Genomic DNA, 119,969 nt, shown 5'->3' with positions numbered 1-119,969 from the left:
TACAACCCCATAAAGAAAAATACTGTGCCATTAAAGAACCAGTATTTTTAGAAGTGTAGCAGGAGACTGATCAAGAAAACCTGAATATAAATTGTGTTATTGTATGCAGCAAGAGTCCTTTCATAATAAGGAGTACATTGCTTTTTTGACAAATCAGTTATAACATATTCATGACTATTTATGGAAAACCTGTTACAGATCTAAATAAATAAAGGTTCATTCTAGAATATTCATGTGAATAATTCATTTGGGAACCAAAAAATGGTTCCCCTATAGCATCACTGTGAAGAACAATTTTGGCACCTTTATTGTGAAGACCTGACACCAGGATAGCTTCAGCTCCTCTCCAATTTAGAAAGAATTCAACCAATTCAGAAAGTAGACTGCATATGGTTGCTGCAGGGAGTCATGGGATTCTTTCCAGTATTTCATTCATTTTCCATTTCATTACTAGCAAAAGGCCTACAGTCAATAATGAGTGATGGCTAGTTCTCACTGTGTTAGCATCATTTTACTGCCCACATTTCAAAGCTAGGATGAAATTGGAACATTTCAATTTTTCTGGGTTTTAAGCATTCTGGCGACACATTAGACACAGACCCCATACCCCATGCTGCTTGCATATAAATTAAAATCCATCTATGCTCCATGACCACCACATGCATGACCAGTTTACAGGAATAATAACTATAACACGTTAAACTAAATACCAGAATAAGAGAACATACATGCACTGTGAACTAGATTTACACTCTGACACAGATTAAAACATTAGCATTACAGCTGTAGACACCACCTTAGGGAGTGGGGTTGTTATTAAAGGAATTAAATCTCCAACCCACTACATCCCCCTTCCTGGAGCAATGCTTGAAAAATGCTGCAAAAAAAAAAAATCTTTGTGTTTTTATATAAATTACACAATTTATCAGCGAGCTAATGTATTCTGTAATTTGATATGTAATACTGATGACTGAATGCTGTTACTGAATACAAGAAATTCAGGTTACCTTGTAACTTTACAGACAAACATCCCAGGGAAGATTTCAAAATACCTTGCGGCTCACAATTCTCTCTTCTAATTTCAGGGTCTTTCTCCAGCTAGAAGCCAAACCAAATAAGACAATGCTACTGACAAAAGAAAAGAAAAATCTTCAAAGCTTTTCCTAATGACTGCATTGGTAGTTGCTGACACTGCAATGTAAACTCAAGAAATGAGTTTACACAGTTAAACTGTGAAGAGAAGGCTGCATGAGGATCTAATTCACTGATTCACAATTATCAAGGACATTGGTAAAGTTAAACCAGTATAATTCATTTTAATGAAGTCCAAAAAAGTGTCCACATCATGTATCTGAAGCAATCTAACCATCAAGGGGGTAAACCAGCCCAACTTGGTGCTAGTCCCAATTCCACATAGAAAGAGATAGAGTCAGGAATGGCATCCTGCTGTAACATTTTATCCAAAACTTCTAATGATGGGATGAATCAAATCATCTTTGAAATACACTTCATCAACATCACTTAGAATTGGGGGGAGATGAAGAAGAAAAAGAAGAGAAAACCTTAACTTCTGAAGAGTGTCCAGATGAGGTATTAGAACAACTTAGCTATTAGCTAACACAAAAGGATTGAATGGTTTTCTGTCATTTATCAAAGTTTTTATAATCCTTATGGAATTTATGATATTGCAGCTCACTCAAAGACAAACAATATTTGGAAGGTAATTCAGTCTAGAGCTCCAAGGAACTTCTTGGACAGCCCATGATTGGCTCTGCTATCTCCATTTCAGGCTATTCCTATCACACATTCTGCTCCCGTATCACAAGCCGACGTGTAAACATATGAGGGTGTTAGGCTGAATAGACACATTTTTATCTGTCCATGTGGATTTTTCTGCATATTCCTTAATTTTTTGCTTTTTCGCACTACTTTTTCTTTTTTGATACAGTTTTTTTTTGTGATGGACGCCTGGCAGAATAAAAGGATGGGGGGTGGCACCACTACTTTTGGACACTGCCTCCCCCAAGACGCTAGATAGTAGCTCCCTGTTGGGTGCCGTTGGTGCTGCCAGGGGATGCTACGGAACGACCGGAGGAGTCGTGCTTCCCTTATAGCCCGAAAGTACTGTCGAGTCATGAGGATGGAAGCCCTGAAGTACTTCTGGGCTGACCCGGAAGTGTGGATGTGTCACGTGATCGGAAGGACAGAAACACTACAGGGTCAAAGACTATTTAAAGGACTGGTGGAAACCCAGCAAGTGAGATGGAGATGGGAGGAGTAGGACAGAGCTTGTTGGGAGGTGTGGAGGAAAGTGAATTGTGTTGATTTATTGTTTATTTAATTGTTTATGGTGGCTGTGGTGCTTGAAAGGCACTGTGAAGAAGGAAAAAGAATTAAAAGAACTTCTTTGTGCTTTTACCCTGTGTCTGCGTATCTGTCTGTTGGGTTTAAAGGGGCAACAGTGACCTCTAGCAATCACACTTTGAACTAAATATTTATATTTGTAATAAATTATTGGTCCAATTTTTATTATTGTTTTAAAAAGCTATGTTAATTTCAATTTTTATATCATTAGTGCTGCCCACTAAAATAATCCAGCTTGTCCTAATGACCAAGCAAAGACTGCCCAAAACTACTCAGGTTATTTTCTGCAATGACTCTAAATTGGCCTGAGAGAGTGACTTTAAAGGATCACACCAGAGGATGGATGGATGGATGATAAAGGGATGCACATAGTAATGGATTTGGCCTCACCTTCATTCCAAATATCACATTTGCCTGTCTCCTTAACAATCTGTTAACTGTTAATATGTTGTCATGCACCTGCTCTTATGGGGCACTGTCAAGGCTCTATAGAGATAAGAGGACCCACCGGAGGATGAGAGGAGATGCCTGTAGCTCCAAATGGCAAAACTTGGAGGATTCCTGACTGCACCACATGCTCAGCAAACCTTTTCACTTCTGGGACGACTGTTGAGAAAGGTCCCAGAAACAAAGAAGGGGTTCAATATGAAGGGAGGGAGAAGAACTGATAAAGAAACAGACATGATTATAGCCATTTTACTTTTATTATTGATATTTTTAAGCTAATCATAAAAAGGGGATTGGCATGCTTTAACCCCAATCCATACATCCTTGTTTGAGTCATCATTGACAATGTTTTTCATCTTATAAGACCTCCAAAACTATTTACCCAAATAAAAAAATTAAAAAATCCTATGATAAGAACTGGAAGTAAGTTTTTTTTTTAATTTTCTTTCTTAATGGCAAAGTGGAAAAGAAAAGCATAAGCTATTAGACGAAGGAGAAATTCTATACATATTACATAATTCAAGTTTGTCTTTTATTTGGAAATGAAAAAAAAAAATGAAATATCAGATTACCTGCATACTTTGAAAGCATCATGTTCTGTAAGTGCTTTTGGCTCATTTTTCTTTATGAAAATGCAGACTTTGGGAATTTTTTTTACTTTCACTGTGGTAAAGTTCATACAGCAGTTTGGCCTGCAGGGTTGCTGTTAGCATGTTTAAACTACAGGTTTAAATACAGGTTTAAATTACCTGTATGTTTAGTTGTGTTTGTATTGTGTATGTTGAACTCTTGAACAGCTGAACAATGTTCTAATGTGTTAAATAAATGTACTTGGGCAGCACAATGGTGATGTGTTTAGCTTTGCATCCTGACACCTTAAGTCCTAGGATCAAATCCCTGGCTGATGCTCTACATGTCTGCAGTTTGCACATTCTCCCTTTACACGGAGGTTACTTTTCCTTCTACATCTCCAAGATGTCTGCATTAAACTTACAGGTGATTTTAAAGTGGACCCATATGAGTGAATGCAGTGTACATGGAGTAACACAACATCTAGGGTTAGTTAGCACCTTGTGCCCAGGTGCTGCCTGGCATTGGCCCATTCCAGAATCATTAGATCTTGGCTTCCTTCATACATGTTCTTGAGTATTCCAGCATATTCTCTGCTGCTTGTGTGAAGTCTGATATGTTTTTCTCTCTATGTATCGCTCTGGTTTATTATTTCAGGACAAACCTGTTTTACAAGGTGTATATATTCTGCCTTGATGTTTAAAATTTAAATGTCATGTTACAGATTGAGAGGATCTCATAACTGAAATAATCTTTACTACATGTGTATGACTTTAAGAACCTTAGTACTCTGCCATTTCATCTCATTTAGTAATATATTTATGTCATGGAGTAAACACTTGTTTACTCTTCTGTTATAAGACTCAATTGATTATTCTGATTGAATTCTCTGTTTTTCTGCTGGCTAGTGGTCTTACACAGTGAAATTATATTGGAAAATATTTTTGCACCTTTTAATTCCTCTATTGTATGTAACAAATTCATTCCTGAGAGATTTTGATGACATGTCTTAAATAATGTGTCCAGAATATTACCTTTCTTACATAAATCTGAATATTAGCTGTGAATTAATGTGTTATATGGAATGAAATGGAAAAAAACATATCTTTTTCATCAACATTTATATTTTCTTTCCCAAGTTCTACCGCATGCAAAATCATTATTACAAAAGCACAAAATATACTGAAAAGATTTTTGTCAAACTGAATAAGCTGTTAACATTTTACAACACTATAGTAACTTTGCCAATTATCAATAATACTTAGAGATTTTGTTTTTCAGGTATGTTGTCTATGAACTCACATCCCAACACCCAGATAGACATCTTATCAGCGAGGATAGGATTTGATCACATTTAGGTATTAGTTCAGGAATTAAGTGTTTTGATAACACTTTAGTTTAGGTACTGCAAAAATGCATCTATTACTCATTTACTCTTATGTAACAAAACTATAACACTTATGAAACATGAGTAGATAGGCAATTCATCTCTGTGCATTGTAGAATATTGACATGATGGTAAAACTATTTATTAATATGAAAGATTCAAAGGTCATAAATTAAATATGTAATATCAAGAGAAATGTGTCTCAGTTAATTCACCTCAGACCACTCCAAAGTGAAGTTTTGTTAGTAGGTCACATGGCAGAGATGAATAAACACTTCCTTGTTGGTTTGTAAATATTATGAAGACCCCCAAAAGTGTTTCTTAAGGTCGTGTTACATAAGAGTAAATAAGTAAAAGATGTATTGCATTACCTTAAGTAAAGTATTACCAATGGTTTTATTCCATCCATCCATCAATTTTCCAACCCGCTGAATCCAAACACAGGGTCATGGGGGTCTGCTGGAGCCAATCCCAGCCAACACAGGGCACAAGGCAGGAAACAATCCCGGGCAGGGTGCCAACCCACCGCAGCCAATGGTTTTATTATTATATTTAATTTAAGTGTTTTTGGGGCTACCTGTAAGTGACATCATAGTAGCTGTGTGATTAATTATATTGACATGAGGCATAAACCTGATGATTTATGATATAACAATGACAATCAACACAATATTTTAAAGATCCAGTAGGCCAGCTGCTAAATAATCCCGATCCTTCCTTCCAACACCCCAACCAGAAAAGCAGCACTCTGCAGCTGCTTAGACAAAGTCATAACAGGGTCGAAGATGACAATATTACATACAAATGGCAGTCTTTTGATCACTTTACTCCAGTTCACAGTTACAAGGCAATTACAAAGTCACCCCTTGCCAGAGCTTTGTGTTAACTTTTACTTTTTTTTACAATGTCATCATGTTGACAGATTTTAACATCTTCACCTTATATATATATTTGCATGTCTCATTTCACTGAATTCATGTCCATGTCTGTGGGGAACCAAAGTCAAGCATAGTAGTATTGAAAACAAGCCAGGAACTACAAATTTTCCTTGTCTAGGATGTACTAGGCAAATTCTCTGTTAAAAATTTACCTGCACATATAACAAAGAAACTGTTAATAGCCGCTTAAAACAACATTATTTATTTATATAGCATATTTTCATACAAATAATGTAGTTCAAAGTGCTTTACAACAAATCAAAGAGAAAGTTACAAGAGAAGATAATATTATTATGTAATCTTATTTAAGTAAAGAAAAAAAAGAAATGAATCTAAACAATCTTAAAAATAGATAAATATCAACTAGAAGAGTGGCATTCTTATATACAGAGTCATGAAGTAACTTTCTAAGGATGAGAAGGGTGATAAGTTCAGATGGTTGGGAGGACAGTAAAAGCAAAAAAAGTTAAGCTGGAGAAAAAAAAACAAACAAAAGCTACAGAAATTCCAAGGCCAAAAGACTGTCCGCCCCCCTTTGGGAATTTTGTCTAACATAACTGTTCTTATCTTAATACTCTTTGTTTCTAGACTTCATATGAGAGGATTTGATGAAGTCGGTCTTGCAGACAGCTGAGGCACCCACCTTCCATCAGGTGGCTGCATGGTGCCTTGATCAGGTGGCGGTGGCACAGATCACCACCACAGACAAACCAGAACAGAAAGCAGAGAAAAGTGGAGATCATTAAAGAGAGCAGATCTTTATAGAATTTGATAATTCTATGCCCATATAATCTATTAGGAATAAAACTAAAATGTAGCTACCAGAAAGCCAAATTAAAATAATGGATTTTTAGCAGTTTTTTAAAATATTCCACAGTATTAGCCTCGTGAATTTCAATCTATAAAGCATTGTAGATTTAAGGAGCACAACAGCAGAAGGCTGCCTCACAATTATTTTAAAGATTGGCTCTTGGAATTATAAGCAGACAACAATTAAAAGATATAAGGTTACAATTTGAAGCGGAGGGAGACAGACATTCCAAAAATAAAGGATGGAACAAGATTATTAAAGACTTTGTAAACCATTGGTAACATTTTAAAGTTAAATCTGAATGACATAGGTAACCAATGTAATGACGCCAAAGATGTTCTTTTTCTAGTTAAGCTTCTGGCTGCTGCATTCTGTACTAATTGCAAATGATTGATGTCTTTCTGAGGTGGTCCTGTTAGGAGTGCATTACGGTAATCTAGTTAACTAAAAACAAAAGTTTGCACTAATTTTTTAGCATCTTGTAAAGTTGTTAAAGGTCTAACTTTTGCTAACATTCCTTAAGTGAAAAAATGCAGTTCATTTTAAATCTAAAGCAGGGGTAGGCAATGTCGGTCCTGGAGTGCCACAGTATGTGCAGGTTTTTGTTCCAACCCAGTTCCTTAACGAGAACTCAATTATTGCTGATGAAGCACATATTGCTTAAGTGACATTTTAATGCTTCATTTTAGTGGTCTCGCTTGTTAAGGTTCTCCAACCTTAATTGCTTATTTCAATCTTAAACTGCTGCATTCAGTGTTTTAATTGCTCCTTATTAGCAATAAGATGTAAAACAGGGGTAGGCAATGTCGGTCCTGGTGAGCCGCAGTGGCTACAGGTTTTCATTCAACCCAATTGCTTAATTAGAAACCAATCATTGCCAATCTCAGACCTTATTTAATTGTATGGCTTGTTAGTCTGTGCAATGTAAGGCTTTTATATCGTAGATTTTTTTCCTTTCCAAGGATATCATCCAAATGATTTGAAGCCTAAAACAGATCATTTTCAGTCTGTCACATTTTTCTATTAAGTGTTTTATTAAATGAAACCGTGCATGATGAACACACACAGATGTAATTGGAAAAAAGCTAGCTGGAGAACTGCTGGCTGCTTTGTCTTTTACATCTTATTGCTAATAAGGAGCAATTAAAACACTGAATGCAGCAGTTTAAGATTGAAATAAGCAATTAAGGTTGGAGAACCTTAACAAGCGAGACCACTACAATGAAGCATTAAAATGTCACTTAAGCAATATGTGAGTCATCAGCAATAATTGAGTTCTCGTTAAGGAACTGGGTTGGAACAAAAACCTGCACATACTGCGGCACTCCAGGACCGACATTGCCTACCCCTGATCTAAAGGATTAAGTTTATTTCTAATACCCTCACTATTTCCATATTTTCCAATCGCTAAGATTTCTGTTTTTTTTCTTATTTAACTCAGAAAGCTTCTACTCATCCATTCAGAATACCGCTAAGACATTGGATCAGATAGCCAAGAATATCAGAGTCATCAGGTGCTGAGTCCTCCTGGACTCTTTTAATCTGAGCCAGCATATTAGTCAGCCTACACACAAAGCAGGTCATACGTTAGACTTAGTAATTACTAAAGGAGTAAAAGTTGATGTGCAGCAGATCGTTGATATTGGTCTATCAGACCATTTTTTCTTACTATTTAATATATAAATAATGATAGAAAATATTCAGGAGAAGCATATTGTTAAAAAACGCTTCCTTGATTCATCAGCAGCTTCAAAATTTACAAACATTCTAAGCAACCAGTCCGTTTGTAGTGCTTACTACAATAGTGAGAATAATGTAAATAGTAAGGTGGAAAAATTTAATACTAAGGTGAGAGTTGCTGCTGACATAATTGCACCTGAAAAGACTAAATAATCTGCTCCATCTTATATTTCAGAATGTCTTACACTTTACACTCCAAATTGTAACCTTAGATCTTCAAATATAGTCTAGAGCTAAACTTAAAAGTATTGGTGAGGCGGCCTTCTGCTGTTATGCACCTAAAATCTGGAATAGCTTGCCAATAGGAATTTGTCAGGCTAATACAGTGGAGCACTTTAAAACACTGCCGAAAAACACATTACTTTAACATGGCTTTCTCATAGCTTCATCTTAGTTAAATCCTAATGCTCTGTATATTCAGTTAATTATCATTATTATTCATGGTGGCTCCAAAATCCATACTAACCCCTACTTTCTCTTCTGTACTTTTTCTGGATTTCTGTGGTGGCGATCTGTGCAACCACCACCTAATCAAAGCACCATGATGTCCTTATATAGATGGATCAAAGGCCAGAAGTCCACATGACCGTCATCATGAAGTTCTTCCATGAGAACCTTGAATACCCTGAGGACTGATTGAGTTCATTTGTGTTAGGTAGAATGCCTAGAGGGGGCTGGGTGGTCTCGTGGCCTCAGAACCCCTGCAGATTTTATTTTTTTTCTCCAGCTGTCTGGAGTTTTTTTTTTTTGTTTTTTTCTGTCCTCCCTGGCCATCGGACCTTACTTTTATTCTATGTTAATTAGTGTTCCCTAATTTTAATTATTTATTTTGTCTTTTTTCTCTTTCTTTGTCATGTAAAGCACTTTGAGCTGCATTGTTTGTATGAAAATGTGCTATATAAATAAATGCTGTTGTTGTTGTTGTCATCTACACATCTGCGGTAGCTGACCTTGTGCTTTGAGATAACCTGACCTAATAGAAGCATATCGATTGAAAAGAGCAGTGGACCCAGAATAGATTCTTGTGGTACACCATATACAATATCTTCCGAAGTACAATCACCACAACTTACAAAGAATTTACTACCTGTTAAGTGAGACTGAAACCAATTTAAAGTGCTACCAGAGCAGTGCATCAATTGTCTAACATGATTTATAAGAATACTTTGGTCTATGGTATCAAATGTTGTGCTCAAGTCTAACAGAACAAGAACAGATGTGCAGCCTCTGTCTGCATTAACCCGCAAATCATTTACTACTTTAACTAGCGCAGTTTCTGTGCTGTGATTTGTTCTAAAACGTCACTGAAATTTGTTGATAATAGAATGCTTATTTAAGTAATCATTTAGCTGTCTAATAACTGCCTTTTCTAGAATTTTACTTAAGAAAGGCAGGTTAGAAATTGTTCAAAGTTATCAAAGACAGAAGAGTTGAGATTATTTTTCTTGAGCAGGAGTTAGACAACTGCAGTCTTTAGACTGCTAGGGAAGACCCCTGTATCTAATGATGAGTTCACTATGTCAAGTGCACTAAAGAACATCGAAGACTTCTTTGAAAAAGCCTGTTGGTACTGCAGGGTCAAAGATGCAGATGGAGGATTTCAGCTGCGAAAAATCACAGCATAACAACAAGCACAAATAAACTCATTGACTCCCTAGCACATTCACAATGAACCACCAAGATCTGTGGAAGCCCCTCTGGTTTTAGAGGCGGTGCACAATTTCTGGGGTTAATGGCAGGTGGCCCCCCTTTTGGGGAACCATCCACAACATACACAGAACATCACAGAGGCACAAACACATAATCCATCCATCCATCCATCCATTTTCCAACCCGCTGAATCCGAACACAGGGTCACGGGGGTCTGCTGGAGCCAATCCCAGCCAACACAGGGCACAAGGCAGGGAACCAATCCTGGGAAGGGTGCCAACCCACCGCAGGACACACACAAACACACCCACACACCAAGCACACACTAGGGCCAATTTAGAATCGCCAATCCACCTAACCTGCATGTCTTTGGACTGTGGGAGGAAACCGGAGCGCCCGGAGGAAACCCACGCAGACACGGGGAGAACATGCAAACTCCACGCATGGAGGACCCGGGAAGCGAACCCGGGTCCCCAGGTATCCCAACTGCGAGGCAGCAGCGCTACCCACTGCGCCACCGTGCCGCCCAAACACATAATCAATCATGTAAACATAAATAAAATTAATGCATACTAAAGAATCAAAAATGAACAAAAACAACATGAAAAATGAATTTGAACCCCAGCCAAGAGAAAAACTCTGGCTGAGATAAACATTAACATGTATTTAGTATCTAAAATGAGCCAAGATACAATTTACCCAAATACATTTACACATAGTATTAAAATACATCTCCAGTGTTTTCATTGTTTAGTCGGTATGTGTGTCTCAATTTTCATGGTTATTGTACAAGAATGGTAAACTGTTTTGGTTTTGCACAAGTTGTTAAAGGAGCGCGCTATCTATTTCCGACCTGCTTCAAAGGAGGTCTGAATTATCTGATCATCAGTGCACTTATACCTGGCTTTTATTTTGGGTAAGTGCTATCTGTTTCTGATCGCATCAGCAAAAATGCACACGAAAGGGGTTGTCAGTTGGGATTCAGAAATATGCTTTAATGCAGATATAAAGGTTACTTGTAAAATATGTTTATTTTTGCCTAAGTAATGTACCTTATATTCATTCCTTTCTACATTTTTTTTTTGCAACTAAACGTCTTATGCAGGTTGTTGTTACAATGAACTGAGATAAACAGACCTGGTTCAGTTAAGGTGAATTCTGAAAATGATTAAATGACTGTCACACAAAAACATGTTACAATATTTCTACATTTCTTATAAATTTGCACCTTTCTGAAAATAAGATAAGACAAGTAAAAAAGAAAAAATTAAGGTAAAATGACTTACTGATTGTGAAAAAAATAAAAAAAACTGCTGTCACAGTATGTCCCCAAGACTAAGACTTCAGAACCACTGGATTATCCTACCATTGTCAAGTACGGTATCTTTAACTACTCCACTCCTTTTTGTTCATTGTTGTAGCTTCTTGTAGTACAGAAGCAACTGCCCTGTTAGAAGACAGTTACCTAAGGCTATTAGCTTATGTGATTAACTTATGTAATGCAGCAAGGGCTCAATAATATGGCTTTTATACACTTTACTCCACAGCAGCACTGTTTAACTTTAAACACACTTTGAAACTTCTCCCCACTTTGTGGCACAGCTGCCTACCTAACAAATCAAACAAAAATTTTGTTTTGCGCATTTGATGACTTCCATAAACACTAGTAGAAAGTGACTGCTGTGTGGCAATTGACTTAAGCAATCCATTTTTTAATACTGCTGGGGTTGCCTCAAAAGTAAACGTTTTTCTTTCAGCTACTGTTCATTTTGTGTCACATCCACTACTTACAAAAAGACAGTCTGCCAAGCTGTTCAAAAGCTGACAAAGTTGCTTTATGAAGCAAGCATTTGTTGGTTGCATTCTGCTATCACAACATCTTCAACTCACTTTTAGCAAATGCAGGGCTGGATTAACTGTTAAGCAAAATAAGCACATGCTTAGGGCATCAAGGTAAGGTGGGCACCACAGAAGTTTCCCAGTGCGGGAATTACCATGGATCATATGGTGCAAAGCTACAAATGGGGCAGCCGAACCAGGTTCCACACACAAGGGCTCCCACATTAAATGAAAAAAATTACATGCATACTGTATATATACAATAATAAAAATAATAATACGATTTTGGGAATACAACAAAATTAGAATCTGGTAACTGCCACACAGTCCGCTGAGGCTCACATGATTGTTCTTGTTTTGGTCATATCAGCTGTCGTTTTCATTTGTCCATGAGTGAGTTCAATGCATATGTATGGGGGCACCAAAATCTTTTAAGTGCTTAGTGCCTCTAAAGGTCTTAAACCAGTCATGAGTAAAAGACATGTGAAGCTGATGGGCTGAACGGTATCTTCTCATTTATAAACCTTGTTAAATTGTTACGAGCAATTGTATTTAGTAATCTCTGCTGAAAATGTCTGTGAAGATAGATAGATAGATAGATAGATAGATAGATAGATAGATAGATAGATAGATAGATAGATAGATAGATAGATAGATAGATAGATAGATAGATAGATAGATATGACAGGCACTATATAGTAGATAGATAGATAGATAGATAGATAGATAGATAGATAGATAGATAGATAGATAGATAGATAGATAGATAGATAGATAGATAGATAGATAGATAGATAGATAGATAGATAGATAGATAGATAGATAGATAGATACTTTATTAATCCCAAGAGGAAATTCACATTCTCCAGCAGCAGCATACTGATACCAAAAAACAATATTAAATTAAAGATTGATAATAATGCAGGTAAAAACAGACAATAACTTTGAATAATTTTAACGTTTACCCCTCCGGGTAGAATTGAAGAGTCGCATAGACTGGGGGAGGAACGATCTTCTCAGTACAGTACTGGTTTAAATCTTTTGTACGAATTTCTTCTTACAATTATTAAAACTGACTGGCTAACAATTTGCTATTATTATTATTATTATTATTATTATTATTTAAAGGGGATAAAGAGGTTTGATGCAAAATAGCAGTTTCACAATTTCAGAATATTGAATATTATGATTGCATTCTTTTTTTACATTTTTTTATCCTCTTTTAAAGTGATCATAACTTTCTGTGTGTCTTTTTAAGGGGTTTCTGACCCAAGAAATACATTTCTGTAGTTTGTTTCTTACCAAAACACTTTATTAAAAAATTTTTTTGTTTTTGTTTTGATTATTTAATGCTGTTGTGCATGGGCAATGAGCAACATAGTCTCGCAGGCCCAGATGTTATTCACAAAACAAGAATACATATCTGCGAACAATTCATTAACATTTTTGTAGTGTAGCAAGATCCACCTCAGACAACGCTAAGCCCACAGGGCTTCTTCCTAAAACATCTAGAATTCCTCCAATTTGTGTACTTTAAACTGTTGCGGTTCAGGGAGAGGACAAAAGAATCTGAACAGCAGAATTGATGCTGCAAGAAAATAAGAATATTAAATTTAATGTTTTCTATTCAGGAGGTCAGTACCACAAGGTAATTGAAGCTTAATAATTGATGTGTACTTTTTAATGAACCTGAAACAGAAAAAAGACAGCTACTTGGTGTTTTAAAAAGTGCTTCTGTTTGCTCCAATATTTTTCTGACATTTTGACTATTGCACCACTATATGTTATAACAGCAAAGAGTGTATAGATAAGCATTGTTGTCGATGGATATACTACATGTTAAAACAGTGCAGCTATTCTTGCATGGCATGCAAACAGGGCTGGCTCCAGTATTTTTGCTGCCCTAGGCAAAACTGTAATCGCCCCCACCTGACCAGTTATACGACCCTTTCTATAAAGCAAGAGTTAAGTAAAAATAGTATTATTGCTAGTTTACCCTTCAATATATTTGTACCTGTATGACATTTTATTTGTAAGCTGGTAGTTTCATTGGATTACAGACTGATTTATTTAACTCATGTATGCATTTTTGTGGACTAAAGGTTGTGAACACCATCAGACTAAACCAGCTCTTTTTCAAAACACACGTTTATTTTCAAATAAATAAAGTCTGCCCAACACACAGTGCTCTCAGCACCAATCACCCTCCACACGGGCTTCTCTGTCTGTGGGCTGCCTTTCCTCTCCTCACGTGAGCTTCATCCTGCTCCCTCTCCTGACTCTAGCTCTCTGATTGGAGTGAGGCGGCCTCTTTTATTTCCACCTGGATGTGCTCCAAGTGCCTGATGACACTCTTCTGGCAGCACTTCCTGGTGTGGTGGAAGTGCTGCCCTTGCACCCGGAACCACTCCGGGCATCCCTGGAAGGTCCTTCCTCCACCTTCCCAGGTGTGGCGGAAGTGTCGATCTCCCGGGCTCCACGACACTCAGGGCGTCCCCTGGAGGTGGCCACAGGACCCAGTGGGTTTGAACCTCCTTGCTCCGTCCCCGTGGTCCCCTCATCATCCTGGGTGGTTGCCCCGTCGTGGCCTGGGGAACATATAGACCACCTCCTGGTTCTTCCAGGCGTCCCGGCTGGGTCTGACCCCCAGCCTCCTGTGACAAGGTATACAACTCATTTTTTAAATGAAGTTCATACTGCTTTGTAAATTGATGCCAAAGAACACTTGTTATTTACTCTAGATATTAAATAAATTAATATAAATTTCTATTTTAGAAATTACTATATTTTTATAAAAAAAACATGCAAACACAAATATAACAATAATAGGTTAATTGCTTGATAGGTGTTTAATTTTACAAACAGAGTTAAAGTTTTCAAAAGTAAACAACAAATTAAATTTAATTTAAAGTACTGCAGCTTTAAAAATACAAATGACCAAACATAAAAACTCTTTTTTTTAATGCAGCTTTAAGAACTTACAATTTTATTTTTTAAGTCAACTGTTTTGGCTTTTTTTCACTCTGCACTGATAAGATTGCTGAACATTAAATGAATCATAAAGCCATCTGCATATAATGTATATACAGTATGTGGTTTCACACAAATGAGTGCTGCATTATGTGATAAGGTTTTTGTATAATTATCACTTGTCAAATAAAATACGAAAGACTGCAAAAAAGGTTTGCGGTAACTACCCTGTATACTTGAAGCCGTTGTCAAATTCAAAGAAAAAGGAACAATATCTGTTTACAGAGTTGAGTCCAGAACAGAACTAACTTGTGACAAAGAAAATGGCAATATTAAAGCCGGGCAAAGGAAGTGACATCATCAAGCCTGGAACCGGAAGTGGTGTCGCTGGGCCCAGAACTGGAAGTGATATCACCGGAACTGAAAGTGATGTCATCAGGCCCAGGCAGAATTTCCTGTGGTTTGTCTGCAGAAAAAAGAGAATAAGGGTCACTGCACTCTGCCACCCCCTGGTCCGGCATGGAATTACCCTTTTTTGGCTGCCTCCCATTCGCACGTATGTGACATGGCACCCCCCTCAGCCCAGACCCATCATGTTGGGCAAACCCAACTGAGAGGTCGCCATTCCATTGCCGCATACCTGGTTTCCCAGTCCAGCAGTTTCAGGCTCAGGAACATGATGAAGGTGTTCAACACAGAACCAAGACCTGTGCCTGAAGTGTCCATCTGGAGAATCAGCTTTCAAAACCAGTGTTGACTTAAGGGCCTGGTCACTAAATGCAGCTTCTGCATTATCATTCCACACCATAGCATTCTGAGACCTCTTCTTTGTTAGGTTTGTCAAGGGCGTCACTCTCTTGGAAAACTGGCGCAGAAACTGGTAGTAGTAGCCTGCTAAACCAAGAAAGGCTTGGATTTGCCTCTTGGTCTTTGGATGGGGCCATTTCAATATGACATCTATTGTAGAACACTTTGGTCTCATGGTACCCAGGCTCAGCAGGTAGCCCAAATACTTTGCTTCATTTAACCCAAAGAAGCACCTAAGGAAAACCAGCTTCACCTAATGTCCCCAACAATGCTTGGACTTGCTGTAGGTGTTCCTTCCAAGTGCTGGAATAGATGACCACATCATCCAGTTAGGCAGTACTATAAGAGTTAGGAGGATGGGGCACTTTATCCACCAGACTCTGGAAGGTCGTGGGTGCCCCATGTAACCCAAATGGAAGGACACAATACTGCCAGTGAGCACAAGGGGTGATAAACATAGTTTTAGCCTTTGCGGAGTTCATTAAAGTAACCTGCCAGTACCCTTGTCATGTGAAGTGCAAGTTTCAAAACCTCCAACTCCCATCAGGCTTAGGGACCAATACAATAGGACTTGACACAGTGACTATGACTTTCCTCTATAACACCTAGATTCAACATGGGTTTGATCTCTAGTTCCACTTCTGCTCTTTTTGCCTCAAGAAGTCGATACGGGTGTTCTTGAATGTTCACCTCAGATTCTGTCACAATATAATGTGCAATCAGAGAGGTCCATCAGAGTTTTTCACTCACTACTTCTGGGGCAGACAGGACAACAGTTTCCAGCTCCCGTCGCTGTTTGGTGGTCAAATTGGTGCCGAAGTTAAGTTGTATTTTGTGAGCAAAGACTGAATGGGGCTGGCCAGAGTAGGGCTTGGGTTCCCTGTCCTTCCACGGTTTCGGTAGATTTACATGATATACCTGCTTGCTCGGTTGACAATTGGGTTGTTTCACCAAATAATTGACAAGCCCTTTCCTCTCCTTAACTTCATAAGGACCTTGCCAATGGGATAACAATTTGGAGTTGAAGGTAGGAACAAGGATCATGACACGATCTCCCAGGCGGAACTCCCGAAGAGACATGCCTTGGTCATAATAGCAAGCCTGTGCTGCTTGAACCTTTTCCATGTGACTTTTTAGGATGGGGTGAATTTTTCTGAATCTATCGCATAACTGCACAATACGAGGGGGGACCCAAAAATAACCGGAAATAAATAAATAACCTAACAACAACAAAATTCCGGTTATTTTTGGGTCCCCCCTCGTATACTCTAGTATATATGTGAAGGGGAGTGCCTCTTCCATCCATCCTTCTTTTAGAATAACTAACATGCCTCAGGGTTGTTGCCCATATAAAAATTGTAATTCTAAACCCATAGAGGCTTTTGGGACTTCATGATAGACAAAAAGGATGAGTGGGCTGATCACAGTTCCTCCCATAGTGCTGACCACCTTGTATAGCATCTGCTTGATGGTCTGGTTAAACCTTTCCACTAGACCATCAGTTTGATGATGATATCTTTATCTTAAGTAATTTCGCTGTTGCCTGAATGCATTTACATTTACATTTACATTTACAACATTTAGCAGACGCTCTTATCCAGAGCGACTTACAACAGTGCTTAGTAGTCTACGACTGTTCTTCAGTCTTTAAGGCTAGGATTAAATCTACTGTCATTAAACAAGTTACCACTGACCAAGTTGTACACAAAACCATGCTAGAAGAAAATAGAAAAAGGGTAGAAAAAAAAAGTATGGGGACTTTAGTCCCCCAAGTGCGGTTTAAAGAAGTGTGTCTTCAGACGACGTTTGAAGACAGTGAGGGTGTCCGCTGTTCGTACAGCAAGAGGAAGTTCGTTCCACCACTGAGGAGCCAACACTGCAAAGAGTCTTGATGCATGTCGTCCTCTTCTTTTAAGTAAGGGTGGTTCAAGACAAGCAGTGCTTGATGTTCTGAGAGAGCGAGAAGTGACACGCTGCTTAACCAGTGCTGATATGTAAGGTGGTGCAGTTCCAGTTTTGGCCTTAAAGGCAAGTGTTAGGGTTTTGAACCTGATGCGGGCAGCCACAGGGAGTCAGTGCAGGTTCCGCAGCAGAGGTGTAGTGTGTGAGAATTTGGGAATATTGAAAATGAGTCTTGCAGCTGCATTCTGGATCAATTGAAGTGGCCGTGTTGCCTTTAGTGAAAGTCCAGACATCAGAGAGTTGCAGTAGTCCAGCTTAGAGATGACCAAGGTCTGGACAAGAAGCTGAGTAGCCTCTGTAGTAAGAAAGGGGCGGATTCTCCTGATGTTGTAAAGAAGATATCTGCAGGACCTGGAGAGGTTGCTGATGTGTGGAGAAAAAGACAATTCTTCATCTAGAGTGACACCAAGACTTCTTGCCGTTTTTGAGGGGACGATAACCGAGTTGTCAAAAGAGATTGCAAGGTCAAGATTCGGAGATGAGTTGCCTGAGGTAAAGGGCTTCCCCTGGTCCATCAGGAATCCCTTAGGAATTCTGACTCGCACAAAACACCTACCAATTCCCGTGTGATGGCTTTGGAAGTAGCTGTGCCCAAAGGGAAAGCTTCAGGATATTGGGTAAATCAATAAGGGGAATGGGAACCAGAGGAGCATGATCCCTCCTAGGAATTTGATGCAATTGACATTCCAGGCAAGACATGCAAAAGCGACGAACCTTCTCATTAATTTCCGACCAATAAAGTCGGAACTTAATAAGCTCAAGGGTTGTGATAAAATGGGCTCCCAGGAGATGGGTGTGTGCCAGTTCGCAGACCTGCCACCTGAAGGACTGTGGGACAAGCAACAACAACTACACCTCCCCCTCATGCTCTGCTACCCACTAAAGAAGGTCATTATTTAAGAGAAACTGAGGATCCTGTGGCACAGGTATGTTGGCCGTTAACCAGAACTACTGCATTTTTTGCAAATTTAAGGGAATCATCGTTCCATTGTTCCCTTTTAAAGGATGACGGTGTCTGCTTAAGCTAAAAGTGCAATCGTGAGAGTGGGGATCGCACTGTCCTCAATGGGTGTGTTTTCATCCCGTATTGCTGCAGCACCTGATGATGATGTTTCATCTCATGATGTTCCAGGAATCGCCACATCACACTGAGTGGCCACGTCTTCTCTGTCAGCCAGCTGTACACATGGCGTGGAGGCAGCTTGGAACATATTGTCTCCATCCATCACAAGGCCGAAAGTTTGTTCAGAAGTGGGAAGTGTCAAACCGCTTTTATTATTAGACCAGTCTTACCCCAGTAACACCAGGAATGGTGGGTTTCAGAGGACCACTACTGTTAATTATTTTAGCAATCTGTAGTAATGGATGAAGCATGAGGCGGACCTGTACCTGTGGGTTTCTCAGTGTATGCAGGTCAGAATGGTATGGCTTTTTAACCATTGTTATGGCAACACAAATCAGTGAGCCACAATGAATATGTTGCTACCAAAGTCCATTAGGGCTGTTACTTTATGACCATTGAAAATTGACTCCCCTATACAAGGGAATGATAGGGGGTTAGCCAATGCACAATACCTCCTCTCCTCGGTTCTGCTGCATCCTCCTTTGTCGCTGAGCAGAGAACACTTTGTGTATCTGAGGACTTCAGCGATTGCTCTGGGTGGTGACAGTTAGGCTCGGAGTAAGGAATACATTCCTACCGGGTTTGACAAAGGGACTTTTCTGCTCTCCTGGATTGCGATGTCATCCTATGTTCCTCTGTGATCTCAATGAGATCAATCATGTTCTTAAACAGTTGTCCCCAAACCGGCTGGGTGAGATATTCAGGCTGGGTATTCAACAGGAAAAAACATACAATTTGCTCAACAATCTGCTGGGTGTTATCTTTATCTGGCCATAGCCAGTGCTCGGCAAACTCCTGGGAATGGGTTGGCTTCTCAAAGTCAAACTTCCACTCTTGCACCAGCTTTGCCTGCCAGTCCAGGACTTCTCCATATTTTCCAAAGGTAGGCATGCTTCTCCTCCGAGAGACCATAACAAGCACCTAGTGTCTCGCCCTTGGAGAATGGCCCTATTCTGTTAGCCCATCCCGCACATTCCCAATTGAATTTATTTGGTAATATTACCATTCCTTGGGACTGAGTTAATTCCTTGTCCCTCCGAACCACAACACATGCCTCATTCTCAGCAATTCGGGTGGTGTATTCTCCCACCTGGACCCTTAAGGACTGGAGCTCCATTGAAATGTACATAAGGGTGTTTCTTAGGCACTGCTCCTGGGTCATCTTGGAGCCAATCATACTACGCCACTGTCAAACAAAAATGTAACAGACTGCAAAAAAGGTTTGGGGTAGCTACCATGTATACTTGAAGCCAGGGTCAAAATCAAAGAAAAAGCAACAATAACTCTTTACAGAGTTGAGTCCAGAACAGAACTGACTTGTGACAACAAGCCGAGTAAGGGAAGTGATGTCATCAGGCCTGGAACCAGAAGTAAGAAAGAGAGAAATGGTTAGTGCACTCTGCCACCTCCTGGTCCGACATAGAATTACCCTTTTCTGAGCCCTTTAGCTGCCTCCTATGCGCACATGTGTAACACATTATAACCAAAACTATTGTAAATTAGTTTGACGTTTGCTGCAAAGTGGTGAAATATTAAAAGCTATACTATTTATTGAAAAACAACAGGAATTAATAATAAACCACATTTAACATATTTTGCCATTCATCCCCATTGCTTTTTTTGTCAGAAAGAGACAAGAGGAAAAGATACAATAATACTAATTTATGTGTTACTGTTACATGTTCTTCTCTTTAATAAAAATTAAATAAAGCTTTACTTTTCTAAACTAAATAGGTAAAACTAACATTTAAGATTTCCCATAATACACCATACATCACAATAGCAAATGGACTGTATTGGCAGTCTTTCTCTCTTTTTCTTTTTGTTTTGCATTTTACTTTTTTCTAAAAAGGCTAATTTTGTGTCACATGAGTGATCAAAAATACTATTTACCAACATTATAAATAAAGTCTGGAAAGAGTAACTCAATTTTTAATCTGACAAACAAATGGGTGGTTTACACTGATGGTGACAGCACAATTAGAATTTCTTCTCATGCAGCTCTATGTGCCTTAATTATTCATATTAAGGTCACTAGATAAACGGACTACCCCAATATAAACAGAAAAAATCAATAAATCAAAGATCACTCATGATTCCTAATTACCATATCTTCACCAAAATATGTGAACAATACAATATCATACACCCTATCAATGTACGATGGCAGTTTTCCAGTGAGAGAACTGTAGAGAATTTTTTATTGTGTAAGAAACAAATATAAGAGTGTTATCAATAAAGTCATAGCTGGTAGTGAACAGAGGAGATCCATGACAGTGGCTTTTAAAAACAAGTTTTATTGTAAACCCATTTGAGAGATAGTTTGAATTAAAAATTAAAAAAGAAATCAACATTTAGCAGTACAGTCAAAGACTAGGGCTGCAGTCCTCTTGCCATGTCACTCATTTAACTTTATTTTGCTGCATCTGTGTCCCTGTGTTTAACCAGTCTGAGAATTATTATTAGTGTTGTTGGAATGTAATCTGTTCTTGTCATGGCAGGCAATATGAAAATATGCATACCATTAATTTAAAAAGAAAAAAAGCAAATAATAAATGGTAGAATTTTCTAAATATTGAGGTGATGTCAGAATAGAGTCACGTCTGTCATTTTATTGCAGAATACAACTCAGAAATTGTAATGGTTGCTATATTTTATTATTTAGTTAATGGGAAGTGGTTTTAATTTTGTAGTACTGGACATTTTCAAATCACCTATCTGCTTCTAAAGTATCTATTAATAACATGACATTTTGTTTAGCACAAATAGCAGGATAATTTTTTTTTTTTTTTCTTAAAAGTTCTCACCAGTCACATCTGCGTTTGTTAATAACCTGCTTTGTAAGATGAGGCCGACTACTTGTGTCCTGGACCCCATCCCCACCACACTACTTAAATCCTGCCTTCATGCCATAATCCCGACTGTTACAACAATAATAAACTCATCCCTTGACACTGGCTCTGTGCCGCTCACTTTTAAAATTGCTTCTGTAATCCCAATGTTAAAAAAGTCTGGTCTTGATGCTGACAATCTTAACAATTTCCGGCCTATTTCCCACTTACCTTTCCTGTCAAAAGTTCTTGAGCGTGTTGTAGATTCCCAACTCACCAATTACCTAACCTCTAATAATTTGATGGAACCCTTTCAGTCTGGTTTCAGGGCACGGCACAGCTGTGAAACTGCTCTGCTATGGGTAACCAATGATTTGCTTATGGCAGCAGACTCTGGACAAACCAGCATATTAATTCTGTTAGACCTCAGTGCAGCATTTGACACTGTCAGACATGACATTCTACTGTCCAGAATGGAGAACATGCTGGGTATCTCTGGCACTGCCCTCCAGTGGTTCAAGTCCTATCTGACTGATAGGCAAGAGTTTGTTAGTCTTGGCAACAGCAGATCCAGCACAGCGCCGGTCACACAAGGAGTCCCTCAAGGCTGTGTCCTCGGTCCTCTGCTTTTCTGTACAGTATTTACATGCTTCCCCTTGGCCATATTATACATAGCTATGGACTGGGTTATCATTTTTATGCAGATGATACTCAACTCTGCTTCAATGTTAAAAGTGGAACTTCATCAGAGATTTCTCAGCTCACAACCTGCCTTAGTGAAATTAAAACCTGGATGGAGCAGAACTCTTTAAAATTAAATTGCAACAACACTGAACTCCTGCAAATTGGGACTAAAGTGCAACTTAATAAAATGAGCTCCTTACCAGTCAATCTTGGTGGTGATCTCATCAGACCTGCCTCTACTGTAAAAAATCTTGGTGTCATTTTTGATTCCTCCCTCTCTTATCACGCCCACATAAATTACATTAAGAAACTTTCTTACTTTCACCTCCGTAACATATCCCATGTTCGCTCCTTCCTCTCCTTCTCTAATGCTGAGAAACTTGTCCATGCTTTTATTACATCCCGCATCGATTATTGTAATTCCCTACTGGCAGGTGCCCCTTCTAATCTTATATCACAGCTCCAGCTTATTCAAAACTCAGCTGCAAGAGTCCTTACTCAAACCAGTAGCAGCGAGCACATCACACCCATCCTGCTCCGTCTTCACTGGCTCCCTGTGTCTTACAGAATCGAATATAAAATCTTAAACCTACAAAGCCTTAAATAACCTCGCGCCGAACTACATCAGTGACCTTCTCCATCACTATGTGCCTGCCTGCCCACTAAGTTCTTCTGATTCTGGCAATCTTGTTGTGCCCCACACTAATCTACACTCCATGGGTGACAGGGCCTTCAGCTGTATAGCACCCAGACTCTGGAATGACCTACCGAAATTAATCAGGTCAGCTGACTTCATGAATTCTTTTAAAAAACAACTCAAAGGAAGGCTTTTAGCTCTACCTGACTTTATTACCCTTCTCTCAGTTTACTTCTCTGTCAAGATGCTAAAGTAATCTGCGTGTGTTTGCTAGACCAGCAATTATGTTGTCTGTTTTTTTTTCAGAATTCACTGTCGTAATCTTCTTTATTTATTTATCTGGTTAATTACAATGCTATATACTTTATGCGCTACCGTTCTTTATTATATTTTGTAAGTGCCTTGAGCATGGGAAAGGCCCTATATAAATAAAATGTATTATTATTATTATTATAAAATGTATACAAAGCCTTCACAAACCACAGATTTGCAAACTTAAGGCAGCTCACCTGCAGTTTATCTGTAATTGTTTCCCTATGCAGTTGACCCAAAGATTTAAAAAATGCACCTGAGAAGATTCAACAATAATGGATTCGGTCTATATAACCATATTGTTTTTGCATTATATTGTCAGTAAAAATAAGGTATCATCTTTCCATGCCACATTTTGGGAGGCCATCTTTTAAAAAATATTTTTCTTCTTTCCCATAAATTGCCAAAATCACAAGTTGGCTAATGTGTTTTATAAAATGGTACATAATACCGATGACTGGATGCTGTTAATGCTTTCTGTAGATTTTGATTACATTACAATTTAATATCAGTGATTACTTTTGTTAAATTAAAAGGAAATTTCACAGTCAACAGTATTGCTGATCACAAATTTTGCACAAAATTTATTTTAAAGGTATGATCTGTAAAGTTTTTTTTGCTAAAAACCATATTCTGTTCAAAGCATATGGTCAAAAATTTAATCTGAACTTTGCTTTCCATGTTAGTACTCTTTAGACATGGCATTAATAAATGAATACCACTGAACCACTATGCCACCAAGTTCTTGTGGCAACACAGGTGATCAAATATTCTCAAGTTGAAATTCTCAAGGAGAAGCAGGCCTGATACTTTCAAACTCAACCTAAACCAGTACAGACAAGAACAGAACTTAAAAAATCCACACTCCAAATCACCAGTCTGACAATTAAACCTAGATAATTGGAAACTCATGAATGCTGATTCTGAATTTACTGAATACTAATGTTTCTCACCTATAGGCGCTATAAAACTCAAAGACTTTTGTAGCAAGACATGCTGAAATTTTCAGATTCCAACAAGAATCAAAGCTGCTGCATGTGAGGCAAGTGTGTGGCCCACTAGTGTTGCTCTACAGAATCCAGCCTGACAAAGGTAGGTTTAAGGATTGTCTTTTAATTGGAAATAAGCAGAGAGACGAAGAGATGATAATCCAAACTGCAAAACCTCTTATTTTTTGCTACTTATGAAAACTTACTCTCACTCTTTTTACAGTACATTAAAAAAGTGAGCACCAATATTTTAAAAAACGAAATTAAAATATAAAGAAACATAAGTGCCAAAAGAATGTGGTTGAAGAAGCTGATCAAATAATTAAAAAGAGGTTAAAATCAAGGATTTTCTTTAATATTGAGTATCTGCTTCTTGCTTGTTTAATCTGCTGTTTAATTAAAGTACCTCTGTGTTCAAATATCCCTGTCTTGCTATCTTGGGATGGCAAAAAATGTATATGGCACGGGAAGTTTAAAAAACGACTTGGAATTTGGTGTCAGACTGATTTTGTCAGGCTCCTCTGTTGGTTGGAATGAGAAGTTCTGTAGGAGGGTGGAGAAAAACAAGAAGAGCTCCATCTTGGCCAGACCCTCACCTGCACAAACGCGCTTCCCTGCAATAAAAAATAATATGTCGATCAATGGCATTAAACTTGAAATAAGAAACAATATGAAATGTAGTCAGTGTGCTATTCAAGGTAAATGCAGTATTAAGACCTTCACTTTGCGAGCAATTTGGATAGGAGTAGAAAAAAATGATTGAATAATACCACTGTACTTATAAACTAAAATGATTACCTACGTAATTGTGCAGGATCAAGTCAGACATGTGGACTTATAAAGAACAATTTTATATATAAATATTATTCTAAGTTACAAAAAAATAAAAAGAGGGCAATGAAAATTTCTAAATAAATCATCGGATATTATTATGCTTCGCAGACATTAAAATGATAAAATAAATGCACATCTTAATAAATAGAAGTAAACACTGAATGGTGTAAATGCAATTTTTTAGAACAATGCAGGACACTACTGTATTTTTTGCATGATAATTTCATACTTGTAAACAATACATTTGTGAGCACTCATATCACCTAGCTAATACAGATAACAATTCTTTGGCCTACTTTTTTATATGAAACATTAATCAGTTCAGTAATAAAAGAACCAAAAGTCCAGAGGTGAAACTTCAACCAATGCCACAGACATGTAGTAGGAAATGTTGCCACCCGCACTATTCTGTAATTGCCATAGACCAGTGCCCTTTCCAAATTTGAAATCACAGTCTTCATAGATTTTTTCATGACTAAATTCAATGTTTGTGTTCTGATTTATATTCTTAATTTTTTATAAGTTTTTATGAGCCTATTTTCTGTTCTTTATCAACAATCATATTTTTGGGTGCACAGATTTAATTTCTGACCTTGTTTTCTTCCTAAAATGTTGTTTTCAAATATTTAGGAATTTTTGAGTCTTTTTCAATGGTATCGTGATTTTTACGAGCGCTGCCATTTTGTAAGTTTTGTTGTTAGGGTACTGTTGTACAGTATTTTGGCCAGGGTTCTTCCCCTGCCTCAATCAAATGTTGTTTTTATATGTATTTTGTTCATTATGTATGCTAATATTGTTGATTAATTAGTTTATTCATGTTTAAGCATGTTTTCTTGTTTTATCTGTTTTGTGGGTGGTCCCCCAAGAGCCTATCACCATCACGGGACTGCCCTCAGCCCTGTAAAGGTAGGGTTAACCCCAGTTCCTTGTGGTTTATTGTGAATTTGCTCATGGTGTGATGAGATCTCCAAGGTTATTTCAATGCTTTTTTGTGATTACTGTTTTTTTTTACCTCTGTGCTCTGTTTTGTTTTTTTTTTATATACCATTATTTGATTTTGTATTAGGACTATGTTTGACATTGGGATTGCCTATTTTGAGGGTATTACCTCATGCGCCTTTGTGTACCTCAGAGATAATTTTTGTTCAACTGAACTTTATCTATACTAATAAAAGGCAAAGCCCTCAATGACTCACTCACTCACTCGCTCACTCACTCACTCACTCACTCACTCACTCACTCACTCACTCACTCACTCACTCACTCACTCACTCACTCACTCACTCACTCACTCACTCACTCACTCACTCACTCACTCATCACTAATTCTCCAACTTCCCGTGTAGGTGGAAGGCTGAAATTTGGCAGGCTCATCCCTTACAGCTTACTTACAAAAGTTAGGCAGGTTACATTTCGAAATTGTACACGTAATGGTCATAACTGGAACCTCTTTTTTGTCCATATACTGTAATGGAGTGCAGCTCGATGGTCGTGGGAGGCGGAGTCGCGTATCGCGTCATCACGCCTCCTACGTAATCACGTGAACTGAAAACAAGGAACAGCCACAAAGAGCGCTCAAGAAAACATTCATTACACAATTGAGAAGGCAGCAAAACAATAAGAAGCGAGCGAGTGACGCATATGTAAACCGTAAGTTTAAATTAAGTTTATAGAAACGCTCCCCCTGCCGTTTGCAATACCATATTCGCGAGATACAAGTTTAATGAGAAGACACGAGGTATAAATGAGACTTTGGATCACTTTGAAACCTCCTACGTAATCACGTGAACTGAAAACAAGGAACAGCCAAAAAGAGCGCTGAAGAAAACATTCATTAGACAATTGAGAAGGCAGCGAAACAATAAGAAGCGAGCGAGTGATGCATATGTAAACCATAAGTTTAAATTAAGTTTATAGAAACGCTCCTCCTGCCATTTGCAATACCATATTCACGAGATACAAGTTTAATGAGAAGACACGAGGTATAAACGAGACTTTGGATCACTTTGAAACAGAGTTAAAATTGCTGTAGCGAGAAACTTTTAAGTGCCGGGTCTTAGCTAACATTAAATAAAGCCGTGGACATCGCAACATCACACAAGAGAGTAGCTCACATGAACTGACTGAACAATTGAGAAGGCAGCGAAACAAGAAGCGAGCGAGTGACGCATCTGTAAACCGTAAGTTTAAATTAAGTTTATAGAAACGCATATATATATATATAAGTGAATGTATGTATGTTTATATGTTTATATATATATATATATATATATATATGTAGATATGTATATATATGTGTAGATATGAAAATATATATGTATATATATGTGTGTCTGTGTGTGTGGGTGTGTGTATATATATATATATATATATATATATATATATATATATATATATATATATATATATATGTATGTATGTATGTGTGTATATATATATGTATGTGTATGTATATATGTATATGTGTATGTGTGTGTATGTGTGTATATGTATGTGTATATATGTATTGATATGTGTATGTGTATCTGTATATGTATATATATGTGTATATGTAGATATGTATATATATGTATATATGTATATGTATATATATGTTTATGTGTGTCTGTGTATGTATATATATATATATATATATATATATATATATATATATATATATATATATATATATATATATATGACAGCAAAACTCATAACAATGACAACACAATTACATTGACAATCATGTTATGTTATTTTTAAAATGTTTCCTTTTCTTTTTCATAACTCTCTTTAACACTCTACTTCTCCTCTGAGAAGCGCGGGTATTTTGCTAGTTCACAATAAATCTTTTTCTTTATAAAGTTTCTTTGTTGCTTAATTTTGTGTGAAAAAGAGGGACTGACAGCTTTGCTTTCTAGTGGGCATTTTGAGTAATTATTGTAACTTTGTGCTTTGGAACTTTAAAGTTCATAACTGGGTTGTGGCCTTGGAATTTGTGCTGACTGACGTGATTTATGCAATGAGTTAAAAGGTTTCATGTGACAACTTTTCCTTTTCCCTTAAATTGTCTGCAAATAACCAACAATTTCTTGTCTATTAGTCAATCAGGTACAAGATTTATATGGCAACCAGGGACATAATATATATACAATATAGCAATAATGACAGGATTCTCATTGGATTGTTAATGTTAGTATACAGGGTTTCAACATAGATTTTCATAAATATCATAAAGTTAAGCCTGCTTATTTTCAACTGAATTTAATTCAGCTTATTTTTCTGTAGTGTCCTTCTGACGATGCGGGCTCTACTCCATGCTGCCATTCAGCTTCTGGGAGCTCTGAACCTGACACCATCGGTAATGTCACTGATGAGCTGGACAGTGAAGCACAACAAAGCAAGGGGATGGTGGAAAAAGTTCAAAGTGCTTTTATTAAAAACAACAAAACAAAACAGTGTTCAAATAAATGAGTGCAGTGTCTCAAAAATTCATCATTAAATAAATAAAACATAAAATAGGTGAAAGTGGAGGTTAAAATCCATTAGAAAAAAAAATCTTTTAAAAAACAATGAGGTTAAAACAATGGCTGGAAGCTGTCTCTTTAAACAAATTAGCCCGGTGCCTTTCTGCTATTGGTGACTCCCCTGCTTCTCCCGTCCAGATTATGCACCAGGGGAGCCACCCTACCTGCAGCTGACCTTCTCCCTGCCTTCTCCTGCTGGTCTGGTCGTCTCACTGATCCCTGGTTCCGATAGGCCTCACTTAACCACGATTTGGGCTCCCCAGCGACCAGGGCACTCAAGTCCAGACTCCCGCTGCCTTCTTGGCCTTGCGCGACGAGCCATCCTCCTTCAAAATGCTCAGCAGGAGCAACCACTACCAATTGCTCCCAGGGTGCCGGCCAAACACCCCACGAAGGCTCACTGTCCAGGTGCCTGTCTCTCCACAGAGAGCACATTCGCTCAATTACGCATAGGCTTCTCCTTGCTGCTTCCTGCCTTCTTCTACTTCTAATCTCCATACGTCTTTTCCTTTTCTTTTTTCCTCCTCCCTAGCCATCTCGTGCTTCTATTTATTACGGGGACGTGGATCAGATGTGGTAATTAGCAGCTCCCGGCACCAATTACGGATGCGGATGACTCCTCACCTATGCACTTAAGTGAGGACCATCCGCATCACCGGGGAACTGCTCCCGCCACACATACCATGCCCCCTCACTAAGCTGCGAGTATGGCGATTATTTATTTAGAATTTGGCCTTTTTGACATGAGCTGTGGACTCACTACACCACAGTCCTTCACTGATTACAGGTGCAGAGCATTGTGACAAGATCTTAGTTAAAGGCAATTACAGAATTTTCTAATTACATGAGTACATGTGTGGAATAAAAATGTATACTTTACCTGAAAAAGAGAAGTATATGATCCTAATATTTAATCCATGACAGTTATTTGTTCTTTAAACATTTGACTTGAAGTTCAGAACCACAGGAAGCCAAAGCATATCTTAGCAGAATTGGGTGCAAGAGAGACATTAGTCCTGAACGCAATTGTAGGCCATTAAGATGCATACATATGCACACACATTCATTCATATCAGGTCAGTTTAGAGCTTCCAATTAACTTCATGTGCATGTCTTCCAAGTACCAATAAAATCCACCTAAGTACTGGAAGAACGAGAAAACCTTGCTTGTACATTGATTGATCAGGAAGTTGGAGCTGTGAAGCTGCAGCATTTAGTATGACACATCCATTTTGATATTTTACTTATTTACCCAACCCTTTTCTATGACCGTTTTATGTATTTCAGGGTTCTGGAGGCCAGTGTATCACAAAATAAACTCACCCTCACACTGGGCCAATTCTGAGTTGCCAGTAAACCTAAATTGCACATATATGGAACTTGGGAGAAAAACATTTTAATATTTTGAGAAAAACCCATATGCACTTGAGGAGAATATGTAAAGTCTGCATCAGCAGTAGTTGGGCATGTGATTTCAAACCCTTACCCTTGTGTTCCATCGTACCACTCCTTACCACCCAATTTCATTCCTTAACTTGAACACTTAATAAAAAAGAACCTTTAAGATAAGTGTGAAGAGTTGCTTTTGTGCTTGATTGCAGTTTAACAATAAGGGGTGCAGTGTTGGAGAGCTCCAACCTGCCACTGTGCTGCTGGAAAAGTCTTATTTCAACTCTACAAAGGAAAATGAGTGAACCTAGTTCATACTGTATATTTAGCATTAAAAAGCTGGAGGAAGGGCGGCACGGTGGCGCAGTGGTAGCACTGCTGCCTCGCAGTTAGGAGACCTGGGTTCGCTTCCCGGGTCCACCCTGCGTGGAGTTTGCATGTTCTCCCCGTGTCTGCGTGGGTTTCCTCCGGGCGCTCCAGTTTCCTCCCACAGTCCAAAGACATGCAGATTAGGTGGATTGGCGATTCTAAATTGGCCCTAGTGTGTGCTTGGTGTGTGGGTGTGTTTGTGTGTGTCCTGCGGTGGGTTGGCACCCTGCCCGGGATTGGTTCCTGCCTTGTGCCCTGTGTTGGCTGGGATTGGCTCCAGCAGACCCCCGTGACCCTGTGTTCGGATTCAGCGGGTTGGAAAATGGATGGATGGAAGCTGGAGGAAAGCTTGCTGCTGAAATGTTTCCTCTGACAAAATAATAACAGCAAAACAACTGGGCAAAGTTGGATATCTAAAGTTAAGCCCTCACACTGACATTTCTGGAGATGTGATGTAAAATGTTGAAATTACATTTGGTAAAAAAAACAAAAAAACTGCATATTGTTGTGTATTTAAAAATGTAAAAACCTTTTTTCTATAACTTAAGCTGTGCCTAGGAGTTCACTTACACATTTCTTCTATTTGATAACTAATCTTAATTTTAAATGCCTTAATCTGGTGAAATTCACTGTATTTTATCCTGAATGATTTTTTTTTTCATGTGATAGTACTGCATTTGTCACGAATGTACAGCTATGCTTAAAAATGCATCACAAAATTTGTATAAGAATGATTAAGTTAATACAAACATGGTGATAACTTTCCCACTCATAATTTGCAAAGGTCTTCCAAACACATGTAATGAAGTATTCTTCTTAACATAAATATTTAAAGTGTTTGTACCTGCAGAAAAGGGCATAAAAGCTGGGTTCATTTTGAAGCAGCCGTTTTCATCCAAAAAGTGACCAGGATTGAAGGTGTAAGGGGTTGCCCACTTTGTCTTGTCAAACAACACCGAGTGAAGCACAGGAGACACCACTGTACCCTAGATTACAATAAGAAAAAACACAAAAGGCTTTTTTATGCTATTTACAATATGCACATACTAATTAATGAATGCATACACCCTCAGATGACTCTGCACTTATGAATTATATAAATAATAGGGATGAGACACAGTGTACAGGAGTCAGGTGGAGAATTTTTTTTTTTTTGGTGAAAAAAGAATTGTCTGCATCTTAATAGCAGTGAAATCAAACAATTGGTTATTGACATTTGCTGCACCAAAGAGCCTCTATGCCCACTCACTATGGCGCTGTATAAATAAAATTTATTATTATTATTATTATTACTATTCAAGGATTGGATGTAGAAGTGGTGCATTGCTAGAAGTACTTGGACTGGTCGCAGAGCACAGAGGAATTATATTAGAAAGTGCAGAGCAGGCTCTTCTTCCTTAAGTGACTGTGTTCCTTTAATTTGTGAAGTGACATCCTTCACATATTCTATAACTATGGAATGGCCAGTGTGATTTTTTACTCTGTGCTGTGTTTGGCTGGTAACATCATTTTCAGAGGGTCCCACCAAATCAACAAGCTAATTAAAAGGGCAGGCTCTGTTATGGGACAATTCTGGACCTGCTGGATGTAGTAGTGGAAAAGAGAATAAAAACAATAGTGAGTGTCATTACTGTATGAACAATATTGCACATCATCTTCTGACACTCTAACACTGAGGACTTTCAGCCAATGAATTATTCAGCAGAAGTGTGTCAAGAAACATGAAGGGAGCTCCTTCATACCAATAAAAATATTCACACATAATGGGTCACTGGAACTGGGACTGCCAAGCCAGAAGTATTCTTTTCTTTCTTTTTATATTTTCTATTTTAATTATTCTGCTGTGTGCTCAACCCATTGTGTGTATGTGTGTGTTTGTTCATTTATCTATTTTTTGTTTATTTATATATTTGAAGTGTTCCTGTAAATAGCCTAATTTTCCCTTGAGACAAATAAAAGTTCCATCTATGTACTAAGTAACAAGTGCATATGACTGTTTTAAAGTTGCTGGTTCAGTAGTTCATCTGTCCATTAATTTTCTGAATCCACAACTTTTTTATTATAGGATCAGACAAAGATGAAATCCATACCTGCAACACTGAATTCAATTTAGTGCCTAGTTTTGCAGCACTGAACTCTGTTTTACCTAAGGTGGAAAAAATGGCATGTCTAAAGGCAGAAGGTAAATTCACCTGCACTTAATGCATCAAACACACAGATACAGGTTTATTTAGATTGAAGGCAATGACAGCATGCCACCATCCAAAAAAAAAAAGTGTCAAGGAGATGATATCATGTTTCTCTGGCAGCAGCTATGTGCTAAGAAGGAGTGATGCAGCCATAAACAACATGGCCCTAGCCATTAAAACAAATAAAAATATGACACCAACCTGAAAAAACGGTGCACATACTGTACCCACACTCATAATTGTTAAGACATATTTTTTGCCTATTTTGTGCTTTTGTCATATAAGGGTTCCATTTCTGACACACATTTTAGGATTGGAATTGAATGAATCCTTTTGTTACCATCACGCTTTTCTTTTTACGCAACATTGTTTAGAATTCGTCATGTGACCTCTTTCATTGCAATGATAATGTCACTGGTAGCAATGATTTAAATACAGTGCATCCGGAAAGTATTCACAGCGCATCACTTTTTCCACATTTTGTTATGTTACAGCCTTATTCCAAAATGGATTAAATTCATTTTTTTCCTCAGAATTCCACACACAACACCCCATAATGACAACGTGAAAAAAGTTTACTTGAGGTTTTTGCAAATTTATTAAAAATAAAAAAACTGAGAAATCACATGTACATAAGTATTCACAGCCTTTGCTCAATACTTTGTCGATGCCCTTTGGCAGCAATTACAGCTCAAGTCTTTTTGAATATGATGCCAGTTTCTCCCATTCCTCTTTGCAGCACCTCTCAAGCTCCATCAGGTTGGATGGGAAGCGTCGGTGCACAGCCATTTTAAGATCTCTCCAGAGATGTTCAATCGGACTCAAGTCTGGGCTCTAGCTGGTCCTCTCAAGGACATTCACAGAGTTGTCCTGATGCCACTCCTTTGATATCTTGGCTGTGTGCTTAGGGTCGTTGTCCTGCTGAAAGATGAACCGTCGCCCCAGTCTGAGGTCAAGAGCGCTCTGGAGCAGGTTTTCATCCAGGATGTCTCTGTACATTGCTGCAGTCATCTTTCCCTTTATCCTGACTAGTCTCCCAGTTCCTGCTGCTGAAAAACATCCTCACAGCATGACGCTGCCGCCACCATGCTTCACTGTAGAGATGGTGCCTGGTTTCCTCCAAACATGACGCCTGGCATTCACACCAAAGAGTTCAATCTTTGTCTCATCAGACCAGAGAATTTTCTGTCTCATGGTCTGAGAGTCCTTCAGGTGCCTTTTGGCAAACTCCAGGCGGGCTGCCATGTGCCTTTTACTAAGGAGTGGCTTCCGTCTGGCCACTCTACCATACAGGCCTGATTGGTGGATTGCTGCAGACATGGTTGCCCTTCTGGAAGGTTCTCCTCTCTCCACAGAGGACCACTGGAGCTCTGACAGAGTGACCATTGGGTTCTTGGTCACCTCCCTGACTAAGGCCCTTCTCCCCCGATTGCTCAGTTTAGATGGCCGGCCAGCTCTAGGAAGAGTCCTGGTGGTTTCGAACTTCTTCCACTTATGGATGATGGAGGCCACTGTGCTCATTGGGACCTTCAAAGCAGCAGAAATTTTTCTGTAACCTTCCCCAGATTTGTGCCTCGAGACAATCCTGTCTCGGAGGTCTACCGACAATTCCTTTGACTTTATTCTTGGTTTGTGCTCTGACATGAACTGTCAACTGTGGGACCTTATATAGACAGGTGTGTGCCTTTCCAAATTAGGTCTAATCAACTGAATTTATCACAGGTGGACTCCAATGAAGCTGCAGAAACATCTCAAGGATGATCAGGGGAAACAGGATGCACCTGAGGCTCAATTTTGAGCTTCATGGCAAAAGCTGTGAATACTTACGTACATGTGCTTTCTTAATTTTTTTATTTTTAATAAATTTGCAAAAATCTCAAGAAAAGCCAAGCAAAATGACACCTTTTATTGGCTAACTAGAAAGATTACAATATGCAAGCTTTCGAGGCAACTCAGGCCCCTTCTTCAGGCATCTTGCCTGAAGAAGGGGCCTGAGTTGCCTCGAAAGCTTGCATATTGTAATCTTTCTAGTTAGCCAATAAAAGGTGTCATTTTGCTTGGCTTTTCTCTACATTCATAATGGCTAACACGGTACAACACCCTAGTACTACAAAAATCTCAAGTAAACGTTTTTCACGTTGTGATTATGGGATGTTGTGTGTAGAATTTTGAGGAAAAAAATGAATTTAATCCATTTTGGAATAAGGCTGTAACATAACAAAATGTGGAAAAAGTGATTCGCTGTGAATACTTTCCGGATGCACTGTATGTCAATGATCACACTGTGCGTTATCCCTCAGTTGATAAAAACAATCTCAAGAATCTATAGTTAGGTTGTTTTTCAAGTATGCCCTAGTGTTAGGATCATGTTCTACTTTTTTGGCTTTTATTTTACTTTCGACTCCTAATTATCATCATGCTCTCTGATTCTGGTGACCTCGCCATTTTTGATCTCTTGGTTTTGACCCTTTGTTTTACCTGACCACTTCTTTGTGCTGTTATCCATCTCCTGGACTTTTGGCTCTCACAATAATCTTCAGAGATATATTGTTTCTCATAACGCATGGAAATAATTTAGAATATCCAATTAAATTAGCACGCATGCATTTGTAATGTGGAAGGAAAAAAAAATCAGCTCGAGAACAACACATATAGATGTTGTGAAAATGTGCATACTGCACATGAGTAGAAACCTGACAGAAGATTTGAGCCCAGAGTTGCTAGAGCCATTAGTCAGCAGCACTAACCATTGCACCATTCTAAAAGGCTTGAAATAGTCATTCTTAAGTTAATTAAAATATAGAATCTTAGCTATTGAAACAAAAGCAGAAATGTGAAATTTTCATGCACAATTGTTCCTTCCAGTTGAAATTTACAAGGAAGTTACACAAATATAAATAGTGATACATTTTGGGAAAAAATGGACCCTTACAGCTGGTATTGTGTATCCCCTAAATACAGTGTCCTTTGTTGTCCAATGAAAAGCATTTAAGGGGACAAGATCGATGAACCTCTGGGTTTCATGGAGTACAGCATCAGTGTAGGACATCTTTCTCCGGTCCTCCATGGCAGGGGCACGGCCTCGTCCGATCACTGCATCAATCTCCTTCTGGACCTTTTCTAAATGGAAAGAAACAAATCCACTGGCATTAAAAAGACAGCACAGATTTACTGAACAATTAAATTAATAAATAAGGTAGGCACTCCTCAAAGAACAGCTTTCATTGCTTTGATGATAAATGTTCTGTGGTCTTCCAGTTTGCTTCAGTTTAAATGTGGAGTTCTCACTCTGACAATTCATTTACAGTACACAGAGATTACAACTGTCCCCTGAAGTGTTTGTCTGTTTTTATTTTTTAATATAAATATTCTCAATTTAACTGATTCTCTTTTCTGCCTAAGTAAATGGTCAGGCAGATTTAATATTTTACAAATAAGAAGGAGAAGGAAATAAAGCACAATATATTGTAGTTATGATAACGTGGAAGTGTGAAAACCAGGAGTCAGTAGAACCAAAAGCTCAAAAATAAAATATAAGTCGAATATTCCAGGCAATAGGACAGACAAAAAGTCGACAACTCTAAAACAAAACTCAACAAAGTATCCAGAAGCTTGGGTACAGGTGGTACAGTCTTTTACATCAGTGCTCTTCTGAAGTTATGGTGTGCAGGTTTTGGTGTTGGCATAGGAGAAGCAGTGAGCCTTTTCCATCAACTAAGGTGCTCAAAATGGAGATACAAAGCATCAATAAAATGAGTACAATCAAATACAAAACCTTCCTAAACACCCAAAAAAATCATAACAACATCCAAAGTCTGCTTTCAGACATAACGTGTCTAATGTTTGAGGTAGGCCAACTATGGAAATGTTGAAGCAATGCGTCATATTGTTATGAAGTGTAATGCTTTTCTACTGCAGTAGACATTCCTATATCAAATGTTTTAAGTCAGGTATTTGGGGTTATTTTGTTTTTTTTCAATGTGACAACAAAGAAATAGTGTAATATATAATTTTGCAAGTATCTTTTCAGCATTTGATTCAATAAATAATCGGTAATGTCTGCTATTAAGAAAGATAGATAGGCTGTGAGGCAATCTTTAGCAGACTGAAGCCAGAGCACGATACGGTTCTGAAATCTTGCATTGCATAATTGAATGTTAATGGCATTATACACATTGAAAATGTTAATGTATTATTTTGTAAATGTCATACTTGAAACTTATGAAGCACATTTGGCAGCAATTGAAAATTATATACAAAAGCATATTTACAAGTTAATATAATATATAGTACATTTATACACAAACATATATTGCGTATTTACCAACTGTCACTCACATGTGCGATTGGGAGGCAGCTAAGAGGGACTAAATAATAGTAGTACCACGCCAGACCAGGGGGTGGCGAGCTGTACTAACTTTCTCTGCAGACTATTTCCAGGATATCCCACTAGGTGCCAATGCTATTGATGACATCACTGGTGTCATGGATGATGTCACTTCTGGTAGTGAAGACGTCACTTCCAGTTTCAGCCTTTAAGCTGCCATCTTATCAAACCAAAATCAGTTCTCTTTTGGACTTCAACCTGAACACAACTCATCAAAATGAACCTTTTGTAGCCAGGGCACAATATATTGGTGGCTGCCCCAAACCTTTTTTGATGTACCTGTGTCTGTCTTACTACACAACCAAAAGTAAAGCTATAGATTCAGCCACTTGTGTGATGCCCCAGTGTTCCCATTTTCTCTCTCTTTTCTCAGTCTACCTCCACTTCTCCTGGCAAACTTCATCTTCTCCTTCCCGACTCTGGCTCCTCAAGTAGTGGCAGCATGCTCAATTTATCCCCAATCCAGAAGTACTTCCGATGGTCTGTTTGCGTCGTACAGAAGCACTTCCAGGTGAGGTGGAAGCCCATCAAAGTAATGATCCACAGTTCCTGCAGCAACCCCTGGAGGCAACTATGAAACCCAACAGGGCTGTGCTGACCTCCAACTCCCATGGAGCCCTGTGGGGATCTGAGGCACTGCTGCAACCCATGGGGGCTTCCATCTATTGCTACAGGGGAGATAATGCCCTATATATGTTCTATCTTCCAGTCCTTCCATTACACAGGCATCCTGGCCAGATAAGCACCCACACCATGTGTAATAATTTCCATCCATCCATCCATTATCTTTCCCACTATATCCTAATTATAGGGTCAAGGGGGTCTACCAGAGCCAATCCCAGCCAACACAGGGCGCAAGGCAGGAAACAAACCCCGGGCAGGGTGCCAGCCCACCGCAGGGCACACACACACACACCAAGGACAATTTAGGATTGCCAAAGCACCTAACCTGCATGTCTTTGGACTGTGGGAGGAAACCAAGGCACTCAGAGGTAACCCACACAGACACGGGAAGAACATGCAAACTCCACACAGGGAGGACCCGGGAAGCAAACCCAGGTCTCCTAACTGCGAGGCAGCAGCGCTACCTATGTGCCACCATGGTGTAATAATTTCATAAAATACAAAACAGTAATAATAATATCATATCATAACCCTATTCATAATATGGTATCATACTGGCAGTTTCAAGTCCTAGCAATACTGAATTCACACATGCAGACTATTGCTATGCAAGCATTTGATAGTGAGTCCCATGACCAGCACATAATGTGCCCCATGTAGACCATGATAAGATCAGACATCAGCATCAGAAAAGCGACTTTTTTCTACAACAGGGCTTTGGTTTGCCCTTCAGCCAATTAAGGTACCTTTACAAAGAGTGAAGCTGTAAAACTGCTTGATTAAGATGGTTGGACACCACAATGCACACAAAATTTGAAGTAATTTCAAATATAAAACTGCACTATTTGTATATAAAAATGCATTTTTGACCATTTTTTAAAATTAAAGATAAAAACCAACCACAAATGTGCATTAACCATACAACAGTCAAGCTTTCCCAATAAAACATCTGTATAATTCTTTACCATTGGTATTTTCTCCATGGTATTCAATAAGAAAAATGGCCTAAAGGCGACATCTAGTGAAAGATGCAGTTAAAAGCAAGTTTAATATATTGTTTTTTATCTTATTATATTTTGTTGTCCTAATATTTCCTTCCTTTAGGTTTAATATCAACTTTATTGTCATTTTTACATAGTATAAGATTCTTACTTGCCTGCCTCCCTCAGATCATTGACATTAGCATAATTAAAAGAGAAGTCAACATGGCTAATCTAAAGGTATATATACACTGTGTGAAGAATGGCTACAATACTAAAATAAAACATTCCCAAGGAGAATTGCTGCACACAGGGATAAACAAATCTAGGCTGGATACTGTAAATGAAGGAGCAAAATGGTAGTCTAGTGGTTAAAACTGCAATTTTATAGCTGAAAGTACTTTATGTAGTCTACAAGTTCTCCATGAGTTTGCAAGTTTTTGTTACTTCCATGTTTCAGAAATATATGTATTAGGTGTAGTGGCTACTCTAAATTGTCCCAGAATGAATGCGCACAGGTTCACTGGTATGGATTTGTATCCCATCTAGGGTTGATTTTTGCTTTCAATCTAATCAAAAAAATTGATCAAAATCAAATTAAATGGAATGCATGGACAGAGTGCTCTCTCCACCCAGTGAGCACTGCTATTAGAAAAAAATCAACCTGATTTGACTTGAAATTGACAGTGCATCCGTCAAACCTCTATAATGCAATACAAATTTTGAAAACTGTGTTAAAATCCTGCAAGAGGCCGTGTTAAAACTAATGGAATTAACTCAAGCTATATGCAGTATTTTTTATAGACTGGGAAGGTAACAAAGCCTAACAGACATGGTTGGATATTTATTACTGGATTCCAGGATTTGGAGTCCACATTGTCATATACTGCACAAAAGACTGGTGAGTCCCTTGTAAGGATTGTTTTAAAGGTATACCGGGGTGTTTGAGAGGGTGGAATTTTGGTTCACATTGTTTCCATTTCCTTCCATAGAATGGAGTAACACCAATCAGGACATCACTTCCAGTCTGCCTCCCACTCCATCCCAGACTTTGCCTATTCCGGCCAACCTGAATAAGAAGACATGACTCTCAACATCAAGGGTCATTTCTCCAGAGTTGAGATCTTGTTTCTGTAACTATTTTTTCCTTATTGGAAGTATGCTGAAAGCTCTGCACGACAGGTAAAATGTTGGCTGAGTTGAGATAAGACACATTCAGTTACTATTCTTCCTTCTTCCATCCCAGAGTGGATGACAGGACCACATCAACATATAACATTTTGTTTGGCATGCTCGGGAAGTCTCACATCTTTCAGCAAGAAAACACATAGCTGGAAGTTTGTGTTTGTTTTGGACCTGCCTCTGTAGGAGCCAATCAAGTCCACAGAAGCAATTTTCTGGAAGCCTTTGTTTTTATTGGAGAAACTTAGCGCTTTTTACTTTAGTTTGATTTCATATTTCCTTTTGTATTAGCATCGATGCAGGGTGCTTTGTCAAAAGGCAAACCCTTTAAACTTTGCCTTTGTCTATTATGTTTTCACTACACATTAAAACAGGGATTTACAAAAAGGGATACCAACACTTCAAAGTTGCTATTATTATTTTTTTATAAACATATTCCCCTCATGTTCATGTTTTTTCTCAGGATACTCCCATTTACTTCCATTTCCTCCTGTGTTCCCAAAAATTGTAATTTTACAAGTATAGTCATGTGAATGAGTGACCATGCAGTAGACTGGTGCCTGACTCCTAATGTGGGAAAGATTAACTCCTGCTCACCATATCCATTTATTGAAAAGAAAGAAAGAAAGAAAGAAAGAAAGAAAGAAAGAAAGAAAGAAAGAAAGAAAGAAAGAAAGAAAGAAAGAAAGAAAGAAAGAAAGAAAGAAAGAAAGAAAGAAAGATGATTAGAACAGAATGATAGATAAATTAATTTCCCATCAGGAATCAATACAGTTCTTTCTATTTTAGTTATTTCTATATAAGCTCTAAATTTTCACCTAACTCTTATACTTCTCTCTTTAAAAGACAATACAAAATAAAAATCCTGAGAATCTGGACATGAAAAAAGCATAATGAATAGCATAAACAGTAGGAATTACTTTACACTTCAGCCTTTCATTCCACCTTTCATTACCATTTCTAGTTACTGTTGTCTGAACATTACAAAGCTGATGGAATCCTACCACCACTTCCTCACAGGTGTCGGCTGGAAACAATGGCCCTAGATACCTTGGCCAAGAGTGGGAGTCAATTTCAGGCAGTGCTACACTTCAGTTGGAAAACTTATTTGGTTGCATCATGGCACCACCACACCAAAACTTATTCCAAGGAGCTAGGGCATGCCTCTTACGCAACACATGTCGCCCTCAACCAAGCAACCCCTATACATTGTTTCATGTTACGCACCAAAAAACAGGCTGCTCTGATAAAGAATGATTCCTGGGAGATCCTCGATGCACATCTCCAATTTCATTGGTGGCAATTTTTTATTTATTTTTTTTATTTTATAGATTTTATCATACTCATTCCATACAAATAGATAAATTTTTACAAAAAATATGATTGAAAACAAATCAACCCCCACCCGTCATTGGTGGCAATTTGAATGGGCATGTAGACCAAGTGAGGGATGGTTATGAACAAGTACACGGTGGTCCAGGCCTGGGTCATCGGAATGATGATGGGTGCCATATCCTGGACTGTGCAAAGACACACAACTTTGCTGTCTTAAATACACTTTTCAAGAAGCAATCAACACACCTTGCCACTTATACCAGTTTTCTGGACAATCCACACAAATCAACTACTGGCTACTACAGCTGAGAGACCTGAAGTTACTATTAAAACCAATCCACGAACACCACACCCAGAACACCACCTTCTAGTCCTGGATCTCCAACTCAACTTCAAACGTCTGCCAAGAGTGCGAAAGGCCAAAGTAGAAAGAGTCAAGCGGCTGAAGCTTCCCCAACACAAGGACCAGATGGTGCAAGCCTTATCTGCCCTCAGCGTCGACCTTGACCAGCTGACAGAAGCCCTCTGGAACAATGACTCCAAGATCCTTGGGAAGATGAAGCTCAGCAAGCACCTCAATGAAAAGGAAACATAGTGGTAGAATGAAGAAGTGCAAGATGCAGTTAAGGAGAGGAGGACGGCACAAAAGATATGGAAGCAGATGCAGCCCAAAGGCGACTACCCACAATTCAAGATGGCCAAGACAGCAGTGAAAAGAGCACTAGCCATAGCAAAGGGGAAATATTATCAAGAACTGTACAACCAACTGGATATGCCTGAAGATGTGAATAAGATCTACCATATTACCAAACTCTCGACACTGCGCAAACCAGAAACTCTGCTATGTCAACAACATCAAAGACAAGAACCAACAAGTCCTGTGGGACCCATCAGCCATTCTGAAGTGCTGGAGTGAATTCTTTTCAAAAATCTCAAATCAGGACTGCCCACACCCATCCATACCAGCTGCAAAACCTGTCCACAGACCATTCCCTCTGATCAAGACATCAGAGACTGAGGCAACACTCCAGCAAATAAAAAAATGGGAAATTGATGGAACTTGATGACATCTGAGCTGACGTCTGGAAGATGCTTGGATGCCGAGGAACTGAACTTCTTTCAGCATTATTCTATTGAATCTCTGAAAATGGCACACTGCCTTTTCAGATTGGCACGGTGATATGTGTCAATCATGATTGATGTAAAGGAGGCATCACAGATCTACTACTGACTAACCTGCCTACTTTTCCATGTGATGAAGATCTCTGAGCATAGGAACATCATCAGTGAGACGCCAAATCAATGCAGATGTCATTCATGCGGCCAGCCTACTGCTGAAAAAGCACTGGGAAAAGAACAAGGCTTTGCACATGGTATACCTGGACCTGGAGAAGGCCTTTGACCAATTCCCCCATGAGCTGATTTGGCATGCCCTCCAATTGGATGGTGTCCCAGAAGATTTACTCCTCTACAACAACGTCAGCAGTGTTGTGCGTGGCTTAGTCGGAACCTCACCGCCCTTTGACATCCGCATTAAAGTCCACCAAGGATCAGCCATATCTCCACTACAATTCATTCTCTGCATGGACACCACCACTGCAGACATCCAAACTGAGATTTCATAGATGCTCCTCTACACTAATGATGTCTTACTTACAGAGGAAATGAGCCAAGTGATCACGCAGTGATGAAAAGACTGGCTGGAAGAAAATGGACTTTGATTCAACATCAAAAAGACAGAATACATGGAATGTAGCCCGCAGACGCCTGGTACCATACGTATTGATGGACAAGACCTCAAGAAAGCCACCAACTTCAAATACCTTGGATCTCTTAACTCATCAAATGGCAACTCTTTTCCCGACATCTAAACATGGCCTGGGTGAAATGGTGCCAGGTCACTGGTATCTTTTACGATTGTACATCAAGGAGAAGATATACAAGTCTGTTGTTTGACCAGTTGCCCTTTACGGTACGGAGTGTTGGCCAGTGACAACCAAACACGAGCAAGCACTGGATGTCAGGAAATGTGGATGCTATGCTGGAGCCTAGGCTGGACCCGGTTGGACTGTGTAATGAACGAAGATGTATGTAAAGTGATGGGAGTGGTGTCAATCATGGCAAAGATACGAAAAGCATGTGGTTATATGGTCATGTGATGCGGAGCAATGACCACACTGTGGCAAAGAAAGCCCTTCAGTTCAACCTTTGTGGCAAAAGAATGCACAGAAGACCAAAGAAGCAATGGCTGGATTGGTTGGAAGCTGAAAATGCTATGAACAGGAAGAACTAGAGAATGATATGCCGAAAAGCAAATCTTGAGTCAACGTGACATATACGCTAGGATGAAGAGCTGAATGAACATTAGTAACACAACAATAATCTTTGTTTTGTAAGTGTTCATGTGCTCAATGATTCTGGAAAATTCTTACCCTGGATGTGAGGATATTTCATAAGAAGCAGCAGTCCATATTGGAGAGTAGTGCTGGTGGTCTCTGTCCCCGCCGTAAAGAGATCCATAACTGTGATGATTAAGTTTTCAAGGTTGAACTCGGTTGCTGGGTTATCACTTTCCTTGAGTATTATAAGAAATACAAATTCAGAAATTAGTTGAATGAAAAGGACAGCTCAGATATATCTTGCCTCCTGCACTTAAGCATCAAATAGCATGACCTTAAAATTTCTTAGTTCAATTTTAGCCTAGAGCCTCTCCTGGTAGCATCAGGCAAAAAAGCAGGAAACAGCCACAGGACTGATTTAGATTTTTTAATAAAATTACATAACACGCATAACACTAATTGAATGAGGTGTTAAGGAATTTAGCTTCCATACCAACCTCAGTAAATGAATAAATACCTTCAAGTCTTTGAGCAGATTGAGTACATATCAATTGTCTTATTTTTTGACACAGATCACTCATCATAAATTAAATTTTCCAGTTGAAGCAAGGCTGGTTAAGTGACCTTCTTACAGTTGCACAGAGTCAGTAGGAGGATTTGAGCTCACGACCTCATGGTTTGAAGCCTAAAGTCTTCACCACTGCCCAAATGAGACTCATAACCTTCCGCCTTCCACACTTTTCTTCATGCTCAAATCATACCTGAACAAGATTACAGCCTGTGCATAAACAGTACTAGAGCTAATACTGTAATTTAGGGTTGGGGGTCCTGACTACTACGGAAACATTCATGCTGATGTTATTCAAATGGGAATTTTCCTGCTGTACCTGATATGGACTGTCTGCATACACTTGTTTATTACAAGTATAAAATTACCATTTGTGTCATGATTTTTTCCCTGTTGTTAATGCTCTATTGTTGTTGTTGTGCCTTTGAAGCTCCAGTATAAGTAGAGCAGTGCACCCTGCTGGATATATCTTGTAATTTTACAAACTACCAGCCACAGTACCTGTCAAAGACCTGTAATATACTACTTTAAAAATATTTGTTATCTCTTGCCTTGTGTTTATTTTCATTGCCTTTCCTCTGTATTCATGTGTGTGTGAACATCTCTTGACCAGCTCCATCTCTCAAGCATGTTCCTGTAAAGCCTGATTCACAGACTCTGTTGTTATTTCAAGGTGCTTTTCTCACCTCCTGTACAGTATTATATTTTCCATCTTTGAAGACAACTTTCTTAGTGTGTGTCTTTACTCCCCCTTGTATGTTTCACACTTGCACTTCCTCTTTCTTTGCTTCACCGATGACAAACTGATCAATAACATCAAAGCCAAACAGACCAATAAGATTCCTCTGAGGGACTGGACACACGGATGTGAATGTTTTATTATATAGTAGACAGATACTTTCAGACGCCAATGATTCAATTGAGAGTAAATGCATTCTAAACCTAATTGGAAGATGAGGTACTTAGTAATGACTGCTCCAAAATCTGAGCAGGAAAATATAGTAGAAGTGTTACAGTACATTAAAAAGTCACTCTTTATATCTTTAAACCTTGCACTTGTTTTCAGTTAATTCAGCATGCTATTTCTGTTAGTTAATCCTGTGTCTTGTTTAACAGTCTAGTGAAACAAGATCAAAGTAAACAAAGAGCATGCAAAAAGCAAAATTCAATGACAGAAGGCTGCCACTTATCCTTCTGGTGACTGAGGGATACTAAACATGAGTTTGGATTTGTTCTTACTCTAGTTGTATTTGACCTACACAAAATGGCATGTCTGTGTCAGGCATGGATACTGGGGGACGATGAAATAACACTACTGTATTCAGGGATTTGTATAAGTTATACATACATCTGCAACTGAAGTTATTACATGCAGAATCTATTAACAGATAAAAGTAAATACATTTCCTTTCTACTTTAAAGACAGTATAAAAGTTGTCTGACTATATGCATTGCCTCTGTGGTGCCCATGTGTTCAGAGAGATAGGAAATAAAAAGGTGGCACCCCCAATAAGCAGCATATAATATATTGTATATTTCACCTTCTTTGAAAGCGTTATTAATCAATATGAAGTGTATGGATTCTGATCTGGCTTTAAAACTGGCTTGTCTTTGAACTGTGAATTTTAAAAGAGTTGTTGGATATCTGCCTAATTTTTTCATAAAATTTCTTACCTTGCTGCTTAATTGAACTTAATAATTTGTATTTATTTAGCTTCTATTTATTAGTCTCTACCTGTCATTGCTTCAATCTTAGAACTCAGTGCCTTACATCGTCTGATCCTGACTTCTCATGCAATTGCCATTATTTTTTGATGTGGCATTTAATTCTTTGTCTTTAAAGGTTGACTTCTGTCTTGCAGGAACCAGCTTTGCAGTTGTGAAATAACTTATTTTGTACATGTTTTTTTAACTTACACATATACATATATGCACACACAGTGGATTTAGAAAGTATTCATACCCATTCACTTTTTCATATTTTGTTAAATTACAGCATCATGATAAAATCATTTCACTTTAACCCCCCATTATGCAACATTAAATAAAGAATGAAAATGAAACAACAGGATTTTTAATTTTTTTTGCAAGATTATTAAAAATAAAAAACTGAAATATCCCACAATACGTGCTTTGACCATTTGCTATGACACTTCAAATCTGGCTCAGGTTCATCCCATTGTATTGATAATCATTTAGATATTTCTACAACTTGTTTGGAGTCCACCTGTGGTCAATTCAATTGACTGGACATGACTAGAAAAGGCACACAAATGTCTGTAGTAGACCCCACAGTCGACACAGTGTATCACAGCAAAAACTAAGCCATGAGGTTGAAGGAATTGCTTGCAGAGAATAGAGACAGGATTGTGTCCAGGCACAGTTTTGGGGAAAGCTACCAGAAAATAAAAAATACTGCACTACTGAAGCTTCCAAGAACACAGTTGCATTTGTAATTTTTAAACGGAAAAAAATTGGAAAAATTACATCTCTTCCTAGAGTAATTGTGGGAAAAGGGCATTGGTAGGAGAGTTAACCAAGAACCTAATGGACACACTGGCTGAGCTCCACAGAACCTGTGTGGAGATAGAAAAATCTTCTACATGTGCAACCACCACTACAACACTCCACTGATCCTTATGATACAATGGCTGGAAAGAAGCCTCTCCTCAATAAAAGACACATGGAATCCCACTTTGCAAAAAGGAACCTTAAAGACTTTCAGATTCTGAGAAACAAGACTCTCTTTTCTGATGAAATCAAAATTAGCATAATTTCTGGAGGAAACCAGGCATCACTCATCACTATCAACTTCCAGACAGTGTTCAGAAGCTATTTATATGTCTAACATAATGTCAGGCTAAATAGGATGATGTGTAAAGTACAAGTCAAAGGAGGTTATGTTGAAGCTTTACAATACACTAGTTAGATCTCTTCTGGAGTTGTGTGTGCAGTTTTTGTGTCCAGGCTACAAAAAAGACATTTCAGCACTGGAAAAGGTCCAGAGAAGAGTGACTAGACTGATTCCAGGGCTACAGGGGATGAGTCATGAGGAAAGGTTAAAAAAAGAAAAGACCGTTCAGTTTACGCAAAAGGAGATTAAGAGGAGGCATGATTAGAGAGTTTAAATTATGAAGGCAATTAATACAATGGACTGAGACTGTTACTTTAAAAAGAGTTCAACAAGAACACAGGGGAACAGGCGGAAACTTCATAGGGGTACAATTTTGTAGAAGCATTAGGAAGTTTTTCTTCACACTGAGAACCTAACCTCCTTTGACTTGTACTTTGCACATCATCCTATTTAGCCTGACATTCTGTTAGCCTTATAAATAGCTTCTGAACACTGTCTGGAAGTTGATAGTGTTGAGTTATGCCTGGTCTCCTCCATTATGCTAATTTTGATTTCATCGGAAAAGAGAGTCTTGTTTCTCAGAGTCTGAAAGTCTTTAAGGTTCCTTTTTGCAAAGTGGGATTCCATGTGTCTTTTATAGGCACATGGAATAAGATACCAAGTAGTGTGGTAGACAGTAGGAATTCAAGAACCTTCAAAATTAGACTGGATGTTATTTTGGAATAATTAAATAGAACTGGTGAGCTCTGATGGGCTGAATGGTCTGTTTTCATCTAAATTGTTCTAATGTCTTAATTTTCTAATTACCTCTGCAATACTATTCCAACAGTAAGGCATGGTGGTGGTAGCATCATGCTTTGTGGTTGGAGACTGGGAGACAGGTTAGTGTTGAGGGTTATGAGAACTGAGCAAAGTACTGAAATATACTTAATGAAACCTGCAGCAGAGTTCTCTAGACCTCAGACTGAGCCAAATGTTTACCTTCCAACAGGACAATTACCCTAACATCAAAGCAGAGACAACACAAGAGTGGCTTAGGGACAACTCTGTGAATGTCCTTGAGTGGTTCAGCCTATACAGGAACCAAACTGAACATCTCTGGAAAAAACCTCAAAAGATAAGTCTCAAAAACAACCTGACAGAGCTTGAGAGGATCTGCAGAGAAGATTAGCAGAAAAATCTCCAAATCCAGGTGTGCAAAGCTTGCCACATCATACCCAAGAAGACTCCAGGCTGTAATTGCTGCCAAAGGTGCATCAGCTCAGTACTGTGTAAAGGGTCTGAATACTTGTGAAGATGTGAGATTTCATTTTTGTATTTTTAACGTTTTTGCTAAAATTTCTAAAATCCTTTTTTGCTTTGTCATTCTAATGCATTTATTGTTGCTCAATGAGGAGGGAAGTAAATTTAAATAATTTCAGCACAAGGTTGCATCATTAACAAAATGTTTAAAAAGATGGTGTAGCTTGCATCATGTAATACGTTTTACACTTTTCCTAGTAACTTTCCACACTCCATAGGATGGATTTACTTCTTTTTAACCCTCTTTCTTATCTATGTCTATATCTGCTTAAGAGTGTCTTTATCTAGTCATAGTGTTTCTAATAGATCTATAAATAAATTACACAATGTACACCAAACCCATCCATCCATCCATTTTCCAACCCGCTGAATCCGAACACAGGGTCACGGGGGTCTGCTGGAGCCAATCCCAGTCAACACAGGGCACAAGGCAGGAACCAATCCCGGGCAGGGTGCCAACCCACCGCAGGTACACCAAACCCTTTGCAGAGTAACTGTAAAATGAACTTAAGCTCAGCATTTTGCGGGGCATCAGGAGGAAACATAGTATTGCTTTATAGCAGCAAGTAGAAAAGATCTCCAGAGATGCTTCTTAGCAAACTATGGACGAATGAGCCTGTGGCAGAGACTTCATTTACATTACTAGGTTGAAGTGACTCAAATTCGATTTTTGCCTTAATGTGATACAAATCTGATGTTTCTAGGGCTGTATGGTCAAAGAAATCTTGATCGTTTCAAAGCAGATTTCAGTCACTTTCATATATGGTCCTAGAGGGGAAATGTATGTGATTCGAGGCCATGTGACATGAATGAGAACTGTCAGATCAGAATTCATGTATTTTTTCTTTGTTAGCTGTATGCATGGGCTGAGCGCTGCCATCATCAGTGAGCACTGGTGATGCAGCAAAACAACAATGGAGAAGAGCTACAGCTGTTACAACAGTCACTGTCCCACCATTGCTGGCTCCTTTCTCATAGCCACACAACTCTTGGTGTAGCAGTGCCAGCAATAGCTAAGAAAACCTAATAATTTTTAGTAATATTAAAAAAGCATCTTAATAGGGGGATAACTTAGTCACGGGGGACTTTAAATACCCAGATATTAAAGGACTGACCTTGCAAATATCAGAACACAAGAGCAGGATTTTTTAGAAGTAATCAGTGACTTTTTTAACACAGTATGTTAATGCCTAAATTTAGTAATCTGTAAAAATCAGGATTGAATTGATGATAATATAATATGGTTCTCAGAGTTTTGGAAGAGTGCAGTGCAAAGACTAAAACTGTTACATTTAATTTCCAAATTGCAGATGATCCAGATGTTCTGAAGCCAGGGATCAGGGCTGTTTCAGGACAAGCCTCTCAAAGGTCTTCACCCTGGGGCTGACTCCATCCATCCCTGCAGCATTGCTTATGCAGAGTTTTAACAGTTCTCCCCTCAGATTATAAAAAAAATAGATAGTCCAGGAAGTGGAAGGAGGCTGGAGGTCATGGCTGTAGTTGGGATTCCAGAACCTCATCAGTTTGCTAAGAGAGGCTAGCAGTTTTGGAGAATGGGTGGACTGACAAGAATTAGTCAAACCCGTTGAAGAACTGGTACAGTCCTTTAGCTCTGTTTTTATTCCCTTCCTGTACAGGTTGTACAGCTTGCTTGTAGCCAGTGATAACCCTCATCCAATTCTTCACTTTCTTTACATTGTTCTGCAGTAACTCTTGCTTGTCTCCATGGTAAGCTGTCCTCTCAAAGAGCTGCTTCCTATGTTCTGACTGGACCTGCTTGATTTAATCCTTATCTCCAGACCTGAAGGCTCCATTCTTTATATTCAGTAGGCCTTTCAGTTCTTTTGTGATCCATGGTTTGTTGTTGGGAAAACAGTACACTTTCTTTGTGGGAGCTATCCACACAAAACTTGATGTAGTCTGAGATACAATGGCTGAGTCTCTCAAAGTCTTCACCATGTGACTCATAAAGCATGTTCCAGTCAGTAGTCTTAAAGACAGCTTTTAAAGTCTCACCAGCCTCCAATTTCCATTTGTGCATGGTCCTTGTGATGACTGGCAGCTGCTGGACAATGTGTTGTACCAAATTTTCATCAAATATGCCTAAAGATGTAAAAGAAACCAAGTTGTGTACTTCTGTAATTATAGCATATAACAAGCTCTGGGTCTTGTTATCCCTTGCTGCATAGTCCACAAACTGGTAAAAATCGGTGAGGGTGTATGAAAGTGAAGCGTGATTAAAGTCTCAAGAAACTGTGATGAAAGCACCGGCATGGTCAGTAGTAAGTTTGCTTATTGTGCCTGTTGTGATTGCCTGCTGGGGTGGAGATGTAAACTGCCAGCACAATGGCATGTGAAGACTCTCTCTGTATATAATAAGGTCGTAAGTCCATTGTGAGTAACTCAACATTCGGGTTGCCTACCTGTGTTTCAGTTGTAATGTGTCCGGGGCTGCACCATTTTTCATTCATAAACTCCTTCTTTTTATTCATTCCTTCTTATTTTTTTCACCCTGTTTTTGTCTGCCCACACAATTTTAAATCTATCCAATGCAGCTGTGGAGTTTGGTGTTTCAGGTCTAAGCCATTACATGAAGCACATGAGACTGCTAAGTTTGCTTTTCCTTTGGTTCCTGATCACCATGAGGAGCTCGTCCATTGTATTCACCAACAATCTTACATTGCCCATGATTACAGAAGGCAGGTACAGTGTATAACTACTCCTGCTGTTACTAGAGCGGGACACCTACACTCCTTCCCCTGCGTCTATACATTAGCTCTGGAAGACAAAGGCACAAATCAAGCACTTGCTGTCACTTGAATTTGAGTGTGATTCTTCTGTCTTCAGTAGCTTCACTTATCCATGTTATCCAGACAAAAAGCAGCAAACTATAGCAAATAACAACAAATATGAACAAACATGGGAGCTGCTGTTGCAGGTGTCTGCTCATGGCAGCACTGGAAGTATAAATCAATTGTCAAAGCAGATAAACTATACAAAATCTTCACCATGAGACATTGTCATGTACACTTGAATCTGCTCATGGTGCTTGGCTCATTTTTGAGTAATTATTCAGTTAATGGCTAGTATGTAAACACAGTGCAGTGCTTAGTGCTGCTGCGATGCAGATCCAGTGTGAATTCCACACCTGATGGACTCTGATCAAATGCTGTCATTTTCTGAACAGGTTTTTCTCCAGATGCTCAGATTTTCTTTTCTCATCTCATTTGGTGATTATAAATAGGCAACCTCAGTGTGATTATGTGAGTTGGCCTTGTGATAGACTGGCACCCATTATTAGGATTCTGAATTGTATTAATCAGTTCTAATAATAATGTTAAATAATTGAAAATCATAGAAAGCTCTTAACAAGTTCATGATACTAGGCAATTTAGCTTTACTGGACAAGCAAACCAAACAGGCAGGTTCATTGTAATTTGACATATCTGTGATATCTGAGAAAGGAGAACAATTAAGGCAGGCATTTATATTAAATTTAAAAAATAATGGTATTAAAATCTTGTTTCACCTAAACAGTAGCAAATCATCCATTCATCCCCCCAAATGTAGTTATTGGGTTACCTGTTTCATTTTGATGAGGAAGCTGTCTATAAAATCCCGTGGGCTGTCGTTAAGCAGTGCTGCTTTGTGTTGATGAATCATTGCTGAAATAAATTGCTTTATTTCATTCATGTTCTTTACCACCTTGTTGAAGGTTCCAGGAATTAATTTAGTGAATACTGGAAACATGTTATACAGCTGGAAAAGACATGAAAAGAAATATAATAAACTAGTCAAAATCAATTGATTTGGTTTTTCAACTTCCACATAAAGAAGTATATCCTAAACAGTGAATAAACATTCAGTTATCTTACCATTCCAATGGGACTGGTTAGCAAATGTAAATTTGTATCCATCAGAGACAGCAGGTTGAGAAAATTTTTATCTTGGTAATCAAAACGCTGACCAAACACAATGGAGCAGATGACATTGGATACGGCCCGACTCAAAAAGACAGTGGGATTACATGGAGAGCCTGTGTTAGAACAAAGTGATTCAAATGCAACTGTAACAAGATGAGCAGACACAGGCTTATCAGGAAAAACAGAAATGTCAATTATACTGTGCGCCATGTAAGTACTGTTAAGTCTTTGAACAGCAGTGTAAACATGAAGAAAAAGTGAGGACTTCAAAATATGTAAAGCCTTATGGCTGTTTTTAAATAGTACATTTTAACTAAGGATTCTATAGTTTAGCACAATGTCCATTCTTTTTGTCCATACTGAAAGAAATGTTTATAAACATCAATTGCAATAATTATTTAAAAGAGTTTATTCATGCAATAGAAAAAGAAATATGTCTTTATACATGCAGGTCAAGAAGATGTGGTTGGAAGAGGTGTCAGATGATATGAAAAGAATGCTTCTTGCAGCATTCACGCTTTTTCTAAGAAAAAGCATTTTCCAGTACATTTCCAAAAAATGTTACAGGTAAATTTAAACTTAGACAAGTGAGATGCTCACAAACAAATGTTTTCTTATTCAGATGGTGGTTTATGAAATTTATCGCATATTAAAATGTTGACATATAAGCAATTAACAATTAAATAATTGAATTCACAGACAGTTAAGTAGCTACTTCTCTAATTAATTTCCTAATAGTTGCTGACCAACAATGTCAACTTAAGCCAGAACAATTTAGTGTCTATTCAACAAAAACATCAATTTCAATACATTTTCTTTTAAAGGCCACATGTTATTAAATGAAATGTATACTTAAATAAACTGTAGGTTCTAACTCTTATGACAGTTAAATTGAGAGGCTGGTCCTGGATAATGTGTCCTGTTGTGGACCCATTTCAGTATGCTTAATGGACAAAACTAGAGCTGAGGATGCATTGCTTCTGCTCCAGAAAGCTTATTCTCACCAGGACAAAGCTGGCAGCACTGTAAGGATTATGTTATTTCGATTTCTTCAGTGCCTTCAATGCAATCCTAACATCTCTATTAAGGGGTAAACTCAGATATGAAGTGGATGAGCGTGTGATGTCCTGGATGATGGATTATCTGTTGGGCACACCACAGTTTGTGAGGTTCAAAGGCTGTGTCTCTGATACGAACGTGAGCAACACTGGAGTACCAGAAGAAACAGTACTGTTTCCTCTTCTCTTCCCTCTGTACACCCCAGACTATAAATATAGCACCAGGTCATGTCATTTGTTCAAATTCTCAGATGATTCTGCACATATGGGGTGTATTGATAAGAGGGATGAGACAAAGTATAGAAGTCAGGTGGTGAACTTGGTTTCTTGGTGCAGAAATAATTGTCTGCAGCTTAACATCAGCAAAAATAAGGAACTGGTCATTGACTTTCACCACAACAAAGTGTTCTCTATGTCCGGTCACTACTCAGGGAGAGGATGTAGTGGTGCTCTCCTACAAGAGCTTGGAGATCCACATCAATGACAGGTTGGACCAGTCTTGTAAAACAGAGGAACTAGAGAAGAAAAGTCAGAGCAGGCTTTTTTTTCACTAGGAGAGTGCATTCCTTTAATTTGAAAAATGACATGTTTCGCATCTTCTACAAGCATGTGATGGGCCAATGGGAATTTCTCCACTGTGGTGTGCTGGGCTGGTAATATCACTCTAAGAGAGGCCCACTAAATTAACAAGATAAACAAAAGGGCAGGTTCAGTAATGGGATGCACTATGAACCCCCTGAAAGCATCAACATATGAGTGTGATTGTATGCAATGGAATTTTTTGCTTTCCTCTGCTGATTCCTGACTTGTACCTGATCCTGCAGATACACCCTTGAACTTGAATTAAACTAATTTTATTATGTTTAGGAGGGTTTGGAAATGTTAAGTTATTCAAACCAGCCTTCAGGATCTGTAACGCAATAGTGATGAGCACTCCATCACCATGCCATCCTTAACCAAATATGTCACCTTTTCTCAGCCATCCGCGCACTTATTTTTGCAATACCAGGATTGTCATCTCTTTAGTTGTAACACTGGCCTTCTAATAGCATACCAGGAATGGGTTCTACATAAACTAGGTTTTCCCCTAATTTCCTGTGTGCTAGGCTGCCCAACATAATGAAAAGTAAGGTGAAACAAGTAAGAGCTTTGCAAACTTATTTGATTAATTACCAGTATTGCAGAAGGCAAAACTGATAATTAACCAAGTTAAAATTCATCTGTCCATTCCTACATTTATTGTTGTTCCTCTGGGAGGCATGATAAGTCACACTCATTCCTACATTTATTGGCATTACCCTGGGTGGGTGTCTAATAGTATAACAAGAATGGGATCTACATAATCTACGTTTCCCTGATCTCCAAGGCTGCTAGGCTGCCCACTTTAATCTCTGCTATAGATGGATGAGGGCACCTATATTCTTCTCCAAGTTATAGCTAGATTCCTGTATGTAGTACCTTATTGAATGTTTTTACTAAATTTAGTTGCACAAACCTTTGTTTGGATTGATAACAACTGATCAGTCTTGTTTAACATATTCCAAATCTATCTGCTAAATTTTTACCATTTCTGTTGAAACTGCAAGCAACTTCACTCACCTTTGGTTTTTCTGAACTCTTCAGTGAGGTGCTTAGCTTCTTCTTGGATCCACTTCTCGATGCTGCGCTTTCCCATTCCAAAATCTCGCATGGTGGACAAAGAGAAGCGGCGCATTTGTTTCCAGCGCTCTCCGTTGCTTTGTATCAAACCTGCAAGAGAAAACATTACTGAAGATTCAAAGCAAACAACAACAAAACAGTTTTCCCAAAATCACAAAAACTGCAATTAGTGTCATAACACATAAAGGATTCAGATAACCTGTGCAGTGCATGCCTAAAATGACTTGTATTACAACAAATTGTGCAGAAGTGTTGAAGAATGGCAGCATCAGTATTTGTCTTCAAAAGGCATACATTTGTAATATAAAAAGGATACCTTCAGCCTCTGCATTAAGACACTTGATTGAGAACCAGAGGAGGCTCTGTAACAGTCTGGTCATTTTTATTTTCAACCTGATATTTGATGTTAACTCCAACAAAGTGCATGAAATGAAGAAATCCATTTATGAATCAGAAGTCAACACTAAACACCTTGTTGAATTTTGCTTGGTTTCACAGGTTAGATATTAGATATTTTAATCAATGCCGATTTCCTAGTTTTCATTTCAGTTTCACAGAGCTAGCACTAAAATTTGTTTCACAGCTGATTTCACTATTACAAAAAGTGAAACGGATGAAAATGTTTTTTTGAGTTTTAAAGGTTTTTCTTTTTTTGGGTGTTTTGGGTGGAGAATTAGTAATACTGTTCCCTAAAATTTAGTTCAAATTTCAACATTTACTGATGTTCATTTCAGCAGCTATTGTAAAGCATGTATTCCATACTACACTGGTAAAATCAATTGTATTTATACTTATTGTCCACATTACTGCAGAGGAGTGTGGAACTTTTTTTTTCCAATGTGACATGCCATGTTGGACAGACTGGAATTATGCATTTTGCCAGGTGGGAACCAAAATTCCGGTTTATCAATCTGCTGCCAGACACCCTTTGGAAGGTAGCACCTTCACCTTTATTTGATAAGATGATAAATACCAGACCATAAAACAGCCAGAGACATCTGTCTCTAAGGTACAAGATGGACACAAGTTCTGAACAAAGGACCATAAATCAAGAATGAGTTACATTGATGGACACCATCTTTGCACCAGTGGTCAACCAAAAGAATAGGCTTATGTACACCCAACAAGCTAATGACAAGACCTGTGTTACTCCTTATATAAATTCATGTAACATCCATCTTAACCTCACAAATTGAAAAATGAAATTTCATAAATTATGTTTCTTTAACTATAAGAAAGGAACATTCTGTCTAAGCTTTGTGACTTTTTTGATTAGATATAAAAAATTAAACTAAGCTTTTGTAATTTTATGTTTTTTGTTTTTTGTTAGTTTCTTTTTTCTAAATATCTATATTCATATATTTGCACTAGGGGGTTTTGACCCCTGCTCGCTTCGCTCGCCAACCCCCATGCTTGTTCTACGCGCTACTTTCTTTGTGGTTCTGCCAATTGCGTATGGGGATGCAGATGTACAGTTTACTAACTATTTTACATTACAGCGAGCAATTAACCATATCAAAAAATAGTAAAACGTAATAATTTGAAAGTACATTATGTTTAATGTTGCATCAGAGTTATTTGTTGCGTAATACGATTTCATTCTATTTGGATTTGAAATTAACACGCAAATACTTTTTAAACTTACACTTTAACTGTAAAACTTAAGTAAAAACAATTTTTTAAATTAAATTTTCATCAATATCACATTGAATTTTGATTCTGTGTTTGACTTTCATCGTGACAACGCAACATATAACTGCCCATGATTGAATTTAGTTTCTTTCTCTCTATTAAATAAAATGACTTTTTCTAGTGTTTGGCTCTGAGATTTGTTAATTGTCTTTGCAAAAGCTATTCTAATGGGAAACTGTTAATGTTTTAATACGAATGGCATATCAAAATCTCCTTCGTTGTCTAATGTTATCCCCTGAAGGTGTAATACATTACCTCTCTTGGATACATCCTTCTTTCTACAGTAATTAGTGTGGGGGAAGACCGGACCGTGTTAACGGTTGTAGATATTCTTCGGAATTTTGTAAGTTGATGTTTTTCTTCTGCATGATTACCACCAACTGTTTCAGCATAGTCTATTGATACGCATTTAACCAATTTGCAGTGTAACCAATCAACATTTTTGGCGTTAATTTGTTTCTCGGTGCTTGGATTACCCATGTACTCATTTTTATTGTTGATAACCCTTCGTGATCAAATTCTTCAATAAGATTTGCAAATAATACGTCTTCTTTAATTGGGAACTTAAAGTGAGGAAAATGTTAAAATTTATAAGAGCTGAGAGAGCAAGAACTGTGTCTGTCAAAAGCATTCACACGAATGCGTGGTTTTCTATGGTTGAGAGGAGGACATGACTTGAAAACATGTCATGGCCAAAGTCTCGACTTGCAGGACTTGAAAAAATTTTCCAAAAAGTCTTGTCCCGTTGTAGGATTTTTTTTATATACTAGAGAGATATACCCATCTTCTATTATCCTTATGTTGTAAATACATAGCATTATTTTGTTTATTTCAACAAATATATTTAGTTTATTCATGAAAGTAAGTCTTCAGCCATGTTTCTAATCACAACAGATAACGTGAAAGTGTTATTGCAGACTTTCAGTGTACAGATTTCTTCATATTGCTGGTGTAACGGATGGAAGATCAAACAGGGATCCAACACCCCATTACCTGCATTAATTTGCTATCCCTGGGGTGGACAAGTTAAATCAACCACTTCTGCACATTAGTTTGGCACCCCTAGGTGGGAAAGTTAAAAATTCCCTTAAGCCACATATTTCATCACAAAGATACATAAACATACACCATTGTGCATGCTGCTTTGTTTTCTCCTCGGGAAAATCTCAGTACACGGGAAGCTGCCACATTTCTCAGCAACTGTTTTATCCTAGTTATGGGTATGCACACTTCAGATGATTTTTTTCTTTCTCTAGAGATATTTTTATATATGAAATGACAGGCAGATGCATGAAAATACTTCCAGACAATAAATGTATTTCTTATTTTGGAAATTTCATACATTTTACTGGAAACCAAATGCAATATTTATTTCATGATTTTTTTTTCCAGTGTTATACTCATCACTACTTATTGCTTATGTATTTGTTTTTCCTCCCCTCTATTTTTTTATGACAGAAAATAGTCTTCAGGCATTCCAGGTTGTCCTGTTATTATTATGTCAGTCACTGTTGTATTCAAATCAGGCCATTTTACCCTTAACCTAGAGCATAGCATAACTGTCATAATCACTTTGGGACTCTGAACAGGTTTCTAGTCCATGTGCATAACCACAATCACATGGGACCAATTCACAATCAGCTATTGCTATAAAATGTACAATATTAGTATTATGCAACAAAAGTGTAGTACAAAAGAAAAAGACATAACATAGGTGCAATGAGTATGCTCAAGCTTCACACAGATGGCAACTGCTCATGGTATTCAAAACCACAACACTGATCTATAAAGCAGAAGCACTAACCACTGCTTTTGTTAAAAGAAAAGCATGTTTGTATATATTAACTCTTCTCATTACCAACTTTGAGGATAAACTCTAATAGGAAGAGAGAGACACACACAAAACAAGAATGAGAATAAAATCAGTGCATATTTTTTTTAATGGAAGAAAGTCATTAATACACCTATTGCAGATACTGAAACTTCTGAGGCACTAGAGAATATTATAAATAAACCGCATCTAGCCCTACATAAAAGGAATACAAATAATTTTCAGACAGCAAGAGAGGTTTACTTTAGTTTTTCCAAGAGACAAGCATAGCTTTTTACAGAAGCACAAGATATAGCGAACCAGCAATAACAACAGCATTCAAATACATACCAGAATTAATAAAAGCAGAAAATGTTTGACATGGCTAAAGATGAAAGAGTAGTCCCAGTGAAGCATTTGGTATAAAGTACCCCCAGTCATGTTTTCTTGACAAAGTTCTGCTAAAACATTTCTTGACTGAATGTCCTCAGTTATAGCGTGTCAGATAAAGGATTTTTTGATTTTAATATACCTTATTAATTCCTGAGGAGCAATTATCTTTTCGTATGACATTCGGAGGTCAGAGCACACAGTCACCATTTGTATAGTGCCCCTGGAATGTGTAGCATTGTTCATAATGGCACTCGGTTTTGTTTTAATTTTCTCATTCATTATTACCTCCAGCAGGTCAATAGTGCATTACATAACATTACATGCTTTCTTAATCAGTTTGCTGATTCAGCAAGTTTCTCTTCAAATGATGTTAAGAGCCCAGCACACCAAAGAGTAAAAATATGCACTACGTTTTTGATCACCTATGGGAACACTGAAATACTGGCATGGTGTTACTGCCAGAAAAGGCACAATTTTTTAATAGTTAAATGGATGCTGAATCTTCTTCAAAGCCATTTCATGCACTACCTGAGCCAAATAAAAATGATATCACAAACCTAGTTGACAGAATGGGGGCCACCATTGAAAACATGGAGAACAATGCGATGAGTAATACTAGTGTACTTATAGTATGGAATTAACTTTGAAATTAAATACCAGTTATTCCACCTAAAATCAGGAATGAATGCATTTATTCCCCTTTTCATGAAATTGAAACATAAAAATGTTTATATTGGACAGGAACAATTGAATCATTTCATAGGAGCTTCTGGTCAATGAACAGTCTTCAACAGTCACCCTCTGCTGGTGGGATCATCGATTACCAGCCTGCTAGCCAGCACTGGACATGCAGGTTTTCTCTGGACTCAGGTCACCCTCCACTAACACATTTCTTTAGTTATATTAAAATCACATAGACTATGTAAATGTGAGGCATCTATATATTCAGGCACATGCAGAGAGTTTGAAAGGGACAGTTGTTCACTTCAGATTTTAGGCATGCCAAGGAGCCTCTGAGACCAGTCACATGGATGTGGTGCAGAGCTACAGGTACCTAGGGGTCCATATAAACAATAAACTAGACTGGCCTGACAACACAGTGGCGCTGTATAAGAAAAGCCAGAGAAGACTGTACTTGTTAAGGAGACTCAGGTCTTTTGATGTGTGCAGAAAGCTACTGGAAATGTTCTATCAGTTCATAGTAGCCAGTGTGGTGTTCTACACTGTGGTCTCCTGGGGAAGCAGCTTGAACTCAAAAGAAGCACAATACCTGAATAAACTTATCAGGAAAGCCTGCACAGGCTTATACACACACACACACACACACACACACACACACACACACACACACACACACACACACAATATACATATATACCACATCTTTCCATCTCTGCGACTCTGTCTTTTATCTGGAACTTTTACAGCATACCCTATAATGATTATGTCATTCATGAAGGTGAGATAATCCACATGAAATGAAGCATTTTTAATGAAATTCCCTTTCAAATTTAATGCACATTGCTCACTTAATGTATGATTGTTAGGTATAATTACTTCTGGTTTCTTTAATGGTAAGCCAATATAATAGTGTCCATTTATTAACTGTGATGACGGAGACACTCTGTCCATAAACAGGAGATTCACCTTTGACATCTCCCCCATTGTTCTTCTTGGCTACCTTCTGGAAAGTCATCTTTGAATTGCTGACTCCACAATTCTTTTGGTTTTGACCACAGATATTCGTTTTGACAGTACTTGTCTTATTCCATGTTTTGTTCCTTTGCTGCTGCCCCCTCTCAGTGGTCCATTCACTGTCCACCCTAGCACAGTCTTCACGGCTTATGGTCCTTTGTCTAAACTGTGGCTTACCTCCTCTGGTTCTAATGTCTTTGGTATGTTAGTACCAATCAGTAGTCCTATTTCTGCATTGACTCATGTGGTTTCCACATCTTAGATAAGGCCATATATCAACCTGCTGTGGAATGTTATCTTTGTTTACTAGAATTATTTTAGAGAGAAAACTTCTGTGAGACCAATGAAGTTGTTGTTATTGAAACTGCTCACCTCCAGATATGTTACAACACAAATATGAACAACCTTTTGCTCTCCCATAGTGGTCAATAGAATTTTAACCTTTTATCCACAAATGTTTAGCTCATTCATAAGCTCTTCTGTGCAGAAAGAGGCACTACTGCCTGGCCACAAAGCTGTCTGTGTCCCTGGCTCCAGTGGCGGCACATTCTTTACTTTCTGCAAACATTCACTGATCACAGTTGTAATGGTTTCCTCTGGATCTCCTTCTTTATATGTTGCTTTATCTTTAGTTTTTATGTGCAACAGTGTAGGGTGTATCAATGAACAGAGTTGACAACATCATTTCTCCTCACAGGAGAAAAAGGTGTCATTTTGCTTGGCTTTCCTCACAGGATTAACTCATATGACCAGGCTTCAAGCAACTGAAGCATAAGCCCTTGACAAAAAAGGCAAGGCTTATTAAATACAACATTAGGGGTGATTTGCACTCTTTTGCTCTCTTTTGAGGTTAAATCCATGCTGACAACCTTGTGGCCACTCATTTGTGTTGCTGCAATGATAAAGTTTCTTTTATTCCCTGTTTTCTCTGACTTGATGTCTAATGGAGACTTTGTTTGCCCTTTGTTTTTGTCCCTTAAGTCCCCAAACAATGGGTGTGATGCAATTTTAGATTCTTTGTTAACAAACTCAACAATGTCTTTAAATTTAGTCCTGCGCTTTTGTTTTTATTGAATATCGCAGACCACATTCTTGCACTTTTCACTCAACTTATATGGCAGATTAGAGACAATTGCACACATATTAGCAGCATTGTCCATCTCTTCCATATATTCAGTATCTGTCATTGAACTAATGCAACTAGTCAGAAAAAGGGCATACAAATAAAGTGCAGCACAGTCTACTGTTTTAATGGTAGGCCAATTTCAAGCTTCATCTCTGTATAGAACAGTCTCCAAAATGCTCTTTCTGGAGTCTCTTGGACTCGCAGTAACCCTGCTTGGGATCCATGTGAAAACAACATCTCACTAAATCCCTGCGCTGGCCACTAGTGTACTGCTTCATAAAGTACAGCGGTCCCTGCTGTTGTCTGTTTGACTTTCTAAGACATTTTGAAATGTTCTGACAAACAGTTGATATTCCAGAGGGTCTCCTTTGAAGATGGGAATGCTTTGAGATGATACAGTAATGTAGACGATCTTTTCTTGCTTTACCAAAGATTCTGTAATATTGTTCTGTCTTTGCATTACAGCAAAGAAAACCTCTGAATTTGCAGAGCCTTCAAATGTCCAGCACCATCAGTGTGTGAACCAAGTCTGTCTGCATAACCTCTCACTTTGTTATTAGGCTGACAAGCCCTAATTGAAACAGGCGGTAAATAAAATTCCTTCGTATGGATCCTGCTGTTCACTTTTAACTATATGCCAGAAACAGTCATTTTCTGTGTATCACCATTATGTCATTTGCTGTCAGTAAGTCTTCATATTTTTGCAAAGCCTTAAGCTGTAAATCAGTAGCAGCAAGTGCAGTGTGCAGTTCAAGTTGTTCTCTTTCAGTCTCAAGTTTAATTCCTGCATCCTCTAAAGTCTGCCTTGGCTTACAATGCAGCCTTTTCTAGCTCTGACTTTATGACAGATGCTGCAGAACACAGAGAACTTGTTTGAGATTTTCTAGACTTTCTAGATGATACCACTGATAAGCTGTATCCAGGAGAGTCTTCTTCACTAATTTTTCTTGCTTCTTCTCTGCAATAACTCATTAATCCAAATATTAACTTCTTCTGTAAATTCACTGAATGAAATTACCTTGGGTTCAAACCAATTTTCCTGATCCTTATTCATTTTGTCCTGGTGTAACAGTGTTTTAACAGAGGTATTTAAGTCATGAAATTATTTAACGTTCTTTAAACTCTGCTAACAGTCTGGTTTTTGGCAACACCCATTTTCCATCATCATCCATTAAATTAAATATTTCATTCTTTTTTCATGTAAGCTGACCCAATTTAAACTTTCTTAAGCCTATTTGCCTTTGTAAAGCATCCTCCATAGCCTTGGTTGTTAATTCGACTTGCCGTTTTCCCCCTGTGACTGAATCCTTTAATTGCTCCATATTTCCCCTTTTTCATAAACTTTGCATTACACCATAGGGTTTCTAATGCCTCAGTTCAATTAAGTCCGTTAAAGCGTTCTTTACTCCATTTACTTCCTTCAGTAATATTACAGTTATTTTGGAATACACTTCCAGGAGTGTCGGATTGGTTTTCCTATTCTTCGACGCAAGTTTCTTGACCATTTAATCCACTCGTGTATTCCACGTGGAGACGGGTGTTCTTACTAATGTAGGAGCGAAACGACGTGAGGCTACGGCAGGAACTTACGCGGGTCCAGTTCTTGGCTATTCACATTAACTCATCATTTTGTTATGTGAATCAAACAACGTTTATTTTCCACGTTATAGTTCCACAGTTATAAATAAGAAAAGAGAGAAAAGCCAAGCAAAATGACACCTTTTATTGGCTAACTAAAAAGATTACAATATGAATGACTACATCTTGCCCGAAGAAGGGGCCTGAGTTGCCTCGAAAGCTTGCATATTGCAATTTTTTTAGTTAGCCAATAAAAGGTGTCATTTTGCTTGGCTTTTCTCTACATTCATAATGGCTAACACGGTACAACACCCTAGTACTACAAATAAGAAAAGAAAAGCGTGTTTTTTTTAACAGCCTTATTTATCCACACACAAAACTTAACTTCCTACATTAACCCCTGCAACCCAACACCCTTTCTTAAAGAAGCAATACCCCGTTAAAACTGAATCATTACCTCTAGTCTTAATACATAATCTTGAACTACAAAATTAAATTTAACATTACTTCAAAATAATAGAACATAAAAAATGTTAATACAAAACTTGGCGCTGTGGTTAGCATTGCTGCTTTACGGATTGGGCACAACAATCGTTCTAGCATAGTTGGTAAACTTTTCCCTAGCCCCTAGGGACACATTCCATCATTATAATCTACTCAAAATATTTCAGTTCTTCCTTCCCTTTACCTTTAATGCAGTTCTGGAGTTGGGTGAACATTTCCGTGATTTCGCCGAACTCGATGCGCAGGGAATTCAACTTGGTTTGGTTCATTAGTAAGTTTGAATAAAAGCATATCCTAAGAAATAAATGTAAATTAAATCTAAATGTATTGAAATAATGGTCCATTTGATGCACTGCATACTGTATGTAGGCAAAGTGAAAACTAAAAGATATTGGGGATGTTAGTTTAAATTTTGCCCAAATATGTGAATCCATAATATCGTCATAAAGACAGTGAGTACGGAAAACAATCTAGTTAAGTGAAATGCGAAAGAATGCATGAAGGTATGAGAAGACTTATTTTTATTTATCGATGCGTTTTTTAAAAAGGTTATTCCGGCTCTGTGTTTCCGAGAGCCAATGGTGCAGCAAACAAAATACGCGTTTTGGGGTGTAATTTTACATTTAATAGCTGGTTTAAACGTCGCTGCTCTGAAATTTTAATTGATATGATTGTAGTTTATTTGTATTTAACCATTTCAAAGTCGGGATTCCTGCAGGCATCCCAGAGTCTGTAAGAACTGGTTCATCGGAAGAGTCTAAAATCCTGGGTTCACATTTCTCAGGTACACTTAAATCAGCTCAATGCCTTCTAGTGAATAAGCGTATTAACGCTATCGGATTTGGGTCTTTTCTGTGCAGCCACATTGTAATCTGACACTTTTTCTATAATGGCACGTTGTACTAATCTATTATGCAAACCACACCTTCTATTTACGATAATAAGATTTGCAAAGGCTCACGTAACATGCGCAAGTATTTATGTCAAAGGTGGCATCAAATAAAGAATTAGCTGTAGTTTGAAACTGAATACAATTGCGTCTCTAAGGTTACATCGTCTTGTATATATATATATATATATATATATATATATATATATATATATATATATATATATATATATATATATATATATATATATATATATATATATATATATATTTAACTAAACGTAAGACATTAGCTAGGAACGAAACAAGATTCTTACCAAAGTCACCAGTGAGCTTCATAATCAGTGGTGACACCGCTCTCCCAGCAAACGCGTCGGCCTGTTGCACTAGCGCTTCGTGAACCGCATCGAACCCGACAAGAGCCACAATACGCTGCGTGCCCAGGTGCACCGTCATCACAGTTCCATACGTCTCTTTCAGCTACCGGACAAAAGACAAGTAAATTAATTATTTTAAAATCCCTCTTTACATTAAAACATTACAAGAGAATATGTGGAAATTGAACGTTATTAACCTTCATAATACTCTCGTGGATAGCACTGGAGTCCAGCTGAAGCACGTTACCGATAAAAGGCAGTGGGGTCGGTCCGGGCGGCATCTTGCTGTAGCGAGACGAGTCTCTTCTAAATAAGAAGAACAGCAGACCCAAGACGATCGAGGCCAGAACCAGCGTCCCAAAGAGCTCCATACTTGAGCATTAATAACAGTAAAGACGGAAGAGATACTCATAAATAAGTTCAAGTTCACGTGATTGATTTGTCAATAGTCAAAGGGCATTTCCGTCACCGGGTGCGGCTATGTGCCAATTGATTCCTTTGCAGCACGTCTATCTCAAATTCTACGTTGTATTCACAGTACAGAAAAAGATGATATTATATTGTAATAACACTGGTACGTGCTTAATATGGGCGGTATGGACGTCGCACAATAGCAACTGCCTAACACTTCTAGTAGCGCGGGTTCAACGCAGCAATTAATCATAGTTTGTGTGTTTCTCGGGTTTTTGTGTTTCCGCCTGGGTACTCTGAGGTGTTCTCTCAAATCTTCATTAACTTAATCATTTGCCCAGGTTTCGTCTGTGTCTATGTCAGTTTATGGCGCCTTGCAAATGTCTAAAAAAGCGGCGTCGGAACCTATGTCATCAGTACACTATACTGAGATTTAATAGAACGTAACATCATGTAATAAAATCCTTAGTACGTGCAATTGTACTTTGACTACATATTACATAGTCTTATATTTCAGGTATGTTAATTATTCTACAGTTCTAAACTGCATAGGTTTATAGACATGCGCACATACACAGTGGTGGCTAGAGCAGCGGCATTAATTTCCCCAGCTAGCTATTAAAATTGCATTAAACTAAATCATTCAATATTTAAATAAAAATTTTAAAAATCTTAAAGAATGTCATTAGTATGTACCGGTATTGCCACTTATCTAAAAACTTAATTGTGAATCCTATTACCGGCAGCAGTCAAAACCATTGTCGGACATATGCATGACAAATGCAGAATATATCAATAATATGTTGTCTGATCGAGTCCTCGTTATTGTTTTGTCTGAGATAACGAGTTCACTCGTCAATAAGAACCATATGCGGTAACCTCTGAGTTTACTTATCTCCCATGAACGTTTGCGACAGTGTAGTGATTAGATAGTATAAGCTTTGTCATTTTTTTTACTTGAATTACATCTGAAATTACTGTCGACTTATATGAAAAGGAAATGATGCCACTCCTTGGTCGTTTATTGGAGAAAGGTGACCATCTAAAAAAATAGTTTAAAGCAAGTGATCTGACTTAAAAAAGGATGAAAGATTTGAATAGTGGTTGAGAAGTCTGAACAGCCAGGATAATTAACATAATTAAATCCAGGAAAATTAAGCAGACAAAGTAAAACAGTAAAGGAAATAAAGTGAAAACTACACAAATACCAAAATAAATTGAAACCACAACTGGGCTATCCAGTGAGTGTGCACAGAACCAAATGCACCAGTAAGGGTACTTCATTCATTTTCCATCACATATCTGAGACTGGATTATGAGGGCAAGTTAGAAGTGAGGCTTATATGTCCCTTTCCCCACACTTGCCAACTCATTTTGGATCTTAATGCATTCCCAGGACATCTGGGAGATATAATCATCTTAACAGACCCTAGTTCTTTCCCAGGGTGTTCTCCCAGATGGTCAAGCCCTTAAAAACCTCTATGTGGAGGCATCTGGGAGTCATCCATATCATATACCCAAACCATCTCAACTGGCTTCTCTCAATTTGAGGGTCTGTGGCTCCACTCCGTGTCTCCCCAGGATATCTTTGTTTCTCAACCAATCTTTAAGGGAAAGTGCATCCATCCTGTGAAGAAAGCTCATTTCAGCCTCTTATACTTGCAATCTCTTTCTTTCAATCATTGCCCAAAACTCACAGGCAAGGGCAGGAATCAGCTGGTAAATCAAGAGCTTTGCCTTCTGACTCAGCTCATTTTTCAACATTATGGATTGGTATAGCGACCACATAACTTTACTCACTTCCCAGATCCATCTGTTGATCTCACTACCCCTTTTCCGCTAACTCATGAACAAGACTCTGGGGTACTTAAACTCCTCCACTTGACAGAGTAACTTACCTCCCACTTAGAGAAGGACAGTCCACCACTTTTTCGAATGAGAACCATGGCCTTAAATTTGGAGGTGCTGATCCTCATCCCTGCTGCTTCACACTTGGTAATAAATTGTCCCAGTGTTTGCTGGAGTTCCTAGCCCATTGAAACCAACAGGACCAGTTCTCTGCTAAAGCAGTAATGCAATTGCCCCAACCCCAACTATGCCTTGATTCCCTGTCCATGAAAATCACAAGCAGCATAGGAGACAAAGAACAACCCTAGAGGAGTTCCACAGCCACTGGGAATGGATGTGATGTTTTTCTATGTATGTGGACATGGCTCTCACTGTGATTGTACAGGGACAAAATTGCCCTTATTAAGGGCACTGAAACCCTGTACTCTCCCAACACCCCCAACAGAATCCCTCAAGGAACACATTCATGTGCCTTCTCTAAGTCCACAAAACACATGTAGACTGATTGAGTGCACTCCCACGACCCCTCCAGAATCCTCATGAAATTAAAGTGCTGGAGTTACTTAACTCAGTGACCTCCTTCAGGGAAATTGACATTGAATCCCTATCAGCTTCTGGCTCTTCCTCGTCCATAGAGGGTGGATCTGTCAAGTTCAGGTGCTCCTCAAAGCATTCCTTGCACCGCCAGGCTACATTCTCAGTCCAGCTCAGCACTTCTCCACTCCTGCTGAGAACAGCCTGTGTGAAGCCCTGCCTTCATATTCTGAGTTGTTTGATGGTTTACCAAAACCTTGTAGTTGTTTTCCATGGTCTCTCTCTGAACTTCTCCTAAACCCTGTTTTTTTGCTTACCTAACCTCAAAGGCCGTGGCTTTTTGGCCTGTTGGTACCTTTCTGATGCTTTGGGAGTCTCCTGTGCTAACCATACATGGAAGGCCTCCTTCTTCAGCCTGATGGAATTCCTTAATTCTGGTGTTCACCATTGGATCTTTGGGATGCCACCACAAGAGGTATCTATGGCCTTCAGGCCACATCTCTTTGCAGCCACTTCCATAATGAATTCTTTAAACAAGGCACATTGAGACACTGTCACCAGCCTCCCCTGATCTGGGAAAAATTCTATGGGAAGTTGGAGTTGAAAGTATACTGGACAGAGATCTATCCCAGATGATCCCAGTCCACACTCACTACTCACTTGGGCATTCCATGTCTGTCCAGGTGCCTCCCCAGCCATCTGACTCAGATCACCACCAGATGGTGATCAGTTCACAGCTTGTCCCTCTCTTCACCAGAGTGTCCAGAACATAAGGCCACAAATCTGATAATACAATTATAAAATCAATCATAGTTCTTTGGCCTAAGGTACTCTGGTACCAAGTACATTTATAAGCCAACTTATGTCTAGACATGATGTTTGTTATGAACAAACCATACCTAGCACAGAATTCCATTAAAAAAACATACATCGGGTTTAGATTAGGGAGGTATCTCTCCAAGTGTCTCTATCATTACCCACATAGGTGTTGGATTTGCCCAGCAGAACTATGGGATCCCTAGCTGGGACCCTTTCCAGAATCCTTCTAGGCACTCCAAACTGACATTTGGTGCATAAGCATATGTGGCAGTTAGAGTCTTCCCCTACGCCACCTTTAGCTGCATGGGACAGCCTTCTCATTCTCCAAGACAAACTCGAACATGGCATTGATCAGGCAATAAGAAGCCCATTGTTGCCTGATGCCTTTTCCCAAGACAACTCCAGAGTAAAGAGGAGTCCATCCTCTTTTGAAGGGTTTGGTTCCAAAGTCAATTGAGTGGATGGATGTGAGCCCAACTATATTGTCAATCTTGGGTCATAAAGTTGCACAGGAGAGTTCAAGCAGTAGAAACTTTATTGTTGTTCTGCCTGTTACAAACACAAGTCTCTTATAGAGGTGAATCGGCATCACAGGGAACAGCTGTCAAACGTGACACACTGGCCCTGACTCCTGCTCAAAAGAACACAAAGTCTTCTTCATCAAGGGGATCCAGTGGGCCGGCAGCAATGGCCAGAGCGGAGGAAGTCTGGGGAAAAAGAGACAGGAGAATGAGAGATCACAGGATGGCTGCGGCTTGATCTTTATAATGTTCGGAGCCCTGCGCAAGGAGCAAGTTGCGTGGCAAGCCAGCAGCTGATCCCACAAAGAGTGTGTTTCTTTTCTATAGAAAAACTGTTTAAGAGGGGGTTTCTGAAGGGCCGGTGCATGTCCCTACAGCAGCGGTCATAGTATCTAGTTTGGAAGTGTTTTGCCTCACACAGCATTTTTTGCTCTTTCCCTGTAAGAAAGGTGATATTTAATGTCCCAAGAGTTAATGTATCTGGGTACCAGTTCACAAAAGCCTCTGCCTTTGACAGCCGCCCAGGTCACATCGCATGTGGTCCCTATTCCTCTTACAATTAATCACAGAATAACAAGAAAGGAAAACACAAATAAACTAACCAACTTCTTAGCACTTTTACATTGAAACACCAGGAACAGTAGGAGCTCCTCCAGATTTATAGGCAGAGGGCAGTTCCTGCTGGTGATTGACAGGTGGCCCCACCTCTTGGGGCACAACCCACAACATAAATGAGATATCACCAAAGCACTGAAATATAAACACAACCAATAGCAAATAAATGTAAATGGGCATAAAGTGGAGAAGGACAAACAAACTGTGATTGCCTTTACTACACTATTGGCACACAGACTTATTTTGCTAAATTGGAAGAATCCTAACTCTCCTCTTTTAAGTTAGTGGGTAATTGATGTTTTATATTATTTGAAACTGGAAAAATCAAATTCTCACTTAGATGATCTGTGCAGAACTTTTTCAAAACCTGGTGAGATCTAATCAATAATATTTTAGAATAAGCTCTTAAAGCACCGAGGAAGCAGATTCTCTTCCCATTTCTTCTTCTTCTCCATTTATCTTTATCCACCTGTTAAACTTATCAGTTTATTTATTTTTACTAGCTTTAAGTTTTACTAGCTTTAAGTTTTACGTTGGCCATGCTCTCTTTCTCAGGGGTGGGAGTTGATTTGTTTTCAGTCCTATTTTTTGTAAAAATGTATCTATTTGTATGGAATGATTAAAATAAAATCACTAAAATTAAAAATAAATAAATAAATGTAAATAAAATTAATACATACAAAAGAATAAAAGTTCAACAAATACGACATAAAGCAAGAATTTGAACCTCAGCCAAGGGAGTAACTCTGGAGGACTTATAACATTAACATGCATTTATTATTTAGATTGAACTAGGATATAGTTTACCCAAGTTACATTTACATGTGGCATTAAAATGCACCACCAGTGCCATCACTGACCATGCACTTTGTCTGAGTATCTTTAAGTACTCACCTCCTTTGTATCTGACCATTGTTGTAGCTTCTTGTAGTACAAAAAGAAACTGCCCTGTTAGAGGAAAGTTACTAAGTGGCAAACTTGATTTTTTCCCAATGCAGAATTCAAAATCAAGTCTAAAACAGAACACAAAAATCCTGTAATCACAAAAAAGTACAAAGCACAGCAAAACACAAGTAAACACTCCACTCACTAGTGCATTCAAAATGAACTGACAGAAATATGGGAGACCCTTTGGATCTACAGGGAGGAGGGCAGTTCATGGTGGTGACTAGCAGATGGCCCCATCTCTGGTGGGACCACCCACAAAACACATGGAGCACAGACAAGGTAATGATGCATAGACAAAATGAAAAACTAAACACAAGCAACATTAGTATAAACCAAATAAAAGAAAAATAACAAAAAGAACATAAAACAAAGATTTAAACTTCACACCAGCACATTTTAACTTTTAAACACACTTTAAAATGTATTCCCACTTTGTGATGCAGCTGCCTACCAGATGAATGAAACAACAATTTTGTTTGCAAATTTGAAGACTTAAGGAAAGTCCATAAACACTAATGCAGACATACAGGCATAGGCAGATTTGTGACAGGTGGAAGAGAAAGTAAGTAAAATTCAATTATTACATATTGGAAATGAAAACATTAGAGTTAAAAACATAAAGAGAGTCTGAAACTTGAAATTACCCCTAGGATCTAGGAGTCATAGTAGACTTGTCACAATTAGATATCTTGATGTTTGGAGTACAGCTTAAAGGAGGTTATGCTTTAGCTATATGACACACTACTGAGGTTTCACCTGGACTGCTGGGCATAGTTTTGTTTTAAAAAAGGGACATAGCAGCACTAGAAAAAGTCCAGAGAACTACTATACTCTTAAAATAAATGTGCCAGAGTAGTTCTTCAGAGAAATGTTATAGGGGGATCTATTTATGGTTCCCAATGGAACTACCTACAAGAAGGTTGCAGGAAGAACCTTTTGTTTAGATCCATAACAGATTCCATAGATAACTATGACTAGATGATAACAGATTTGTGAAATATCAACATTTTCCTGATTTTAGGACTATTGCTGCATACAATAAAACAGGCTGTTCAGATTTTCTTGATCTATTAGCATCTTGCTATGAGGTCTACTATTCATTAAAGAATTCTGTTCTCTCCAGATTTCAGAAGCCTTTCAAAACCAAAAGAAATAACTTCATATGCAAAGAACCCTTGCCAGAGTGAGATAGTTCTTTATAAAGCAATGGTTATAGGAGGAACCACACAATCCAGGAAAGTGCTATTACAGAACCATTATTATTAAGAGTGTGAGCTGATTCATAGACTTTCAAGTTTGAGTTATAAATAAAGATTAAAGAAAATGAACCTGTTTGCTTAAACAAAAAACGTGAAGTGAAAAAGTACAGTTGATCCAGGCTATTACTTTAAAATAAATTTTTCAACAAGAACCCAGAGACAAGGTTAGAAACTTGTCAAGGGCATATTTTGCACAAATGTTAGAAAGTCCTACCTTATGCAAAGGCCCAAAGACACATGGAATAAATTAGCAAATAGTGTGGTGGAGATTAGAAGTTTAGGGACTTTGTGAAAATGTGACCCAAGTGCATTTTGAGAGAAATTTAACTTGCTGGTATTTTTAAATGCTGTTTGCAATTCACTGCAGTTCCTTTAAGAACGTCTGTCAATTCTGTTCAGGCCGATACTGTTGAATGTTCTTTGCAGTGGTCTGAATGTTGAATGTTCTTTGCAGTGGTCTGATTTTCACTGGGACGTGAATTTGTAACTATACAAATAGTCCTGCACACCTCCTTTTGCAGGGGCATGACACATCATTTACGTCCGGTTTGCATAATTTGCGATTCACATTTTCATTATCGAGCACACATAGATCCCGTGACAACATATCAATCACTTTTGCTACTTGATGTCTTTGAATGTCAATGTAGAATCTGAGTGTACAGAAGTTTTTTTTCCCTTGTATATTTTTAGCATTCGCATGCAGCATGCTCTCTGCACACACAACATACGTATGTTTTATAGAGGTCTTTTTAGAAGATTTTTTGGTTGACAGCTTATCGTTATTAGAAAATTGGTCTCTGTCCGAGCAGAGTAACAAGAGCATCTTAGCAGTTCAAAATTATTGTCCTTACTTTGAAGACTGCCTTCATGAAGCATTAGATTGTACTTGACACTTGGTGAGCCGTGTAGTTGTTTCCATCCAGTTTTAAAGAAAATTGAGTCATGGTTGTCTCAGACGTCTAATTCAACGAGACAACAGGCAGCATTACTTTGTGGATGTTGTGCATTATCCAGGCAATGTTTCCCACAATTCACCAGAATGGCGCTACATTGAAATCATAGACGTTGTCTTCTAGTTGTTTTTTGTTGTTATTGCTAAACACTAATTATTTTAATATAGCTATCTCATAGCTTCATTTTAGTTTAATTCTGTTATTCTGTACATGCATTTAATTGCCATTATCATTCATGGTGGCTCTGAAATCTGTACTAACCCCTACATTCTCTGGTTTTGTTTTTCAGATCACCACCACCACCTGATCAAAGCACTGTGATGTCCCTACATTGATGGATTGAAGGCCAGAGGTCCACATGACTATTTTCATCAAATTGGGCAGGAGGAGAGGAAGAAGGTAAAGAGAGTGGAACTGAGGATAGGAAGTTTGAATGTTGGCAGTATGACTGGTAAGAGGATAGAGTTAGTAGATATGATGGAGAGAAGGAAGGTTGATATATTGTGTGTGCAAGAGACTAAATGGAAGGGGAGTAAGGCCAGGTGGATCGGAGGTGGATTCAAATTGTTCTATCATGGTGTGGATAGGAGGAGAAATGGAGTAGGGGTTATTCTGAAGGAACAGTATGTCAAGAGTGTTTTGGAGGTGAAAAGAGTGTCAGACAGAGTAATGATTATGAAGCTGGAAATTGGAAGTTTGATGATGAATGTTGTTAGTGCATATGCCCCGCAAGTTGGGTAATGGATGAGAAAGAAGATTTTTGGAGTGTGTTGGATGAAGTGATGAACAGTGTACCCAAGGGACAGAAAGTGGTGATTGGAAAGGATTTCAACAGACATGTTGGTGAAGAGAACAGAGGAGACAAGGAGGTGATGGGTAGGTATGGTGTTAAGGAGAGGAATGAAAAAGGTCAGAGGATAGTGGATTTTGACAAAAGGATGGACGTGGCTGTGGTGAATACGTATTTTAGGAAGAGGGAGGAACACAGGGTTACGTACAAGAGTGGAGGAAGATGCACACAGGTAGATTACATCCTATCCAGAAGAGTCAATCTCAAGGAGATTGAAGACTGCAAAGTAGTGGCAGGGGAAAGTGTAGGTAAGTAGCATAGGATGGTGGTCTGTAGGATGACACTGGAGATTTAGCAGAGGAAGAGAGTTAGGGCAGAGCCAAGGATCAAATGGTGGAAGTTGAAAAAGGAATACTGCAAGGTTGAGTTTAGGGGGAAGGTGAGACAGGCACTGGGTGGCAGTGAAGAGTTACCAGACAGCTGGGCAACTGCAGCAGATGTAGTAAGGGTGACAGCAAGAAGGGTGCTTGGCGTGACATCTGGACAGAGGAAGGAGGAAAAGGAATCCTGGTGGTGGAATGGGGAAGTACAGGAGACTATACAGAGGAAGAGGATGGCAAGGAAGAAGTGGGATAGTCAGAGATATGCAGAAAGTAGACAAGAGTACAAGGAGATAAGGCGCAAGGGGAAGAGAGAGGTGGCAAAGGATAAAGAAAAGGCATATGATGAGTTGTATGAGAGGTTGAACACTAAGGAGGGAGAAAAGGATCTGTACCGATTGGCTAAACAGAGGGACTGAGCTAGGAAAGATGTGCAGCAGTTTAGGGTAATAAAGGATAAAGATGGAAACGTACTCACAAGTGAGGAGAGTGCATTGAGCAGATGGAAAGAGTACTTTGAAAGGCTTATGAATGAAGAGAATGAGAGAGAGAAGATGTTGGATAATGTGGAGGGAGTGAATCAGGAAGTGCAAAGGATTAGCAAGGAGGAAGTAATGATAGCTATGAAGAGGATGAAGAATGGAAAAGCTGTTGATCCAGATGACATACCTGTGGAAGCATTTAGGTGTTTAGAAGAGATGGCAGTGGAGTTTTTAACCTGAGTGTTTAATGGAATCATGGAAAGTGAGAGGATGCCTGAGGAATGGAGAAGAAGTGTACTGGTGCCAATATTTAAGAATAAGGGGGATGTGCAGGACTGCAGTATCTACAGAGGGATAAAATTGATGAGCCACAGCATGAAGTTATGGGAAAGAGTAGTGGAAGCTAGGTTAAGAAGTGAGGTGATGATTAGTGAGCAGCAGTATGGTTTCATGTCAAGAAAGAGCACCACAGATGCAATGTTTGCTCTGAGGGTGTTGATGGAGAAGTATAGAGAAGACCAGAAGGAGTTGCATTGCGTCTTTGTGGACCTGGAGAAAGCATATGACAGGGTGCCTCGAAAGGAGTTGTGGTATTGTATGAGGAAGTCGGGAGTGGCAGAGAAGTACATAAGAGTTGTACAGGATATGTACGAGGGAAGTGTGACAGTGGTGAGGTCTGCGGTATGAGTGACGGATGCATTCGAGGTGGAGGTGGGATTACATCTAGGATCGGCTCTGAGCCCTTTCTTATTTGCAATGGTAATGGACATGTTGACAGACGAGATTAGACAGGAGTCCCCATGGACTATGATGTTTGCTGGTGACATTGTGATCTGTAGCGAGAGTAGGGAGCAGGTTGAGGAGACCCTGGAGAGGTGGAGATATGCTCTAGAGAAGAGAGGAATGAAGGTCAGTAGGAACAAGACAAAATACATGTGTGTAAATGAGAGGGAGGTCAGTGGATTGGTGAGGATGCAAGGAGTGAAGTTGCCGAAGGTGGATGAGTTTAAATACTTGGGATCAACAGTACAGAGTAATGGGGACTGTGGAAGAGAGGTGAAAAAGAGAGTGCAGGCAGGGTGGAATGGGTGGAGATGAGTGGCAGGAGTGATTTGTGACAGACAGATATCAGTAAGAGTGAAAGGGATGGTCTACAGCAGGGGTGGGCAAATTCAGTCCTGGAGGGCCGCAGTGGTTGCAGGTTTTTGTTCCAACCCAGTTGCTTAATTAAAAACCAATCCTTGTCAATTATTTAATTGCATGGCTTGCTAGTGCTTTAACTCTGCCATGTCAGGTCATTCTAATATCCTAGATTTATTTTCCTTTCTAAGGATATCATCCAAATGATTTGAAGTCTAAAACAGATGAGTAATTCTCAGTGCTTCACTTTTTTCTCTTCACTTTCCTTCCAAGTATTTAATTAAACCAAATAGTGCGTGATAAATACACACAGGTGTAAATGGTAACAAGCTAAATGGAGAAATGCTGGTCTCTTTTGTCATTTGCTAGTTATTGCTAATTAGGAACAATTAAAAACCAAGAATACAGCTGTTTAAGACTAAAATAAGCAATAAGGGTTCAAAATCTTAACGAGCGAGACAACTAAAGTGAAGCTGAAGTGTTACTTGAGCAATAAGGGTTTTTTTTTTTTTTTTTTTTTTTTTTTTTTTTTTTTATTTTATATTTTTATTTTATTAATTTTCATTGTAATCATTCCATACAAACAGATCCATTTATAACCCAACAAATTTGAAAACAAATCAAACCCCATCCCTGAGAAGGAGAGCTTAGCTAAAGGAAAATTTCTTTAAGCTTTTTAATAAGGCAACATTAGACAAAAGAAGGGGAGAAGTAAATATCTATATAAATAAGAGATGGAGAAGGGAGTTAAATACAATAATAGTTAATTCTCTTATTCTAAAATAATATTGATTAAATCCTGCCAAGTTTTGAAAAAATTTTGTACAGATCCTCTAACTGAAAATTTGATTTTTTCCAATTTCAAATAATATAAAACATCAGTTTCCCACTGACTTATAAGAGGAGAATTAGGATTCTTCCAATTTAACAAAATAAGTCTGCGTGCCAAGAGTGTAGTGAATGCAATCGCCATTTGCTTGTCCTTCTCCAATTCAAGTCCATCTGGAAGGACACCAAACACAGCTGTTAGTGGGTTAGGAGGGATTGTGATACTAAGGCTGTCTGAGAGGCACTTAAAAATTTTTGTCCAAAATGATGTTAGTTTGGTGCAGGCCCAGAACATGTGACCCAGTGAGGCAGGAGCTTGGTTGCAGCGCTCGCAGGTTGGATCCTGGCCTGGAAACATTTTGGACAGTTTTAAGCGAGACAGATGAGCTCGATATATAATTTTTAGTTGAATAATTCTATGCTTTGCGCATATAGAACTCGAGTGAATTCTCTGCTTTGCTACCTTCCACTCCTTTTCTGATATATTGATTAAGAGATCTTCTTCCCAATGTCCTCTTGGATCTTTGAAAGGTAGGGACTCTAATAAGATTTTATATATTGCGGAAATAGTGTTTGTTTCCTCGGAATTGAGCAGTATTTTTTCCAGCATTGTGGAGGGTGCAAGGTGGGGGAAATCGGGCAATTTCTGTTTAACAAAATTTCTAATTTGAAGATAGTAAAAGAAATGTGTAGCTGGGAGGTTAAATTTTGAACGTAATTGTTCAAAAGATGTAAATATGTTGTCTATATAAAGATCTCTGAGCATTTTAATCCCAAAACTTTTCCAGGTATTAAAAACTGGATATACTTGCGAAGGTTGAAAGAGGTGGTTCCCTTGCAAAGGTGCCACTGATAAAAGATTTTCCATCTTAAAATGCTTCCTAATTTGGTTCCATATTCTGAGTGAGTAAAGCACAATTGGGTTATTAGTATATTTGCGATAACTTTCATTTATTGGAGAGCAAAGCAGGGAATATAAAGAAGTACTACAGGATTTTACTTCTATTGCAGACCAAGCCTGTGTATGTGCATTTATTTGTGTCCAGGTTTTTATGGCTTGTATGTTTGCTGCCCAGTAATAAAACTGAAAATTAGGTAAAGCCATGCCACCTTCTGCCTGAGGTCTTTGTAGGGTCGCTCTTCGGATACGTGGGTGTTTTGAGTTCCAAATGAATGAGGTTATTATTGAATCTAACTGTTTAAAAAACGATTTATTGATATATATTGAAATGTTTTGAAATAAAAAGAGAAGTTTAGGAAGGATATTCATCTTAACACTGTTAATTCTTCCGGCTAGAGTGAGATGAAGGGTTGACCATCTATGCAAGTCTTGCTTAATTTTTTCCATACAGACGCCAAAATTTTGTTGATAAAGAGCTTTATGTTTACTTGTGATATTTACACCTAGGTATTTAAACTGATCTGCTATGGTAAAAGGTAGGGTGTCTAATTTAATATTATATGCTTGTGAGTTCACTGGAAAGAGTATACTTTTATTCAGATTAATTCTAAGACCAGATATCTTTTGAAATTCTGTTAGTGCTGTTAAAACAGCAGGGACAGTGTTTTCTGGGTCCGATATATATAAGACCATATCATCTGCATATAGAGAAATTTTCTGTTCCAGTCCTTCTCTGACAATCCCCTTTATCTGATGAGAATTTCGGCAGTGAACCGCCAGTGGTTCAATAGCGATTGCAAACAACAGTGGCGACAAGGGACATCCTTGTCTGGTACCACGTTCTAGTTTAAAGTAGTCTGAGCAAATTTTATTAATACAAACTGAAGCTTCTGGACTGGTATACAGTAGTTTAATCCAAGCACAAATATTCGGGCCAAACCCAAATTTCTCCAATGCAGTGAAAAGGTAATTCCATTCGATCATGTCAAATGCCTTTTCTGCGTCTAATGATAGTAATATCTCTGGGGTGTTTGATTTTGCTGGTGAATATATAACATTAAACAAGCGTCGGAGATTTGAAGATAGATGTCGGCCTTTAATAAATCCAGTTTGATCTTGTGATATTACCGAGGGCAGCACTTTCTCCATCCTTCTAGCTAGGATTTTTGAGAGTATCTTAACATCATTATTCAGGAGTGAAATTGGTCTATATGATGCACATTGTAACAAGTCCTTATTTTGTTTAGAAAAGACGGTGATTAATGCTTGTCGAAATGTTTGAGGTAGTATTTGGTGGTCTTTAGCTTCTGTAAATGTTACCAATAAGAGTGGAGCTAGCTGAGTGGAGAATTTCTTATAAAACTCTACGGGGTAACCATCAGGGCCTGATGATTTCCCGCTTTGTAGTGACTTTATAGCGTCTAGTAATTCTGTTAGCGTTAGAGGTTTATCTAGTTCCTCAGCACTTAAAGCATCTCTTTGTGGTATTTGTGAATTATCCAGAAATGCATTAGATTGCGTGTTGTCTTCTTTGGGCTCAGTGGAATATAAAGACTTATAGTAATCTCTAAATGTGTGCATTATTTTATTATGGTCGATGATTTCTTCTCCATTCTTGTTGGTGATTACTGGTGATTAAGGGTTTCTTATTAAGCAATTGGGTTGGAGCAAAAATCTGCAGCCACTGTGGCCCTCCAGGACTGAGTCTGCCCACACCTGGTCTACAGGATGGCAGTGAGACCAGCTACTGTATGTTGTATGAGTTGGAGAACAGTGGCACTGACCAGAAAGCAGGAGATACAGCTGGAGGAGGCAGAGTTAAAGATGCTAAGATTTGCATTGGGTGTGATGAGGATGGAAAGGATTAGAAATTAGTACATTAGAGAGTCAGCTCAAGTTGGATGGTTGAGAGACAAAGTCAGAGAGTGTTGGTTTGGACATGTGCAGAGGAGAGATTCTGGGCATATTGGGAGAAGGATGCTAAGGTTAGAGCTGCCAGGCAAGAGAAAAAGAGGAAGGCCTAAGAGAAGGTTTATGGATGTGGTGAGAGAGGACATGCAGGCAATGGGTGTAACAGAACAAGATGCAGAGGACAGAAAGATATGGAAGAAGATGATCCGCTGTGGCAACCCATAATGGGAGCTGCTGAAAGAAGAAGAAGAAGATTTATCCGAGATTGGGCAAAAACATGTGAACTATTTCGTGATTTTTTTTTCTAAAGTCTAAAAGAATTTCTTTAGAGTTTGGTGAAAATTTCCATTTTGCCCTTTTTTGTTTTGGTGAAAGACAGTATTGTCTTTGGGTTAACAAACTTTGTGCATCTCTGATGTCTTTTCTTTTCTGGTCCTTTACAAAAAAACAATCTGTCTCTTCCAGTAGTGATGGGCATTTCAATCAATTTACCGAATTGATTCTGTTGAACTACTAGTTTAAAGGAACAGATTCTTTTGATTCATTTGATCGATTCTTAGAGATAGCTTATACACTTATCAATTACCTGAATGAGGATCTTGAAGACATCATGAAGAGTACCTTGTAAGTATGCAAACACATGTTTATTGTAAAAGGCATGCTTTGCGGAGCACTGTTTTCTAAAAAATTTTTATTCCATGGACCAGAAATCTGTAAACATTTCCCCACATGTTTATGTGGGTTTACTCCAGGTACTTCAACAATCCAAAGACATAGAAGTTACTGTAGGTGAACTGGGGATGCAAATTTGGTCATGTGATATTTGGGTGTGTGAGCTTGTTTGTCTAGCTTATCTGTCCATATGTGCCCTGGGATCAGCACTTGATGGACTGATTGAGTGCATTTAGAGCTCTTGGGATGAAACTTTCTGATCCTTGAGGTCCATGCAGGAAAGGCTCTGAAGTGTTTGCCAGACTGAAGAAGTTCAAATAGACTGTGGCATGGCTGAGTGGAATCCATGTAGATGCTGGTGGCTTTCCAGAGGCAGCATGTGCTATAAATGTCCTTCGGGCTAGAAGCTGTATCCTGATTATCCTCTACACTCTCGACACAACTTACTGTAGAGCCTTCTGAACAGCTTCTGTATAGCTATGATACCACACTCAGATACAATGGGTTAAAATATTTTCAATTTTGCACTGAGAGTAACAACGCTAAAGCAGCTATGGTATTTGGAATAGTTTGGCTATTCCATGGACCATTATATTGTTACAGGTTAATTACAATCAAGATGCCTTAAACTAATAAAGGATATGCGGTTCATTTCAGTGTATTTGATAAAGTCGCATCAGGGATGTGGATCTAAAAAAGAAAGGGAAACCACACTGTTTTGATGCTGGGTGCAGCCAGTTTGCAAAACCGAGCAGAAAAAGTGTATACTCAAGGGGGGTAGGCTGCTGTGAGAATGTGTGTGGCTTTACGCCAAGTTTAGTTTTTATACATTGTGATTTAAGTGTGGAAACGGGCTTACGCAACATTTATACAGGAAACCCCTGCTCTTACCAGGTTTGAAGTGTATTGCTTAATTTGAAATATAAATAAAACTGTTCCAGTAACTTTTTACAGTCAGTCTTTCAGTAGTGAGTCACCAGTCTATGCTAGCCTAACTACCAAAGCATGAGAAGCAATTTACCCACTTTTACTTTTTGCCAGATTTTATTTTAAAAAATGCCTCAGGCACTAGAACTGAGAAAGAATGTTTTCAAAAGGAAGTATTGTTGTCATGTGTTATTGGTAATGATTTGTCTCTTTTGAAATTTTTTTCAAGGATGTTGCAGGCAACCAGGAAGCCATGAACAAGACAACCAATAGGCATACAGTGATCCCTCGCTATATCGCGCTTCGCCTTTCGCGGCTTCACTCTATCGCGGATTTTATATGTAAGCATATTTAAATATATATCGCGGATTTTTTGCTGGTTCGCGGATTTCTGCGGACAATGGGTCTTTTAATTTCTGGTACATGCTTCCTCAGTTGGTTTGCCCAGTTGATTTCATACAAGGGACGCTATTGGCAGATGGCTGAGAAGCTACCCAGCTTACTTTTCTCTGTCTCTCTCTTGCGCTGACTTTCTCTGATCCTGACGTAGGGGGATTGAGCAGGGGGGCTGTTCGCACACCTAGACGATACGGACGCTCGTCTAAAAATGCTGAAAGATTATCTTCACGTTGGCTACCTTCTGTGCAGCTGCTTCGTGAAGCGACATGCTGCACGGTGCTTCGCATACTTAAAAGCATGAAGGGCACGTATTGATTTTTTTTTCTGTCTCTCTCTCTCTCTCTCTCTCTGCTCCTGACGGAGGGGGTGTGAGCTGCCACCTTCAACAGCTTTGTGCCGCGGTGCTTCGCATACTTAAAAGCCAAACAGCCCTATTGATTTGTTTGCTCCTTTGAAGAGGAAGATATGTTTGCATTCTTTTAATTGTGAGACTGAACTGTCATCTCTGTCTTGTCATGGAGCACAGTTTAAACTTTTGAAAAAGAGACAAATGTTTGTTTGCAGTGTTTGAATAACGTTCCTGTCTCTCTACAACCTCCTGTGTTTCTGCGCAAATCTGTGACCCAAGCATGACAATATAAAAATAATCATATAAACATATGGTTTCTACTTCGCGGATTTTCTTATTTCGCGGGTGGCTCTGGAACGCAACCCCCGCGATGGAGGAGGGATTACTGTATTCATCATAAATGAAGGAGCAGAACCCAGTAATGACTTTGAGGATGTTGGAATAATTATCGAAGGTGTTGAAGTGATGCACAACCTACACAACATTGCAAATGCATTTGCTATTTTGTTTGGCACAATGTATGCACTGAATTTGAGCTACCCACAAAATCTGAGATATACCTTTTGAGGTTCTGCAAAAGATAGTGATGGGATTAGATGGAGCCAAACTATAAAACAAGGCCCAAATATTAAAAAACAAACTGTTTGAAGCGACAGCTTAGGCTAACGAGATGCAATAAGTGTTGCACACTACAATTTGTTTGTTTGTTTTTTGTTCTTTTCCTAACTAATCCTATTTAAAGGAAAAATTTAAGGCACTTTGTGTGTTGTTGTGTTTTTTTTTTTTTTTTGGAAAAGGGACAGGCTGTTTTTTGTTACCAGCTTTTAAATGTGGCTTCGGTACTATTTTCCATTACTTTATCAGTGTTATAAAGACCAATATATCATTTTACATAATTTTTTAATATTTGAGTTGTTGCTTTATATAATACATCTTTGTATTTTGTAACTTTGTTAATAAATGCAGTTTAAAAGGCACCATAATTGTCTGTATTTTATGTAAGTGAATTGTGTGGAAATAGACACCCATATATTTTGTTAAACCAGCTAAATAAAAAGCAATCCATAATAAACGGATCACTTAGCGGGGACTATTCCAAATAGTTCCATTAGTACTGCTAACTACAGCTAAGTAAAGACAAAATGCTGTCATATTACTTTTTATGTTGATTCATTTAATCTCATTCTACTAAAAATTAATTGGTCCAGCAAAGTAAAACGATGTTGAGATTGTGTGTGTTAGTTTAATTTGTTGAACATAAAAAAAAAAAATCACTTCATCTAACCTGACCACATTATGTTGATTGAGTGTAAGTCGTTTAAGGAGAAAATGCTACAAAATAGTATACTCAGTTGTGTGGAAATTATTGACATAACTCAGTTGAGTAAATTGAGCAAGAAATTTTTTTTGAGTGCACCCAGTCCCTAACAATTTTAGTGATGAAGGCTCCGCTCATCATCTGATCACTATTTGTGAGTATGCCAATTCCTTCTCTTTCCACCTGGGCGCTCTGAGGTGTTTTCTCAGTTCCTTAATTACTTAAGGATATCAGTTGCCCAGGTTTCTATATGTCCTGCCTGCACTTAATGGCTTCTTGCAACTGCCTAATGGTTAAAATCGGCATCGGAATCCACATGTCTATATAAATCAGTACAAACAGGTGGCGCAGTGGTAGTGCTGCTGCTTTGCAGTAAGGAGATTGTGGGTCCGGTTCCTCCCTGTGTGGATAGCGCTTTGAGTACTGAGAAAAGCGCTATATAAATGTAATGAATTAATATTTAACATTAAGTATATAAAATCCTCCTGGTACACTAAGTGCAAAAATACTTTGGTCATAAACTTATTGCAGGCAAATTGTTGTATAGACTGTAGAATGGAGACGGCAACGTTATAGGATCCAATGGATTTATTTCCACGCATAATCGAAGTTCTTTATTTAAAGACTAGCACACGTACACACACACACACACATACACTCTCGCACACGCACACACACAGAGTAGTGGCTAGAGTTTCGGCACTAATTTTCCCAGCTATTAAGATTGCATAAAACTGAACAATTGAATATCTAAATAATAAAAAAAAAAACTGAAATATCATTCATAGTATTAAACAGCATTGCTGTTTATCTGAAACCTTGAGTTGTGAGTCCCATCGCCAGCAGTGATTGAGAACCTCTTCCTGAACAGTGGAAACCGACTCTTCCATTGTCGGATTTATGCACAGACGAATTGAAATATGTAAATGAATACAGTAATCCCTCGCTATATCGCGCTTCGCCCTTCGCGGCTTCACTCCATCGCGGATTTTATATGTAAGCATATTTAAATATATATCACGGATTTTTCGCTGTTTCGCGGGTTTTTGAGGACAATGGGTCTTTTAATTTCTGGTACATGCTTCCTCAGTTGGTTTGTCCAGTTGATTTCATACAAGGGACGCTATTGGCAGATGGCTGAGAAGCTACCCAACTTACTTTTCTTTCTCTCTCTCTTGCGCTGACTATCTGTGATCCTGACGTAGGGGGTGTGAGCAGGGGGGCTGTTCGCACACCTAGACGATACGGACGCTCGTCTAAAAATGCTTAAAGATTATCTTCACTTTGCTACCTTCTGTGTGCAGCTTTTAAGTATGCTGCACGGTGCTTCGCATACTTAAAAGCTCAAAGGGCACGTATTGATTTTTTTTTCTGTCTCTCTCTCTCTCTCTCTCTCTGCTCCTGACGGAGGGGGTGTGAGCTGCCGCCTTCAACAGCTTTGTGCCGCGGTGCTTCACATACTTAAAAGCCAAACAGCACTATTGATTTATTTGCTCCTTTGAAGAGGAAGATATGTTTGCATTCTTTTAATTGTGAGACTGAACTGTCATCTCTGTCTTGTCATGGAGCACAGTTTAAACTTTTGAAAAAGAGACAAATGTTTGTTTGCAATGTTTGAATAACGTTCCTATCTCTCTACAACCTCCTGTGTTTCTGCGCAAATCTGTGACCCAAGCATGACAATATAAAAATAACCATATAAACATATGGTTTCTACTTCGCGGATTTTCTTATTTCGCGGGTGGCTCTGGAACGCAACCCCCGCGATGGAGGAGGGATTACTGTATTTCTTTTTTATTTTGTTACCGATAAAATACTCTGTACTTATGGTTCTCCCTGTGGTAATACAATAAAGTGTACGCGCCACAGGCAGTCATTCTGAGTTTATTCGTCTCGCATGAACGTTTGCGGTCTTATTGTGATAGCAGGTATAATTTTTATCTTCCTTACATGATATAACTACCTTACTTCTCAAATTAGTAGCCTACTGGGGGCCAGTGGCGTAGCGTAGTGGGGGCGGCAGGGGCGGCAAAATTTCAGAATAAATAATAATAATATCTTGTAAAAATTTGAACCATACCTAAATAAGGGGGCGGCGGAATTTTCTTTTTTTTTTAAAGAATGATCTAGAAAGTCAGGGTGATTAAAATGATTCGATTCAGGCAAAGAAAATAGAGCACACAGTGATGGAAACTGTATGAAAACTACAAATAAATAACAAAATAAGTCGAAATGTGCAGCCTGGAAACATCATCTTTCCGCGATCCCCCTTCACTTGCGAAAGAATTCATTCTCTCTTGGAATGAATGAGTTCCATCTTTGGTATAATAAAAAGACATTTAAAATACATCTATTTAAAAGGTGGAAACATGATTTTGAGGAGAGGAGTCACATTACTCTTGAATTGGGAAAATGCTGTTTCTGCTTCATTTTGTCAAGTTTCTCTTTTAAGTTTTAAAATGATAATCTATGTAGTGCACATAAAAAACAATTTACATAATGTAAAACTTAAAAGCAACTTACATAACGTGGGGATTTATTTTGATGGTTTACTCTCACCTGAGAATATGTCATTTTTTTTCTTTGCTTTAACATTATTATTATTATTATTATTATTATTATGGTTTTGGTACAAGAAAGTTAGCCTTTGAAACATAAACTACTTTATGAAAAGATAATGGTATTAACAGAAAGTTGAAAAATGAATGATGATAATTGTGTGTTTGTGTGTTTGTGTGTGTGTGTGTGTGTTGGGGGGGAGGCATTTGTAGTATTAAAAAGAATAATTTTTAGAACCAAGTATTTGACGTAAGTAATTCCTTTGGCAGCATCTTAATCAGAGTTTAGTGCTTAAACTTAACTTAAACCTTTTATTTTAACATGGCTTTCCCATTGCCACACTTTAGTGTAACCCTGATAAACTACTTACACATTGAATTATAATTTTTATCATGGCTACAGTTGTTGTGTGATGCCTTCAGACTGCATGGTTGTTGCCATTACATTTTCTGCATTCTTGCCGTCATGCAGGACATGCTGGATTCTTTGCAAAATAATCTCCCTTGCTATATTTCGATAACATGCTTACTGTTTTGTCCTTGTCTTGATTCTTCTGTTGTCTCTCATATTTTCTGTCCTTTCTTATAACACAATGCACAGTATAGCAGCAACTCTCTGTTGGATGTCACTTTGAGCAGGACCAAAGATTCTGATGCGCTAAACTACTCATAACTTTATTTCAAAGCATAGGTAAATTAAAGAACATAAAAAACTTATTGAACTTGGCTTAACATATTTCTAAAAACGCCACCCTCCTTTATTGTAAACCTATGTGTTTATATCCATCTAAAATGGTCAAAGAACAGTTGCTTCTTATCCTGCTCAACAGCAATCATCTGACCCAGCCTTCTTTACAGAATTAAAGCTAGAAGCAGGACAGACTAATGGAGTGCCTACTTATTGTACACAAAGGCATGACTAATCAATTGATACCTATACTTTAATGCAGGCATTTACATATTATTATACAAATGGTTCTTACACCATTTCTTTCTCTTTAGAATTCTTATTAACATGCATGTCAGACATTTGCAGTTTCACATCTTCACACTGTGTGAGAAGGGTCTAACTGCAGCCTGCAATACCTATGGCATAGATCAGGTAATGCTCATCAGTCACAAAATGCCCTTTGAGTCAGATAAACTTCTCATAACCCCAATCTTAACCATAGTGTAATAGGGTCCTAATGTTAACCGTAGTCTAATGCGATGGGTGTTACGTGACTGACATTGAGGGCATTTCATGATGTCGGGGCATTACATGACTGCCCTCATGTGTAATGCGGTCTACCCTCTGTTGCTGAGTTGCTATCTCAAGTGAACGTGTTAGCGTCAACCTTGAGCCCTCTTCTAGCAATTTCCTCTATGCGTATTCTGAAGTGCATTTGCATAATGCCATGTCTCTGATTTGATAGTTTCTATCACCCTTGAAACCACAGTCTTTAGCTGTTTGCCCGAGATGCGTAACAAACTGTTGAATAATCTCACCTTGCTTTTGTGTCAGGTGGTAGAAAGCCTGCTTTGCAAAAGCCGCATCCACCAGGGACACGAGGTCAGTGTTTAACACAGCTACTGCGGTGTTGTAATCTGCTGGCCATCTGATATTTTCCAAAGTAGAAAATATACCCTACACATCCGGACCCACATGGTGCAAAAGTAATACCATTCTCCATTGTTTGTCATTTCCAATATATTCTCTGTTAAAATTAGTCCTTTGCCATCCGTGAACAACTCCAACACTGCTAGCCATCTTGATTTGTATGATCCAGCATGGAGGGCTCAGTGTGCAATCGAATTTTGGTACACATTTTTTCATCTTGAACAAATATTAAACTCACTTTTCAGTCTGAAACACAACCATTTAGAAAAAACCTTCTTTGCCAGTATTTAGTCCTTCGTCTTGCCTCAGCTTAGGACTGTGGAATTGAATCAACAGACAGCACACCAGTTCGTGTTGGAGCACAATGCTTCTTTTACTTTTCCTGTTCTTCCCCACTTGCATACACACAAAGCCAGCGTGTGCGTACTAACATTACATTTCAATACATGATACTGTCAAATTGTTCGCATCTAGTTTTAATGAAAATCCATTCATCTGGCTCAGCGAGACTACTGGTGGTGCTATACTGTAGTTTGTGGATGTCACGTTGTTCATTATCCAGGCAATGTTTCCCACATTTCACTGGAATGGCGCAACGTTGAAGTCATCGATGTTACTATTTAAAATGTCACTTTTTTTACTTCCTTTTTATCTGAGATTGTCTAAAAAGTATGTTAACTCTTAAGCAAATTTTTTTTCTGACTTAAAATGACCTCTTTCTTTCTTACTTTTCAGATTTAGCCTTTATGTTTTGAAAAAAGATAGGATTATCTTTGGGTTAACAAACTTAGCGCATCTCTGACTTCCTTTTCTCTTCCAGTCCTTTCAAAAAAAATTCTGTCTCATGCAGTAGTGATGTGCATTTCGATTCAATTTAATGAATTAATTCTTTTAAACTACCAGTTTAAGTGAATCAGTTGTTTTGATTCATTTAGTTCATTTTTAGAGATAATGTATACTGTACTGTGGGGGTCTCTGGTCACCTCATAAATATTTAATTAAATAATTAATGCAATAATTTAGAATTATATATATACAGTATTTCACTTTACACATCCAGCAGTAGGCAGCATCAGTAAAATAGAAGACAATGACGACATTACGCAGGACATGCATGCGTTTTATCACTAGTCCTGTTAAGCTGCAGTGGACCGATTCATTTGTGCTCATGATTTGATTCATACAGTTCACTGAAAACAGTTGTTCAAAAACAATGAATTGTTGTTCATCACTATCATCCAGGCAGAACATCAAGCGGAACATAAGATTACTTATGGCAACATTTGTCAGCAAAACTCTCCGAAAATGTGTGACATTCCAGAATAAATGTAGCAAATGAAATATATTGGCAATCTTTCTTTTTCTTTTTTGTTTTACATTTCATATTTTTCTAAAAAGGATGATTTTGTGTAACAGAAATTATACAAATTACCATTTACCAACATTATAAATAAATTCATGGCTGTTGAGAATCTCCTAAATCCTCTGGTAAGTTTAAGGTCAACTTGGATAAATCAGAGACAGTCAACTCTACACCTTCATGCACTGATGTTCTCCAAACCTTCCCTTGTCTTCTGTCTGAAGGTCTTCAGGGCAGTGTCAAACTTTAATTCATTCTCTGTGAATGGGACCGAGTCCCAACCATCTAAATCACTTGCTTTCTGTTTGGCTGCCTGTGCCATAAAAACCACAAATGTCTCTGTCACAAGTTCCTCTGCAGCTAATCATCAATGTCTGGCACATTGAGACCCAACAGCATGGGGAATGGCACGTTACGCAACATGGGTAGAGCATGCTTAATATCACCCACCTTAATGTTAACCCAAACCAGAGGTTAGGTCACATCATCCCAATGTACACACCTTATCACCAGACTCCTCCTTGACTCCAAAGCACTTGAGTCAAATCAATCCATCCTTAACAAGGGCTGGGTGCTACCTATATCTAACAGTGCTTTAAGTTTCTTTCCATTAAGAGTCGCAGTCAGCATCTTTTCCTTTTCTGCCATTATAAGGGTCAAATTAGGTAGACAGGGGAAAAACACAACTGACTTTCTCCCTTCCTTTTCTCTGGACAATTACTTTTTAGATGGACAATCTGCCCACACCCATAGCACTCAATCTGGTGTCTTTCTTTTTCCTTTCCCTAATACCTTTTGAGCAAACTAAGAACCACAATGAGAACCTCAGCCACCACCAACCTGCAACATACCTGGAAGGGGAGCAGAAGGTCCCAGTCTGGGTCTTGTCACTCCTTGAGGCTCTGGCTGCAGTACAGCATGTCATCAGTGGATTGCTAGGAACATTTCTACAAGCTCAGCTGCCTCCTTCGTAAACTTTGATGGGTACTCCCGAATCCACACCCTGAGTTCTGAGTCAAAACCATGTAATAATTGGTCTAATACAATTACAGTAGATCCATTATTATTATTATTATTTTAATTTTATTGACTTTATTGTAATCATTCCACACAAATAGATCAATTTTTACAAAAAATAGAATTGAAAACATATCAACCCCCACCCCTAGTAGATCCATTATTTTATCTTTATTATTTATCTGGGGTTGCAGCCATCAGACATACTTTTGAATAACGGTAAAGCTCCTTCATAGTATCTATTTTCCTTCATACAGCATTCCAGAAATGAAATCTGTATATCTCAGGACTAATTCGATATTCGTCCAAGTTAGAGAGGCGAGATTTGCGTTGGTTTGGACATGTACAGAGGAGAGATGCTGGGTATATTGGTAGAAGGATGCTAAGGATAGAGCTGCCACGGAAGAGGAAAAGAGGAACAGGAGCAGCTGAAAGAAGAATGAAGAAGAAGAAGAAGAAACTCTAAGGGCCGGTTTATACTTCACGCTGAGAACATGAACATGCATCATGGCTGCCACGCATTCGTTTATTTGATGCGTCCTCTGAGCACATCCTCAGAAATTAACGAAACGCGTGTGTCAGTTGCAGTACCAACAAAAAATTGGGTGGCACAGTGTGTTCAAGTTGGAATGTGACGTCAGAGTCTATGTTTTCTATCAACATATGACAACAAGCCACTTTGCAGATCCTACAGGATCAACGGGCATGTTTCAATGTTTGATGAATGGTTTGATGTGGTGAAGAAAAATGCTGACATAAAAATGTATTCGTGGTGCTTTTCTTTTAAAGCCTCGCATATTTTCTGTTGTAAAGACACGATACCATCTTCTGTGCTGTCTTTATTTGTTTTTCAGCTTTGCAACAGCATCAGAATGTATTGAAGTGAATTTGAGCAACAGAGAAAAAAAATAGGGACACAGTGAAGAAACAAAAGGTCTATTTCATGAATAAAGTGGAGATTTTGAATTTAATCTTGTAGTTTATTTTGTTATTAAAGTGGTACGTCATACACATCATCTTAAAACTGACACAACCATTAATCGCTATGTGTCTCTGGGGCTTCTTTCTTTGCTGATAGCAGCGGTAGGCAGCGATTGCCACACAGAACACATCTAGCTCTATGCACATTTAGAATCTTTAGATTTATACTTGATATCACTTTCATGATAAAATGTGCTAAAGCAAATATGTTACATTTTACAGATAAATCCTTAACTTCATTTAAATAATTAATAGTGTTAATAATTACACATGTCGGGGTGGCACGGTGGTGGAGCAATAGCACTGCTTCCTTGCAGGGAGTCACATCCCTGGTTTTCCCTGCATGGAGTTTGCAAGTTTTCCTGGTAGGTTTCCACAGTTAAAAACAGAGATGTTCTTGCCATGTCAGGCAATGTAAAAATGTATATATCAATAATTTAAAAAGAAAAAAGAAATCACAGAATTTCATAAAAAAAGTGTGACTGTTGAGATGATGGCAGAATAGAGCTACATCTGTCATATTCATGCAGAACACAGATGATAGAATTTTACATGGTCACTATTTTTTATTTATTAGTGACTGGGAAGTGCTGTCAATTTTGTAGTACTGGACATGAAGCCATGTTCAAATTACCTATTGGCTGTCTGTTAATGTATCTATTTAATAAAATGAGAAAAATGTATGTAGCACAAATAACAGGCTGTTTATTAGGTTTTCTCAAGTTCTTTTTCTTAAAAGTGTATAAAATGTGAAAAGCATACACAAATCACAGATTTGATTCAAAAAGTACTTACAGTCCTGTCAAAGTAGTTCACCGGCAGTTTAAAGGTAAGCATTTCTCTATGAAGTTGATCCAAAAACTTTAAAAATGCGCCTAATATATCTTACCTAGGTTCTATAAAACTCAAAGAACTTTGTAGCAAAGTGTGCTGAAATTTCAAGATTCCGAGAAGAGTAAAAGCTGCTGCACATGAGGCAAGTGCGTGGCCCATTAGTGTTGCCTTGCAGAATCCAGCTGACAAAGGGATGTTTGTGGGATGACTTTTAATTGAGAATGAGTTGAGAGATGAAGAGGTGATAATCCAAACTGTATATCTTCTTTTTTTATCTTCATATTAAAAAGATTAAATCTAGCACTGTTTAGAGTACATTACTACAATAAGTACCAATTATTAAACAAAAGAAATTAAAATAGAAACATGCATTAGTACCAGAAGAAGGTGGTAGAAAAAGTTGTTCAGATTATTGAAAGAGGTAAAAATCAAGGATTTCTTTAAGTTGATGATGTGTTTCTTGCTTTTTTAGCATGTTCTTTCATTTTAAATGCCTCTGTGCTCAAACGTCCATCTCTTGATATCTTGGGATGGCCATAAACTTATATGGCAAGGGAACTTTAATAAACGATTTGGAATCTGGTAACAGGCTGATTTTGTCAGGATCCTCTGTGGGGTGGAATGAGAAGTTCTGTAGAAGGGTGGAGAAAAATAAGAAGAGTTCCGTCTTGGCCAGACCCTCACCTGCGCAGATGCGCTTTCCTGAAACATAAAGGAATGACATGTCAATCAGTAGCATTACACTTAATAGAAGAAACAATATGAAACATAAATAGAAATAATAATAAAAAATAGATGTATTAGTATTTACAAGGCATTTCTATCTTCTGGATGGAAGAATAATGTGCAAAGCATCTGTGCAGATGAAGCGGCTAAAGCTGAAACTTCAAACAAAGACCAGTCCCACTCTGCTGCTTTGTTTCCCCTGGCAAATGTACCCTAAGATTGGAACTATATGAGAATAAAGATTTATATCACTGAAATATTACAATCCATTCAAACTTAGCTCAGTTCCTCCTTCCCCAGTTTACAAAGGTCTGTGAAGTTTCTGTATATTTTCGTGACTTAGCCAAATTCAGGGCAAAGATCATTTAGCAAGATTTGACCTTCACTATTGGTGATGTAAATTGCAAAATATCAAAAAAAAAACCATCAAAATTAACAAAGATAATATTATTCTTCCAGATAATAATATACTAAAATAACTGCACATCTTAATAAATAGAAGTAGACTGAATGTTGTAGATGCCATTTTTTTTTAAAATGTGGGGCAATATATGATGATTTTATTCTACTTCTTCTTCTTCTTTCAGCTGCTCCCGTTACGGGTTGCCACAGCGGATCATCTTCTTCCATATCTTTCTGTCCTCTGCATCTTGATCTGTTACACCCATCACCTGCATGTCCTCCCTCACCACATCCATAAACCTTCGCCTAGGTCTTCCTCTTTTCCTCTTCCCTGGCAGCTCTATCCTTGGCATTCTTCTCCCAATATACCCAGCATCTCTCCTCTGCACATGTCCAAACCAATGCAATCTCGCCTCTCTGACTTTGTCTCCCAACCGTACAACTTGAGCTGACCCTCTAATGTCCTCATTTCTAATCCTATCCATCCTCGTCACACTCAATGCAAATCTTAGCATCTTTAACTCTGCCACCTTTAGCTCTGTCTCCTGCTTTCTGGTCATTGCCACCGTCTCCGGCCCATATAACATAGCTGGTCTCACTACCATCCTGTAGACCTTCACTTTCACTCTTGCTGATACCCGTCTGTTACAAATCACTCCTGACACTCTTCTCCTCCCATTCCACCCTGCCTGCACTCTCTTTTTCACCTCTCTTACACAATCCTCATTATTCTGTACTGTTGATCCCATGTATTTAAACTCATCCACCTTCGCCAACTCTACTCCTTCCATCCTCACCATTCCACTGACCTCCCTCTCATTTACACACATATATTCTGTCTTGTTCCTACTGACCTTCATTCCTCTCCTCTCCTCTCTAGAGCATATCTCCACCTCTCCAGGGTCTCCTTAACCTGCTCCCTACTATCGCTACACATCACAATATCATCAGCAAACATTCTACTAAACAATACATTTCTAACATTTGATATCTCTTAGGTAATGTAGATAATAATTCTTTGGCCTATATTTTTGTATATAAACACAAGAGACACATGCATGTTTTCCAAATACCAATAAAATCCACATAAGCACTGGAAAAACAGGCAAACCCTGCTTATCAATGACTGAGCTGGAATTTGGAACTGTGAAGTTGCTGCATTAAGTATGACATCCCTTTTAACACTGGACTTATTTATTTAACCATTTTCTATAGCTGTTTTATCCAATTCATTGTTCAGGAGACCAGTATATTACAAGAGAAACTCCCTCGTACTGAACCAATTCTGAACTAAATTGGACATATATGGACCTCGAGAATTGGAATTCTGAGAGAAAACCCATATCCACTTGTGGAGATTATGCAAAGTCTGCACAAGCAGTATTTGGCTTGCAATTCCAAACCAATACCTTTGTATTGGAAGGAAGCAGCAGCAACCATTGTGCCTCCACTTAAAATCTAATTTCATTCCTTTACATGATCACATGGATAAAAAAAGCACCTTTAAGACTACTTTGACCAACCACTTTTGTTCTCAACCACAAGAGAGAGCAGTCTGGGAAAGGTCTAACATGCCACTGTGTTGCTGGAAAAGAGTGAAAATAGTACACATATTGAAAAGAGAGATGAGATTTCATGTGTATTTGGTCAAAAATAATGCATACCGCTGTGTATTTAGAAATGTCAGAAATCTTTTTTCAATGATTTGAGATGCTACCAGGAGTTCAGTTATCAATTTCTTTTTCTTTATTACTGAAATGCTTTAGTGTGGGTAAATTCACTGTATTTAACCCTGCGTGAAATATTTTCATCAAATATTTTCATGTGATGGCACTGCTATTGTCAGAGTGTACTGCTCTCCTCAGAAAATGAACATAGAATATGTTTAAGAAAGATAAATCGATACAGACATGATGAATAGCTTTCCTACTCAAAATTTGTGATGGTCCTGAAGACCCATACAGTGAAGTTTCATTTTAAAATAAATATTTAAAGTGTCTGTACCTGCAGAAAAGGGCATAAAAGCTGGGTTCATTTTGAAGCAGCCATTTTCATCCAAGAAGTGACCAGGGTTGAAGGTGTCAGGGGTTGCCCATTTTGTCTTGTCAAACAGCACTGAGTGAAGCACAGGAAACACCACTGTACCCTGGATCACAATAAGAAAAAAAGAAAACAAAAGGCTTTTCATGCTATATAGAACATACACATAATAAGTAAATAATGCACTTGACTGGTTTTAAAGGTGCAGTGACCAATCCTGCAGCACTACACCTTGTTTTTCCTAAGGTGGAAATGATGTCATGTCTAAAGAAAGAAGGTATATTCTTCTGCCCTATCTACACTAAATACATAGATATCTGTTTCTTTAGATTGTATCCAGTGACAGAATGACACCATCTTAAATAGTGGCAAGGAGATGATGTCATATAATAATAATAATAATTTGTTACATTTATGTAGCGCTTTTCTCAGTACTCAAAGCTCTATCCACACAGGGAGGAACCAAACCCACAATCTTCCACAGTCTCCTTACTGCAAAGCAGCAGCACTACCAATGCACCACCTGTCACACTGGCAGCGACCATGTTGTAACAATAAGTGATATAGCCATAAACAACATGGCCATAGCCATAAAAACAAATATAAATATAACAACTCTCAGGCAAAAAATTTGCACATGCCCATATTCACAATTGTTATATATTTATTTTTTCCCTATTTTCGACTCTTAACATACACTATGAAGATTCAATTTCTAATATGCATTTTAGGACCTGAATTGAATGAATAAACTTTTGTTTTGTTACACAGCACCATTTAGAATTTGTCATGTGGCCTGTTTTGTTGCACTGTTGACATCACCAAAGCAATGATATACTGTAAATATGGCAGTGATCGCACAGTGCATTATCCTTCAGGAAATAAAAACAATCTCAGAAATTTTTAGTTAACTTCCTTTTCAAGTATGTTTCACTGTTAGGATCGTGTTATGGTTTTTTGACTTTAATTTGACTCCTAATTATTGTCTTGCCCTTTCATTCTGGTGACCTAGCTATTTTTGATCGCTCTGTTTTTACCCTTTGTTTTACTTAACCACTTCTTTGTGTTGTGATTTATTTCCTTGTGTGTTGACTCTCACAATAATCCTCAGAGACATATTGTGGCTCATGAAACATGGTAATAATTTAGAATATCCAATTAATACACAGGCATTTGGAATGTGAGAGGAAGAAAGACTCAAGAACAACACACACAAACATAGTGAGAACATACGAACTGCACATGGACAGCAACCTGGCAAAACATTTGAAACCTGAGTTGCTCTAGCCATGAATCAGCAGAAGTAACCATTGCACCACTTTGATAGATATAAAATAGTCATTCGTAAGTTAATTTAAAAAAAAAAAGAATCTAAGATCATTTAAACAAATTGTTGCTTCCTGTTCTTTTTTACTAAAAAGTTCCACAAATTTAAATGATAGATTCATTTCAGGGAATGATTGACCCTTACACCTGGAATGGTGTAGCCCCTGAAGACAGTGTCCTTTGTTGTCTCATGAAAAGCATTTAAGGGGACAAGATCGATGAACCTCTGGACTTCGTGGAGTACAGCATCAGTGTAGGGCATCTTTCTCCGGTCCTCCATGGCAGGGGCACAGTCTCGTCCAATCACTGCATCAATCTCCTTCTGGACCTTTTCTAAATTGAAAGAAATAAACCCACTGGCATAAAAATAACAGCACAGGTTTACTGAACAATTAAAATAATACATAAGGAAGGCACTCCACAAGAACAACTTTCATTGCTTTGATGATAAATGTTCTGCTGTCTTCCTGTTTGAAGGCGTTACCCATGGCTCTGAGGCTAAGGATCTGTGCTGGTATCCCGGAGGTTGCCGGTTCAAATCCCTGTCACTGCCAAAAGAGATCCTGCTCTGCTGGGCCCTTGAGCAAGGCCCTTAACCTGTAATTGCTCCAGGGGCGCTGTACAATGGCTGACCCTGCGCTCTGACTCCAAGGGGTATGCGAAAACTACCAAATTCCTAATACAAGAAGTTGTATAAGGCAGAACAAAAAAAAAAAATCTGCAACTTCAGTGTAAATATAGAGTTGTTAGTCAATCAGTTTAGTTTACACAGAGATTACAATTTGTCCCCTTTAGTGTTTATCTGATTTTTTAAAATAAATATCTTCTCAATATGACTAATTGTCTATTCTACCTAAATAAATGGTCAGACATCCATCCATCCATTGTCCAACCCGCTGAATCTGAACACAGGGTCACGGGGGTCTGCTGGAGCCAATCCCAGCCAACACAGGGCACAAGGCAGGAACCAATCCCGGGCAGGGTGCCAACCCACCGCAGGACACACACAAACACACCCACACACCAAACACACACTAGGGCCAATTTAGGATCGCCAATCCACCTAACCTGCATGTCTTTGGACTGTGGGAGGAAACCGGAGCTCCCGGAGGAAACCCACGCAGACACGGGGAGAACATACAAACTCCACGCAGGGAGGACCCGGGAAGCGAACCCGGGCCCCCAGATCTCCCAACTGCGAGGCAGCAGCGCTACCCACTGCGCCACCGTGCCGCCCCTAAATGGTCAGACAGATTTTTTTATTTTTCAAATAAGAAGGAGAAGGAACATGTTATAGTTATGACAACATGGAGGTACGAAAAGCCAGGAGTCAGTAGAAACCAAAAGTGCACAAACAAAATGTAAGTCAAATATTTCAGTTAACACAATGGGCAAAAAGTCAACAACCATAAAATAAATCTTGAGAATGACACATTATAAAAGTCTTTCAAGTGTCCAGAAACTTTTTCACAGTTTTCTACAATGGTGGCCCACTGAAGTTACATTGCACAAGTTGTGATTTTGACAAGGGAGCAACAGTGAGCCATTGACATCAACTATGTTGCTCAGAATGGTGGTATCTGTTAAACACAAAGACGCATACCATCATTACAATTATTCAAGTTAATTCTAAACTAAGCAAAATAGGCACACACAAATACAAAACTTTCCTAAACCCCTTAAAAATAATAATTTCAAAAGTCTGTTGTCAAACATGGAGTGTTTGACATGCAGGAGACAAAACTGAGACAGATGAATGATACTTTATTAATAAACTAAAGAAAAGCATTTCAAACAGATTTACAAATTTTAGAGGCAGTGCCAATGTGTGATTTAGGCCATCTGTGTAAATGTAGCAGTACATCTTATTGGTATAGAGTGTAGTGATTTTCTACAGATGGCATACCTAAAGATTAGCACTGCTGTGGATATTCCTATAGTGAATGTTTTAAGTGTGGTGTTTGAGTTTTTTGGGGTTTTAGAAAGTGAGTCAAAGGACTGTCTTTTTAAAATCAAGTAATTCAGAAAAATGCAAATTCTAACTATCTGATTCTGAATTGAGAACTCAGAAGCAAATTCAAACCAAAAGAATCAAAAAGAAAGTAGAGAAACAAGAAACCTTGGCAGAAATTACTTTTCACATTCAGTGCACTGTTTGCAAGCTCCTTTACGCTCTTTGTTAACTTCATCCTGATTGACCAAACATCATTTGTATAAGAAGAGTAAACCAGGTGTGAGCTGCAATAAACTGAGTTGTGATCAGCATGTTTAGTTTGCATATGAGAGTGTAATAATTAATTGTGCAAACAGTACATTATTGGTCCACATATGCCTCATGGCAATATACATTTTAAATGCAAAGTATTCTCATTTCAGTTATTGGACGACAGCATCTTTACAGACTTAAGGGTTTATGTCACAAGAATTCATCCAGAGCTAAATTTAAACAATATACCAACCCCTGTACTATGCACCATAAATGAAATTCCCCTTTATTGTTGTGGAAGTTAAAGACAGCATGTCAATTTCTACAATTAGAGATTTAATTTGTTTAATTGAGTCAAAGCATTTTCTTATTAAGTGAAATAGAATATAGGAATATGAGCTGTATTTTAACATCAATCCAATGCTGAGGAAATAATACATTGCAATATTTTACAGAGTTGAATCACCATATGTAACATTTTAAAACATAAAAAGTAGCAATACTGTTGTATCAAAATCCTAGCAATGATAATAGAGTATCATGGGGACACTGGCAATTTTCGTTCCTGGCAATAGTGAATTCACACATGCAGACTATTGTCATGCTAGCTTTTTTTCACTGAAAACCTTTGTTTTTGCTGAAGGAACTTAGCACTTTTTACTTTAGTTCATTTTCATTTTTCATCATTTATTATCATCATCACTGCTATTAACACTTTACACTTAGATAAATTTTTGTCCGTTTTCTGCTATTTGATTTTACTGGCTATACCATCATCATCCTTCACTATAATATTGAAGTTCTACCCTCAAAATAAAAGTCAGACATTTCTCTTTCAGAATTTGTACAGCTGTAGAATATAATTATGTTGTACACATATGTAGCAGCAGAATAAGTCGCAAAATCCCCAAAGGTCATGTAAAAAGACAATTTCCTTATGGGAAGGGTTCGCTTCCTGGGTCCTCCCTACGTGGAGTTTGCATGTTCTCCCCGTGTCTGTGTGGGTTTCCTCCGGGTACTCCGGTTTCCTCCCACAGTCCCAAAGACATGCAGGTTACGCGCATTGGTGATCCTAAATTGTCCCTAATTTGTGATTGTTGAGTGGGTTTGTGTGTGTGTGTGCCCTGCAGTGGGCTGGCGCCTGGCCCAGGATTTGTTCCTGCCTTTTTGCGCCCTGTGTTGGCTGGGTTTGGCTCCTGCAGACACCATGACCCTGTGTTAGGATATAGCGGGTTGGATAATGGATGGATAAATAAATAAAATAACTTTTTTTTACCAAAAAATGCACTTTGAATAAAAGCAGTATTTACAATTTTACTTTTTTGAAACAGTACAAAAAAAAAGATTATTTTTTCTCCACTTTTACTGTTTTCAAATAAGTGTCCAAAGCACAGTTATCTATTAATGAAGACAAGTGGCATTGTATTATTTTGAAGCAGATATCTTACTCTCAAGAGAGTATATAGTTGGTAAAGAGATCCAAATTACAAAACTGATAGTTGAAAGATTCAAAAACATGTTAACAAAAGTTTAAATATCCCTCTCATTTAGGAGATAATAATCTGTCCATCAAATTGCACACATTTGAATCAGGAAGTTCAAGAAAGCAGGGATTTTGGGGGAATAAAGAAAAACACTGTAACGTGATATTGGAGTATAGAATACAGCATTTTAACAGCAAAACACTGCACTTTAATTACAGCAGTTAGTAAATTAATAATTTTATGCAGTTTTTTAAAAAAATTGCTTCATTGTTTAGTCCCATCAGCAGGTCTAAAACAATGGGGCTATGTTTAAAGAGTTAAGCAGAGTGCTCTGAGAAACTTTTTACTTTGGTTTTATCTATTGTTTTAATAATGCATCGATCAAACTTGTTGATTCTTTTTTTGCATATTTTAAAATAATTTTCTCATGGTCACATATTTTTTCTCAAAATGCTCCCATTTACTTACATTTCCTCCACTGTTCTAAAAATCTACATTTAATTTTGCTAGTATAGTGATATGCATGAAACACCAGGCAATGGATCGGTGTCTCACCCAGTGTGGGAAAGTTTGACTCCAGCTCTCCATAACAATTAAATAATGAAAATAAAACACAAAAAACAATGGTTCAAATGGAATTATAGATAAATCAATTTCCCATCAGAAATCAATACAGTTATATATATTTTACTTATTTCTATATATGCTCTAAATTGTCTCCTAACTCTTTTACTTAAATCATGAGACTTTGGACATAGATTACAGCACTATGAAAATGAAGAATATAAACAGTGGAAATTACTTTACACTCCAGCCTTTCATTCCACCTTTTATTGCTATTTATGGTTACTGTTGAATGAACATTAATAATACAACAAGCTTTCTTCATAAGTGTCCATGTGCTCAATGGGTTTGAAAAGTTCTTACCCTGGATGTGAGGATACTTCATAAGAATCAGCAGTCCATATCGCAGTGTGGTGCTGGTGGTCTCTGTGCCCGCCGTAAAGAGATTGAAAACTGTCATGTTTAAGTTGTCAAAGTGGAACTCAGTGGCCGGGTTATCACTTTCCTTGAGTATTATAAGAAAAACAAATGCAGAATCAAAATGATAGATAAGATATACATGCTGTATCTTTATCTCCTTTACTTGAATAACATAATCTTAAAATTGCTTAATTCAACTTGAGCATAGAGTCTATCCAGGCATCCAAAAAAACAGGAACTAGCCTTATTTATATGAGACACACATCTGTCCCAGGGTTCACTGAAGCATACACCCACTAATTTAGATTTGTTAATAAAGCTACATAACATGCATGTGTTTAGGTTGTGGAAGAAAAAGTACCAAGATAAAAATCAATAAAGAACATGCAGATTGCACAGAAACTCCAACCAGACATAGAATTCATAGCAAGCATGTTGAATCTGTACTGCAAATGTACTGAAAATAAATGACACAGATGGACAAATTTTCTCCTATCCGATTACTGACACAAAAAGGTTTTATCAAACTTGTCCCAGTAGAGGATATGTTTCTTTCTTTAACTAAGATGTTAATTTCTACCACACTTTGGAACATTTATTTGAACAAAATTCACAAGACAGTTTTATACTCTGTAGGTATTATGCCTTAAAGGTTAGGGCAGCCAGCATAAATATAACAGCATTGGAATAGCTTTGCTTAGTTAATAAGAGGCAATTACTTAACTCATGTAAAAACAACTTTTAAAAAGAAGCTTGGATCATGAATTTCAAAGAAAAACATATGGCACCACATTAACTCTTTTACAGATTAGAAACTGACTTACTGCTTTGGAAAAAGTTAAGAGTGTTTAAGAAATAAAAATTCACTGACAGAATATCTTATGAGGTGTAATTGTCAAATCAAATGAACAATAGTGAATCTCCTGAGTGAGACATTGTCATGTACACTTTTGTCGGCTTACGGGACTTTCTTCATTTTTGAGTAACTACTCAGAGAATGGCTAGCATGGCAGCACCATGGTTAGTGGTGCTGCTTCACAGGTCCAGTGTGAATCCCCCACCTGATCAACTGTGAGATGTTTCCACATGCTGTCAGTTTCTGAACAGGTTTTTCTCCAGATGCTCAGGTTTTCCTTTCAGTCTCATTGTAATTATGTGAGTTGGCCTTGTGAAGGGCTGGTACCCAATATGAATACTTTGAATTGGATTAAGCAGTTCTGAGAATGACCAAATTATTAAACATCATAGAAAGCTCTTAACAAGCACATGAAACATGAAAATTGTAATAGGATATATTTTTTACTAAATTTAAAACTTTTAAATGCAGTTTAGCTTTAGTGGACAAGAAAACCATACATTCCAGGGTGATTGTTACACTACATGGCTTAGAAAAGAGAACAATTGAAGCTGAAACTAAAATTAAAGTAAAAAATGAATGCAATTAAAATCTTGGTTCAGTTAAACAGCAGCAAATCATCCCTTCATACCCCCACCCAAACTTAATTACTGGGTTACCTGTTTCATTTTGATGAGGAAGCTGTCTATAAAATCTCGAGGGCTGTCACTAACCAGTGTCTCTTTGTGTTGACTAATCATATTTGAGGTGAATCGCTTAATTTCATTAACATTTTTTAGCATCTTGTTGAAGGGTCCAGGTATTAATTTAATGAGTACTGGAAACATGCTATACAACTGGAGAAGTCATGAAAGAAATATAAAAAGCTGTTAAAAATAAACTGTTTTGTTTTTTCAACTCCTATATGCAAAACTATACCTAAAAAATGTATATTCAGCTATCTTACCATTCTAGCAGGGCTGGCAAGCAAACGTAGATTTGCATCAAGCAGAGAGAGCAGCTCAATAAAGTTTTTATCTTGGTAATCAAACCGCTGACCAAACACAATAGAGCAGATGACATTGGACACGGCCCGACTCAAAAAGATGGTGGGATCACATGGAGAGCCTGAAATAGAACACAGTAATTTAAATGCAATGACCATGGACCATGTAAGTACTGTTAACTCTGAAGTTCTCACTTTTTCTACATGATTACACAACTGCTCAAAGTCTGTGAAGCTTTATGGTTGTTCTTTAGTTGTATATTTTAACTAAGAATTCCATTCTTCAGCAAAATGTCCAAATTTGTGTAAAAGAAAGGTTTATAATCACCAACTCTATTGATTATTTAAAAGTTTCTTTATATAGCGGAGAATGAAACATGTCTAAATTCATTGACTTATAGGTTTACATGGTGGCACTGTGGTTAGCATTGCTGGTTTTAGGGTCTGGTGAGCTGTTTCATTTATACCAGAACATGTGGAATGAAAAGTGAGGCATGATTGGGTGAAGAGGAACACCAAGATAAAGCTGGTGGAATGAGGGTCTGATACAGGTCAAGAAGATACATCCAAAGTGGGTTGGAAGAGGTGTCAGATGATATGAAAAGAATGACTGCATTCCCACTCTTTCTAAGATATCATTTTCTAGCACAATCCCAAGACATTTTACAGGTAAATGTGTTCTTAAACAAGCACCATGTGCACAATAGTTTTCTAGCTCTGATTGTGTTTTCTGTAGCTTATCCAATTTTAACATGTTGAAATATAATATGAAAGATAACCCATTAACACTTGGATAATTGAATTAACAGTTAAGTAGCTATTTCTCTATTTCATTTCTTATCAGCTGCAAACCACAATGTCTATTCAACAAAGTTATCAATTTCAAAACTTTTTTCTCCTCAGGCCATCATGTTATTACATTTAATGTATGTTTAAAAAACTGCTCGGACTTTTACTATTCTTAAATTATGAGTTTTTGTTTTACTTTGAGAGGCTGTTCCCAGACTATATAAGTCCTCTTATGGTAGACTATCTGGACCTACTGCAGTTTGCCTATTAGACAAAGATTGAAGAAGAGGATGTAATTATATATCTGTGGCAAAGGGCTTATTCTCACCTAGACAAAGTTGGCAGTACTCTGAGGATTGTGTTTATTGATTTTTCCCTTTCCACTGCTGATTCCTGCCTTGAACCTGATCCTGTGAAGACGACCTTAAGCCTGAATCAATTTCTTAAGTTTAAGAAGGTTTAAAAATGTTATTATTCAAACCGATCCTACAGGACCTGTAAAGCAGAAGCATGCCATTGCAATGCCACTCTTAAACAAATATGTCACCTATTTTTCAGCCACCAATACATTTGCTTTAGCAATGCCATGATTGTCATCTCTTTTATTGCAAAACTGGCATCTGTAGGGCAAAGAAGACATTGTCCATTCTGTTAGGCTTTAGTAGCACACCAGGCCCTTTAAGAAAGCAGATTTAACAATTAACAATTTAACATTGCCATAAAGCGTAATTCTCTTTCATATGAGGTTGCAGACAATAAAATAATGGGCCTAACTGAGGAAAGCACTACACACTACAAACAAATTATCATACAGTAAAAAGAAGGAGTGCACTCCAATGCAAGAAGAACCCTCACTTGAATCCAGAACGACAACAAAGCAACAATACAATACAATACAGTTTATTTTTGTATAGCCCAAAAATCACACAGGAAGTGCCGCAATGGGCTTTAACAGGCCCTGCCTCTTGACAGCCCCCCAGCCTTGACTCTCTAAGAAGACAAGGAAAAACTCCCAAAAAAACCTTGTAGGGAAAAAATGGAAGAAACCTTGGGAAAGGCAGTTCAAAGAGAGACCCCTTTCCAGGTAGGTTGGGCGTGCAGTGGGTGTCAAAAGAAGGGGGTCAATACAATACAATGCAGTACACAGAACAGAACAATTTCTCAATATAGTAAGAAATAAAAAATATAAATTTTAGAAGTACAGAGCAGAATTTAACAGTAGATGATATATCCCATAATAAGATTTGTATTTGTATAGAGTCCTGGAGACCTCATCCTTCAAGCTGCCTCCCCCATTTGGCCATTACACGGCTGAAACAGTGCTGGGCCAGCCAATCCGATGAAAGGACCCCTCTCTCCCACGATTCCTGCGATCCTCCATCATGGATGACTTTTCCTTAGGCAGGCAAAACAACTTGACACGTGGGCCATGGCACCAAGTGCCACATTTGAGTACCGAGAAGAAAAACAGAATAAGTGAGGGTTATTATACAATTATAACTGTCATGTTACTTATGTTTAAGTGCTAATGACTAACAACAGAGATGGAGTATGTACAGTTAATCAGCAGCTCTAGTCAGGATATGCTAAACTGAAGTAGTTAGTCTTCAGCCGGGATTTAAAAGCTGAGACCGAAGGAGCCTCTCTTATAGTAGCAGGCAGACCATTCTACAGTTTAGGGGCCCTGTAACTACAAGCTCGACCTCCCACTGTTATTTTATTAATCCTTGGAATCATAAGCAGACCGGCATCTTGAGATCTTAATGTGCACTCAGGTTTGTAAGTCATGATAAGTTCAGACAAGTAAGCCGGACCTCGACCATTTAATGCTTTATATGTTAAAAGGAGGATTTTGAAATCTGCCCTAAACTTAACTGGGAGCCAGTGTAAGGATTTAAGAACTGGAGTTATGTGTTCGTATTTTCTTGTTCTTGCAATAATTCTTGCAGCCACATTTTGGATTAACTGGAGGCTGTATAAAGAACAGTTTGAACATCCAGTGAACACCGCATTGCAGTAGTCAATCCTACTAGAGATAAATGCATGAATTATTTTCTCAGAATCCTGTTTATTTAAAAAGCGCCTTAATTTCCTAACATTTTTAAGATGGAAGAAACATGTTTTGGACAACTTTGTAATATGCGCTTTAAATGACATGCTAGAGTCAAAGATAACTCCTAGATTGCGGGCTGATTCAGTAAAATTGACTGGGATTCCAACTGAGTTAAATGATGACAAAATATTGTTGTGATCAGCATCATTCCCTCCAACAATTAACATCTCTGTTTTATCTGTATTTAAAGACAAGTAGTTCTCATTCATCCACTCCTTTAATTCGCTAACACAACTAATTAAAGACAACATTGGAGAAACTTTGTTTGATTTAAATGAAAGGTATAACTGGGTGTCATCTGCATACGAGTGAAAATTAACATTATGTTTCCTAATGATAGATCCCAGTGGATCCACAACAACCCCACACAACATCAGATATCACCTTCAGAGACTTGGTACTGTAAAACCATTTATCTGTGCCAAGATAAATTAGAACTCAAAATTGCAAGAAAACTGCCAGCCCCTCTGTGTTATATGTTTGCCTGTCTGGTTTGTCTGTGTCCTGTCTTATGTGTCATCATACATTACATATGCAGTTATCATATTTCTATAATTCTTGTTTTGATCAATAAATTGTGTTGTTCTCTTTCTTGAAACAAGTGTGCTTCAGTTACCTTTGTATAAGTCTAAAGGCAGGAGACAGGTCTCCAGCAACAGAGAAAGATATGGTAAATAAAGTAGGAGTCTTGCCAAATTATTTGATTAATTACTGGTATGGCTGAAGACAAAAAATATAAAATAAAAACAAAAATAATTAACCAAATTAAAATTCATCTTCCCATTCTTATTATTGCTGTCCCTCCCTATAGGGCATGTTAAGTCATACTCATTACATTTATCGGTGTCCCCTGGATTAATGTCTTATTGATTATTAATTAGCAAATTCTACACCTCCCAATAGTAAACCAGGAATGGGTTCTACTTAAACTAGGTGTTCCACTAATCTATAGTGCTGCTGGGCTGCCCAACTTAATGTTTGCTCTATACAGATGAGGCCACCTATACCCTACTCCAAATTATAGCAGGATTCCTCTATGTAGCACCATTTAGACTGCATTTCCTGCATGTAGCAGCACAAAATTGTATTTGTATTGATAACAAGTACAGATCAGTCTTACTTTACATATTTTAAGTTTTTCAGGTAAATTTGTACCTTCCTATTGAAATTGCAGGTGACTTCACTCACCGTTGGTTTTTCTAAACTCTTCAGTGAGGTGCTTAGCTTCCTCTTGGATCCATTCCTCAATACTGCGTTTTCCCATTCCGAAATCTCGCAAGGTTGACAGAGAGAAACGGCGGATTTGTTTCCAGCGTTCTCCATTGCTTTGTATCAAACCTACCAGAACAAACATTACTGATGATTCAAAGCAAACAAGAACAACAACAAAACAGCTTTCCAAGAATCACAAAAACTTCAATTAGTTTACAACATGTAAAGGATTCACATAACCCATGTAGTGCATGCCTAAAATGTATTAAATTCTTAAATCACAACAATATACTGTATGCTGAAGAGTTGGAGAAGGGAAACATCAGTAAGTGTCTTCAAAAGATAAATACTTGTAATAGAAAAGGGTTAGAAAAATAGTCATTTGATTGTTAAAGAACCAGAACAGGACATGTGAAAGCCTAATGATTATAACTTTGCAGACTTTGTAGAAACTTGATAGACTGTTGTTATGGTTCAGCCAGCATTTCTCCTATGGCTGGTGTTCAAAGTTGTGTTTCTTGTCCTTTTGTTTAGTTTTGTGCCATTTATTTATATTTATGTTTTGTTTGTTTCATTATGCATATTTTACGTTGTGCTTATTTGTAATTGAAAAATGCCTAGATTATGACCCATGTGTTTTTAGGTGGTTCCCCAGGGGGCAGATCCACCTGCCAATAACTGCAAGGAACTGTTCTCCACCTTGTATTGACAGCCCTTTCATAGTTCCCGGAGGATCATTTCAAATGTCCTATGGAGTGGAGTGTTATTTGTGTTGTACTGTGCTTTATTGCTGTTCATGATTTCCTGGAATTTTGAACCTGTACTCTGCTTTTGAATTTGCCTTTGGATTCTGTATTTGGACTTTGATTGCTGTGGATTGCTTTGTCTTCTCACACAATTCCTTTGTGCTTAAAGGAGCTTCTGGTGCTACAGAGAGTCTTTGTTAAAAATAAATCTTTTATTTTATCAAGATTATTCAAGACCCTTTTTTTTTCTAGTCAGGGCTTTGATGGAATCCCCCACTTTCAACTCTTGAAAGTATTTTTAGGACTTGTGTCCTTTTGAAATTCCCGAGTCATGACAATAGACAGAGAACGGATTCATCTTAACCTTATGAATTGAAAAAAATCAGAATTCATAAGTTGTGTGCCTTTTCCTATAAGAAAGGAAAGTTCTGTCTAAGCCAAAAGATATAATTCATAATTTATTTGCTTTCTTCTATCGAAGACAAAAAGTTCAAACTAAGCTTTCATAATTTTATATTATGTTTTTTTTGATAGTGTCTTTTGTTATACACTGCATATCTATATTCATATATATCTATATATTTTCAAATATCCATCTTATATTATCCTTATGTTATTAATAAATGGTATTATTTTGCTTATTTCAACAAACATGTCTGGGTCATTTATGAAAGTAAGTCTTCAGCCACGTTTTGGATCACAATTGAGAAAGTGAAAGTTATGTAGATATTCATAAACTTGTTCATAAATTGCCCAGCTCTATTCATATTTCTAGCATTCTGGCTAGAAGGTGAAACACCACATTATCTTCATTAATTTGCTTGGGTTGGAGAAGTTAAATCACCCTTCTCCCTACATTCATTTGGTGACCCTAGGTGGGCAAGTTAAAAAATCATTTGTGGTTTTCCTATAGCAATATATTTTGACATAAAGCCACACAAAAAGAGAACCATGCTACTTATTGCTTATCTTTTTGCATTTCTTCCATCTATTTTTTAAGACAGTTAATAGTCTTTAACATTCCAGACAGTCTTGCCATTGTTGTGTCAGTCACTACTGTGCTCATATCAGGTCATGTTAACCTTAATTTAGACCATAGCATAACTGTCATCATCACTTTGAGTATTTGAAGGGATTACCAATACAGTAATCCCTCGCTACTTCGCGGTTCACTTTTCGCGGATTCACGACTTCGCGGATTTTATATGTAAGCATATCTAAATATATAACGTGGATTTTTCGCTGCTTTGCGGGTTTTCTGCGGACAATGGGTCTTTTTACTTCTGGTACTTGCTTCCTAAGTTGGTTTGCCCAGTTGATTTCATACAAGAGATGCTATTGGTGGATGGCTGAGAAGCTACCCAATCAGAGCACGCAGTTAAGTTCCTGTGTGCTGCTGATTGGCTCAGCGACGGAGTGCTGCATTAACCAGGAAGTCTCATCTCACTCATTCAGCATTAATGTCCTACTGCTTCAGGGGCCGTGTCCAAGCGCCAACAGAAGATGCAAATGATTGCAGAAAAGGTAAAAGTTTTGGATATGTTGAAGGAAGGGAACAGCTACACCGCTCCAGGACACCATCACAGCATCAATGAGTCCACGATTCTTTTTATTTAAAAAGGAGGAAAAGCATATAAGATCTACGGCCGCAGTGTCCTTTAACCAGGGCGCAAAATGAGTTGCAAGTGGATGTGATAAGGCAGTAGTCTGGATGGAATCTGCTTTAGGAATCTTTGCAACAAAGTCGACGACATCATGACCTCCTACAAGCTGCTACGTGTACTTCGCTATACAGTAAGTGTAAACTTATCTACTGATTTCATATTGCTTAGCAGTTGTCCCTGTTATTAATAGAGTAAAGGGTGGGTTGTAAACAATACAGGGAGGGTTTAAAAACGTCTAAATACACGTTAAATAATTAAATAAATATGGTGTCCCTACTTCGTGGAAATTCAGTTATCGCGGTCGGCCTTGGAACCTATCTCCCGCGATAAGTGAGGGATTACTGTACACATACACAGACTACCACAATTACACGCACATGGAGCCAATTCAGAATCGGCTATCACTATAAAATGTACAATATTGGTATTATGCATGAAAAGTATAGTACAAAAGAAAAAGACTAACACATGTGCAATAAGTATGTTTGTCCTGGGTATGACATTAATCTGCCTCCAGAAAAAACCTGGGGTTTGGTGGCAGAATTGTCACTCCAGACACCATAAAAAACCTCATACTGTTCCACTCCATCTGAACTAGTGTGGTGCTGAAGTGTCACCCATTGCATGGCTGCACTTGGTTCCTAATCTGGGATCCTGAGTTAGTTTGCCATGTAGTGGATGTGGCAATGTACTATATCAGCATGTGCTCCTAACCTCTCTGGGAGTACTGCATTACTGGTATTGTGTCACTGCCAGAAAAGGCCCAGTTTTTAAACAGTTGTACGGATGCTGACTCTTCTTCAAAGTCATTTCATGCACTACCTGAGCCAAATAAATATGGTATGACAAACTTGGCTGACGGGGTGGGAGCCCCCATTGAAACCCTGGGGATCAATGCAATGAGTAACAAAAATATACTTATAGCATGGAATTAAACTTGGGAAATACAGACAAGCTACTCCACTCAAAATCAGGAGTAAATAAATGTGTGCATTTTTTTTCTTTCTCTTGACATTGAAACATATCAATTGTTACATGGGTCGGAACAATTGAATCACTTCATAGGAGCTACTGGTCAATGGACACTCAACAGTCTCCCTCTACTGCAGAGATTATCAGAGAGTGGCCTGTTGACCAGATCCAAACAACATGCAGGTTTTCTCTGTCTCCAAGTAACCCTCCTCTAACACATTTTTTAATTATTTTAAAATTATGTAGACTCTGTAAATGTAAGGCATCTATAAATTCAGCCACATGCAGAGAGTTTGAAAAGGGCAATTGCTCAATTCATGTTAACAGGACATGGAAGACATAGGAGAGCGCCTCATTTTAATAATTAATTTCAGGTCCTGCCACTTGAATTTCAGCTAGAGATTGTGAAAATTATTTTAAAATCCTGCATTGCTTAGTTTAATTAAGTTAGAATCACACTGTTCTTTGAAGGCAGAAAAGGTTTTCACTATTGCCAAATTTATCCTATTGTTGAGTTAGTTCAGAAATAAAAATACATAATTTGTGTCATGCATTTAAATGAGTGAGTTACAAATGACAAAAATGTTATCTGGGCTATATATGTTGCTGTTATAAATGCGAATAAAGAAATGGAGTCTTCAATACATGACTGTAGTTTACCTTCCAACAATTTATCTATTTTCTAAACTTTTTATCTGTACCTGTAACTAGTTTACAACAATAATGAAATAAGATGCTTTTTTCATTTTAGTTAATGTTTCAGAACATCTTTATTGGCTACATGTTCATGTGGTTTAGTTCATAATACTTTGAAGCACAAGGTGGGCCACTCTGATGATGCAAATTTTGAATATGTTAAGAGAAGGGTATTAATTACTTAAATCTGAAAACAGCATACTTCAATTGGGAAATGCAATGTTTCTGTCATTTGTTGTTATTTTTTAAAGATAAAGTAATGTTCATTAATATAAATACTAAAATGTGACAAATATGTCTGAAATTCCCCTTTGAGGTTAATAAAGTTATCTAATCTAATTTAACTTAATCTAACCTAATCTAATATAGTGAAAGCACAGTGACACTTTTGATTTAGCATCGGGAAATGGGATACCATCTCCATTTATAAGTAATTACTCCAGGTTAATAGATAATCAGCCCTGTTCAATACCTGATTCTGTCTAGTGCAATAGGTTAAGTAATGACAAGGTATTATTAATTTTGTATACAACCTTGAAATATGTAGCAGAAATGTGTTAAGAAATGCTACTGGAACTGCTTTACACCAGTGGCAATACGCCTGTCTATTGCTTCATTAGGATTGTGACTGCTCTTATTATCTGTGGCCAAGTCAGACGTTTTCCTTTCTTTGTAATAATTCTGGTGTGTGTGTGTATATGTGGGTTGGGATTTTGGTTTCTTATATATTTATTTACTACACTTCTGTAACTCTAGATTTCTCTCTTGGGATAAGTGCTATCTAATCTAATCAACACAACAAGCTCCACAGCATACTCATGTGATAGCACTCAGTTTCAGGGCATTTGGCTAAATTAACTGATATAAAAGTTGGATCATTGTGTATTTTTTATTTACTTCATCTAACAATTATTTATTAAGTTTTGTTTATTAAAGTTTTGTAACAATAAGTCATATTCAAAAGTAACAGTGAAAATTCTGTTTGTTAGTAGACTCCATTAAATATCTGCTTTCCAACAGCACATTACAATAAGAGTTAAAAATGGAGCATAAAGACGCTTGTGGTAGCTCAACAGATTTCATACCCAGCAGATTCCAATTCAAGTGATGTGAAAATGACTTTGACTGATGTCTATTAGTGGTGGAGGGTCTGTGACTGTTTGCTTTCTTATGCATAACATTTGTTGAAGTGTATCCAATACAGTATCCAATAATCGGAAATTGAAACATACCTATTAATATAAAATGACCAATACTAGCATAAAATCAGTATCAATATTACCCCATAAAAGGAGGAAAAGAACTGAAATAAGTTCCCCATCTAGCATAAAAATTAGTTAAAACAAAGTAATTCATAAATATTATGTAAAAAAGTAAGAACTTGGAAAGGCACTAATTTTTTTGTTTAATGGAACTATGAATGGTACACAATGGGCAAGAAGATCAGGATCGTGCTGCGATTGTTCATGTATATTTCGCACTGAAAGATCAGGGGGTGTGCGGCAGAGATCCGAGGTTTAATAACAGTATTTCTAGTAGGCTCTAATAAAAAGCCTGCAATGCACTTTCATCAATCTAGGCTTCATTGTGCTTAGCCAGTATTTATGTAACTTTCACTAAACATCTCAGCCATCTGAGTCTTTACTCAAGCCTTCTTTTAATTCCAAGCTTTTCTGATCTTTAAACCCTAGCCTTGTGTTTACTTCTAAACCAACCTCTGGAAAAACAGATTGAACAACAGGATCAAAAAAGTGCAAAAACAAAGTTAAAAAAAAAATACTGAAAAAAGGTAACAACCAGTTACCAACTATAACATTTTAAGTTAACTTTAAAACACATAAACAGTATTAATGTTAGATTATATGCATTAATAAATAAATAAATAAATAAATAAATAAAACTTGAACAGAAAAATACACGAATAGAAAGTACATGTTTATTAACTGTTACTGTTCAATGTAAAAGCCAACGATTAATGGTAAAGAGCATTACTTCTAGTCTTCTATCCATCTGTCATATACACCTTCTTGTACTAATACCCCTATAATCATTTCAGGAGACTATTTAAGTTTACACTGCCACTTTGCCCCGGTGTCAATTTACTCTCACTGGAACTTTAAGGAGCTTGTGATTTTACTAATGTAGGCTCTTCTTTTGAAAATTGTTTTTCGGTGTGACTTGTCAGTATTACACTTGTGCCCCTGGAAACCCCTTACCAGCTGCATATTTTTGTCACTACGTAACATAGACATCTAATGTCTATGGTAAGAAGTTTAAATTGGTCACATTTATTGACTAAAAATGTGACACATTTGTAACTTTTGGTGGTATGGTGTTGATCCCTCTCTTCCCTTTTTTAATAACCAAAATACAGACAATCTCCTTTTGTCAAGTACTGTGGAAACACAATACATCAGCAATGTTTGTATCATATTCAATCAAAACTTGTCTTGTGTAACTCTAATATTAATTTAAGACTGCAGGACCAGATGGTGTCTATACTTGAGTTCTTCAGACCTGCCTGTGCTGACCAACTTTGTGGTGTTCTCTGTTACCTGTTCATCTGTACATACGGCTTTAGTAAGTGCCACTGCTATGGAGAACATCCTGCATTATTTCTTTTCCAAAGAAGGCAGGCACCTCTTCACCTACAGACCAGTGGCACTTACTTCTCATATCATGAAGAACTTTGAGAGACTGGTCCTGGATTATATAAGTCCTCTGGACCCACTGCAGTTTGCCTTTCAGACAAAGATTGAAGTGAAGGATGCAATTATACATCTTCCCCATAAGGCTTATTTTCACCTGGACAAAGCTGGCAGCAAGGTGTGGATTATGTGTTTTGATTTCTCCAGCACTTTTAATACTATGCAGCCATCCCCATTTAGGGGTAAACTCGGAGATAAGCAAGTGGAAAAGCATATGGTGTCTTGGATAATGGACTACTTGTCGGACAGACCGCTGTTTGTAAGACTTGAGGTCTGTGTTTCTGATACAGATTGGAGCCACACTGGAGCACCACAAGGAACAGTCCTATCCCATTTTCTCATTATTCTGAACACCTCCGACTATAAATATAACAGCAGGTCATATTACTTGCAGAAATTTTCAAATGATTCTGCACTTGTGGGTGTATTGATAAAGGCAGAGTATAGGAGTCTGCTGGAAAACTTTGTTTCTTGATGCATAGAGAATTGTGTGCATCTTAACATCAGCGAAACCAAGGAACTGGTTATTAACTTTCACCAAACCAAATAGCTTCAAGGTCCATTTATTATTCACGAAGTGGATGCAGAGATGATCAAATCCTTCAAGTACTTTGGGGTCCACATTAATGACAAGTTGGACTGGTCTTGGAACACAGGGAACTACAGTGCATCCGGAAAGTATTCACAGAGCATCACTTTTTCCACATTTTGTTATGTTACAGCCTTATTCCAAAATGGATTAAATTCTTTTTTTTTCCTCAGAATTCTACACACAACACCCCATAATGACAAAATGAAAAAAATGTACTTGAGGTTTTTGCAATTTATTAAAAATAAAAAAAATGGAGAAAACACATGTACATAAGTATTCACAGCCTTTGCCATGAAGCTCAAAATTGAGCTCAGGTGCATCCTGTTTCCCCTGATCATCCTTGAGATGTTTCTGCAGCTTAATTGGAGTCCACAGGTGGTAAATTCAGTTGACTGGACATGATTTGGAAAGGCACACACCTGTCTATATAAAGTCCCACAGTTGACAGTTCATGTCAGAGCACAAACCAAGCATGAAGTCAAAGGAATTGTCTGTAGACCTCCGAGACAGGATTGTCTCAAGGCAGAAATCTGGGGAAGGTTACAGAAACATTTCTGCTGCTTTGAAGTTCCCAATGAGCACAGTGGTCTCCATCATCTGTAAGTGGAAGAAGTTTGAAACCACCAGGACTCTTCCTAGAGTTGGCCGGCCATCTAAACTAAGCGATCGGGGGAGAAGGGCCTTAATCAGGGAGGTGACCAAGAACCCGATGGTCACTCTGTCAGAGCTCCAGAGGTCCTCTGTGGAGAGAGGAGAACCTTCCAGAAGGATAACCATCTCTGCAGCAATCCACCAATCAGGCCTGTATGGTAGAGTGGCCAGACGGATGCCACTCCTTAGTAAAAGGCACATGGCAGCCCACCTGGTGTTTGCCAAAAGGCACCTTAAGGACTCTCAGACCATGAGAAAGAAAATTCTCTGGTCTGATGAGACAAAAATTGAACTCTTTGGTGTGAATGCCAGGCGTCACGTTTGGAGGAAACCAGGCACCGCTCATCACCAAGCCAGCACCATCCCTACAGTGAAGCATGGTGGTGGCAGCATCATGCTGTGAGGATGTTTTTCAGCGGCAGGGACTGGGAGACTTGTCAGGATAAAGGGAAAGATGACTGCAGCAATGTACAGACATCCTGAGTGAAAACCTGCTCCAGAGCGCTCTTGACCTCAGACTGGGGCGACGGTTCATCTTTCAGCAGGACAACGACCCTAAGCACACAGCCAAGATATCAAAGAGTGGCTTCAGGACAACTCTGTGAATGTCCTTGAGTGGCCCAGCCAGAGCCCAGACTTGAATCTGATTGAACATCTCTGGAGAGATCTTAAAATGGCTGTGCACCAACGCTTCCCATCCAACCTGATGGAGCTTGAGAGGTGCTGCAAAGAGGAATGGGTGAAACTGGCCAAGGATAGGTGTGCCAAGCTTGTGGCATCATATTCAAAAAGACTTGAGGCTGTAATTGCTGCCAAAGGTGCATCGACAAAGTATTGAGCAAAGGCTGTGAATACTTATGTACATGGGATTTCTCAGTTTTTTTATTTTTAATAAATTTGCAAAAACCTCAAGTAAACTTTTTTCACGTTGTCATTATGGGGTGTTGTGTGTAGAATTCTGAGGAAAAAAATGAATTTAATCCATTTTGGAATAAGGCTGTAACATAACAAAATGTGGAAAAAGTGATGCGCTGTGAATACTTTCCGGATGCACTGTATATGATAAAGGGAAGAGCAGACTCTTTTTCCTTAGGAGACTGTGTCCCACTAATGTGGGAAGTGACGTCCTTAACATCTTCTACAACTCTGTGATGGTCAGTGTGATTTCCTGTGCTGTGGAGTTCTGGGCTGGTAATATCAATTCAAGAGAGGCCCACCAAAACAACAGGCTAATTAAAAGGGCAATTATAGGACACACTCTGGATCCCCTGGAGATCATAGCAAAGGAGTGAAATAAAGTAAAACTGAGTACCATTATGAACAATGCTGAACATCCAATCTGAGGCACACAAACGCTGAGTACTTTCAGCCAACAAATTAATCTGCAGAAGTGTGTCAAGAAACACTATGGGACTCCTTTATACCAATAGCAATATGTCTGCATAATGTCTCAGTGTGTGACTGTGACAGCCACGTCTAAACTGCTCTTTGTTTTGAATTTTTCTTGCTTTATAGTAACTCCAGGGTGTGTTCAGGCCAAAGAGCGTATGTATATTAATTTATTAACTTATTTATCTAACTATATATGTATGTATTTAATTAAAGAGCTTCTGTAAAAAACACATCCCTGGAGACAAATAAAGTTCTATCTATCTATCTATCTATCTATCTATCTGAAAGCTTTTGGAGTGTGCAGTCTTACAATCAGTTAAACAGAAAAACCCAGCCTCTATTGAAGTATGCAGCACAACTCCGGGCCCAGGCTTTGGTCTTGTCACATCTGGACTGCAGAAACACTGCTGGCAGGATTACTGGAATATGTCATGAAACTGCTGCAGATAATTCAAAATGTAGTGACACTTCAGGTGTTGAACCAGCTGAGACAGGCACACGTCACTCTTCTTTTCATATCACTACTCTGGTTCCCCTCTAGAAGCATGTATTAAGTTCATCTCCTTGAAGCCTGCCTACAGAATAATCAATGAGCCAACATTTATGTATATGGATAAATTGTGAGATACTGTGCTCCTCTCTTGACCACTCAAGTCTGCTGATGAACATTATCTAGTGAAGCCAGCACTACTTGGCATCAAATTTCAGTCCTGTAACACTTGTTACCAACGTCCCTCAAACTGCTGTTTACTCGAAAATGTTGACCTCCTTTGTAAGTCACTTTTATTGTTGATCACCAAAATTCACCAAAGTGTTTATTGCAGCGAATATGATGTGTTCACCAGGGACCTTGTTCACTGAATAATTTCCTGGAAATGTGCCATGCTGCCAGATTAGGTTTCAGCTACTGAGATGAGCTTACCTTCCTTTCCACTGAAGCTCTTGATTGTGTTGCAAATTTTGTGTAATAAAGAAAAAATGAAACTAAGATAAATCCTGTCAGAACGTATTCCACCTTTATTGCAAAATTGCAAACTATACAAAAAGGTGAAAACAAATCAGAAACTAGTGGAAAAAAAAAGAGAAACCTTAACACTCGATTCATACGAGCGTATTAAAAGCAAGATGTCCTGAAAGATCTGGTTTATCATAACAGTCTAAATCCCGAGTTCACGTTTCTTTAACTGTTTTCTCAGATACTCTTTCATCATCTCAGCGCCTTTGTGAATAAGCACATTAACGCCTGCTTATAAAAGACTCGAGTCTCTACCGTTCATTGGAGCCGCACTGTAATCTGACACTTTTATACAGTATAATGGCACGTAGTACTTTGGTATTATGCACACAACACCTTCTGTTCGCGATACTCAGATTTTCAAAGGCTCGCGTAGTATTCGCAAGCATTTATGCCAAAGGTGGAATCAAATAAAGAATTCAGAAGCTGTAGTTTGAAATTGAATAAAATTACGTCACTAAGGTTAACTCGTCTTGAAGTTTTTTTTTAACTGAATATAAAAGACATCAACTAGGAGCGAAACAAGATTCCTACCAAAGTCACCAGTGAGCTTCATAATCAGTGGTGACACCGCTCTCCCAGCAAACTCGTCAGGCTGTTGCACCAGCGCTTCGTGAACTGCATCGAACCCGATAAGAACCACGACGCGCATCGGGCCCAGGTGCACCGTCATCACAGGTCCATACGTCTCTTTCAGCTACCGGACAAAAGACAAGTAAAGTAATTATTTAAAACCCCCTATTTATATGAAAAAAATATAATACGTGTGTTTTAATCCTTATTGACCTTCATAAAACTTTCGTAGAGCGCTCTGGAGTCCAGCTGCAGCATGTTACCGATAAAAGGCAGTGGAGTTGGTCCGGGTGGCATCTTGCTGTAGCGAGACGAGTCCCTTCCGAATATTAGGAACAGCAGACCCAAGACGATCGAGGCCAAAACAAGAGTCCCGAAGAGCTCCATGTTCGCGCATTGATAACATTAAAAAGGGAAGAGTTGCGAAATACATTCCAGTTCACGTTGCTGCTTTGTCTTGCCAAAGGGCATTTCCGTCTCCTGATGTAAAGTGGTTCCTTAGCAGCTCGTCTATCTCAACTTCAATTTTGTATTCACAGTAGGGAAATCCATACACTGTTAAAAATGAATCATGAGGCTTGTAATTTTCATTAAAAAAATTGATGTAATCGTTAACAATAATGTGCATATTTAATTAAAAAAATAGGTTTTCTGTTTTTCTTATAATATATTGAGAACATTTCACTAATAAAATTAAGAAATAAATTGTACCTATTTTTTTAAGGAAATGAGTGCAATTTTTAGGCTTAATTTGAGGAACCATTTAGGCTAAAATTTTAAGGAAAAAAGGCTTCATATTTATTTTAAGAGAATTGGTCCAATTACCCGGGTTTGGTTGAGTCACCTTCATTTGAATCTCAACGGCAGTGATCAGACGGCGTTTTGAAGGAGCAGACGAACAGTGGAAAATATTAAGAGGTAAGTTATAAGCCCCTTACTAATTTTTACATTTTATTTTGATTTCTTAAATAAGCTCCTCAGGACACCGCTTATTCACGCTAGTACAGGAATTGTTTTACACTTATTTTTGAATCTGAACGACAGTGATCATTTTGGCATGTGAAACAGTGACTATGTTGAACCAGGCGTTTTAAAATAAAGGTTTACAATTATGCGATGTTATTTGATGTGAAAATCTGAACTCGAGCTCATTAGTCATAACTCCTCACATGCACGTGCTGAGGCTAGAATGGACATGTTGGTCGCTAAAGCAAAACTAATTATGGCCATGCATCGAGCTTGATAGATGGGGCAGTTTCTATGATTATACTTAAAAACTTTTAAGAGTGTTGATGTGTTTATATATTCGCTTCAAATTGTAAAGATGTATTAAATTAGCGTTTAATCATTTCACGCAAAATATGCATTTTTTTCATTCATCCTCGACGTTAGAGGGCGCCCTCTTAAAAAAACAAAACAAGTCACAAACACCATAGAAGCAACACGATGACGTTCCAGGAATTGATATGGACATAACCATGCTTTTGACTAGTTGAAGAATACAAACATCTTTGCAATAATTAAGGCATTATCAGTCTCCACAAAGAGTAAGATATATCTATAGCAATTTACATTTTCTCTTTGATTAATCTATGTAAAATTCGACCTGAGTGAAGTTATTTGAACACATTTGAGATTTACTATAATGCAAGTTTATTTAAAATTAGTCTTTAACAATATTTAAAAATGTTTAGACTTGTTTAGCATTATTGGGTGTCTAGGCTTAAACCATTCCAATTTCATGATTTTGGTGATTAGGTTGAATTGTGCCCGACAGTTGCAGAATTTAAAGATCGCTGGCCTGCTCTGTTTGACATTCTCCAGGTAGGGATTTTACATTTTGTCATTAAATACCATCACAGATAATAATGTGGTTGTCAACTGAACATAATTATAATCAGTGTTCGTGTGTTTCATTTTTTAGATTAATGAAGAGTTTAGGAGAATTACTACTCTGCACCTTGAGCCAACATTTATTAAGATGTTGGATTACTACACTCCTAAACTTTTCACAATATTTTCCTGCAAAGGAGGAGCACTCGCACAGATTTTGAAGAAGAAAATGGGTGCCATACAGCAGGTATTTTAATTGGTATTTTTTATTATTATTTGATTGATATCCATCCATCCATTTTCCAACCCGCTGAATCCGAACACAGGGTCACGGGGGTCTGCTGGAGCCAATCCCAGCCAACACAGGGCACAAGGCAGGAAACAATCCCGGGCAGGGTGCCAACCCACCGCAGGACACACACAACCACACACCACCCACACACTAGGGCCAATTTAGCATCGCCAATTCACCTAACCTGCATGTCTTTGGACTGTGGAAGGAAACCGGAGCGCCCGGAGGAAACCCACGCAGACACGGGGAGAACATGCAAACTCCACGCAGAGAGGACCCGGGAAGTGAACCCAGGTCCCCAGGTCTCCCAACTGTGAGGCAGCAGCGCTACCCACTGCGCCACCGTGCCGCCTTGATTGATATTTGCTTCATTATTATAGGGTACTATTACTAATTTCTACACTTTTGGTGTCTTAGACCTCACATCAAAACATAGAACAGACAAGAGATGTTGTCCTCCGTTGCTTGGTCAATTACTTGGGTGAAAAGGAGGAAGACCTCATCCAGGAGTACAATGCAAGTGTCTAAAACTATTTCAGATATTTATTGTTTTCAGAAAACTGCATTTAGCATTTGTTTTCCTTTACAAAAACAGAAATACATCTTAAACATAAGTATGTTCCTCATGTAACAAAATTCTTGCACTAGTGTCAGCAATATAAATGAAATAAATTAAACAATGTCAATATTTCTGAAAACATCCTGTCCGCCATTAGCCATAGTATACTTGA

At 38.2% G+C, this 119,969-nt stretch overlaps 1 protein-coding gene and 1 long non-coding RNA gene across 8 annotated transcripts; one reads left to right on the top strand and one right to left on the bottom strand.

Moving 5' to 3' along the window:
• Window positions 1-20,884: 20,884 nt before the first annotated feature.
• On the bottom strand, window positions 20,885-117,546 carry LOC114648110 (cytochrome P450 2C8-like). 7 transcript variants are annotated; one of them, XM_051918853.1, is made up of 10 exons: window positions 117,327-117,546; window positions 117,075-117,237; window positions 106,081-106,230; window positions 101,952-102,112; window positions 101,665-101,841; window positions 100,093-100,234; window positions 95,621-95,808; window positions 94,114-94,255; window positions 91,666-91,683; window positions 20,885-24,657 (listed from the first exon to the last, which is right to left on the bottom strand). In XM_051918853.1, the coding sequence occupies exons 1-10, from the start codon at window positions 117,498-117,500 to the stop codon at window positions 24,494-24,496; spliced, it is 1,479 nt and encodes a 492-aa protein (XP_051774813.1). In that variant the 5' UTR covers window positions 117,501-117,546; the 3' UTR covers window positions 20,885-24,493. The 7 variants fall into 7 exon arrangements, with proteins under 7 accessions (XP_051774813.1, XP_051774811.1, XP_051774810.1 ...); XM_051918851.1 differs by lacking the exons at window positions 91,666-91,683; window positions 94,114-94,255 and adding exons at window positions 31,004-31,145; window positions 35,281-35,359 and having other exon boundaries at window positions 20,885-24,675; window positions 95,700-95,808; window positions 117,327-117,543; XM_051918850.1 differs by lacking the exon at window positions 91,666-91,683 and having other exon boundaries at window positions 20,885-24,675; window positions 117,327-117,544.
• A 225-nt stretch (window positions 117,547-117,771) lies between these two features.
• On the top strand, window positions 117,772-119,755 carry LOC127525899 (uncharacterized). Its single transcript, XR_007933514.1, has 4 exons — window positions 117,772-118,660; window positions 118,872-118,937; window positions 119,038-119,193; window positions 119,656-119,755. It is a non-coding gene; the product is annotated as an uncharacterized LOC127525899 (long non-coding RNA).
• The last annotated feature ends 214 nt before the right edge of the window (window positions 119,756-119,969 follow it).

The sequence above is a fragment of the Erpetoichthys calabaricus genome, chromosome 1 (genome assembly GCF_900747795.2).
Source record: "Erpetoichthys calabaricus chromosome 1, fErpCal1.3, whole genome shotgun sequence".
Lineage (NCBI taxonomy): Eukaryota > Metazoa > Chordata > Cladistia > Polypteriformes > Polypteridae > Erpetoichthys > Erpetoichthys calabaricus.
This window is presented reverse-complemented; position numbering and strand designations above follow the sequence as displayed.

What these genes read in the sequence shown, in the direction of transcription:
- LOC114648110 (XM_051918853.1), bottom strand. Translation starts at nt 117,500, where the DNA reads ATGGAGCTCTTCGGGACTCTTGTTTTGGCCTCGATCGTCTTGGGTCTG. An exon ending in GAAGCTCACTGGTGACTTTG is followed by an intron (nt 106,231 to 117,074) that starts GTAGGAATCTTG and finishes TTGTTCTGGTAG; the next exon opens with GTTTGATACAAAGCAATGGA. An exon ending in GGGGCTACACCATTCCAGGT is followed by an intron (nt 94,256 to 95,620) that starts GTAAGGGTCAAT and finishes ATTGTGATCCAG; the next exon opens with GGTACAGTGGTGTTTCCTGT.